Below are 144,179 nucleotides of genomic sequence, written 5' to 3' on the forward strand. Positions count from 1 at the left end.
ATAAAGAGAGCCATGAGCTAAAGACTCAGTGAATATTATTTTTTTCAAATCAGTGATATCAAATAAAAAGTAAATCATGTACTAAATAATATGAATAAGAAATGGGCATGAAGTTATAAATGAATATATAAATATATCATCAATACTATATAAATATACGTTAGACATCATGTCATGACTGATTAAGTATGTAATTTCTGATAATATATATATATATATATATATAAATCTCTAATCATACCATCATCATAACATTCTCAAATATAACATATGATGCATACCGACTATGACCATGCTATGACGTCAAATGCAATCACATTTGAAGCATGACCAATAATTATATATATATATATTAGATGATAATGAAATCAAATAAATTTCTTAATATCTCAATCACTGATGTTATTTTGATATAACATCATCATACTATACTACTATGCATAGTCAACATCTGATACTCGGTCTCATAATCCAACTTGAAGGCTTAGAGCATACCTTGCCAACTGTTAAGAGTATCTCAATCATATAATCATATGCTATCAATCATTAAGGGTGTCATCATTATCAAGACCCGGGTACCCAATTAGTTGATAGAAATTACATGAGGATAACTTACCACATATGACCTGGCGAATGAAATATGTTCATATATTTGCTAATACAGACTACTGACCTCGGACATAAGGCCATAGAATTAAGAATATATCAAGCGATTAGTCAACTCTAGGCATGCCCTAACCCTCGTGCCCACTCAGGTATCCTTATCCTTTCTACCAACTATCCTATCCATGAGAACTCATCCATTTCTTTCTAAATGATATATCATATATATTTATCCAGTACTATAACAAGTCATGCATGTTAGGAATTTAGGTGGTAAGGAGATCAAAAGAAATATGATGCGACAATCTTTAATCATATATCTATTACATGCATACACATGCTAGTCTATCAAATGTATACTAATACTATAGATCATTTCAATATAAAGTCATACCTAGTATAATCATCTCTAATCATCTTTAGATATCAACAACATATTCATATTTAAAATCAGTCTAATTAAATGAATAATAAAATATGCTCGATTATAATCATCTTTATATAAGATCATATAATCACGCTGAAAATCAAAGCAGAATGCATATACACAATATGTAATATATTCTAATATGGAAAAACTTTCTAGGAGGTAAGACTACTCAATGTCCGATCAGAAGACACAAACCACGTAACCCTCATGTCTTTCAATTATATGTTGTTACTATAAATTATATTTGTTTATTAAGGACTCTAGTTTTCTAATCATATATTAGGCATATAATAATTAATCTCTTTGATATAAAACATAAAAGACCAAATATATAATATTATAATTAAAAATATAGTACATACGATATCTAAGTATAATTTAATTATTTGGTGATTACTACACTTACTTAATTAGTCACTAATTGTAAAGTTTGGGCCCGGTGACCTTTGACTTTTTCGAAATATGGATGAATTTCAAGCGAAGTGGCAAATGAGTGCGGTTAGACAAAATTCGACTACGACTTGGAGCCCAATTTTAACCGATAGTGGGACCGCCAAGGGCTGGGACCCATGGCCTTCTAATGCAATTAATCTAGAGTTAAGTGGACCATACAAAGGAAGAAGAAGTACCCGTTGATCTGTTCGCCTTGCTAAAGGACTTCAGCGAGGTGTTTGAAGAACCACGCGAATAGTAGTTCTCTCTCCCCTTCATCTGATCCGATCTCTTGGTGGTCTAGTCCTTCCATGAGGAAAAGGCTCGCAATGGCTTGATTCTTTTAGTGAAAACGTGAGCCGAGGCTCTACTCTCTTGTGGGTGACAATATGTGATAAAGGTGCTCAAAAGGGCATTTGATTTTAAGTATAGTAACATCTGCCCCTTCTCTAATGAGAGTCTTTCTTTCCTAGCCAATCTCCTCAAGAAATCCAAGGCTTGGTGGAACTGTGGTAGCTCGACCCCAAGACCACCACATTGAGATTACTACCAAAGCTGAGCCGACTAATGTACGGCCTTATCGATACCCATTTGTACAAAAAGAGAAGATCATAAGGCTTGTCAAGGAGATGCTGGACAACAGAATCATCCAACTAAGTTAGAGCTCGTATTCATCACCGATGCTCCTAGTGCGGAAGGACGAAACATGGCGATTTTGAGTGGACTACCATACACTCAATGCCATTACGGTGAAGGATAGCTATACTATTCCTGTCATTGAAGAATTCTTGGATGAGCTTTCGTGGGCCTCTTACTTCAGCAAGTTAGACTTGCGAGCCGGCTACCACCGCATTTCACACACATGACGGGCATTATGAGTTCAAGGTCATGCCTTTTGAACTCATTAATGCCATCTCCACTTTCCAAGGGTTGATGAATGATATTTTTAGGATGTTATTGAGGCGGTACGTGCTTGTCTTCTTTGACAACATCCTAGTGTACAACCGTTCATGGAAGGAGCATCTTGTCCACCTCTGCGAAAAATTGCAGATTTTGAAAGACAATAAGCTGAAGGTGAAGGAGTCCAAGTGTTTATGCGCAAAATGTCACACATCACTCATGTAATTTATACGTATCGATTAAGCAAAATGTACGTTCTAATTTAAAAAAAATTGTGTATTGAGATTTTTAAAAAAAGGTCACACATCACCTATATAATTTATACGCCTATGCAAATGTACACTCTAATTTAAAAAAAAATATCATGCATTACCTATATAATATATACACATTGCCTATGCAAAATATATGCTACAATTATCAACGATGTGTGTATCAAAATTTTAAAAAAAAATATCACGTATCACCTATGTAATTTATACGCATCACTTATGCAAAAGATATGCTCATTTTTAAAAATGTGCGCATCGAGATTAAAATGGTAAATTAGTCTAAATCAGTAAAAAAACCTGAATTTGTAATTTGATAAATGAAGAAGGCTTATTTCTGCCAATTAGAAAACTAAAATGTTTTTTTGCTGCAAATTACCTAAGAGATTGAAATCTAGATGAGCGCAATAATGTTTAGATATTTTGGAAAATAGAAATGAATAGGAAAATTTGCATTTAAGATCCTATCTTTTCTACTTATTTTGGGTTACCCCTTTTTATTTTTAATATTTGCAAATTGATCTCTTTGTTTTACCAAATATATGTAGAAAATACTATGGATTTGGTTAATGCTTACATTATTTGGTATGGTAATACTCCGTCCACTATAAACCATTATTTTCTAAAATATCAAAAAAAAATTATATCTTCTTCTTTCCTCTACGATACAATGACATTCATCTTCTCCTACAACATCAAATCTCAAAAAATAGAATCTGAGCAAAAATTAAAGTGAGTTATTCTCCTCTAATTTCTTAGCTTGTGTGAGGTTTTTCTTGGTGAGATATTTTGGTAAGAGCATTTTAGATTAAAGTAAGATATTTTAATAATATTTTTAATATGACTAATAGTAGGGTGTTTTTTAGAAATATTTGATAAAAATGGAGGGCTGATATGATTCGATTCATATTGGCTTCACGCGTGACATTGGGTTCATGGGATTGAGCCTATTTATCTAATTGAGTAAGTAGAATCAATAAAATTTATTTTTGTTAAGGTGCGTTCGAACGCAAGGACCGCATTCGAACAGGGTGGTTCAAACACTTGCATCACATTTGCATCGACAGAGGACGAAATTAGTGCGTTCGAACGGAAACAAACGCGTTCGAATGCAGCCGTTTGAATGCCTGCATCACGTTCGCATCGATAGAGAACGAAAATTCCGCGTTCAAACGTAATCGGGCGCATTCGAACGCACCGCGGCGAAAGTGTGGGTTAAGTTAGCGATTGTTAGAGTTGTTTGGAGTGCTTTTATATTAATTAAAGAGTCCTTAGGGTGAGCCTCTGTAAATATGTGGAGGAAACCCTAATTGTGATTTTTTTTATCTGGATTGAAATTTGCTTTAGCCTCATCTCTTTCTCTCTTGACTCTAGCCATTTGTGTCCTCTCCCTGCTCCCTTCTTCCACCGCCCAAGTCATTGGTCAGCCTCTACCAGCCTCTAACCTCCCTCTTCCACAGCAACTTCTTCCCCTTCACACCACGAACTAACCATAGCATTCATCTAGCCATTGGAAGGCTATCAAGCTAGGATCTAAGTTTCAAAATCATTGCAGATCAGATTAGGCCGGTTCGTAACACTAGTATCAGAGCCAACCTTCCTCGGACCACTATGGCTACAATAAGATCCAAGGCGGCTAAGCAAGTTAGTGATCAAGGCGTGGAGACTGACCGCGTGGGTATGTCAAGATCTCCTTCCCCCTAGAGTTCTTGAGGATGAACAGAAATGAATACTTCCCGCCTGATCTCGCGCAGACCCTAGCGCTTATGGCACAAACATTATTGGAGATCAAAGCCACCCTTGTGGATAGAAATGAATACCCTCCGAGGCATACCCCTGAGCATCATCGACGACATGAAGAACCCCCCTTACCTAGAGAGGGGAACCGACGAGGGCCAATCCTGGAGGCACCGTGGAGACAATGCGACGAGCCGCACGGGCGCCGCACCGACTTACCTCCCTTTCATCCGAGGGAACCTATGGCCCCACACCCAGATGAGGAGCCTTGGGATGAGTGGGAGGAACTCCCTCATCAACCAAGGGCCCAACAACAAGAGCCTTTCGTCGAGGATGTGAGAACAGGCACGACAAAATGCTACAACCCCGCACCGTTCGAATCAATTTTCCTAAATTCAGCGATGGGGACCCGTTAGATTAGATTTACAGGGTGGAACAATTCTTCACATATCAAGGGACACCTAATCATCAAAAGGTGCCCTTTGGGAAGAGTTCGCCAACTCGCTTTGTGTGCGTTTCGGACCATTAGACTTTGAGGACTTCTAAGCTACCTTGATGAAACTAACCCAAAAGACTTCTGTTAGAGCCTATCAAGAGGAGTTTGAAAGAATTAGCAATAGAGTCCATGGGTGGTCGGACTCAGCCCTTAAAAGTACTTTCATCTCCGGGCTTTGTCGTTATATCCAAGCGAAAGTCAAGGCTAACCGTCCTGCATCCTTACTAGAGGCCTTCTCAGCGGCTCAAATGATGGAAGAAAAGATAAAGGAATTGAAGGCTATTCATCACCCCAATTAGAGCATTACGGACCCGCGTGTTAACACCAGACCGTCGGTCTCGGGAGTGGCACGTTCGGGGTGGGCTCGGCCAAACCTTAATCCGCCAAACCGTCCATGGACAAGCCCTAACTCTAGGAGACAGCCAAGGGTGACAAGGCGACGCCTCACATCAGAAGAGGTCGAAGATCGTCGTTCGAAGGGCTTATGTTTCTATTGCGACAAGCACTTCACACTGGACTACAAATGTGCCAAACAGCTTGCAGCCATCATGCTCATGGAAGAGATGATTGAGGAAGATCCTATTGAAGATCTTGAAGGGAAGCAAGTGGAAGAAATGAATCACACCGAGGAAGACAACTCGCTAGAAGTTCAAGCCGAACTCTCCCTCCATTCACTTGCCGGGGAGTCGACTCTGAAAACCCTTCGGGTCGAAGGTATGATTAAGAAGAAAAAAGTGCTAATTTTTATTGACTCAGGAAGCACCCATAACTTTTTGGATCTACGGATGGTTAGGCGGTTGGGTTTAGAGTCGGAGCCTTCTAATGGCTTTGATGTGATCATCGGGGATGACACTATGTTGAGGACGAGGGAATATGCTTGCAAGGTACAGCTGCAAATTCAAGGCCATACCTTCCCAATTGACTTCTACCTGTTGGCTCTTCGAGGGGCCGACATGGTGCTGAGAGTGCAATGGCTACAGAATCTTGGACCGGTCACCTTCAATTTTACCACCATGGTGATGGAGTTCAGATAGGAAGGCAAACTGATCCAGTTAACGACAGCATCAAACAAGGAACCCTTTGGAGCACTACAATCCCTAGAAGGGTTGTCGAAACTCGGGTGCTGCGGGTTCCTTATGTAATTCATCGAGGGGACCCAAAACATGAAGGATTCAGCACCGTTACCCGTTGACTTAAAGGTTGTTTTGTAGGAATTCGAAGATGTGTTTCAGCAGCCCCATGGATTACCACCACCTAGAGTGCAAGACCATCGCATCGAGATCTTGCGAGGGGCGGGTCCAGCCAATGTCAGGCCATATCGATACGCATTCATCCAAAAGGAGGCTATATCAAAGATGGTCCAGGAGATATTGCCCAGCGAGGTGATAAGGCCAAATAGAAGCTCCTATTCTTCACCGGTCTTACTTGTGCGGATGAAGGATGGGTCATGGCAGTTCTGTGTGGACTATCGAGCTCTTAATTTCATCATCGTCAAGGATTGGTACCCTATTTCGATGATTGAAGAGTTGCTGGATGAACTAGCTGGTGCATGCTATTTTCGAAGTTAGATTTGAGAGCTGGATACCATCAAATTAGAGTCGAACCATCGAACATGCACCAGACGGCATTTAAAACTCATGATGGACACTATGAATTCATGGTTATGCCTTTCGGTCTTACCAACTGATACATTTAGTTAGGATCTTTTCTTACTGCATTAGTTATTTATCTTCATTAAAATAAAATTCATGTAAGTCGCGTTCGAACGTAGGTGGGGTCGCGTTCGAACGCCCTTGCGAACGCCTGCATTAGGTTCGCAAATACAAAGAACGCATATTGTGTGTTTGAATGTGGTCGAGCGAGTTCGAACGCCTGCATCGCGTTCGCACATATAAAGAATGTCTTTTATAAGTTTGAACGCGATTAGGCGCGTTCGAACGCGATCAGCGGGAATTCTCTATAACTAGGGTTACATATTGTTTTAGGACTTATTGGCTAGCCTCTATAAATTTGTAGATGGCAGCCAACTTCATTATGCTATTGGAATATTAGTTTCTTGCCTCTCTATCATCTATCTACCATAATCTCCCTCCTCCCTCTTCACCATCCTTCCATCTCTACCGTTGGCAAGGTTTCTCCTAACTTCTAATCTCCTTTGACTGTCGAGTCACCCCTCTTCTTTGGAATCTTGACCACTTCGTTCCCTTCGTCTACTTTCCATCTACTATCCACCTTCACCTCCATATCCATCCATAACCCTAACATCCACTCTACCGTCACCACCACCATCACCCACGTTATTCTGTATTTTCATCCCTGCTAAAATTTGAATCTACAAAGGTCATAAATACGGTAGATCAAGAAGTTACGGATCTAACTCAATTAGTTTCGTAATTTTATGACTACAGGAGAATATCAGACGAATATTTTCCCACGTTTGCTCGGATTAATTCTTATAATACATTCAGATCTTGAAGGAATAGTTGCGTAACTTATCTTTGGTTCCAGATCTTATTGAAGTGGTATCAGAGCTTAACAATTGATATCAGAGCTTATTAAAGTGGTATCAAAGCTTATCACCAATGCCCCAGCCACTTTCCAGAGCTTGATGAATGATATCTTTAGGCCTCACCTAAGGCAATATGTGCTGATATTCTTCGATGATATATTGGTATATAGCCGCACATGGGAGGAGCATTTGGGATATCTTAGGATGGTTCTTGGACTACTTCGGCAGCACGAGCTAAAGGCAAAGGACTCCAAGTGTTCATGGGGACAGCAAAGGGTCGACTACCTAGGTCACATCATATCAAAAGATAGAGTGGAAGCAGACCCTAAGAAGATCCAAAGCATGGTGGATTGGCCGTTGCCAAAGACTACCAAGGAGATGCATGGTTTCCTTGGTTTAACCGGCTACTATCGCCGGTTTGTAGCGAACTACAACAAGGTGGCAGATCCCCTCACGACCTTACTACGAAAGGGGGCATTCTCATGGATGGACAAAGCTAGGGAAGCATTTGATGCCTTGAAGAAGGCAATGGTCTCAGCCCCGATCCTTGCCTTAGCAGATTTTACCAAACCGTTCACCATTGAGTGCAATGCATCCGGAGTCGGTGTGGGGGCGGTTTTAATGTAAGAAGGAAGGCATGTAGCCTACATGAGCAAGACTCTTTCCGAGCGTTCACAACTGCTATCAACCTACGAAAGAGAGATGCTCGCCATCATCCATGCTATCACCAAATGGAGGCCTTATCTCATCGGGCGGCGCTTCACGATCCGCACGGATCAAAGGAGTTTACCATATTTTCTTAGGTAGCGCATTCACACATCAGCCCAACAGAGATGAGTGTCCAAGCTACTTGGATATGACTACGACATTGTGTACAAAAGGGGGACAGAAAATAGCGTCGTCGACACCTTATCCAGATGCCCGAACCCAACCGAGTTAGCAGCCATTTCAGTACCGATTTTTCCTTTTTATCCAGCAGTTGCGGGAGGCCTACAACAATGATTCAGATGCCAAGAAGATGATGGACGACCTTGCTGCAGATCCTAATTGTAAACAAGGGGTGTTGGTGAGGGACGGCCTCTTGTTAGACAAGGGGAAGATCATTGTTCCAGCTGACCGTCAATTGTGCTTGGAGTTGATGCGTCACTTCCATGACTCTCCTATGGCTAGACATGAAGGGGTGTTACGCACCTATAAAAAGTTGAGTCAGAGTTGCATATGGGTTGAGATGAAGAAGAATGTGCAGGTCTATGTCATGGCATGTGAAGTGTGCCAAAGGGCAAAGACGGAGTCGGCAAAACCTGCTGGGTTGCTTCAACCACTTTCTATTCCGACTAAGGTTTGGGAGGATGTCACTATGGATTTCATTGATGGTCTACCCAAGGCCAAGGGACATTCTGTTATATTGATAGTGGTAAATCGCCTCAAAAAGTATGCACATTTTTCAGCTTTAGCGCATCCTTACACGGTGAAAAGGGTGGCTGAGGTCTATGTGCGCGACGTGGCCAAGATGCATGGTATGCCAAAATCAATTGTTTCAGATCGTGATCCTATATTTGTGAGTCAATTTTGGCAGGAATTCTTTGCACTCCAAGGGACTACCTTCCGGATGAGTTCAGCCTATCATCCTCAAACGGACGGGCAATCTGAAGTGCTAAACTGTTGCTTAGAGCAGTATTTGAGATGTTTTGTGGGCGAGCGACCACGATAGTGGATATTTTATTTGCCATGGGCGGAATGGTTGTACAATACAACTTTTCATTCGGCCATTAGCATGACTCCGTTTGAGGCCGTCTATGGACAACCACCTCCTACCTTGCAGACATATTTGCCATCAGCCTGAGCGGAGCAAACCGAGGTAGATGCAATTTTGAGGGACCGTGATGAGCTGTTTAGGAGACTCAAAATACATTTAGCGGCTGCCCAAAATAGGATGAAGCAAGTTTACGACCAGAGGTGCCAAGAAAGGTCCTTCTCGATTGGGGATTGGGTCTTCATCAAGCTCCAACCATATAGGTAAAGCTCGGTTAGACCAATTCTCAATCAAAAGTTAGCTCCAAATTTTATAGACCATACCAAGTGATCGAGAGGATTGGATCGGTAGCCTATCGCCTTGACTTATCGGAGGAGGCGCAGATACACCCAGTATTTCATGTCTCGAATCTCAAGGCTCGAGTTCCTCCTACCGAGCCCATAGGAAGAGTTCCACCAGAACCAACGATGACGAAAGTCGAAGAGTCTGAATCAGAACCAAGTACCCCTACTCTAGTTCGGATCCTAGCTCGCCGACGCACTCAAGTTCAGGACGAGTGGATGACTGAGATTTTGGTGGAGTGGCAAGGACGTCTAGTGGAGGAGGCGACATGGATGCCCGAAGCTGACTTCATGGACCATTACCTTGAGCTGACACCTTGAGGGCAAGATGCATGGAAGTATAGTGGAGTGATACGATTCGATCCATATTGGCTCCATGCATGACATTGGGTTCATGGGATTGAGCCTATTTATCTAGTTTAGTAACTAGAATCAATAAAAATTTATTTTTGCTAGGTTCGAACGCAAGGACCACATTCGAACAAGGCGGTTCGACGCCTACATCACATTCGCATCGACAGAGGACGGAACTAGTGCATTCGAACGGAAATAGGCACATTCGAACGCAGCTATTTGAATGCCTACATCACGTTTGCATAAACAGATAACAGAAATTCCGCATTCGAACGCAATTGGGCATGTTCGAATGCACGGCGACGAAAGTGTGGGTTAAGTTAGGGATTGTTAGGGTTGTTTGGAGTATTTTTATGTTAATTAAGGAGTCCTTAGGGTGAGCCTCTATAAATATGTGGAGGAAATCCTAATTGTGATTTTTTAATCTGGATTGGAATTGGCTTTAGCCTCATCTCTTTCTCTCTTGACTCTAGCCATTAGCGTCCTCTCCCTCCTCCCTTCTTCCACCGCCCAAGTCGTTGGTTGGTCTCTACCAGCCTCTAACCTCCCTCTTCTATAGCAACTTTTCCCCCTTCACACCATGAACTAACCCTAGCATCCATCTAACCATTTGAGGGCTATCAAGCTAGGATCTAAGTTTCGGAACCGTTGCGAATCATATTAGGCCGGTTTATAACAAGGGCTCAATTTGTAAATATTAAAAATAATTATCAAATTTTTTTTTCGGTTGATGATATAATTAACTAGATATTTGTGAGTGATTTCCATGGACAGATATCATAACTTTATTATAGAATTAACGTGATATCATTTTCTTTATGTTTTGAACGCCGGGGCTAACAGAAGTAATTTCCCACAATATTCGTGATGAAATGATGATATGATTGCATTTAATATCTTTGACTCATTATTCGTCATTGACGACGTTAGCATTTCAGTTTATGTGTATTCTGAGGTGGATTTGTCTCTGTGGTGGACTTGACTACAGGACTCGTTTTTCCATCCTTCGGGCTTCGACTGCTGCAAGAGTAAAAGAAAAAAGAAAAATATATATACATTAACTTGACCGAGTCGATCCTATATATCTACTGACTATAATCTTATGATTTGAAATAAATAATATACTACCTAGGGTGTTGTTGTTAGATTAAAATTAACTCAAATATTTTAAGATAGTACAAATAAATGCGGAGGGTAATAAAGATAAAATGTAGTGTATTTTTGTTCAATTTCTGAGATAACATAATAACAAAATTTGCTTTGGTTAACTATGGCAATAATCACGTCAATATTCCAGATCAAGTCTTTTTGGTTATAACTAATGAAAGCAGAATAACAAGGAAAAGAGCAATTAATTATCCCCTCGATGTTCCGAATCCAAGAACAGAAACACTGACAAGGAAAAAAAAGGGAATTTAAAAAAAAAAATAAAGAAAATCTACGCCATGGCAAATGTAACTTGCACACAAACCAATGGCGTTACGTGTAACGTTATCTCTATCCCTGCAAATAAGGAACTAGTGAGATGTGTACTCTAATTCTACGACACACTCAATCATTTGCCCTCTCTATCTATAATTAGGCATCTCTCTAATCAGCAGTACTTAGTACTTAGTTTGTATCGAATTTACTGTCTTTCTTACCCCTGAGTCCCTGACCCGTTGCGAGATGCAGGAAGTTATCCAGCAGATGAGACGTGGACGCAAAGCTCTAAAGAGACATCTTTTTCGTGATTTTTTTTTATTTCTTTTTACCTCAAATAAGTGAGTTACAAATTTGTTACTGTTGGCGGTTTTAGTATAGTAGTGCTTTTTTTTTTTATGTACGAATATCTTAAATAGCCTAGAGAAAACTATTTATGTTAAATAAAAAAACTCTTTAACTCTCAGACTACGAATTTTGTTTACTTCCAGAAAATATTTTACGTGGTTTCCAAGAGTCTGTTGACCTCGTAGATAACTTGTAACAGTCCTACTTTGATACAGTCTCCGCTGTCCAGACCTAGAATAGTAAAACTTCTGTCTTTACACGCAAATCTGAGGTTTTGACTAAATTAGCCCTTTCACAAATTTCATTTACTGAAATATCTTTATCACAAACTTAATATTAAAATTGGTTTTTATTATAGCTGTTAGTAAAACTCTGAATTTATTAGTATTTTACCGTTAGATGCAGTTAATTTCAAACAATTGCTACACCATTTTAACTCATAAATGTTTTATATATCTTTGTATCGGTATATTTAATAACTAAAATAGATAATTAAGCATAAAATTATAACATTCTAAACTTTTTCTTTATATTTTTACGTACATATTTTTTTGTTAAAAGTCTAATTAATCTCCAGTCAAAATTATTACACTTTTATCTTCGTAATATCATATCCAAAATAGACTATTAATTAAAAATATTAAGATGTTGAACAGTTTAGCATCTTTCCCAATAAGATAATTATTTATTATTTTATGTGTAAAATATAGAATCCTTTTTTTTATAATAACTAAATTTTGTTAGCTTTTTTTAATAAAATATTTAGAAGATAAAATACTGGACTAGTCTAATTTACTGATAAATATAATAAAATATATATTTTTTGTATTGTGTGGGGGTATTGTGTAAATAAAGTTTAGAAGAGGGCTAATTTGATCAAAAAATTCCACAAATTTTTTCAACAAGTCATGGACTCAGCAATGGGCGATCCCTCCTGTATCTGGACGCAATTCTGTCCCTCCTCTCATCCTCCGGCCCTATAAAATGGGAATTAAGTTCGTTCCCTCCTCCTACCCGGGAAACAAATTAAAGTCGGTCCATATACATACAAGTGTTTGTATAATTTCCAAGAAGGCGATGGTGGAGGAGGAGCTGAGGCGGAGGAATGAGGAGCTGGAGAGGGAGGTGAGGCAGGCGAGGGCGGAGCTGGAGAGGATGCGATCGCGGTTGAGTTTCATCGAAGAGGCCGAGGAGCGGCTCTGCGTCCAGCTCGGCGAGCTCGAGGCCGAGGCGGTCGAGGATGCCTTAGCCTATCGGGTCCACGTCAAGGCCCTCTCCGACGAGCTCGCCCTTGCCCGGAGAATCCTCGGATCCGCCGGCTTGTCGGCAATGGGAATGAATCCTATTAGTTAATAAGGTGCTTGGGAACTCATTTCTTGATTTTTTTTTTCTTTTATTTGGAAGAAATTAAAGGTATACCGGGAGAACAGAGATTCTTGTACATCCATCATTGTTATGCGATGGTTTTAAAATTATAATCATAGAAATTTATTTGTTTGGGATAAATATGATATATTTTGTTATAGTATTTTCTTATTGTATTAGTTATTTATTTTTATTAAAATAAAATTTCTATCAGTCGCGTTCGAACGAGAAAGGGGTCGCGTTCGAACGTTCTTGCGAATGCCTATATGAGGTTCGCAAAAACAGAAAACGTGAAATGCGCATTCGAATGCGGTCGGGTACATTCGAACGCCTGCATCACATTCGCATCGACAGGAGAACGTTTTTGTGCGTTCGAATGTGATTGGTGGGATTCCACTAAGATTAAGATTAATTATAATTATTAGGGCTTGTTGGCTAGCCTCTATAAAGATGTAGATAGCAATAAAAATCATTATGTTATTGGAATATTAGTTTCTTGTCTCTTTATCTTCCTTTTATCCTAATCTCCCTTATCCCTCTTCACCAACTTATCATCTCTACTGTTGGCAAGTTCTCTTCTAATTTCTAATCTCCCTCGTCTGTCGAGTTATCCCTCTTTCTTGGGATCTCAACCACTTCTTCCCCCTTCGTCTTTTATCCCTTAAACATCACTCATCCACCATTCTTCCCCTTCGTCTTTATCCCTTAAACATCATCCATCCACCCTGATATCTATTATCATCCATAACCCTAACTTTCACTCGCAGTTCGAATCTGCGAAAAACGTAAATACGAAAAAAACCCTAACTTTCACTCGCAGTTCGAATCTGCGAAAGACGTAAATACGAAAAACGTAGATTAGGGAGTTACGGATCGATTCCACTTGATTTCGTAATTTTTAAACTATGAGAGAATATTTGGTAAATATTTTATCTCGATTGCGCGGACTACTTCCTACAATAAATTCAAATCTTAAAAGAATTATTCCGTAATCTATCAAAATCATTCGTGATGTCATTTTGACGTTATTGTTTTTTATGTACATGCCATTACTAGCTGCCTAGACAAATAGGAGATTTAAAAAACACAGATTACATCGAATACTGCAGAAAGGCATTCCTATTAATTAGAATAATCATTCGCGTTGTTAATTTCAGTTGATCGACCCAAAAGTGCAAGCGCTTAACCACTTAATCGAATATGTTAATACAGTTCCTTCGATCATGCTGCTATTTAGATCGGATTCAGGTAAAGTCAAAAGTAAAGATGGTGAGGCTGGTTGCATCTCTTTCTGCTCTATATCTTTGATTCAGCCTAGTCCGCTGTAACTCTTGACATTTTGAAGAGCTTCTTCTTCCAGGTCAACCAGCATGCTACAAAAAGCTTCAATATCTTTTGCTTCTTCCTTGAATGAGAACCTGAACTCTTTCCATTGGTAGTGTTGAGGAAGACTACTGCTCGCCACAGTCTCCGGAACCTTCGCGAGGACGTCAAATCCCTTTTGGTCAATGGAAAGCATCAATGCGTCCTTTAAACAGAAAGTATAATATCAAGTCAACATTTTCAGGATTCCGCCATTAACAAACTAATGAATTTCCTGCCACAACCTTCTAAAATCAAACGATCCTGTATAAAAAAGCAAGTCAAAGTCCTTTCACATAGAAAGAGGTCACATACCTGACATGATTATAAAGTGGTACTCGGAGCCTAATTTTAGTCAACCAGGATACCAATGCATCATTCATGCACAAAAATTGATTATTATCTAGTGGCCTAGAATCTGTCATGGCTTTTGTCCGATTTTCATCAGATATACCACATAAAATTGATTTTCCACGATTTTATTTACATGGATATATTAATGGACCATACAAGTCCTCCAAATCACTATAATTTTTTCCGCCAGAAAAACAAAGTAGAACCACTTAGATCTCATTCGATATCACAGCCAAATCGTATTCATGCATAGTATTGATAAGCAAGTGAAGACTCAAAATCCATGACCTAACAAATGACAAGTGAATAAGAAGGAAGGAAGCATCTCTAACTTGCATGACATATATAATGATGAAAAGAGAACATGGACGTCTTTTAGTTTCTTGTCTGCAATATCACTAAGTTGCACTAACATTTTAAATAAAATATCAATAGTAATGGCCACAGTGACCTACCATAGTCGAAGCAAAAGCATGATTAAATGACTTTTAACTGACTGGTCTCTACTTTTAAATCAGCTTTAATAAGAAATGAGCAGAGAATTTCTGTCTGAAGATATGACAAAGTTCTTTCACTTACTCGTGCAGTCATATTGTAATATTCAAAACAGAAAAGAATCAATGCTCTCCGTCTTGTCTGACTTTGATTGATACCATCGATGAGCTTCCCAGAAAAGGGCACTAGGCAGAGACAGAAACATTTAGATCCCAAAAGTGACTACAGGCTTAGAAAACAAAAGGATTAGTCTTAGTTAAAGAATTGATACTTTCTGTAGTGAATGATTGCACATTATATTCTGGCATCAATAAACTAGCTGACATATTTTATACAAAGAATTCAAGAATACTAGAAAATGTGTCAAGAAAATGCACAGATAAAATCTACAAATAGCAAGTCATACATAGCAAGTCAGCTTTAGGAGCTTCAATATCATCCAGCTCCACATCATGTATGTCCCCACTGCCATCAATATAAGTGCACGAACTGAAAATAAGATTAAGAAGCACATTAGATGGTTAATTTCCCATGTTATAATGGTTTTCAATCATAACAACCAAATTGGTAGGATCTCCTTGTGTCACTAGTAGATGAAGAAACAAAGGAACAAAGGAAGGGCTTAGAGAGATAACAGTTTTCAATCATAACAGTTTTCAGTCACACAAACTCCAAATAATTGTTCAAGTGTTCAGCCAACAAAGGGAAAAAATCAAGAGAAACACTTATGCATGCTAATTGCTAAATGTACTAAAATTACCTACTACAAAAATTAAAATAAATGAGCCTGTCATACCTAATATCAAACTTATAAACATTGTAACAATCATTTGCGTTTAGTATGTCCACGAAGCCTTCGCTCCTTGATCTGCAACTGATACTGGCAGAACTTAGTATAGCAGAGACTGTATAACTGGCTTGGCTAGCTGTGTTATATTCTGATAATATGGATTCCTTTATGCTATCTTTAACAACCTGGACCTGTATCAAGTATCAAAATTCAGAAGCAGAAGAAACACCCAATTGTTAAATCACCTTATAAGTGAACACTTAAAATCATGACAAACAATATAATCCTTTAGGATGAATCCCAATAATCTACTATCAAGAGAAGTAATACTGAGATTGCATTTGAAACCCAACATGATGCCCAATTAAGAATGTTGATGAAAGTGGAGCATTCTCTTAAGATTGTGTAAAGAGCTACCTTTTTATCTTTCATACGTATGACATCACCTGACAAAGCAACCCGAGCTGGCAACTACACAAGATAAGAAACAATACAAATAAGGAAATTGTGCCCATAGAAAGAGTTTATCAAAATTATATATGCTGTTCAATTTCTTTTAGCAATGAAATATTACAGACAAGCTACTAAATTACTGAGGATTTAGAGCAGAAATATGTGAATTCAACATAGGTATTTAGGAAACAAATCAAGCAATAGAAAACTGTTGTACAGATACTGAAATTGAAATTAATATCAGCAAATTTTCACCCAATGTGAACCTCACAAAAAGCTTCGGACAGGCAAGAAAGCCTCATATAGAAGTTTAGCATGATACTCTCTTTTTGCCTATCTCTATTGTTTGTGTGCACGTGTGTTTTATCATTTTCATCTCCATATCCAAATCTCAAGAGATCATAATTCAAATTTATTTACCTTTCCCAGCAATGAGCAGGTAGCTTTACATAGTTGTAGTGTAACACAAACATGGACATGGGAGGATATTTCATTAAGATATTTTAACTGCAATAGACTTCAACCATGAGAATATAAGCTCACTATCCCTATGCTATTACCATTTCATTAACAATATAATCAGTAATTGCAAATTCCTTAGACAATTCTATAAATTGCTCTATGAGATTTACACAATCGAGGAGATAGGTTAAGAAAATGGGAAGATAAATTTCTGTAGCGATTCATCTACTAAGTCTTGCAAGGAACTTCAGATGCATAAACAGTCACAAGGAATAATTGGAGATCTGTGAAGCACCAACCTTTTTTATGGATCTAAGCAAGCCCATAAGAGGACCAGGGATCAGGGTAGAAATGGAAAGAGAACCACGTTCATCGATAAGTGTGTTCTGCAAAATTAATCTATCAGGCAGGGTGAAAGTCAAAATTGCATATCCAAAACTAAGCAAAATCATAACAAAGACTAACTAAACTGCAACACAGAATCTCATCTGTAAAGCATCAAATTCAGACATAAATCATACATTTTGACTGGACTCTAATTAGTCTCAGCTCATCTAAAATAGCATAGTTACATAGCAAGGGAACATCAAAATGCTAGATACATAACACAATACCGTGTTGTGGAAGTCCCCATCTCGTATCCACAAGTATGGCCTGCCCTTCTGAATCATGTAGTAAACCTTCGATGTGTAGATGTCATTCTTGCTTTTTTTAGTTTAACAGCAAAACATCAGTGTCTTGAACAATTGCAGGTAATGTACAAATAGAAAGTACCATCATAATGGGAAATTGATCAATTTGTTCAAAATACTAAGAGAAACAGAATGAATCCATATGATCAAAGAAATCGATTTATGTGACATTCACCTCCCCTTCACATCTGCCTTGATGGTATTGAGATGAGCTTGCCAATTCGAAGCCAAAATATTCTGCAAAAAAGAAGCCATGAAAGCATTACTAGATCGACTATTTCTTCTGCGTCGGCTCCCAAATAGACCCATTTAAAAGATCTAGAGTATTTACGTAAGAATGGAGTTTTAAGGAGAGGAATATGAAAGTCTTACTCTACATCTCTCAGTGACAGAGAGGGCCACGGCCTTCGTCTTCATCGCCTGCTCTTTTAGTGCACGCCAAACGTTCGACAAAATGCCCACACCAGTCTGCAAACTTTTAAGAGAGCACGCACGAATAGTGGGTGGGTGCTCACTCCGACTACATGGAAGAAATTATGAGTCTTATGAGCTTTATTGGGAATATGTAGGCATAAGTCAAGATTAAAGAGCTAAATTTCAGTCCAGGTGCCCGTCGGATGTGTGCCAAGATATGGTTGCATGCATCCGATGGTTCCAATTGTGCCCAAAAGGAAATATCCAAGGTCAGTATGTGAGCAAAATTGATTAGAGCCATCGAATAAGCGCGACTAATGTGTTCGCGAGCCTGGACTGACCTGCACAAGTGAATCCCAACCCAAGATTGTGCAAAGATTTATTTGGCCCCACCTAGTCTTCCCCTTTTGTCTTTTTCGCTTCTTTCTTTCTTTCTTTCGTTCTTTCTTTCTTTCTTTTCTTTTCTTTTCTTTTTATTTTTTTCAGGATGTTGGGGATATATTGCAGCAGTTTAATATTCGATTAAGTGCTAATATCCCTGCTTATATCAACTCTATTATGAGTAGAGTCTAGAATTTATGTGTGAATAAAGTTTATATTTTGTTTCCAACAATGATCAAACTGCGACTGAGAAGATCATCTTCCTTTTAAGTGTACTATTGTACTATCAATATAAATCATATTACAAAGCATGCATCTGTAAACTTGCACATCCATATACAGAAGTTTTGCATGATAATCTGAAAACATTCTGAGCTCATTAAATCATCTCAATATATATATCGAAGTTGACGAAAGCATCGCTTGTTGTCCATTCAACACTTGTGCCTTTAAATTCTATGAAACAAATGACTGATCGACAACATGTACCTATCTACATTAAGAACAGAAGAATAGCACAACCAACGCACTGCAAGGAATAGGAGGCGATAATTATGGCTGGGGGGGGTGGGGGCGGGGTTGCTGAGGATGCCATTATTAAGAAGTCATAGATTGTGAAAGAGATACCTCTGTTTACAACAATCAGAAAGTTAGAATCATCTCTATTGTATGTCTGAAAATTATGGCTAATAGTGTCGACATTACAAATAACTTACAGAAATTTTTCATAGACAGAGATCAAGTAGATTTTTTGGTTCATCACTTTGATGCTGAGACGCAGCATCTGCTTTTTCTTCCATGATATGCCCTACCCCTTCTTGATAACCTTCTATGAAGCTTTTAAGTGCATCTCTATAAGCAGAAGCACGCATCATATAGATGCGTTGCAATGCAGGTCTCAGGGTCTCCATTCCACCTCTTGCGGCCACTGCAAGATCCTCCAATGTTGAAGGTTCACTTTGGCGAGATCTAGCATTTTCTACATGAGGTTCTTCTACATCCTTTTTATAGTCATTTGGTCTGAGGTCAGGGCCAATATCTCGCACCCAGCTAATGGCATAAAGCCTGGATGCTTCCTTCAAAACATACCAACGTTCTTTCCAGGTCAGTTCTCTTCGTTTTTTGAGATGGGGAGGGTCAGGCAGGGATGAAGGGAAAGCAATTTCCTTTAGATCATATCGAATGTAATCATATAATTTCCTGCAGACAACCTTTAGCTTCATAGTACTCTTTAAGCCCTCCGAATCTGGTGATGTCCTACATTAATTCAAATTCACATTCATCCACAAGTTTTTCCTGCCTTCTTTCCATTACTTTTTAAGGCAAGTGGCAACAAAATCTATGTCGAGAAAAGATAACAGCTCCTAGTCAGAAAATTCTAAAGAATAACTTGAAAAATAAAAAAAAATCAACATGGAACTTCCCATCTACACTCAATCAGTCAGAATTAATTTCCATGGAAGCAGCAAGACATGCTTTTAACATTTTTATTCATTAGTCATAATTGTATAAGCATGAATCATATAACCAATCACCGAAAACTAATTTTCATCATGCATGCATAGTATAGATCCTTGGTTGATTACTGTTCGATTAAAAAGCATAGTTCAACAGTATTCAAGTGAAGAACCAACTGTGCACCCAGGTGGTAGAGGAGGGGATGAAGGCCATGGGAAGCGGTGAAGCAGGTAAGAGCGAGATCTCCACAAGCACAAGCACGCAGGCATGCGCACACGCACACAGAGACTATTCTTAAGGAATCTACATCAAATAAATAATTAAGTAATTAGCAGTAATCTACATTCACTAAATAGTAATACTGTAATACTAATCTACATCTACTGAAATCTTGGTTAAATCTCAGGATATTTCTGAGTTCTGACTATGCTTCTTGCAATTTTTTGGAACTTCCTACCGCATTACTCTATTTTAATGTAATAAACAGTTAATATCGTTACAGAAAAAAGCAAAACAGAGATTCAATTTAGATAATAAATCAGTTGACTGTTCATGGACAGAATGCCTAGCAACTTTAAGAAAGATTGAAGGTCAAGGAGCAATCAAGAAATTGTTTGGAGCTTTGGCAGCAGGAAGGTGAGAGTGAGAGTGGGAAGGTGGCCCGGTGGCTGCGGGCGGGGCGGTCACCGGTGGGGAGCGACTTGTGGGAGTAGGAGAGTCAGAGAGAATTCAGATGGGAGTAAGAGAGATGGGAGAGTTGTGGGAGGCGGCGGCCGCCGGTGGGGGCGGCGAGAGAGTGAGAGAGAGCAAACAATCGGTGAGCATACCTATATCGTCAGCTGTTCCCCACTGCCGCCGTGTGCCACTCGCCGCCGGTGCGCCGTTGGAGAGTGGAGAGAGATCCAGAAAGGCAGAGCGGAGAGGATATAGGGATTAAAGTCTCGAGGGAGGGTTTTTCTTTTTAATCGGTTATTTACTAACCAAATACATTTTCCTGAACCGATATACCGAATCAATATAACTATCCTTCCTCTGGCACAGCAACGCAGCCTGGATCGGTACAGAACTGCTACACAATTTCTTTTTTCTTTTTTTGTTCCTTGTCTATGGATAACTATATGTATGTTATTTCATTAGATCAATAGAAAAATGGATCAATAGAAAGATAGATAGCCCGGCCGACGCCTAATGCGGGCCGCCAGGCCCACCAAAGAGCCTTTCTATTGGGTGAAAACGATCGGCTGCTTGAAAGATTCGGATATGAATAGTAAAATTTGAAACTATATTTTAACTAAATAGGTATGGATAATTTTAGATATGAATCGAAACTTAGACGAATAGGATAGAATACAAGTCGAATTTTAAATGAATGTAAATCAAAACTTAAACGGATACAAATACTGATATAAATTAGATATGAATACTGATACAAATTAGGTAAAAAAAAAACTTAAATCAAAATAATCTAGGTTTTTTGCATGAAGCTTTTGTGGTATCAATTGATGCCATTACGACAATCAAGGTGCAATACCAGATGAAGAGAAATTGGATGGGTGATCCCTGTGCTCCAAAAAAGTATGCTTAGGATGGCATGACTTGTATTTATGGTGTGAATGCTTCAAGGATCATATTTCTATAAATCTTTTTAAAAGGATAGCTTCTGTTAGAAATTAGTTAGGATAAGATAATTAATGGATTCAAATGTTGCAAAAATCTTTCCTCCAGTGGATTGACGGGTCACTTATCCATTTCATTTTCTATTCTGAAAGCAATCAAGACTTTGTATGTATGGCCACAGGCCACCTTTTCTTAATAGTTTTAGCTCTCTGCCAAAAAGTGATATCTGCCAATTTCTTTCACTTTTCCAAAAAGTTGTTAAAACAAACATTTTTCGGATCTACATACTAATTCCTGTGTAAACATGCTGGTGAATGACCAAAAGCATGTTAATGAAATCTCAACTATTCGATGGCGTATTGCATTTGAGCATGTAAAATAGATGCATTTGTGATCAAGCCTTGCATCTGAATGATTTGCTAGCTATTCTTAGCATTTTTTTTTATTGGTTGTGTACTTGAAACATTCAGTTTACTAGTACCCAAATTTAGCTGGAACATACTTTTAGAGATCTCGCACTTCAGTTGACATCCAGACATAGTATATTTGAGATTTACACTTTAGTTGTGTACGATTTGTAATCAGATCTAGATACCATACCTTGTGCCGTGTAAGATCTTCCCAAAGCTTCACAATGAAATTTATATAATTTTTAAAAAAGAACCATCAACTATGCAACCTTCTATTTAACTTGCCTTTGGAGCTTTTTTTGAGCTACTCCCTCTGGAAATTGTTAGCAAATCATTATTAAGCAAGTGATGATCTTGTCTAATTGAAGCCAATAATTGTGAGGTACACATTTTTCTTTTGGGGCTGCTAAGATCTCTGATGGATGAGTTATAGTAATTATTTACTCATGATATCCATCGATGTGCAAAAATATGCCTTGTCATTTCATTTTATTCTTTATTTTCATGATCATCTATAATTTTTTTGAATCAATTGTTTAGATCTTGTAGTGTTTTTCATTATCCCAGAAACACGTTTATGCAGTACATTACTAACTAATAGTTATACAATTTGAGATGGAGAGCCTCTAGGACAATTGTACATTGTTGGTATTTTGTTTCAGGGATTTGTCTTACAAAAAGTTAAATAGGACAATACCCGATTTTCTAGCAAATTTATCTTCCCTTCAGGCACTATAACTGTTCAGATCAAACTTATTTTTCAGATTTTAGGAGTGAAAAAAAAATATTTGGAGGTTAAATGCTATCAACTTCTAGGCATGGACTTGACGAGCAATTGCTTCACTAAACCTATTTCACCGTTCATATGGGTCTAAACTCATTATCCGGTGACTTTGAGGATGACATTTCTAAATGAAGATAGGGAGATGAACGAAGAACTTAATAATTACAGTGCATAAAGTTTTTAAAATAGCAGTAAAATGGATGAACAGCTTCAACAATAGACGCACGCACCGAGCACGTGCGTCACGGCACCTGCCACCCCCCACCCCCCGCCGCGTCCTCTCTTCTCCTTCTCCTTCCCTTTCCCTTGCCGTGCACGCTACCCCCGCTCCCACCTCCATTAAACCCTGTCTTCCCCTCCTCGATCGCACCATTTCTCCACCTCTACCTCTCTCCATCTCTTCTCGAGGGTTGCCGACGCTGGAGCCGCCGAGCTTGCCGACCAGCCCCCTTTTCAGTAAGCCCTCCTCCCCTTTCCCTTTTTCTTTTCCCTATTACTTCCCTCCTCAGCCTCGTGCTGTGCCGGCCCCGTGCTGTGTCGCCGCCGTCCCTGTGCTGCCACCGGCACCGTCGACCTCGTGCCGCGCCGCCAGCGTCGCAGCCCCTCGGGCTTTCCGCCCTCCCTTCGTCTCCCCCCTTGGATGAGGAATATCGAGGGAAGGGTGGGGGTTGTTTAACCCCCCATACACCCCCCCTAGTGGGCTGCGCCCACTGAGCCCCTTGGTGGGCTGCGGTCCAGACCGCAGCCCACTAGGCTTGGGTTGGGTGGGCTGCAGACCGCAGCCCACCAACCAAGCCTTTGGTGGGCTGTGGTTGGACCCCAGCCCACTTCGGTCAAACTTGTGGGCTGCAATCCAATTGCAGCCCACCTTGGCCCTTGCCTATTGGGTTAGGTTTGAGCCTAACCCAATACCTCTAGCCTAGCCCTTTTGGAACCATTTGGACTCTATAACCCCGTTTATCTTTGGCACCTGATTTAATTAGCCTGATCCCTCGTAATGATAATTTAGTATCATGTGAATTTTAGGATAACATAAGACTCGCCCTAGGAGGCCCTTGACTCATGTAATTGCCAACCATAAATGCGCTAATAAGATAATTAATTCTATTAGTTCACTAATCTTACGTATGGCTTACTTGTGTGAATTAATAGGATTGACACCGCGTGAGGAGAATTTTGGGCTTCCGGAGGAGTTAGCTAATAGGATTGACACCGCGTGAGGAAGACTTTAGGCTTCCGGAGGAGCCGGCTAACTGACGAGTTTTACCATACTGTGGAGACCCCCCAGGCGAGTAGAGTTATACAAATCTAGAATAACATAATTATAGTCATTATATCTGTCATGATACTGTAGGAAATGTCAGTATTAATGCATGCAGTTAGTACACCATGTTATATCTTTTGCATATGTAGTTATTGATAACCTGCTCCTCATTATATTATGAGAAGGTTGAATGTAGCATAAACATTAGTGTGATAATGCTTTACATGTGTCCTGTATGGTATACCATTGCATAGATGTATGATTACTGTGAATATAGAATGTAATGATCATGATGACTATAACATGTTTTATACACTCATAGACACTGCACCACTTCCACCTATTATTAGCAGTCGAATTCTGACTATGCAGTACCCTTACTCACTCAACCCAGGGTTAAGGGTAGAGTGTATCTTATATAACTATACTATTAGCGGCCTACACCTGAGGTCGGGAAGCCTATGTGGCATTCAGGTAGTTATACTGCATAGTTAGGACTAGATTATGATAATAGAAGAATATGATTGTGAGGCGGGGATATAACTCTAGCGGTACCCGACGACGCAAAGTTAGGGCGTTTGTGGATGAACCAAGGGCTCCTGATTCTCCCGCTGAGAGTGGTGATGATTTAGAGAGAGTGAGATTCGGGCTTACGACTAGGGTCCTTAGTCTGATGGCCATAGACAACCGGTCACATGTAGTGTCGCCATACGCGTGTAGGTGACGTTACCGCTAGATGTGTATATATCCCCCCTCGATGTATGAGATGATGGATGATTATGTGATGGATGATTATTTCATGAGAGTATTTACCCTGTGTGGTGAATTAGCTCGGTGAGCGATGATAAGTATGATTAATGATTTGGTAGGCATGAGATGACTAAACTGCTATTTTATTGCTATGCATAACATGTAAAACCTATGATTGAGATGTGTACGAATAAGAGATTGTATCAAGCTTTATATTTGTGTGAACTTATCATGATACGTTTAAGAACTAGCATGTTCCAGGATAGTGATTGGTAATCCTTATCCATTGCATTGACTTAGTAAATTGTGGTAAGTCACTTCAATAAGCATATCGTTATCGTTAGCAAGTATAGGCATACATTGGATATACACATGTGATGCCATTATTTTAGATTGTATGGATCCTACTCGCTGGGCTGTAAGCTCACCCCTCGTGGCGGTATTATTTCAGAGCTAAGGGACGCAGGTGCGGGTGGCGAGGAGTAGCTGCTTTTCCTTTTCTGTACGTATATTAGTTGTATTAAGCCCCTGCGAGGGTGTGATGATGATGTTGTATTTTGGACTTTAGCATAGTATTTTGGATGTATATTAGGAAGGCTTGTTGTGGCCTGTGGAACTTGTATCCGGACTCTTATAATTGAGTTTATTTATGGTGAAATTGTGCTGTTGTGTGCCTTGTGAAATTCTTGTACTGACATGATATACCGCGTGGGGGAATTTACCCACGCAGTTTACACGTGTATTTGGAGGTTTGGGTGTTTCAGAAATTAAATAGTAATAGTGAGAACAAAGAGGCTAAACAATTATCACAATTCTTTCCTCTATTAATAAGAGTTTTTTCTCCAAAATAATTTATGATCTAACATCCAATGAGCTGTAACGTTCACTTATTAATTATCTATACTACATTAAATTAAAATTAGAGCTTTCTATTTCTTTTTCAAAAAGTAAGGCAATAGCAAATTAGTCAGAAAATAGTAAAATTAGGTGAGAGAAACTATTATATCAAACGTGTCGGACAATGCTCTGTACACACACGCAGAAAACATTTTCTTTTTTTACTTTTATCTCTGAAAGCTTTCAGGTTATCAATCAGATGAAGCAATCTAGCAGCACGAATCATGATGAAGGGAGAAGGAGGACGTGGAACCACAGGATCCGCTCACCTTTGGAAACGCTTGCTAGCCGTTGGTTCGCTATTTCCAAATCCATTTGGTTCCCCCTCAGGCCCTCACACCTGACAACCATCAGTGGCGCGCATAACTTCTCCTTTCCAAATCCCTAAAACGTCTTTTGGTATGCTCGAAGCCTCGACCCTTTCCCTCTCCGTCTCACCCATCTCCTTCAAATTCCCTCACTTCAACTAGCCATGATATCAGTTAAATCTATCACTGCTCTCGGAGTATCCTACTCCTACTCCTCCACCAAGAACTCATCCCTCTCCACTGCTACTTGCTCCCGCTCTTCTCCTCCTGTATGCTGTTCCCTCGGATCACAGAGAGTGTCTGTTGAGCCTCTAAGGATCGAAGCCAAGAAGGAATCCTCTCCGGAGAAGGAAGGAGTAGTTGCGGTAGAGAAGGAGACGAAGGATGCTGGACATAATGGTGGGACGCGGGCCAAGGAGGAGAGGAGGATACCTGGGATACACGTGCCGAGGGAGAAGTATATATCTGTGCCCAAGGGGGAGCTTCTTGATGTCATTCTTGCCTTGTTTGACTCCAAGGAAGCTGCAGAGGAGTTTGCCCGTGTTGCTAGGTATGTTCTGTTGAAAAGAGTAGTATGATTGCAAAAGCTTAAGGCTTCGTTTGGTTAATGTACAAGGTTTTCCAACGATAACTTTACTTGGAACTCTTAAATGCAAATTAGGTATCATTATAACTTTACTCACATTTTGTTTGATTACAAAATATAGATAAAATTTTAATAATTACCTTTCATAAGTTTATATAAGGATTTGTGTTTGATTATTAAATTGTGATAAGTATGGTTAATAAGGTCATTTTAAGATGAAATGACTATAATTACCTCATAAAAATGGTGTGAAATTGAATGGGAGAAGTTAGATAAATAGTTACAACTTGTTATGCAAAGAGGATTATTTTTGTTAGTCATTTTTAATAGATCACTAATATTTTAGACTAAAACTAGTGCTGCAATCTCAAAATCGACCCTTTCGGAGGAGATGAGAGCGCTTGAATGTAGAAATGCAAGTTAGATAAGGTTTTTGCATATTGGTGGAAGAAAAGGAAAGTGGAAAGAGGTTAGGTATAGATAGAGGAGAATATTTTAGTCATTTTTGCTAATAGAAATATTGCTTAGAAATGTCTATAACTTTATCATACCTCTTCACCTGTAATAAAATTTTGTGCATAACTTATCACGCCATTTATTTTATAAAAGATTTGACTAAAATATACATACTACGAGTATTGTAAAATATATTTAAGGGAGAGTTTATTTATCAATGAGTAGTTCATGCATAGTTCTTATGCATGAACTAACACCACCTAAGTTTTTAGGGAAATTGGTTTTTTTAGCACTGCATTGAAACAGGAGATCTCGCATTTTTCAGAATTTCCTGTGCCAGCCTTAATGAAAAAGGATGGAACTTTTGATCACAAATTTGAGGCAGTGTATTCAATTATATAGAAAAGCTTATTTTATAACTCTTATGTCATTGTAGCTATATCTGATATCAGTAGATATGCAATATAAAGATTTAAATGATCCTTCCCAGTTGCTAAATCTTTTGTAGAAGCTAATTGCAGAACGTCGAGATTGTCATTCTTGTGTTACATTCTACTTCACACTTGTAATCTTCTATCACTATTTTTGACTTCCAATCATATGCATCCTCTCTTAAGATGGGTGTCTGATTCATGGTAGACAAGGTTAAGGATTTGTAGAACAATGCATTGTGTTCTGTAAGTAACCTTGGCATCATAATTACAAGTTGGGAAGAAGGTGGAATATCGCTATCATTGAGTATGCTTGTTTTATCCAATGAGATCTAACAATCTTGCAATTGAGGTTTATCTAGAATGCAACTCTTCTGTCGATGAGAGTCAGCTTTCCTACTTGAAGTCAACTTACTCCAGCTATTTGATTAGCCATTAGATTAGTAGCATTCTATAGGCAAGGAAATAGTGTAACCATCCCTTCACTGCTGGAAAGAACTTTTTGTTGGTAGGAGTTGTAATTCAATTGAATTTTTAGTTATTTTCCTAATTGATCTTCTATAGTTTTCTAATTGAATGTCCTATCTCTTCAATTGAGCCCAATAATGGTCTAGAAATCAGCTCCTACAGAAACCAGAATTATGACATGAAAACCTGACTTGAGCCCTGCCACATAGCACTATTGAAACACCCAAATCTCCAAATACACGTGTAAACCGCGTGGGTAAATCCCCCTACGCGGTGCATCACATGACCTGTCAGTAATAGGATTTCACAAGGCACATAGCAGCACAAGTTCGTACTATAAATAAACTCAACCATAAGAGTCCGGATTTCAAGTTTCACAGCCACAATAAGCCTTCAAGATACACATCCAAAATACAACTCTAAAGTCCAAAATACAACGTCAATCATAACGCCCTCGCAAGGGCTCAATACAACTAATAGACATACTGAAATAAAAAGGCAGCTATTTCTCGCTACCTGCACCTGCATCCCCTAGCTCTGAAATAATGCCACCAAGAGGTGGTGAGCACATAACCAGCGAGTAGGATCCATATAATCTATAACAATGAAATCACATGTGCATATCCAATGCATGCCTATAGTTGCTAGCAATAACCATACGCTTATTTAAATGACCTACCATGAGTTACTAAATCAATGCAATCAATAAAGACTACACATCACTATCTTGGAACATGCTAGTTCATAAACGTATCAGGATAAGTCTACACAAATATCATGCTTGATACAACTTTTTATTCATACAAATCTCAATTATAGTGTTTACATATTATGCATAGTAATAAAAGAGTAGTTCAGTCATCTCGTGCTCATCAAGGCATTAATCATGTTTTATCATAGCTCACCGAGCCATTCACCACACATGGTAGATAATCTCAAGAAAATCATCCATCACATAACCATCCATCATCTCATACATCGAGGGGATATATACACATCTAGTGGTAATGCCACCTACACATGCATGTCGATACTACATATGATCGATTGTCTGTGGCCATCAGACTAAGGATCTCGGTCATAAGCCCATATCTCACTCTCTCTAAATCATCACCGCCCTCAGCGGGAGAATCGGGAGCCCTCGGCTCATCAACGGACTCCTTAACCCTGTGTCGTCGGGTACCGCTAGAGTATATTCACAACAGATATTTATGCAATAGTCTATCATACAGGATACATGTAAAGCATCGTTACACTAATGCATATGCTAACATTCTCATAATATCATGATGAGTAAATTATCAATAACTGCACATGTCAAGATATATCATGGTACACTAGATGTATGTATTAATACCGACATTTCCTATAGTGTCATGAAAGGTATAATAACTATAACTATATTATTCTAGACTTGTATAAACTCTACTCGTTTGGGGGGTCTTCACAGTACACTAAATCTCGTCAGCTAGCCGGCTCCTCCGAAATCCCAAAATCCTCCTCACGTGGATTCATGCAAGTAAAGTCATACGTAAAATTAACGAACTAATAAAATTAATTATCTTATTAGAGAATTTATGTTCAGGCGTATACATGAGTCAAGGGTCCCCTAGGGTGAGTTCTATGTCATCCTAAAATTCACACTAATTAAGTGATAATAATTTGTCCTCAGGGGAGTGGTTAGGCTAATAAATCAGGTAGAAATAGATAAACGGGGTTACAGGGTCCAAATGGCCCCAAATGAGCTAGGCCCAAGCCTACCTAATAGGCAATGAAGCTTTGGTGGGCTAAGGTGGGCTGGGGGGTCCAACCACAGCCCGCCAAGGTTGGATTAGTGGGCTGCAGTCTGTAGCCCACCCAACATTTGGGTTAGTGGGCTGCGGTCTGACCGCAGCCCACTAAGGGGTCGGGTTGGTGGGCTGCGGCTTGCAGCCCACTGCGGCCTGCAGCCTACCCCGAATTCGGGTTGGTGGGTTGCAGCCTGCGGCCCACCAACACTTATCCCCCCCATCTCCTTCGAGGGAGGGAGACAGAGGGGACGAGAAATGGGGGGGCCCGGCACTGTCGGTGGCCCACGCCGCCGGCAGCCCGCCCTCGAGTCAGCAGCTCGCGACCCTCGCCGGGGGGGTGGGGGGGGAGTGCTGGTCGGAGGGAAGGGAAGGAAAGGAAAGGAGGAGGGCTCGGCTCGGCTCGACGGCGGCGGGCTTAACCCACGCCGTGGAGGGGTCATCGCCCGTCCTCCTCGCCTTGGTTTTGAGAAGGAGATGAGACCAGGGTCATTACAAAATGTGATGATGTAGGGGTCTAAACACAAAAAGACTAAGATATTGGAAGTTGTTTGGAACCTTCTTAAGAGTCTAAAGATTATGGAATACTGATTAAATAGATCTATCTCTAGATATATGGAATTCAATTTTATTAAGTCTAGATATATAGGGCATGAAAGAATTGTTGTTGAGGAAGAAGTATGTCTTATTGAACCTATACGTCAACAAAAAGCAGAAACTGATGAGAACATTTCACATAAATTTGGCGCAAAAGGTAAATAGAGAAGTTCTTCTAGTGACTTTTTCATGTACCCCAAATTAGAGAGAAATTTTATTACTATGGCTATAAGAGTAACCATGTTTGGAATTACAAGAAAAGATAGCATTAATTGAGCAACTACTCTTAAAAGCTTTAAGCATTTAGAAAATGGTGGTTTTTTTATTTTTCTATTTTAAAACTGCCTCTCAGTTTTGGGCTTGAGACAGGCTCAAGAAATGAATTCGACCTAAATTAGTGGAGGTTATTTTAAACAACAAAAAGCTTGACGGGATTTGAATTTAGGGTCTTTTCTCCAATATTATATTGACTCACCAACTACTTTAGAAATCTAAGTTATTAGAAAATGATATTTTTTATATCTTACATTCTCGTACTTTTCTCTCACTCTTGGACCTGAGATATTTTGATCTGTCCAAGAAGTGGACTTGATTTAACTCAACGGAGATTTGATATATTAGATGACGGATAGGCTTGGAGGGATTTGAATTTAGAGCCTATGTTCTAATACTATGTTTACTCACCAAGTACTTTAAGAGCTTAAGCTATTAAAAAATGATAGTTTGTCTTTTTATATTCTAACACTCAACCTCACTCTTAAGCTGAGGCATTTTGATAGGCCTAAATCATGGACATGATTTTATGGGTGAAAATTTTATATTCTAAATGACAGATAAGTCTAATAAATTCAAATGTAGAACCTTTTATCCGATACTATATTGATTCACCAACTATTTCAAAAACTTAAGCTAGTAGAGAACAGTGATTTTATATTTTTAATATTCTATATTTTAACAGATAGAGTAAGAGTTTAGTGTATTCGACATAAAAAGGTAGTTCATATAGATGTTTGCTTGTGTGAAAATCAATTGAGGTAGTTTGGGCATATGTTCAAAAGTGACCTATAGAGGAGTCACTTTATTGAGGTAGGTGTGTTGATAGAGGAGATGGCATGATAAAATCTAATCTAGCAAATACCTTAAATTAGATAGAGATTGCTGGAAGAAAAGGATCAGATTGCCAACCTTGTTGTTGTGTGATGGATCCACTTTTCACTACTCTCTTTTCCTTCGAAGAGAAGTCTGACAGAAACATGAAAGGAAAAGAAGCATGGAGCAAACTTGCTCCAGCACTGAGAGGAAAGGAAGTAACCAACAATCAAGCTTGTAGGTTTCTAAATGCTTATTTCTATTTTGTGGATTTGGAGGTTTTTCTTGGCATCTCTTTGTGTTATAATGCCTTAAATACTTCTAGTTCGCTACTTTCAATTTGCTCATCAGGCTATAGTAGATTTTGTATTTTGAAAATTGCTGCTTAAATCATCCCTGTTCAATATATAGGTGCTTAGATGCTATTCTCCATGCTGAACACAAAGTATTGCTTGAAGAGATGCGTGAGTTTTACTTGCTTACACATCACGAAGAAGACAAAGAAACTATTGAACGCTCTTCATTTGATATGGAGGAAGCTGGATCGACTGGTAATCATATGGTGTTAGATGATTTTAATTTCTCAGGGAAGGATACAACGGATAGTTGCAAAAATGCTGAAGATGATAAGACAATGGCCTTCCTGAATAGCTTGGATCTGAAAAGCCTGCTTGGATCATCTCCTTGGTTAGATTCTAATGTTCCTGTTTCTGAGTCGAGGTTAGTCGGGAATGTTGTCATTAGAGTCCTCCATTTGTCATATTAGATAAGAAAGCCATTATCACTGGTGTGCATTAACTGCTAATTGTTTGGGAGGATGATGTGGTGAATATTAGTCTTGAATCAGGATTTTGACTAGTCATACTTATCAGAAATAATACTTATCACAGAAGCTGTAGCATTTTCCTAATAGGTTTGCTGGGTGCATGTATATGTATATCTTTGTTCCATATACCATTACATTGACATTTTCTACTGATTATTGCTTGCCTTACTTGAATGGACAGCTTAGAACGTATGTCATTAGAGTTGGAAAGAAAAGTCCTATATGGAATCTAACACCCAAATTAACTCTAAAATTAACTGTTTCTTTCTTGTAACGAGTTGATGGTTCTCTATGAGACTGTTATTGCCTATAAATAAGATTGTGTGCAAGCATATGTACCTGTCTTTCAACAATAGATAATAGGTAAATAATTTATTTTAAAATTAGTAAAGTTGTTAATAATAGTGGATACTACTTGTTAATAACTGAAAACTTGAAGTACAACCACAAGAATGAGACTGAATTATAAGTTAGGGTTGCTGCATAATATTTAGTAGGGTTACAAACTTACAATACTTGAACTTTATCACAAACTGTGTATAGAATAGAATAAATTTTGTCAATCCCAGGTTGGATTATTCTTATGTAACCGTTGAATAATAAAATTCAGTATGATCAACAATTTGGTTCCTTCATAATGTCTATGTTTGATAAATTTGGAAATTGCTTTTTCTTTTCAACTCAAATATCCCTCTGTTTTCGTACTATCACTAGAATTAGAGAGGATAAAGATAATCATATTGTACATTCCAACTGTACTTGAATTAGTATGATAGTACTTACTCTTGATAATCATGATATTGTCATGGTTTAAATTCCGGACTTTAATCACTTTTGGCCCCATCTGATCTAAAATCACCCCCAAAACCAGCAAGTTGATTTGGTTTTAAAATTTATTTTCTTCCAAGGATGGGTGTACCGACCAACATAGATGGCCGTGCTGGTCGACACGCCTCGTGTTGTGCTGAACAGTGCCAGTCCAGCACAACTGTGTGCCGGTCATTGTGCCACGTGGAGCCCTTTTTTTAAATTTTTTCTATTTTCATCAATCATTATTAAATTAACTAGTCAATTGATTATTTAGAAGGTTTAGATACAATTGATGATGGCGAGACTAGAAATAATAATTATGATGGTGATAATGATGAGACTCAGTCTGGTGGTGGTGATGATGGAGATGAGACACGCGTTCTTATTACACAACCTTCTTAGAAAGACATTATTTTTACAGGATTAGTAGGATATCAGGAGAGGTGCATCCATATGATGATATGAGTTCATTATCATTTCTATTATATCAATCACACTCACCAGAGCCACAACACTTTTATCATATTTTATATGTACAATATATATATGCTTATGGTGTGCTTGTGTCTATGCCGGTGTCGGTCATTCCTATACATATTTAATATTTATATGATATCATAGAAGAATTATAAAATTACTATTTGTATGAAGACTATGTGAGACGTTACAATGAGCAATGCTTTTAGTGGATGAGTTTTAAAGAATATCGACAATATTTAATATAACATTCTTGTGTTATTCTTGTGTCGGCAAATGAAGTCTTTGATCCTCCTCGTAATTCTACGTTCAACTAGATATTAGTTTTAATTATTGAACTATTGTCAATTAATATTATGTGTTTAATTTTATTATGAATTATTCAATTATATTATGGAGTATTCAATCAGTAATATTACTTTTAATGAATGTATTCAATTATATTATGTGTTGATAATATTTATATTTAACTTTCTTTATCTTTAATAAAATATATCATATACAAAAATAATCTAAAGATAAAGCATCATAATATTGGTTTTAATACATATATTTAAACTAAAATCCAAAGATTAACATACCGAATACCTAAAAACATCTGAGCGGGCCCATGCTGACCAACATTTATGGAAATTTCAAAAAGTTAGAGATTGATATGTCAAAATTATTCAAATTGGGTCAAAATTAGTGTAAAAACATATTAGAGTAATTCCACTTGAGTTAATTTGAACTCGAACTTTACAATTTTGGGTTAAAATTTCTGTATAATTAGAGATTATTTGATGATATTGTTTTCCACAATTTTTTTCACAAATTATGTAAGTTTCTAGACTTAGAAGTCGTAGGTCATTTAAGTATAACCTAGTAGATCTATCCTCTAGCTATTCTTATACCTGGAATTTAAACAATTTTGGGGCCTAAATTGAATGTCAATTAATGCTTGTATTCAATCATATTTCCATTTGACTATTGCTATATCTTTAACAAAATAAATATCCTACAACCAATGATACGTATATTGATTAAAATTAATATCTAATTGAACTTAGAATGACGGGGAGGATCAAAGACTTCATTTATCAGCACAAGAATAATATAAGAATATTGTATTCAAGATTCCCAGTATCAGGTTTGAGATCAATATAAGTAGTTCGGACAAATGATATGTATCGGCCGTATCTTCTGCTCGTATCGGATCGGACATATTTTTTAATTATGTAAAATTCTAAATATTATTTTAAAATGTAGAAAGTTTTTAAAAATTTAGAAAAAATGATAAGAAAATAAGAAAATAGAAATTACTCAAATATGAAGTCTAAAGACTTAAAAATTGTATGAACTTATTCAAAATTTAAAACCTTGATAAATACTGCAGCACCTGCTGCTGCTTCACCGCATGAAGAGAAAGAGAGAGGAAATGAGAGGAACTATAAACTGAAATAAAACTCACTCAAGGTCACCGGAGGTTGAGGTTGTTGAATCTTTGTCAAAGGACGTTGCCGGAGGTCGAGGTCGCCAGAGATCTACTCGATCGCTGGTGGAAGAGGTGAGAAAGAAGTAAAAAAGAGAGAGAGAAAGAGAGGGAAGAGAGAGAGAGAGTGAGAGAGAGAGGGGAAAAAGAGAGAGAGAGAGAGAGAGGTAGGTGGTGGTGGGATCCGACCTATTCCCACCTGTTTCTGGCGAGATCGGCCGAAACTAAAAACCTTGATTGCATTAAATACTATCGATAGTTTTCAATCATATTGGTGATAATGACTTCATTTACTAGCACACGAATAATACTAAAGTTAATTGATGATGATTGATGGAAAAAAAAGTTAAACAAAAATGGGCTCAACATCGGCACGGATCGGCATACACCCTTGTCGGATCGGTACGCAATCGTGCTGCTCGTGTCGGTCGGCACACTCCGTGCCAGGTGTCATGCCATACCAATAGTGTTGGTTGGCACGTCATGCCGACTAGCATGACTATCGTTGCTTACAACATTATCTAGGGTTAAAAGCCCTAATGCAGACATGGATAGCTTTCTTCGAACCTAAATTATGTTGAAATACATATTAATAGGCATGCCAATGTTTCTAGTAGCATACTTAGTTGCGCCTACAACGCAACAATTTTTAGCTTATACCAAAATAGGCAGGATCAATTGAAATGGCTTAATGATAATTTATGAAATCAGTGTTAGTTTTTGGATGGATTTGTTCCAAATATAAAGAATGCCCAGCCTATTGGTGACCCAATGATGGCAATTAGATTTTCATTTTTTTCTATTTTAAATGTATTTTTATCTAAAAAATTAGATTTGATTTTAGAGTGCCAAATTTAGTTAACACTCCTTAAAATCTAGGAGATTTGATTTTTAGTTTGTTTTGAAGTAAGTTTGATAGGATCTAATTACTTTTTAAGTTAAAAGAGTCATAATTTAGTTATATTTAGATTAGAAAAAATCTGAATAAGATCAATTGTGATTTGATGTAATCTTCTCATCCGTATATACATAGCTGATGAGAATTCTGAAAGGAAGAGAAATGATGAAAATTTAAGAAATAATATATTTGTGGAGGGTTCCACATTTATCTCTGAAGAAAAGGATAGAAATTTGAGAAATTATATTTCCGTCTCTATTTTGTGGTGGATTCTATGCTTCATTTGTTCCCCACAATTTATGTGGATTTGAATTTCTTTCTCTTACGCCTTGGTGGGTTATTTTATATCTTTATCTATTCAGCTATGCAAGTATGAAAATGGTACTTGGAGGTAGATGAAGAGATCCATAGAGGCCAATCTTTTCTCCTTGGCGGTGGATCTAGGTAGATCATTATCTTTTTCTGTATCGGCATATTTCCTCGTCCCTAGGCCACATCACTTATTATGCCGAGGCTTTTAGATCAGTGCAATGTAGTAAGTAAACCTTGATAATAAGAAGAAACATGCTACACCGGACCTATAGAGGATTTTGTATAAAGGAAAGGTGCCATCCAGGGTTTCACTTTGTTTTGCTCAGTCTCTCTTGCCTCTTGACCTGAGAAGCTTAAAATATGATCCACTATCTTGTCTCCATCACAAATTTCTGAGAGATGCTACACATATCTATTTCCCAAATGTTACAACATGACAACAACTATTAATACTATATTTTCATCAATCTATGTGAAGTTTTCCTTCTTTTCCTGTTTTTCTTGTATTCCCCATATGTTTTTGTAATTTTTTTTGAATTTCTTATATCTTCACAAAGGTTTTAATAAACGAGGATGTCAAATGTGTTTGTTTTCTTGAGATGGTGTTTTTTCCCTTCTGAGATGTGTTGCTATTAAACTGCTAGTGACCCTTTTCTAACCTTTCATGCTATCTCATTCTTATGCAAAATAAATTGGCTATTGCTTTTGCATTCTTTATTGATGTTGACTAATTATTCATAACTAGCTCATGATTTGTGATACTATGCAGAGTTGCTTTTGCAACTAGTTTTCAGCGTTCTTTCATGAAACTTCTTCATGATGCTCAATTTGAAGAACTATCAGAACGGGATTTACTGTTGACTTATGCTTTAAATAGTGACTATCTATTGACACTGCCAATTTATGTTGACTGGAAAAAGGCATCTGAGTCCAAAGCAATAATTTTTAGGTGATGCATCTGAGCTTTATCTCAATGGCTATTTCAGTTAGATGGGAAAAATTTAATAATTCCACTTTCCAACAATTATGATTTCATCATCTTTGGGTGAATCTGATTATTTCAATGAATACAGGCGTGGATATGCAACTGAGAGACAGAAGGGCTTGCTTATAGTTGAAAAACTTGATTATCTACAGTCAAAGCTCTTGCAGAGTATCTTCTTTAGTCTTTCTAAGCCTTTAAAGAATATTGGTGAATGGCTTAATCAGGTCAGTTGGAAGAAATCTCTTTTGACACTTCAATGTGATATTCCTTCAGAAAGTTAATGTTATTCTGCTGGGTTGCCTAATGTAGATGTCATGTTCATGCATCATGTAGCTTGATGTTTGTTATTCACATATTTTGGCTATTGCAAACATTACTAAAGCAATCCACAGCTTTCAGCATCTTCTTCCTTTAGATGGTCATAACTTTTATGCATCAAATTTGACAGACTTTGCATCAAAATCAGTAGTGATGAGTTGGAGGCCAATTTGCAATAGAATTAGGTACTCTTTTGTTGAGGGTTGGTCTGTAGCTGTTTGTATATATGCACACCATGCTGTAGTTGAAGAACTCCAGATTGCTTAAGGAATACCTCAGCATACAATGATCTATATTGCAAATTTGTTTGTGTGACTAATTCCTCACAATGAGATAGCTTGTTTTATCTTAATGTAACAGGAAAACGCATGCACTCTTGTGTTCCAAGGTTGCAAATTAATGTTCATACTTGCTTCCAAAGAAAAAGTTCATGTTTAGGCGTAGTTTGAACTTTTGAATAGCTAGATAGGTTTGATTACCTTTCACTACTTATTCAATTTATTTTTATTAATGCTTTTGTTCATGGAGGATTTATAATTTTATATGATGCCATGAAATATAAATGAATGGAGTAAAAGGATTACTACATTTGACCACAATTAGTTTGGAGACAGGACATTGTTATGCCAGAAATTTTTTGAGAAAGTTTTCAGATCTTTCCACAAAACCTAGTAGTTTATGATTGAGTGTGAATTTAGTCGCTTTTAAAGTAAGGCAGTAAGGCCCTGTTTGGTTTGAGATAAGCCCCAAATCCGGATAGTCTCATTTCTTAGTTTTGATTTGGGTACCTTAAACTAGTTTATGGTAATTTGGTGTTTGGTTTTGAACTAGGTTGGGAGTATATTTATTATTTATGATGTGATGTGAAAAAGTAAAAAGAATGTTGGTTTTGGAGGGAAATGGATAAGATGTAAATTTAATGAACAAAATTATACTTTTCATGTAATGATGGTAGACATTATTATAATTTATGAATATTGTGTGGTATTTATAATAGCCATTTGTGGGCTTAAATGTAATTTTTAAATTATTTGCATGCTTATATGGTGTCTATAATAGCAATTTGCTGACTTAAGTGAATATTTCAATAGATTTGCTGCCTTGCGTCTTATTTAAGCGCTGACCAGCCCTATCTCTGCATTATGTAATAAAGAGTGCGTGCAAGCAGCTTTAACCCCGCAATGACCTTGTTGTAAGTTCGCATATGGAACACAGCTCTTGACTATTAAGCCCGCAAACTAAACACAAATCTTGCGATTAAGCCTGCAAATGGAACAATGCTTGGCTATTAAGCTCGCAAATCAAGTCCTCAAACTGAATACACTAGGAGAGATTAAGCCTGCAAACGGATCAATGCTTGACTATTAAGCTCGAAAATCAAGTCCGCAAACTGAACACTAGGAGGGATTAAGCTTGCAAATGGATCAATGCTCCACTATTAAGCCCACAAATCAAGTCCGCAAATGGATTGATGCTCGACTATTATACCCGCAAATCAAGTTCGCAAATTGAACGCGTCTTGCGATTAAGCCCACAAATAGAACACAATGCTTGACTATTAAACCTGCAAATGGATTACAATGTTTACGATTAAGCTCGCAAACTGAATATAATTCTTGTGATTAAACCTGTAAACAAAACACAATTGCTTGACTATTAAGTCCGCAAACGAAATACAATGCTTGTGATTAATCCCACAAATTGAAAACACTTCTTACGATTAAGCCCGCAAATAGAACACAGTTCTTGTGATTAAGCTTGCAAATATAAAATAGTTTTTGCGATTAAGCTCGCAAATGAAACACAATACTTGACTATTAAGCTCATAAACGGATCACAATGCTTACGATTAAGCCCGCAAATGGAACACCGTTCTTGCGATTAAGCTTGCAAATGGAACACAGTTCTTGTAATCAAGCTCATAAACGAAACACAATGCTTGATTATTACATCCACAAACGGATCACAATGCTTGCGATTAAGCCCGCAAACGGAACACAATGCTTTACTATTAAGCCCTTAAACGGTCTTACGATTAAGCCCGCAAACATAACACAGTTCTTGCAATTAACTCCGCAAATAGAACACAATGCTTGACTATTAAGCCCACAATCAGAACACAATATCTGCAATTAAGCCCGCAAACGGAACATAATTTGTGAGTTCTTCATGATTAAGCCCGCAAATTGCCTGGTAAGCTCACAAATGTAAGACAAGTAAATAAGCCAGCAAACAATGCTATTACATTGCCTATTCGTTTCTGTATTATATTACAACAATTCACCATTTTGATTTACATTGTTACTAATTCATAGAATAAATGACAATTGCATTAAATAATTTGAAAATTTAAATAGAATTCAATACAAACATCTCAAATTGTTTTCTCCAAACACTTTAAAAAATGAATACAAAATGAATTGGTATACTAAACCAAGACTTTCCTTATCCTTTTCAACTTGCATATAACAGCCCAGCTTCAATCAAACAAACCAATATGTGGAGTAACAAAACTAAAAATATTTTTAGTCTAGTGTAATAAATTGAGAAGACAATGACAAAAAATTATTTTTCAGCCTTCATTCACACTTCTCTTTATGAATCGAATATGTATCAGTTGGATTATCATACCTTCAAATTTGCTTAAATGAGATAAATACATAATTCTTATTTTCATTTGTATAGTATCTGCATGTTTATTTGTACAACATTTGAAACTGGATTGTCAATGACCTCCAAATCTGTTTAAAAGAGAGAAATGCATAAATTCAAAATAATATACATGTAAATGCATAGTTAACAAATAAATGCACCTTCTAATATTTATTCTTAGAATGTAATAAGACCATTGTGATACCTTTGCTTTAAATTACACAATCAACACCTATCACTAAGTATATTTACCTCATTTATTTTTCAATACACCATCTCTGATTATATCCAACGCATGCTTTATTCGTGGCCATTTCATCTCCTTTTGTGCAAATCTAGACATGTTTTTCCCATGTTGAATACGATCTTTATATTCTAGTACAAAAATAGCACAATCTAAACTTGCCTTTTGTTTTGGTATGTACTTATTGATTTAACTTTCCATTCTTGCTCATTTTCTACTCCATTAATATATTGATGATATGAGATCCTTATTTTAAATAACAAAAAGATTTATAAGTAATTAATAGAAAAAATTATTTAAAATTTCTAATATATATATTATTTTATTTGCCTCCACAGTATAATGGGGTGCCACTATAGAAGAGTAATGTTTATGCGCTCCTTTTTTTGATCAATCACTAGTAGATGTCAATAATGAGATATCCAAAGTGGTATAATATATTTCTCACAGCTTTTTAATCTTTTTCTTTCTAGTGTTGGCCTAAAAAATATGTTCATCAGACGTTCTGATAAATTGTCAAACACACTAATACAAAAATAATTTTCTACTTTCCAGAATGACATGAGATACGAACAATGTCGAGACAAAGAATTTGTACAACTTGAAGATTTTGAGTTCCTAGTGGGCAATGATATTGCAACGAGATGATATGTTTTTTGTATCTACTGAACCAATACAAGGAATGAAAGTGCTGGGTCTTCTGATACACCTAGTAAAGATGTATGTGTCAAATCTCCTATTTATGAGAGTCAGTTTGCTGACTGCACTTGATAGATAGATTTTAATGTCTCCCATATTAATTTCACAAATACTACTAGAACCTCATTTGGTAGTAAGAGACGAAATCAAAGTGGATCAGATACAGCATGAAAAAAGAAGTCCCACATTTGCAATGGAGCTTTTGATAAATTTGCTGATGATTTATTAAAAAAGCATAAAAGAATTGATGCAATGATAAACTTTGAATTGGAAAAATTAAGAAGGAATGCTGAAAGGAAAATGATAAAAACATACAACACAATTTGTCTTTAGCCTATGAAATTCCTAGTATAGATGGCAGAAAGATATACTTTTTTGGAGAGACTTTTTTAGATGATAATAATAGATCAATATGGAAGGGATTGTAAATTGTTTAGGATCAGGTAGATATGAAAATGGGTTTACCACCACTATTCACACAACAAGGTGCTTCAAATCTGCTTGATTTTATTTGATTTTACTATTTTTGAGTGTATAATTATTCAGTGTACTGTTAGCCATTTTACTATTTATTGATTTACTATGTGATAATTTTTATTTATTATTTGTGACGTACGATATGGTATTTAGTTTCAATTTCAATATTATATAATGATTGTGAATATGTATTATTATCATCATTTTTATCATATATCATGAAACTTTATTGATAAGTTTATGTTATTTGTATATGAAACCATGAGCACGAAATTTGATGTATGTTTTACTTGATTTTTATTTTGTAACATTCAACATTCTTTTTTTTTAGTAATGATGTAATCATTTTATTGTATGGATATATAAAGGGCCTGCAGGGCAAATCAGAACGTCTGACGAACATATTCCTTAGGCTAGTACTAGAAGGGAAAAAAATTTAAAAGTTGTGAGAAATTGATTATAGCACTTTGTACATCTCATCATTGACATCTACTAGTGGTTGATCTAAAAAAAGAAGTGCAGGAATATTACTCTTCTATAGTGGCACCCCATAATACTATGGAGGCAAATGAAATGGTATATGCATTAAAAATTTTAATATCTTTTTCTATTCAAAGAAATTCATTACTTATAAATCTTTTTATTCTTTAAAATAAGGATCTCATATCATTAAGATATTGAAAGTATGGTATAATGAAATTTATATTAATGGAGTGGAAAATGAGCAAGCATAAAAAGTGGAATCAACAAAGCACATACCAAGACAAGAAACATGTTTAGATTGTGCCATTTTTGTACTAGAATATGAAGATCATATTCAACGTGGAAAAAATGTGGCTGGATTTGCACAAAAGGACATGAAACAACTATAAAGCATGCGTTAGATATAATCAAAGATTGTAAATTTAAAGATAAATGAGGTTAATATCTTTATTGATAGGTGTTGATTGTGTAATTTAAAGCAAAAGTATCACAAGGGTCTTATTACATTCCGAGGATAAATATTAAAAGGTGCATTTATTTGTTAACTATGCATTTACATGTATATTATTTTGAATTCAGTTTCAGATATTGTACAAATGGACATATAGATACTGTACAAATTGACATAGAAATTATGCAATTTTCTCTTTTAAGCAAATTTGAAGGTATGATAATCCAATTGATACATATTTGATTCATAAAGAGAAGTGTGAATGAAGGTATGATAACATCTTGTCATTGTCTTCTCAATTTATTACATTAGATTGAAAATATTTTTGATTTTTTTACTCCACAGATTGATTTGTTTGATTGTAGCTAGGCTGTTGTATGCAAGTTGAAAAGGATGAGGAAAGTCTTGGTTTAGTATACAATTTATTTTGTATTCATTTTTGAAGATTTTTCGAGAAAACAATTTGAGATGTTTGTATTGAATTCTATTTAAATTTTCAGACCATTTAATGCAATTGTCATTCTTTCTATGAATTAGTGACAATGTAGATCAAAATGGTGAATTATTGTAATATAATGTAGAAACGATATATTGATATTCATTTTCAGTTTTAGTAATTTTGGTGGTTTTCGGATAAGCAGTGTAATAATCAGTTTGCGGGCTTAATCGCAAGAATTATGTTCAGTTTGCGGGCTTAATCGCAAGCATTATGATTCGTTTGTGTGCTTAATAGTCGAGCATTGTGTTTCGTTTGCAAGCTTAATAGTCAAGTAGTGTTCCGTTGTGGGTAATTTTGTCCATTACATGGGAAGGGTAATTTTGTCTATTAAATTTACATCTCATTTATTTCCCTCCAAAACCAATATTTTTTTACTTTTTCACATCATATTAGAAATAATAAATGCACTCTTAACCTAGTTTAGAATCAAACACCAAATTATTTTAAACTAGTTTAAGGTATCCAAATCAAGACTAAGAAATGAGACTAACTAATCTGATTTGGGGCTTAGTCTCAAACCAAACATGGCCTTAGTGTTTGGTTATTAAACCAAATAAGGGGTCCCTGAACTAGTGGTCCCCCTCTAAACTCAAAACAAACGGTGGCTGAAAGAATAATAAGATGCGAATCACACTATATACCAAAAGAAATATGTCTCATTAAGCAAGTCATTATATACCTGTACATGTCTCTCCATATTAAAAGATAGTCATGCCCATTGTGTAGGGCGTGTTAACCTTGCTTGACACAGTACATATCGATGGTACATACCATGCGGACGGTGTATTACTGGCACGCTGAATAGTCTTAACTATAGTTATCATAAATGGAAGAAATGTTGAATTGATTATAAGTCTGGTCAATGTGATATTGGTTCAACTTGTGGTTCACCTAATTGGATTACTAGTTTATTTAATGATATTTTAAAGATTTCAAGAATATATTTGTAGTTCTAAATAATTCCCCCCAAAAAAAATCTATCAAAACAATACAAAAGCATTTCTTCGATTATTTAGTCAAATTTTAACTAATATTTTGGTTTAAGTACATCAAATCATATGATTTGTAAAAAAATCATATCTTAATTACACTTTTAATTTTCTAAAAATAAAAAAACTTTAATTTTAGGACTAAATTACCCTTAGGTTAAATAATAGATTAATAGGATACTAAATATAAGTAGGTAAATTTGGAAGAATGAGTAACTTAATCGATCCCCGAAAACCTGTTCGAATTGCATGGTTCACCAATTGAATTGCTGGGTTAGCTGGTTTTTTCCAAGTCAACTGTATTTCTGGTCTTAACAAAATTGAACCAGCTTGGGTCGTTTCACTCTTCATCTATTCGATGACCTAGTCTAGTTCTGATAACTATGGTTTTTGGGGTAAAATTTTTGTACTTGGATAACTGCATGTTAAACCAAGAATTTACTATTGTAACATTCCCTAAGCTGTTTGCGGACATCTCCTTTTTATGGTGCGCACTCTGCAACAAGGTTTGTGTCACTTGATATAGGGCTGGGGAGCTACAAAAAATCAATGCAAAAGAGCGAGAGACCATCCTTTTGCAGTAGTGGGAAACCATCCCTTTGCAGAACTTAAATTGGAGTGGGTTTTGAATCGAAAATTGCTCCTTCAGTGTCTATATTAATGACTTAGACCAAATATAGTGGTTTCATACCGGAAATCCTCTCCATCAGTTTAAATCTCACGATCTGATTGGGTTCCCTAACTGTTAGGGTTATGGTGTGCCTGTGCTGGTGCCGGTTGTTCTTATGCATATTCAATATTCATATCATATCATCAAAAAATTACAAAATTCTTAGTATGAAGACTATGTGAGATGTTATAACGAGCAATATTATCAGTGGATGAGTTTTAAAGAATATCGACAGTATTTAACGCAATATTTCCGTGTTATTTTTGTGCCGGCAAAGAAGCCTTTGATCCTCCTCGTCATTCTACGTTCAACCAGATATTAGTTTTAATTATTGAACTATTATTAATTATGTATTGAATGATCAATTATGTATTGAATGTTATTATGTGTTCAATTATATTATGAATTATTCAATCATATTATGGAGTGTTTAATTATTAATATTAATTTTAATGAATGTATTCAATTATATTATGTGTTGAATAATATTTATATTCAACTATTGTTTTATCTTTAATAAAATAGGTTATTTATAAAAATAATCTAAAGATAAAACATTGTAATGTAAATTTTTAATTTTAATACATATATTTAGACAAAAAAATTAAAGATTGACATACCAAAGACCAAAAAATATCTCTAAATATCTTAAAAAAATTAATAAAAATATTATAAATGTGTGCCACTGGCATGCCGGGGAGTGCCGCTCGGCACGTGCCGTGCCGATGGTGGCACGGCCATCACTGCCCTAACACTTTATAATGTTGGAAAAGGTGATAACATGACAAGGTGACAATGCCAGTAGAAAACAGATAATGAAGTGTAGACAGCAGATGACGACAAGCTGTTTGGGTGTATTTATAAGCAGGTTGATGGACTCATAATTGATTTAGGCTTGGCTGATTTGAAGGGTTCTCTAAGACAGTATAGAAGCTTAATGGTTTCTCCTAGTGATATGGGATTCTGCCGGTTTGAGCTAATTCTCATATAACTTAAAAAAGTGACAATAGTCTTTGCTGATTTAGATTTGGCCGATTTGGTCTAAGCTTCCAATAACATAAAGGGATGGTAATAGCTTTTACTGATTTGAGCCCAACTGAACTAAATTACCTCCTAGGTTAAATCTTAATAAAGCCTTCGCCAATTTGAAGATGGCTGATTTAATAAACATCACTACTGTTATTACAAAATACACATCTAATCACTCGATTTAAAGGGTAAATTCAATCAAGTCTACTTGATTTGAAAAAGGGATATAAGTGAGTGAGGTCTCTTTGCCTTAAGCCTCTTAATCTTAATCTGATTTGGATTACTGTAAATGAGAAGTCACCAACCCCGATTTGCATTCTTGGTTAATCTCTTTTGGACGTATTTTAATTAAAGCTGAGTTGGATGGATCCTTGTTCCTTAGTTAATTCCCAAAATTGGATTTCTACTCAGGAAGTCATCAATCAGGTCCGATTTGTATTCTTGGTTAATCACCCCATTTGGGATGGTCTCTAAACCAACTCTAAGTTGGACTTAAGTCCATACAAGTATAATTCGGTATGGTATTCTGAGAAGGCGAAAAGTATATTCTTGATTAAATACCTATAGAGCGACAATTTAGTCCCTTTCGAATACTTCAAATCTTATCTGAATCTAAAAGGGATTTGAATTCCTCAAAGAAAGCTTAGTTGTCCAATTTGGTAATGACCTTAAAAATGGATAAACTGATATTTGTGTTATTCTTTAAGCCTCTATTCACTTTATGAACAACATTTTTCTTATTCTAGAATACAACTCTTTATACCTGAATAATAGCTAAACATCATAATAATCTCATTCTATAATACAAACACTATTTATTAAAACTATATCTTATATTACACACTAATTCAATTACTAATCTACCTTTATATTTATCCCATCAATCTACTTTGTATCAAATAAAAGAGTATTTATGATAATTTCATAAAAAATAAAATATCTTTTATCCATCTTTTTCTTTACTTTTATATCATGTGAAAGGTAATTATTACACTCTTACCAAAATACAAGTGAATATAAGAATAGTTATATTCCTATAATAAAGACCTCATTTTGGGAATAACAAAAATGAATACCTATTCTAGAATTGATCTTATATCTAAAGTAAATGTGGCCAACTCTTTAAATTGAGTTTGGTTCGCATAAAAGGTTTATCAATTATCTTTATCTCTTCCTGTTGGTCACCTTTAAATAGAAAATGAAGGGGTGAAGGACAATATTTTTACTTTGGATAAATTTTAACTCTTTTAGGGAGAAATACTCAATTCAATTCTCATGTTAAGCATAGTATAAATCTTATCATGCCTGTGAATAGTGTGTTTTGGATTCGAATAGTTCGAATAGAAAGAGGATTATAACTGGTTTAAGGAATAAATAACCTTTTTACCAAATCTTTCCATTAAATAAGTTCCATAATTTCTAAATAATGATAATTACTTAGTCTAATATGAAACAAATGTGTTTTCCTTGACATGTAATTAATTAGAAACAATTAAGATTCTAGGAAATAGGGAATCTCATAACTTCTTGATCTCATCTTTACCTTTCATATCTCTTCGATATTCTCAATTCTCAGCAACCAAAAGGAAGTGAGCGAATTTTGTTGATAAACAAAATTGACAACCATTAATATTGCAATAAAAAATTATTCTCATGCCGTACCTTGATGGCATTGGTTTTGCAAGTCGATGCATATAGTACCTTAAACTTAAAACCTTGTGAGAGACAATGATGGTCGTGCTAACCGGCACGAATTGGCACATGGCAGGAGGAGTGCAACACGACACCCCTTCTAGTAGCAATCTGTTTGCCATCAACAACCGTCGAGCTTTCTGTCGCTGCCAACCTCATTGTTGCCCATCATTCACATGCCTGAGCTTTCTGATGAAGGTGCCGATTGCATCCAATGCGGATGCCCTAGCTCAAGGAGGAAGAATGGCTAGAGTGGGTCTGGTTAGGTCGAGTTGAATAAAAACTTAAGTTGAGAATATAGGTTTGCGGCGAGCAGTGACGACGAGGTCAAAGAGTGAAGGTGAGCAGTCTCCCTCTTTTTCTCTCCCTCTCTTGCGGCACAGCCCATGGTTAGCATGGGCCTTCCTTGTGGCATGGCCATCCTATTGACAGAACCAAATTCCTTGAGAGTAATGTAGAAAATTTTACTTGAGCATGACAGTCCGTACTGATACTGATATGGATTTGAAAATGAAAATAAATGACTTTTCAAAACCAAAGAAAAATAAATTGAGAAGTTATCTTAGACACCATCAAAACATAGAGAAAGATCAAATTCAACTTAAAAATAAAATCAAGACAAACAATGGGAGGTCATAGCTCTTTCTTTGTCTTTTCTTTTCCTTTCTTCTCTTCTCTTTGCGCTCTCCTCTGTGCTTATAATAGCGGGGCAACACCTCATTACCTATAACTATAAGTGTGACTAAACTACCTACAAGGCTGCAAGGATTGCCTTATATTTCTCCCACCTTGTCTTTAATACTCCTTGGAGTCCCACACCAAACCCAGACGGGTCTATGCCCTTCTGACTTTTGTGTGCTCTTTGTTCATTTAATTTAAGTTTCTTTTATATTTCAATTCTAGTCAAACTCTTAAATGTTCCTTGAAAATTTCCTTTTCTTTTCTCATAGTCTTCCTAGTTGAGTGGTGTTGCATCCATCCATGCCGTACATAGCATATCATATTCTTTAGTTGTTATTTTCTAAGTCTGAGCTGAAGCTTAATATTGTCTGCATAGTTTTGTCATTTACATGGTGAAAGTGGTGCAGTAGCTGAACATGTGGTACCTATCATGTTCAGTGTATGCATTATCTGATTAATCTAAGATGGTGTTTGGTCATGTTCAGCTAATCAGACATAATTATTTAGTTCATGTCAGGCATTAAAAAGCTCAACTGGGGTGCCAGATTTGCAAATATGGATCGAGAAGATGAAGCGTTGGCTTAAAGAGCAATATTTTCCAGAGAGTTCATTGTACTACAAAGAGAGGACTTCTGAGGGTCAGCTTGGGTCTGATCAAGTAGCAGATAAAGACCTTCCTATTTGGATTGCTGCACAAAAGGCAGTCTCTCTTTATGAAGGACTTCTGTCACCTGTTGGACCCCGAGGTAGACTTATAAGGAAATTGCTAACATGGACTGGATTGGTTCCTTCATTGCCAGAAGCATCAGTTACTCATGATATGGAGAAGAATTATTTGGAAGCTTATTTGAGGTTAGTGCTGACATACTCTCTGTTCTTATCATTCTTGTATTGACTCTCTTTTCCTGTTGTGCCTGTAGTACTTTATTTAATCTTTCAGAAGTATGAGTTGTGGAAGAGAAAAAGAAAGAATAACAATATCCTTTTAATGTAAGATAATGCTTGGGTCTCACTCAGTCATTTAAGACATGACATTAAAGACATGACAACAATATTGCTAGATAGTACCTATGGAGAACATTTTTGAATGAGAGTTGGGTGACCTCCTTTGATCCTTTTCTAAGTACACATGACAAAACAAAGGTACTAGCAAGGATGGCTGTGTCGGTGATGGCATGGCACCTAGCACAAAGTGTGTTAGTAGTAGCACACTCCCGTGCCGATGTAGAGTTTTTTTTTTTTTTAATTTTTTTTTCCTATTTTCATCAAGTCATTATCAAATAAAGTCTTTGATCTTTTTGGTCATTTTAAGTTTAACTAGATATTAGTTTTAATTATTAAATTATTATTAATTAATATTATGTGTTGAATGTTATTGTGTTTAGTTATATTAAGAAGTATTCAATCATATTATGGAGTGCTCAATCATTAAAATTAGTTTTAATGATTATATTCAATTATATTGTGTGTTATGTATTGAATAATATTTATATTTGACCATTACTTTATCTTTAATAAAATAGGTCATTTATATAAATAATTTTAAGATAAAATACTACAATATAGGTTTTAATACATATATTTAAACTTAACCTCTCTATCTGAAATTTTTTATTAAAAATATGTTAAACGTGTGCCATTGGCATGCCTTGTGCCGTGCCAATGGTGGCACGACACGGTACGTGCCATTGGCACACCTTGTGCTGTGCTGATGGTGGCACGGCACAGCACGTGCCACCAGCATGGCCTTCGTTGGGTAGTAGTTTAGGAAATAACTAAATAATAAATATTGTCATGGTCATGGAGACTTCATAATTGGAAGAGAGATCCAAGAATCAAATAAAATATTTGTACAAGTGTACAACAACAAGCCACATTTGAAATTTTAGGAGACAACTTTAGGTCTAAGAGTATATTTATATTAATTCATTTGTTTAGTGAACTGCTAACTCATTGTAATAAATAATTGATGAAGCATCAAATTTAAATTGTATCAAGAGAGAAGTGATTAGTACCAACAATATTGTGAAAGAAATTTATAAATTTGTTAATCTCACAATAGCAATACCTGGTTTTACTGTAGCAAAAGCTGAAATTGAGTTTTTTTTTTAGTCGAATTCTTATGTTTTTAATTCTTTTCACACATTCACTTCTTATAAGTGTGACTTCATGATACATTATTTTTATAATTTATATTATTTTTCAAAATGTTTTATGTCCATGAACTTACGATTACATGCAATTGCACTAACAATTTCTTCCTTGGCAATTTTATGACAAAACACTTCCGAAACAATTTTTCAACCCAATACAATTTTCATATGATCAAGACATTCTTCTTATTTTAGATCTAAAATATTCCTGTGAAGATCAAATACAAAAACATATCCATGACACACAATTGTGTAAGGCAAAATCAATTCGACATAATGATAAGACAATCAATTCCTCAGATTGATTTTCTAAAGCCATAGTGTTCAGTTTAAACATATGCAAAGCTGAGTGTAAAATATATTCAATGGATCTCCCAAGCAAAACTATCAAAAAGATATCCAATAAACTCTAAACCTTAACACATAAATCAATGATTAATTAAAATCCATTACATGATTTTTCAAACTTTCCAATTTTATTAATTTCATATTTTCCAAATTTAATCAAAGATGTTTTAGTCAAATAGAAACATATTAAACTCTGATTAGTCTAGCCCGTTACTGCCCGTGAGAGATCGGGCTAGCCGGTCGGGCCGGGCCGGCCCGACTAACCAATCACTCGGCCCAACCCATATTTTAGCTATTTTTAGAATTTTTTTAACTATTAGCTTATTTTTTTAAAAAAATATTTATATTCCTCCATTTAAAAAATAATTAAAATAAATTAAAATTTTTTAAAGGTGTGCTTAAAATAATGCAAAGCGGTACAATACCAAAAAAATTCTACTGTAGCAATGGTAAAGTACTGTAGCAGACGGGCAAAGTACTGTAGTAGAACGAGCGGGCTACTGTAGCAGAACGGGCGGGCCTAGTTGCGAGCCAAACAGGCGGGCTTTCGGGCCGGATCGGGGAGACAAAGGGCTGGCCCGTGCTGCCCATGGATAGTTCGGGCTCGGGCCCGGCCGGGCCTAAACCGAGTCCAGGCCGGGCTTAGCCCGGTCCAAACCAGGCCAGGTCGGGCCGGACACGGGCGGGTTGGGTCCTTTGATCATGTCTACTCACCTTTAAACCAAGCAATCTTATAAGGTTTATGCAACTTATCAGTTTTCATATTAAGCTTATCGATCATTTCCTGAGCAACAAAATTTTCTGTACTTCCACTATCTATGATGACTGAACATAATTTTCCATTCGATGTGCAAGTAGTGTAAAAGAGACTTCGCCTGAGCCACATATCCTCATGTGGAGCCCTTGGCGTTAGCATTACACGATGCATGACAAGTAATTGGCCTTCAGTATCACCAATTGCTTCATCTTTAGAGATGTCATCTTCTAATTCATTCTCATGTTCATTTTGACCTTCATCATTAGTTAACTCATCTTTTTGCTTAATCAAATTAGATTGGTGTGTGAACTTTCTTAGAGGATAATCAGAAGAACGATGACCATGTTGCCTACATTTGAAACAAGTTAAGGGTGTAGGTCCTAATATACCTCTACTTTTAGCAAATACATCAGAATTAGACTGAGGAAGGACTGTTTGTGTTAATTTTGGTGGTTCCTTCCTGACAACTTGCATCCTAGTGGTGCCTTTATCTGAATCAATTCTATGAAATCCTTGTCTTCTAAGTTTAGCTTCAGCCTTTGTAGCTTTGCTATAGGTTATGTCAAGGCGCAAGGCATCACACATGGTTAATTCATCTTGGATTTGAGATTGCAACCCATTAGTGTAACGGGCAACCTTTTGCTCTTCACTTTCTTGTAGTTCGTTTCGTGCAAGTAAAGAATAAAATTCTTCAGTGTATTCTTGTACAATTTTGGATCATTGTCGCAAATTTTGAAGTTTTTGGAAAAGTGTTTGTGTATAATCAATAGGTAAAAACTTCCCCTTAAACTTTTCTTTCATACGGGTCTAGGAATTGATTTTATCTTTTCCTTTTCTGATTTGATCATTTTGGATTTGTTTCCACCAAATTAATGCATGACCTTTCAATTTGAGGCTAACAAATTTTACTTTTTTGTCTTCTAGGATTTCTTTCCATTCAAAAAATTGGTCTATACGGTCGATCCAATCCAAAAATTCATTAGGTAATAATCGCCCTTCAAATTCGCTAACATCAATCTTAATTCCCTGGTCCCACCTATCAACGGACCTATGTCTCATGTGATGTGCATAATAATTCCTATCATCATCACTCCCTATATCTTGGACAAAAGTGTTGCCTTGTCTAGATGCTCTAAGAATATTCTCTGGTTGTGGATTGACTTGAATGTTACTTAAGTGTTGTAAAATTTGATCCATTCCTTGTTGTAGTTGTAGAATTTGATGTTGTAGTTGTAGAATTTGATGTTGTAGTTGTGTGACATCTTCTCTAATATCAGTTGTGTTAAAATTGGCATTTGACATGATTCCAAAATAAGCTAGACAGATAAAGAACCTCTTTTTTTTATAGAAAAGATGCTGAACTATATCTATATGCAAGCAAACCCAAGAAAAAGAAAACTTGCTCTGATACCAATTGATGCAAATCTAGTATGAATGCAATGTTTTGGAGAACAATCGACCCAAACAAATAACTAAAGTAAAATATAGTAAGCAATAATTGATTAAAAGGATCACTACTAGATGGAAGGAGAGAAAATCACTCAGATAAGGCAGTAGCTTCCTCAACTCTCAAATAGGTACGTTGATAGTAGAAAGGCCTAAAATATGGTGTAAGGAAAGACTTTAGAGTTTATGTTTACTAATAAATGGAATAGTAGTACTTTTACTTTGAAACCAAGTCCTCCTTTTTACATCCGGGCACCCAAAGATTCTCTTTCACTATTGGAATCTTCTGGACAGCAGTAGTAATAAACGAAAAAGTAGAGATTGAAGGAGAGATGTTTAGAGAGGAAGTAGAAGAGATTAGAGAAGAATCTTAAGATAGAGTAGGAGAAAGGGAGAGAGAGAGAGATAGAGAGAGAGAGAGAGAAGAAGACCACATGGGAGAAAATAAGAGATTTCAAATAAATCTTGTTCCAACTTGTCCTTGTTTCTTATGCAATAACCCTTAAATAGGTTAACAACTTTGATTCTAGCTGATTCTAATAGGAACTTATTTTCTAATAAGACTTTAATTGATCATCTTACCTAAATTGACTAACTCAATTTATGTAATAAATCAATGTGGACATCCCCCACATATAAGCTTACCATAACTATCAATTGAGATTCTAATAGGAATTTATTTCCTAATTGATTAAGTTTTACCTAAATTGACTAACCCAATTTAGGTAATAACTTAATGCGGACATCCCCCGCATATAGGCTACCATATCTATCAATTGACTAATTCAATTGATTATTTGAATTAAAAATCAACAATTAGACCAAAATTGGACTCAAGCAATTTTATTTTGGTCAAATTGAAGATGATGCCTACATCACTTTGTGAAGCCATAATGAGTAAAAATTTTCTTGAATGCTCACGTCAAGGTGGTTTTCACTTTTATATTCAAGGTGGCCCTTTCCGAGTTCATTTTAATATTTTTTCCTATCATGCAATTGCAACAAGACATTGATCAATCTAGTCACTATGTCAAGATAGATTTTTGCTGAGCTTTTATATGCTGGCAACAAACTATTTAAATGCAAGGTGAAAGTTTTATCGGTGTATATGCAAATGCCACGTAAACCCTGGACGGTACAAGTTTTTGCCAGCGTTTAATTGTCCATGCTAGGCAAAAGCTCTTTTTTAGTGCTTATACATATCGGTGGTAAAACATGTTCTGGCAGTTTAAATGCCACAATAATTATGTTAGCCAGCAGAAATGGTCACTGACAAAAATAATTTAGCCAACAATTATAAATTCTAGTTAATATTTTTACTGTCAATTAATTAAATCGGTTTAAATTGGATAGCCAACATTTATAAATGCTAGAAGAAAAAGTTGTGTTGGCATTTAGATACATGCCAGGCAAAATATATGTACTAGCATTTACAAAATGTTAGAAACATAACTTTAATCAATAGATTTATATTCTACAAAAGGTTTTATTTTAACATTTAGATACACTGACAAATATTGTTTACACAACGTTTATTAAATGTCAGCAAAAATATTTTTCATATCATGTTTAGATGTTGTAGAAGGTTTATGTGCCGACATATAGAAATATCAGTATATGTTGCTTGGCCAACATATAGATACACTAGAAAAATATTTGAAACTTTTTTAAATTCTAAAAATAAAGATATTAGTAGGATGAACAAATAATACATCAAATAACTTGCTAGATCAACAAAATATTCAAAGGAATGAGAAATTAACTATCAAAAGAAGACGTATATGTCCAATATAGAAAAAATAAATCCTCTTAACTAGTTAATATTTCATGATTGCAATTCACTTTAAATAGAAATATAACAAAATTGTCTTCACAAAGAAGATATATATATATATATATATATATATATATATATATATATTTAATACATAATAGAAAACCAAAATCTTGAGATCTACGACATTACTCTACTTCATTTACCTGTTTGTTTAATTTATAGAAAAAATATGACATATAATTAGTTGCAAATTTGTAGATAAAAAAACTTATTCAATTAAAGGATATGTAAAACAAGTAACTACTATATACTAGATATGATGGCCAAGCAGTTGTTTATCCTACATCATCACGCATTTTTTTAAAGTTCCTATAATGCGAATTAAGTTCTCATTGGCCACAATTGCTGCTTCAACATAGACCTCCCGATTTGGATCCGATTCCGATCTAGGCTCAATTCGAACTCTCTCTCTTTTTCTCTTTTACTCTTTCCCGTCACCCTCTCTCTCTATCTCTCTCTTTTTCTTTCTCTTTTTCTCTCCTTACTATATAACCATTGTTTCTTTTACAGAGAAATCTAGCTCTAACGAACTTTGGCGACGCAAATCTAACTCCAGCAAACTTCAGTATATAATTTTTTAATTTATATCTTTATTTCTCTTAGTTTTTATCATTTCTTCCACTCTCTTCTTTTTTCTTCTATTTTTTTCATCATCTTCTTCTTCTTTGCACTATGGTTTTTCTTTCTTTTGTTTAGTTTTTCTCCACTTGCTTTCTAATCTTTTCTTCTTTTCAATTTTTATTGCACCATAATTTTTTTCTTTATTTCTCTTAGTTTTGGTAACTTTTTTCTAAATTTTTTAGAAGTTTCTTTAATAATTTTAAATAATATTTAGAAGTTTACGTAATTAAAAAGTCCAATCTGATCCAAGCGACCAATATGGCCGATATGACCGTTATGGTCGATCCGGTTGATACGTATTTTCTCGAAAGACCGATCCTGATCTCGATTTTTTGAACCTTGTTCCTAACATTTCTCCACCTATAATCGTATCTAGTTTCTTGCTAAATAAAATTTTTTTTACTACTAGACGATGAGATTTTCTTATAAACAACAATTGAACTTATTTTCCACCCTATAAAAAAATTGACATTTATCACACTCATGAATAAAATAAGAATCATAGATAACATATATGTAATGTCGTACATATGAGAGAAATTTTACATAATGACTTACTTTCCTTGAGTTGTTATGTTGAAAACTCTTCCTTTTTTATAGATGGAACTGTAGTACAATGTGTTATTATCCAATTTAAAAAAAATATAACGATTTGTTAAAAATATTTATACAAGAATTCAGATATTACTTGATTTGAAGGAATTGCACGACTAGATAAGGAAGAATATACATCCTCCTCATTTGTTTCATTAGGATTATGATGTTCAATATCTCTAAATTTAGTAAGTTTTAAAAAAAAATTGGAGGGAAATTAGAGATAAATGAAATAAGATTTGAAATAGGGTAATTATTACCTTCATATGACATGAAAAAGTGAGAAATAATTATTTTTAAGGAAAATTGAGTACATGTCATGCAAATCAATAATTTAAAACTTTTATTATTGATAAAATAATAATATTAAATTTTATCAGCAAAGTCAATAAAATTTTTATTGATAAATAATAATATATATTATTTATTTTCCTCTAAAACTAATACCTTTTCATATTATGTAGTAGTTACACTTCATCCTATTTTACAACCAAATATTATATTTTCTTAGCTTAGTTCAATATACTTAAATTAAGACTAGAAAATGAGACTTGCTAATTAAGTTCGGGCTTACCTTCAAATCATACAAGGCCTAAATAACCAGTTCCTTGTTAGAAAAATGCCTTTATTAAAGTATTCAAATTATCAGATATCTCACATGATAGAATGAATTTTCTCCATATTATTGTTATTTTTTTAACAATAGAAATACATTTGAAAGCATATTTAGGCCATTTTTGTGTTTTTGCAAGTAATGTAATTTATTCTGCAATGAGGTTTTACATGCGTAACATGATTCATCTATATTTGTCATTGTCTCTTCGATTGTTAAACCATATTTTTAGGCCAAATTTCCTACCAAGGATAACTCTTGCTAACATATGGGAGCCTGCAACGAGAGAATCGTGTGGCAACAATCTCGTGGAAATATTAAAAGCTTCTTTCACCATTTTATTTCAACAATCAACTCTTCAGGTACTTTTCCTTTTAAGCTGGAGTTTTGATGTGCATTTCTTTCAGTAGTTTTGCTTTATTAGATGAACAATGAAGCAATCCATTACTGCAATAACAACCAAATAAGCTTTCTTTTTTCTATCTCTAGAAATACAGATAAGACTTTTTTGATTAAAAGCTATCACTAATCACTGTTTTCATACAGGAGGTCCTCCTAATAGCTAGTAACCCTTGCCAAGGATTGTTGTCTGGCCGGGTGCCGACATGTGGCAAGGGGTGGTCCATCTGCAACCCATAAATCAAGCGTTTAGTGCTTCTTATGGGAGGAAGAAGATGATCCTAATTGACTCCTCATTCTAATCTCACGGTTGACATGAGAATAAGTTAGGATCTGCTTTCTTTAAAGCACATCTTCACTTACTCTGAAAACAGATCATGAGACCCCAATGAGAATAAGCTAAGATCTTCTTTCTTTGAAGAAGATCTTCATTTACTCACAAGACTGATCGTGAGAAATAAGTTACGATCTGCTTTGGCAGATTGTAGCTTAATTCTTCTCTCATTCTAGTGTTTCGGCTGGATTTGGGAGGAGCAGACATAGAAGGAAAGTGGAGGTGGAGGTAGAGGTTGAGGCAGAATAGGAGGCGGCGGAGATGGGAGGAGCGAGGAAATAATAGTGGAAGGTAAATGTGTCCATTCTCACTGTGGCATAGTAGGCACGTGTCGCAGCACATCGTGCTGTGCTAACGATTGATCGGCAAGGGCCATACCTATGGCACGACAATCCTTGACCCCAGCTATTGTAAAGCCTTAATCTTTTCTAACTATAAAGATAATTGTCCCTTCCTTTTTTATCTAATACATCTATATGGGTAGAAATTACCATCTATTAGGGTTTATAATGACTTTTTTATCTGTGCTTCCAACCAAAGCAGTTACATATATGTGACCTTATTGATGAATTCTTGCCCAAGGTATCCATTATCCAGTTTTCTTGTTGTTCAACCAGAGGTTCTTAGTTTGCAAGGTTTTTGAAATTCTGAAGTCCTCATTTTGAACAATGACTATGGTAAATTTTAGCTTACAATCAAATGTTCTCAACTAGCCCCTCTAATGTTGCTGAAACTGACCGAAATTGGGAGAGAGAAAGAAAGAGAGAGAGGGGAGTAAGAAGAAAGAGAGAGAGGAGAGAGAGGTAAAGAGAGCTCATCGGAGCTTGTCGGTGAAGCATCACTAGAGAAGAACTATAGAGGGAGAGACTGAGAGGGGGAGAGAGAGAGAGAGAGAGAGAGAGAGAGAGAGAGAGAGATTGAGAGAGAGGAGGGAATCGTAGAGGGAGAGATCGAGAGAGAAGGGAGTCGGTGAGGAAGAGGGAGAGTTAGTGGGAGAGAGAGAGAGTGAGAGAGAGGAGAGAGAGACAGTGATGAAGAGATTGAAAGAAGGGAGTTGGTGAGGGAGAAGGAGAGCGAGAGGTAATTTGAGTGACAAGGGAGTCGGTGAGAGAGAGAGAGAGAGGTAGTGAGAGAGTTAATAAGAGAGAGTTAGTCGGAGAGAAAATTAATAAAAGAAGAGAGTGCGAGAGAGTGGGAGAGAGTTCGATAAGAGAGAGTAAGCGAGTATTTATTTGTATAAGAGGAAGAGAGAGTGAGTGGTAGAAAGAGAAAGATAGAGATTGAGAAAATAATATTTATTTTTTAATTTTTTTAGATTTTATATATGAATAATTTATGTTTATATCTTATTATTATTATTTTTTTAAAATTTTAGAAATTTTCTAGATTTTATAAATTATTTTAAAATATAAATCAATATGGCCGATAAGTATCATTGTTTTGAATGATCGATCCAGATCCCTATTCCAATACTTTGAACCTTGGAAAAATTGCGCGTTTCGGCCTACAGTATCGTATTTTAGTATTAGAAAAATACTAAAATTTAGAAATTACTAATAGATAAATATAAATTACTTCCATATAAAATTAAAAAAAATACTACTCTTGCTTTTCATCTATCTCCATCTCCCCCACTCTCTCTTCTCTCTTTTTGACATAAAAAATCCATCTCCTACTCCGTGTCTCCCTCAATCTCTCATTTCTTTCTCCGGACACTCTTCCATTCCCTCCCTCTCTCCTCTCTCTCACTCTCACTCTCTCATAGTGGCTCTCCTCTCCCTCACCCTCGTGCTCTCCTTCACACTCTCCCTTTCTCTAACACACACCTCTCTGTCCCTCTCTTTCTTGGCTACTATAGCAGCAGCAAATAGCTCTGCTACAGCAGCGAGGAGAGATGGAGAGAGAAAGGGAGATGGAAGGGGAGGAGCGAAGGTTAGAGGGAAAAAGAGGCAAAGAGATAAAAGAAAGAAAGAAAAAAATAACCAAAGAAGAGAAAGAGAAACGCCTCACATCACTGGAGGCCTCTTGTCAAAAAATTACTTGTCGCTCATCGTTGTCTGATTGAGAGGTAACAAAGCATCGAGAGAGAGTGAGAGTCGGGAGGGTTTTAAGCGTGTGAGAGGTGAGAGAAACTTATTAATTGGGTTTTGGATTTGGGTCAAATTTGACCCATTCATACCTTAATACTATGTATGTTTTGGCCTATTTTGGCCTAAACAGCCAAAACTAATTGGTTTCAGGCTGATAATTAATAGGACCAATTATTGACGCCACTGGATTTGTCCAATAGGTACTATATGAAAGATATCTTCAAAATAGCAATATCTTTTATAGGGTTTTATGTTTAGTAGGATTTCACGTCGAGAACATGCAGTGAAAGGGATGAAAAGGAATAAGGATGACAAAAAACCTAGATCCTTCTCCTTCACGACTAAAGTAAAATATCTCATGTGCTCTCTTTACGTGTTCCCACAAACTCCGAAGAGAGTCCTCTAAAAATTCACCGAATGGCTGAGCCATGTATCTCTACATTCATGGGGAATTTTCCAGCTTGAAATGTATCTTCACCCATACAAAGAACATGCCATGCTTCTCTACTTAATATGTGGAATTTTTCACATGATATGTGACCTTTATGTTCCCTCGTGAACATAAAGTTAGCAGAAACATGTTGGAGTGATATGATCTAAGACTAGACCACCTCGTGAACATTAGGTTATGACTTATAGCCACTTATCTAATTAGTTATTTAATTCAATGTCTAATTTAATGTCAGCTTGTTTTTGTCGATTTGGTTAAATGTTGGACTTGATGTGGCCTTGGTTAATTATGTGGTTTGAGTTAACCAGTTAGCCTTTGATATATAATATGGAATGCAACCTGGATTAAGAATGAATTGAGAATTGATAATTTTCCTAATCTCCTGTCACGACCTGAAATCATAATCATGATCGGCTATGCACCTCAATATGCTTGAGATACATGAAACCTTACTAATACTTCTTAAGTGTACAATGACAAAAATAAATAAAAGAAGAGAACTGCTTTATTTGATTTAAACTAATTACAATAAAAATAAAACAATATTATTATTACTGTGTCTCTAAACGAAATTAAATTAACAATTAATCTAAAACATAAGACTAAAAGAACAGAAAGGGAAACAGGTAGGTCCTATGTAGAGATAGGGTCCCAATGCATCTTGCTTAGTCGCCACACTAATCATTACCTGAAATAATAGAATAGAGAAAAAGAAATCCATGAGCTAATAATTATAGCTCAATGAGTAAAATCTACTATAAAACTAATTAATTCTAAAATTTTATAGTGTTAAATAAAACCCAAGTTCAACAATATAAATAATAATTTCTAATAAGTATGCTCTTAAAATAACTACAATAATAATAATAAAGAGTCATAACTTGTAGCCTTGCTAAGTTTCAACATATTAACTTCTTTCTACAAAATAATGATGTCATTTGTCTCAATGGGTCTATACTCTGTGGATCCACATCAACTAGAAGTCACTTCGAGATGACGATCGGGTCTTTTCCTCATAGTTGATCCAGTTAGAATCATTTAGAGGTGTCACTATGTAATAAACACACCCTATTTTTTTCACTAACCGTTGAAAGAGGTTAGAGTCATCTCAAAAAATTTTTGATCTATCATGGGATTGTTCCCTAACTTCACTAGAGTCACCTAAGAAGGTCATTGCAGTGATTTGAAATAGGACTTTGCTCAGGACTTCCAGTTAGACTTGAGTCACCACGGAAAGCCGTAAGCGATCTATACTAGGACTGATTTCTAAGTTATACTAATACTAGTTTTACCTTTCTCTAATAAAATTTGTAATTTGCACAAGGTATGGCGATGTACTAAGTATAATAATTAAATGCACACAGAAAATATAATAAATAAATTTGCACTAAAGAAAAATAAATAAATAAATTTGCACACAACAAATTACATGGTCTAATAAAGGTACGGAATATAATATAAATAAATATATGAGTAAACCCATTCACCTGAGTCTAGGTAAAATAACTGAAATCTCTAATTTCTAGTTCACGTGTCAAAAATAACCACCTTCAATAATAAACGACAATTAAATTTTAAATTAACTAATATCATTAGTTCTAAGATTTAAAACTTAAAAAAAGAAGTTAAAATAGTTTAAATTAAACCTATTAGATTGGGTTGGGCTACTGCTTGCCCGTAGTCCACACCAATTCGATCGAGCTAGGCCAAGGCCCATCTAAAATAGTGGACTAGGCTGCATTGCCACCCATAGCCTACCCACCATTTAAGTGGTTCAGGTTGGGTCTTTGGATTCAAAATCTAGGCCCGAACCTAACCCCCCGCAACATGGGTTAAACCCAAGCCCAACCAAATCCCTCCCCACACTCGACGCAAGGGAGAGAAGATAGAAAAAGAGAGAGAGAGAGAGAGAGAGTCCGCTGGTAACCCTTGTCGGCGATGATTCGTTGGCCGCACCCTAAGCTCCCCGACACCCCTGTGACTCAGGAGACTATGAGAGATGGAAAAGCCGTAGATGACGGTCGACAGCTTGACTCCATGGCCGGCATCCATGGAATCGTCTTCTACCACACATCGAGCCGCGAAGACTCTAGGGAAGTGTGCCTGCAACATGAGGCTGACGACGCAAGGCTATGGCACACAAGCGGCAACGACCCGAAGCCGCAGGCCGGCTCAATTAGCGTGGTGGTCCCCTATTACTCCGACGATGATTTGATGGTTCAAACCCACGTTGTGACTTTGACGGCAAGAAAGAAGAAGACGAAGGAGAAGAAGGAGAAGACATAGGAAAAGGAGGCTAGGGTAAAGAAGAGAGAGAATTTAGAGTTTAATTTATAGAGAAAAATCTAAATCTAAATTAGATTTGGATTTGGCGAAATACTTGCGGCTACCTCATTGCATACCCAAGAGAGAGAGGGGAGGGGGTCGCACATGTAGCGAAATACTTGCGGCTGCCTCCCCTATCGAACCTCCCCTCTTCCCTAGGATTGACCACCTTGTCCCCCTTCTTCTCTCCTTATCATGTACAACCATTACCTTGAGTTGCCCACATTTTGGTCACCATCTCCATCATCGCCACTAAGACGCAAGCCACAAATCAAGCCGTATGCCATCACCGCCACTTCCACCGCATTCCCTAGCCTCACCGCCCTCTTCCACTACCCTCTCTCATCCTAAACCTTCTTCCCTACCCTCATCCATGAACCTCATCTCCACCACATCCTTACCACTATTAGAGACCTGGAACTCTACCTTTATCCCTCTAACCCGAAATCATCTCCACCTGCCTCTAACAGCACCATCAGAATATAGCTGTTATTAGATCTAGATATGGTCCGAATATAAGAAGGGCGTGAATAAAAAAAAAAAGTAAATCGAGAAGTTTTAGTATGAACACATGGTTTCGTAGTTTTTTTGACTTTGGACGAATATTTGGTGAATATTCACCACTGACTATGCAGATTGCATTCTTGCAATCCCACGCAAAGTACCCTTTGAGAACTAGGTTGAGTCGAGTTAGCTAGGTTGAGTCGAGTCCAGTCTAATTGGTTGATTTTTGCCTATTGTCTTTAAATTTGAATTAAAGCAGATAGTCCACATATGTAACCTAGTAGAGCGATTTGGATCTGAACCACTATGTCTTCACTTCTATAAATAGGAGTAGCCATTGTTTAAATAGGAGAAGGGAATGAACCTTGGATTAGTAAAATAAAGAAATTGTTACAAACTGATTAGAGTTTGCAACAAGGGTCTGCTCTGATACCATTGTTACTAACTAGATATAGGCCGATCTATTCATAGAAAAAATCTAATATTATTTTTGAAGGTGGCCTCACAAATCATGGATCTAACGTCTTTAGAATAAAGTGACTGAGATTGGGATAAAATGTTATGAATGAAATAGTAGAAAAGGGTTGAAATTAGGCAGAACAGGTAATTCGACGTTGCAGCGGTTGTTAGAGGGTGGTGGACAGCCGTGAGGTGGTGAAGGTCAGTCGTATGAGTGGGTGACTCGTGGAGGTGATAGTAGCTATGATTTAGAGGTAAAGTTTGAAGTTAGATTTACTTTTAGGAAAATAAATGGTTACAATTAAGTTACTTCTATACCTAGATTATTTTACTCTAACTCCTAAGATAAACTTAAGGATAAAATAATTTCTTGATTCTTGAATGTTTAAATAAAAAAGACCGATCTCTCCTATATAAAGAGGTCGGATATAGTCCTACTAGGACAAGCCCTAAAGGCTTACACGACTCAAACTAGGATTTGCCTTAAAGACTTATATGATTTAATTAGACTTACCTTAAATGTTTACATGATTTAACTACACTTACATTAATGGTTTATATGACTTAATTAGATTTGCCTTAAGAGCTTACATAAGAGATAAATATGAATTAATTAACAGATAAATAGACTTGATCTGTCAAATCGAATGTCCCCTATTGGTGTGATTCAACCTAATCCGGTTCGCATCAATCTAGCACGCTTCCTATCACCTTGCTCTTAAGGTGTCCATGGTCGTTTCCAAACCTTCTATTGCTCTCAAACTACATGTCACTTGGAAGTAAGCCACATGGTGGGTTCTACTCTAAGGCCCACTTGTTTGAATCATAGTTTGCCCTAGCTGCAAGCAGCTTAGGCCAAATCCTAGTCACGAACATATGGTTTAGCCCATGGCTCGGGTGTGGAGGACCTAAGGAAAAGATAGGCAGTAGTGGTTTGGGCTGGAAACTTGTGAAATAGTGTCGGCGAAAAAATAGGGTTTGGGCATCATTTTCCATCGCAGATGGGAGAATGACGTCTAGGCAGGAGCTCCACTGCGGTTGGAGGAGGTGTCTTGGCTGTGGTTTGGTGGTCTCTTCCACCTCCTTCATGGGTTGGTGGTGGTGCTGAGGAAGCTTCCATAGGGATGGAGATGAGATCTTATTTCTTTATTGTAGTGATCTTCATATTTGCTTTGTCTTGCGTATTCACCATCGGTCAAGAAATGATGGCTCTGATACCAAATTGCACGAATTGATTAGAGTCGATCCGCAACAAGGGCATACCATTTTTATGAACGTCTGGTCTGATACCACTGTACGAACTAGATCGGGGTCGATCCGTTTGTAGGAAAATTTGAAATTTTTATTGGATGTTGCCTTGCGTGTTATGGATTTAATGGCTTTGGAATGAAACGATTCCGAGGGGGAGAGGTAAAAAGTTACGAATGAAATAATGGAGAAGAGTCGAAGTTGGGCAGAATAGGTAATTCAATGTTGTGGCGGTCGTTGGAGGGTGCTGGTCAGATGTGAGGTGGTGGAGGTTGACCGTATGAGTGGGTGACTTATGGAGGTAATGGTGGCTAGGGTTTGAAGAGATAATTAGAATTCTAAGATATATCTACTCCTAAGAAAATAAACGACTACATTTAATTTATTTACTCCTAGAGTATTTTATTTTTACTCTTAAAATAAACTTCAGGCTAAAGTAATCTTTCGATACTCGGATTCCATGTATGCTAGGATGGTTAAATAGAGACTGACCTCTCCTATATATAGATGTCAGTTACAATGTGTCATATTAAGACTAGTCCTAAAGGCTTACACGACTCAAACTAGGATTTGTTTTAAAAGTTTACATAACTTAGTTGAACTTATCTTAAAGGCTTACATGATTTAATTAGACTTGTCTTAAAACTTATATAACTTAACTAGACTTATTTTAAAGAACTTACATAAAAGATAAACATGAATTAATTAAAATATAAGTAGATATGATCCATCGAGGTCAATATCTTCATTGATATGATCCCGACTTGATCCGGTTCGTATCATCCTAGTTAGGTTTAATTACCTCCCTAACATTTCCTAACTTAGTTGACATCTTTTCTTCTGTCAGCATCTTCCCGTGTGTCACTAATTCACTATCAGCATAAGATCCATGGAACCTGACCGTAATACACTTGTGCACAGCTGGATTTTACATGTTGGGACCATAGTACCATACTGTAAAAGAGATAAAAACAATAAGGGAAATACAAGATTTATATGGAAAACATCTAATTGGTAGATTTATCTCCTTCAAACTTAAGAGTAAACATCTCATGTACTCTCTTTCAAAGTCCTCATGAAAATTGAAACAACATAGCTCACCAGAAACTCTTAAGCCCAAATAGTTAGGCCAGCTAAATTGTGCATCACCTCATCCCGTGTGCACATAAATCCTCCACATTGCAAATGCACTGCTTTTCCCTAGACGAACCACGAGTCATGCTCTCTCCACTTCTGGAAGTCTTTATCTGAACTGCAAGCCTCTGGGTCCATCTTCTTCATGGGCAACAATGCAAGGGGTTTTCTTGCCCAAGCCTCTATGCTTTGGTCCTCCGTTCCATCTCTTCAACTGTCCCTTGGAGGATCTTGAACCTTTTAATGAAGTACTATCTATATCTTACTATGTAAATTGCTTGATGCAGTCGTCATAAACAGAATGACTATAATACCTTAACAATCCTTTCTTCCAGGAATTCATATAAGATGTCTTAAAGGTTGAAGTGCAGGGCTATATGAAGAATGCAATAAAAATCTCAAACTGTTGATATGATCATAAGTTCCTCAGTTTGTTTACTTCATTCCGATTATTAAAAGATAAATCAAGGAAACATGGATCCCTTGTTCCCTGATCCTCTAGCATTGAGATTTTTTAGTTTTTTAGTTTTTTTACTCAAGGGATATGAGATTTTTTAGTTTTTTTACCTTAAACAGTAAGTATTCTTCTACTTTTCATAAGAGTTTGAATGTCTGGTAACATTGTCAGACTATCAGTTAGATATGGACAACAAACCACTTCGAGGGAATACAAATTTTGCAACTTACAATTTCCATAAATGTAATCATCTCTCGTTCAATCTATAGTTTTTCTGAATTTTCTTTACGATATTGTAAATGAAGATATATAATGAGATTCAGTTTCATGGCTCTTCCGTTTGACCTTTGAGTTGTTTTTATTGGTGTGGGTAGTTTACTTGCCTTTTGTTCTTTGTCAGGAGCCAGCTTTTCAAGAACTGATACTTCTTTATACTGATGAAGCAAGTCAGAGTAAAGCTAGAGACAAAATAGATATGTTGCCATTGCAGTTAAAGATATATGAGCGGATACCTATTCCTGATCTTCCCGTAATTAAATGAGACCCTGAATTAAACAGTTATAAGAACAGTTTAGATTTGTGGTATACTTGTTTACTGTCGCCTTCAGATCTGTTACTTGGAAAAAATTTATAACAGTAAAAAATCTTTTCATGTGCAGGTTGTTTTTCCTCACAAGAAGTTGTCCTTTCGGATCCTTGATACAGTAATTTTCTTTTGGAGTACTCTTGATTTTATTGACTTTATTTATTGAAATTTTCTCTTTTTCTATAGTGTTGTTTAATTTGTTGATGAATTGATATCAGACTTATAGAGGGGAAAAATATAACTCCATAAGTTGGTGTTAAAGCATATGAATCAAAGAAAGGATTTCCTCATAAAACAACTAATAGTACTAGAACCTACAAAAATGAGTATGTGGCAACTACATTAACCTTTGTAGCATCGAGTAGATATAATTACTACATAATTACACTTATTTAATATTTTAGTTTCAGTTAATGCTTAAGCCAGATCAGTAACATTAGGATTTCTGTTCTTTAAACTGTAAAATTGTATGAATTTGAGAACATGTATTGATATAGCTAATAAATGTAGTCTGTTTCCTTTAGACAATCACTTGAGTTTGTGTAATAGGTCCAGATTAGGTCAGAAAAGTAATTTGGCATATGAAACTTTCTCCAGACTAGGTCCCTAGGATATTTACAACAATAGGGTTACAAATAATTGTGTTTTGTGATGTGAACAATGAAGATGTAAGGAATTTTGAATCATAATACTAGTTAGTATGCAGGGGGAAAGATAATTGACATTATTTACCTATGGATGTTGTCCTTGCCTCTTATGCAACATTCACATTATTATGATGAGTCAACAGTTTTTGGATCGCAGAGTTTGGCCAATAACTGAAAACATTCCATCTTCTCTTTATCTTATGGTAACTTTTAACTAATCCTTGTATGCAAAAATGTTTACCATCTTCCTGAGGTTTGAACTCCTTTATAACAGTTAATGCTAGTTAGGTAGTTAGTAGGTGGTTGGAAACTAGAAATGAATGAGGTAAAAGAAGATGCCTTAAATCAAGGTTTTCTAGTAGCAGATGCTTGTTCTCTCTTCAGTGATACTTCATCAATTTCCTTCTAGGGACAACTTATCTTGCATACCTTCTGCATGACCAAAATTTGAATTCCATCATACATTGTTTCTTGTCTTTTGATGCCCTGACCTTGCTCATCATTCCTTGACAATAATTGCCTAACTGTTTTACCATCTTATCATCTAGCTCTATTTAGTGACTCGGTTTTTATTACTCATGTTGCTGTCTGTTTGGATTTTGATATCAGCACCTTATGAGGCTTTGTTGATCCATACAAGCATTCACAAGCCAAAATTGCCCTTCTTTCAATCTTCTTAATCTTCAGATTGACTATCTTAGTTGACTGTGTACTGCACTCATTAATCAAATTATTATCTTTAATTATGATACCACTTTATTGGAAATTCTGTGGTATATACAATTCTTACCCTTGTGGATCTCATTAGGCAACACTGTCCAAATCATTGAGACTAAAGGATAGCTTGTTGTTTTATCCTCGTTGAATTTATCACTTTTGGTTAATCAGTTTAGTGATTGGATCATATCCTTGAGCACAAGTTAATATTGGAGCTTTAATCTTGTCTGGTTACATAGGTGCTGCTGTGGAAGGAGCAAAGTACTCGTCACTTGTATAATATCATGAGGTTTCTGAAACATTATAGTGAGAAGAGTTTGCCTCTCTTAATAAATTTTGCAGTATGCTTAGTGAGAAGAGTTTGACTTTTCAAAATGACTTTGTAATATGAGACGGGACAAGAAAAACTTCTCTAGAGGATTTGTGGGCGAGGTAACCCATAAGGAATGATAAAACAAAAGCCAGAGAAAATGCCAAAGTCATTCTTCTAGCCTATGCTCTATGTAAGTCATGAATGTTAGAGAAAGGAACACTTAGGACATTTAGTACCTCAGAATTCAGAAGAATCAACAATTCTTTCTAATGTTATGTTTTTTTTTTTACTTTGTGTTGTATGTTTAAATGCACTGCTATAATATTTCATCCAACAAAGTAATAGCTGCTGTTGTTCTCTCTTCACAGAATGCTAATAGATGGTTATTGATCATTTTGATAGCACCAAGTGATATTTTTTATACTTTATGTTGAATTTGTTGTGTAAATGGCCAAAGGATAGTAGTATATCTAGACACAATCATCTGACAGTCTTGTACTTTGTCAATTATACTTGTCGCAGGTGCGGTTGGATGCTGCTACCATCATAGGGTTGTCTGCTTATTTGGTTAATTACAAATTTCTGAGCATAGCCTCCTCTCCGTAAGTATCAATATGGTTTTAGTTTTGACTTTCAACTTCCATTTAGCATTTGTAAATTAGTATAGTTTGACATTTTTGTATGGACTGTCACTGTTTTCAGTCGGAAGTTTCTCGAACTATGAAATTATTATATCTAGGTGCCTTTCGATTTCATTTTTTACTCTTTTCTTTTAACTTTGCAAAGCATTTATTACAGATGTTTCTAAATGATGAATACCTATGAGAAGAATTTTAGATTTTTCCCACCTATACTCCAATTTGACATGATTAGTAAGCTGCTTAGTTTGATAATTTCAATATATTCATTTCTTTTGCCAAATAATAATGTAGTAAATGGAAGCGCACCCAAATGTGCATGACTATCAGTCATACAGTGCTGATGTGCTTCCATGAGATTCATAATTCAACTTTTCATATTAAGTTAAAAGACAGTGTTATTATAATCTTGTGAATTTTAAGTTGAAAGAGGTATACATGATTTTATGAAGTATAAAAGTCCATGTGCTATGTGGAAAATAAAGTTCAGTTGAAATAGGAGGGAGAGAGGGTTGGATGGCGTGAGTTAGTTGCCAACTTGTCATTTTGACCAATTTTAGGGGAAAAATACTAAATCAATCTATGTGGTTTTTGACCTTATAAATCAGGTTCTATGGTATCATTTCTATGAAAGGGATCCATGTGGTTTGCAACTTTATTAAGTGGTCCCTATGGTTTTATATATGGATTGCCATGCCAACCCTAGGACGTCACACCACTGAGACACCTTTAATACATCTCTAGTATATCTTTATAGTATCTAGAGATATCTTTTATTTGAATATATGTGTTAAAGCCTAAATTAATCTTTTATCTATTGATCAATTTTGTAAATGACCTATTTTATTAAGGATATAGTAGAAATATATTTACACATAATATAATTGAACACATTTGTTAATTAACAATAATTTAATAATTAAAATGAATACCTGGTTGCATATATAATAATAGGAAGGATTAAAGACTTCATTTGTCGGTAGAAGAATAATACAAAAATGTTGAATATTGTCGATAATCTTCAAAAGTCATCTATTGGTATTATTGTTTATTGTAATGTTTCACATAATCTTCATACAAACATAAATTTTATAATTCTAGTATGACATGATATTAAGAAGAAAACTTAAATTTTTTCTTTAATTTCCTCTTTCTCCTTTTTTCTCTTCTCTTTCACTTTCTCTCACCTTTCTATCACTTTCATCCCAAATTTAGTTAAGTGTGGGCTGCCAAAGTGACAAATAATGAGACAAAAAACTAACCATTAATGGGTTATTGGAGCATTATCACTAACACTTATTCCTTTAATGAGTTATTGGGTTATTGGAGGTTTTAGAGCATCACCACTAACCCTTAATGGGTTATTGGCTTATTGGAGTCTCCAAAACATCATGTGACCCATCATCAGTCAGCAAACTTGTTGTGCTGGCTCGGCATGGTGGTCAGTATGCCTCAGCATAGAGCTGTGCTAAGTGTGTGCCACCATCAGCACAGGGCATGCCGACTGGCATTGTAATTCTCCTTCACATCTATTAAAGAAATCCTTATGGCTTGACATTGCATAAAGTCCATGTTTTCCAGCTTTAAAAAATTATTCCCTTCAACTTCAAGCTATAAGGAGCAATCATTTTGTAAATATAAAACACAAGGAGTAATTCTTAAAATGAAGCAAAAGTACAATGATATCTTTTATAAGAAAGAAACCATAAAAACCGATTCTATAAAGATGAAAACTACATGATCATTTTTATAAAATTCAAACCACAGGATTGGCCATGCCTAGTCTTGATCTATGCTCGGCTGGAATCAGCATATTGGGCCGAAATTGAGTAATTTAAGACCCATTTCAATTGAAACGAGGCAAAACATACTAGTATTAATGGGTCAAATCCAACTCAGGTTCAAAACCCAATTAATATGCAATAACTTTCTCGCTTCTCTCTCATGCTCATCTCTTTCCTTCTCTTGATGCATCCATCCCTCAATCTGATGACGGCGAGCAATAAGTAATTTCCAAGAGATAGGCCTCTGGTGGTGGGCTCTCCGGCAAAGGTGTTTTTTTCTCTCTTCTTTGGCAAGGGCTTTTTTTCACCTCTTCCTCTCTCTCCCTACCCTCCTCCTCGCCTCCCATCTCTCTCCATTTATCCTCGTTGTTGTAGCAGCCCTACCCTTACTACGATATAGAGAGAGAGAGGCATGGGTGATTTTTCTTATTTTTCATGTCATTTTTAGAATTTTCCTACATTTTATAACAAATTTTTAATTTTTATATAATAAAATAACTTGATACCGAGACAATTGATATGACGGTTGGTATGACCAATATGGCCGATATGTGTCCTTTTTCCAAGTGAGCGATTTAGATCCCAAAATTGCTACTTAAAGTCTTGTTCTTGGAGAATGGAAATGATGCGATTGGTAACTTCATCTCATCCTTATCGACGAAATGAGGAGCCTCTTAGCTAAAGAAGAGACTATATGTCATTGCTGAGATAAGACTAGAACACATGTACCTAAGGAGTGTGCCTCTTGGCTCTTGCTATTGCTACCAAAGCCATTTGCTGAAATTCCATGGAGCATTCTTGAAGGTCGTCAAAAGAAAGTGGAAAAGAGAGGGCTCTCTGAGGAAGTTTATCAAATGGCTTTGGTTGTGATGACGAGAAGCACTCTCCTGAAGCGTTGTCATGCAAAACATGGTGGAGAGAAGATGGTAGAGAAAGCAAGAAGATAGAAGAGGAATTGGGTTTTACCCTTAAAAATGGTTTCACACCAATTTCACTGAAAAGAGCAATTAAAATTCTTCATAACCTCAAAAGAAAGCACAACCGATTTATATATAGACCTTACAATAAGAATAAGCAAAAGATACCCTAAATAAAAGAAAAATATAAAAACACTCATAAATGCCACATAATAAATAAAATGGCATAAATCAAATCCCTACAGGGGGGTGGGGTGGAGGGATCATCATATGTATGTGTCTTCTACGTTGGTGCACATGCCATTGTGTCCTATCAGTGATGTCTATATTATTCTCCCTAGGTGGGAGAGAATTCAACTCCATCGAATGTGCCCCCTGCTGCTCTCATACTACTCCTGGATATTAGGATGGTGTCTCTTTAAATCATTTTGATCAAGCCACATATCATTAGATGTAGTTTGTTAGTAAAATGTGGACCTTTATAAGCTACAGATCCTCAATATTAAAAGTAGAATTGATACTAAAATCGTTTAGTAAATCTAAATCATAAGCATTATCATTAATTTTTTGAGAATCTGAAAAGGTTTGGCATTTCATGCATGCAACTTTTTGACGTTTCTAGGAGGGAACCATTTCGAACGTATCTGGACCATCACATAGTCTCCAACATTAAATTTCTTGAATCTCCTTTCTAAATCAGCTCATTTTATAATTGACATTATTTTGAGTTATTTAGTTATTGATTTCTTTATGCAAATCATAAATATATGATGCAAATGTAGATGCAGATTCGGACAACCTATGACAATAGGCCATCAGAATGAGATCTATAGGTTGTTTAGGCTTATAAACGTACACTACCTCAGTTGGACTTAGACCTATCAACTTACTAACAAAATTATTAAAAAAAATTCAGCAGTTGAAAGTTTTTTATTCTGCTCTCTTAGATTCTTGCTGAGAAGACTCCTATTGACTACTTCAATTTGCTCGTTAGTTTGAGAGTGGAAAGAAGTTGAATACTGAAACTTGGTTCTCATCTTATGCCATATGGTTTTCCAAAAATAGCTAGTGAACTTCACATCCCTATCTGACATAATGGTTTTCAGAAGCTCGTACAACCTAATGATTTCATCAAAATAGATTTTCACAAATCGAAAGGTGTCAAAAGTATTTTGATTGGATCAGGATAGGCCATAGCCGATCTTGATCCATGGTAGTGATTGGTTCCAGCCAGGTGTCGATCGGATCGGTTGATACCCAATCCGTATTGGGTTTGGATCAGCCATATCGGCGGATCCCACCCGACACGGGTTCTCTTTCTCTTCTCTCACTCCATCGCTCTCTAATTTTTTTCATTTCTTCTCTCACCGGTGCCGCATCTCGCTCATTTCTCTCTACTCTCTCCTTCTAGCGTCTCCCTCTTCTTCTTCCTCTCTTTCTCTATTAGTCTCTTTCTCCTTCAATCTCTGTTACTGCAGTAGGAAATTTGTTACAGTAGGGAGAGATAGACAGACGAGAGAGAGTGGAGAGTGAGAGAGAGGAAGAGATTGAGAGGGAAAGAGAAGGAAGAGAGAAGAAATGAAAAAAAAATCAGAGAAAAAAAATTTACCTTATGACAGTAAGATAGAGAAAGAGAGAGAAGAAATAAAGAAATAAAATTTGCCTTGTGACAATAAGAGGGATAAAATTAAAAAATAATAAATTTGCCTTTGTAGTAATAGAGAAAGAGGAAAAGAGAGAAGGGGAAAGAGAAGGGAGAGTCAACTCAGTATTCATCAAAGTTTTGAATAAGTTAATGTAATTTTTAGTTTTTAGACTTTTTATGTAAATAATTATTATTTTCTTATCATTTTTCTAAATTTTTAGAAAATTTCCTGTATTTTTAAATAATATTTAGAATTTCTATGATTAAAACATAGTCCGATCCAATACGCGACTGATACATCCGGTACAACCGATATGTATCGTTTTTTTGGATGGCTGATCCCGATCCCAATACCGAGTTTTGGAACCTTAGTCAAAAGTGCATCGACGGCTATGTTCTCATATCTAGATTTGTGGAACAAGTGTGTGTATAATCTTGGAGAAATTCAACTCATCTACCGTGTATGGTGTTGAGCTTCTTTTGGGAGTTATGTAACAAAGAGCCTCATGGTTAGAGAAAATAACAAATTTTTGTGGGAGCAAGTAATGCTTCTAGTAGCAAAGATATTGAACCACTGCATAGAATTCTATATCATAAGTGATGTATTTGCTGCCCGGTTTCATTCAATTTTTCACTATGTTGGCAATTGGATGACTCTCTTGGCTCAAAACTCCACCTATTATACCAATTCCTGATACATCACATGCAACCTCAAAAACTTTAGAAAAATTGGCAAGTCACATGACCATCATTTTTCTCTTGATTTTAGCGAAAGTTTTGATAGCACTTTTTGACTACTCAAATTCAAAAAGTTAGCAAGCCTGTGAAAACTCTATAATGAACCATGATGGTGCTAAACTCAATAATAAACTGATGATAGAAGGTAGTAAGCTTGTGAAAACTCCTTACATCTCTTATGGTACGTAGCTCAGGCTATTCATTAATAGCTTTGACCTTCTCAGATTGGCCAGAGACCCCTTCAAATGAAACAATGTAGCCCAAGAAAACAACTTTGTTTGTCAGAAATATATATTTCATAGGGTTTGCATATAGTCAGTTTTCCATCAATAGAATGTAGACTTGATGAAGATGGCCTATGTGTTGCTTCTGAGATTGACTGTAGATAAGGATGTTATCAAAGTATACAACCAAAATTTGTTCGATAAAGGGTCGTACTACTTGAGTCCATGGGTAGCTATGCCGGTCAACACTTGTCGTGCCACTATTGGCACGGTAAGTGCCATGCTAAGCCTTGCCATCTAGCTCGGCCGTGTGTCAGTCATTGTGCCATGTGGAACCCTTTTAAAAAAATATTTCTATTTTCATTAATCATTATTAAATTAACTGATCAGTTGATCATTTGAAAGGCTTAGATAAAATTGATAATAAATAAGACTAGAGATAATAATAATAGTGATGATGATAATAGTGACTCAGTCTAGTAGTGGTGATGATGGAGATGAAACATTATTGAATTTGGGAACCACACAAGAACTTAGGCTTTCCCTAAAAAAGACTTTTCTCAACAATTCATCAACTTGCCATTTAAGTTCAGCATGTTCAGTTGGATTAAATCGGTAATGAGGCAAGTTAGGAAGATATGCACCCAGGACGAAATTAATAACATGCTGAACGTCCCATATTGGTGGTAATTTATCCGGGAGATCCTTAAGGAAAACATAAGAGAATTGCTCATTCACGAGAGTGATCTCAAAAGGGAGTGATTCATTAGACTTGTTCGAGATTTCTCGAGCAACAAGAATCAAAATTTGAGTTCTTTTATTCATCTCATGCTCAACACTTGTAGCGCTAATCAAGCTGACTCTACTTTCAGGCTAGATGGTATTGAGCTTTTTTTCAACATTGCCATTTTTAGACTGCGAGGGAAGAATTCTGATCTTATTCTCGTGTTCAAACACACACATATTTGAACGGCCATAGATATGAATATAGTTATTGAATAGCCAAGGCTTTTCAAAGATAATTTGACCCACGTCTATAGTCAAAATATGTTGGTGAGAAGGTGGAAGAGAAAGCAAGAAGATAGAAGAGGAATGGGGTTTCACATCTTCACTCTTAAAAATGATTTTTCACCAATTTCACTAAAGAGAGCAATTAAAAATCTTTATTAACTTTAAAAGAAAGCACAATAAGTCTATATATAGATCTTACAATGAGAATAAACAAAAGACACCCTAGACAACAGAAAATTACAAAAACACCCATAAATTAAATGACATAAACTCTCAACTAGAATCAGATCCCTAAAGGGAGGATCATCAAATATTCAAATGTCGATACCTCCCGCGCTGGTACACACGCCATTGTGTTATATCAGTGTTGTCTGAATTCTAATTCACTGGTTACTCTAAAACATGCCAATGCAATTACTGCACAGCAAAATCATATATTGTTAGTGTGATTGTATATATTCTGTGGCTAAGGAAATGAAACAAACCAATGAAACCTGGTGAATTTATGTTGGTCAAAGCTGCGGAAAGTTCTTTATCTGTTCGGTTAAATACTTAAATCTACTTCTCTCTAAAGAGTGAAACATGTTATATTACCAGCTCTTGGATTACCACCATGGCCTAAGAGTGGCAGTGTATCCTTCATTCCACTATGGAAACCTCTCTCTCTCTCTATGTTCCCTCTTTCCTAGTCTTTTTGTTAAAACATAAGTTATCAGCCAAATGTTGTTCTATCATACCCTGCTATTATTGCCTAGCAGCATGTTATGTCCCAGCCAGGCCAATCTACATCATGAGGCATGCCCTTCTTTGTCCTCCAGTCCGAGATGGATTATCTAGTAGTAGTGTTTTTAGTTTTACTAAAGATTAGAAAAATGAGCTATGTGAACTTCAAAAGTGTGATTCCCTATAGCTAGCACTTTTCAATTTCATTTAAGTTCTAAATATTGTCTTCTTTTTCTATTAAAGCTCATATACTGTTGGTGTAATTAGGTTTATATGTTATCTAACAAGATAACTCGTGATGTTACTACATCCATGACTCTTCAGGTCAGCTCTTTTTCTTGATGTGGTTGCTGTTAGTGCACTTGTAATATATGTTTTTCGGGTGGTGTTGGGCTACAAACAAACTTGGGACAGGTACCAGGTGAGTAGATTATGTTCTTCTTATTGACTTACTTGTAATCAGTAGTGACATTAATGATTCTCCATTTGCTGAATGTATCAACTATCAACACTTGCAAGTTTAGAAACTTGGTTCACGTTTCAATAGTAGATATGCCAAATGATTATTTGTAATTCTTGCAATTTTTTCCTGAAAGTGTCAAGAAATTAAAGGAAAGAATATAAATCAGAAAAAGATACCATTGTACATGTCATAGCACAAGAGAGGGGGAAAACAAAAGAAGGGAGACTACTCGCTTTTGCCCTTCGTCGCTCACCATTGAGGTTGTTGTTGCCACTAACTGTTGTTGTTTGCCGTCGAGCTCATTGATGCCTCCCAGTTGCTCACGTGCTCCAGCTCGAGTAAGAAGATGCAGCTCGCAAGGATGTCCTAGTTCAAGAAGGAAGACGCAACTCGCGTTGGGATGTCCTAGCTCGAGGAGGAAAAATGGGATAACTTAAGTTATTATTCAACCCAACTTGACCTTGCCCTCTCCTTCTTCCTCCTTGAGGTAGAGCATCCCAACACAAGCAACAACTTCTTCCTCAAACTGGGGCATGAGCGATGGGCAAGCAACGATGAGCAGCAACGACAAGCTGATCATTGTTAGAAGGGGTACCATGCAGCACCCCTCGTGCCACGTGCCAGTACGCCACCGGCACAGCCATGTTTGTATATATATTACAAGTGCATTAATATTTATAGGTCTATCTAGAGTACACTTGAGCTACTATACATCCCATCTTTCATTTTCCTGGCATATATTTAGAGCACTCTTGTCTCTACGCAGATGAAAAAAATGGTGTGATTGATAGAAACATTGATACATCTTAGATTCTAGTCTCTTAATTCATGTGATTCTCATTCCTTTTGAACAGAAGCTTTACTGCCTTCTCGCTTCTACAAGATCGCTCTTTTCATGAGGTTCTTTTCTTTCTTAAGCTAGATTATAGTTACATTCATGTTTTTGGGTGTATCTACTTTGTTCCAATGATACTCATGTCATGCCAATGGTGTGCTAGTGGCATGCCCCTACATGCTAGTGGTATGCCCCTATGTGCCACCAACATGCCTTCAACATAATTTTAATAAAAAATTTATGATATTGAAAGCTACGATGGTTGTTCCAATTGGTATGAGATGTGCTAGTTGGCGTTTATCATGTCGTGGCGTATTGGCTTATGGCATGAGGGGTATTGCATGACACCCCGTCCTAGCAGCTTTGTTGCTCGTCATCGTCGCTCAAATTCGCCGCCCATCGCGTTCTCCTCGCTCACACCCATGCCCTAACCTGAGGAGGAAGAAAGGGGTAGTGGGTCAGATCAGGTTAAATGAAAACTTAAGTTGCGGTTCCTCCCTTTCTTCCTCAGGTTAGGGCATGAGTGCGAGCGATAAGAGACAAGGTCGGCGACGGCAATGGTGAGGTCGACGATGAGCAACAAACGACGAAGGGTGAAAGCTGAAAGGTGAGTAGTTTCTCTCATCTTTTTTATCTCCCCTTCTTGTGGCACGGCTAACAAGTGCCGCAGCATGAGCCATTTTATATTTTAAAAATATTTTTAGGTCTTTAGCATATCAATATTTAGTTTTTGATTTGAATATATATATTAAAACCTATATTACAGTCTTTTATCTTTAGATTATTTTTGTAAATAACCTATTTTATTTCAGATATAGTATATAAATATTATTTAATACATAATATGATTGAATATTTTATAATATAATTAAACACAATATTAATTGATAATGATTTAATAATTAAAAATACTATCTAGTTGAATGTAGAATGATGAAGAGGATTAAAGACTTCATTTGCCGGCATAAGAATAATATCAAAATTGATTGATGAAAATAGAATGTTTTTTGAAAAAATGAGTTCCACATTGACATGTGTCGACAATACTCGTGCCGATAGGCACAACTTGTGGGGGTGTGCCACTCATGAGTTTGAGAAGTTGTTCAATGAGTTTATACGATGTGTCCTTTCTGGGCACAATTCTGAGTATAAAGGTTATTGATGCTATGATTTTTTGGCTCATTGTATACAGAGAAATAGGATCCCACTTTTCTTAAGCATCCATATTCTCCGCAACTTTCACTTGAATCTTTGCTTGCTCTTGCTTCCTAATCTCTTAAGGAGCCTACTATTTGACTGTCTGGTATCCTAATATTTCTCTCTTTTCATCCTCTTAGCACTTAGTTGTCAGTCCTCATTGATCCTAGTGTGAGTATTGTCATCCTCTTAGATATGGCTATGTTGATGTTACATGCTATTGTTTTGAGTTTCATGCCTTTTGGGTATTATCTTTATGGAGATCGTGAGCTTAGTTCTTATCAAGATGTTGCATTTCATCTTCAGTGTGCTCTATTATGTTTAAGGAGTGTCAACATTTTCAATGTACTCATACGTGGAAGTTGTTCCCTATCAATTGGTATTAAACCCATTAGCTATAAGTGAGTTTACAATATGCCTAATGGTTCTATTGATTGAAAAAAAGCTCACCTTGTTACTATGGGAACTACAAGGAGTATGGCATTGCTTATAATGAGATATTTTCTCTAGTTGCTAAGATGACTACTGCTTATACTTTTCTTGCAGTGGCTTCATTTCTTCATTGCTCTTGTTCCAAATGGATGTGAAGAATGTTGTTCTTCATGACTATTTTTGATTGAGACACTTTATATGCAGCCTTCATATTGACTATCTGTACTTCCATCTGCTGACTTTGTCATGCTATTGTGGACTCAAATAGGCACCTTGTGCTTAGTTTGAGTGGCTCCATTGAGCTGTGGCATGCTAGTAGTTATGTAAAGAGTGATCAGATCATTTTATGTTTGTGTTATCACCATAGGGGCAGATTATTTATACATTTTATAATGAGGAAGAATGATAATTGCCCCTCCTGTAACAAAACTGTAGAAATCCTTGGGCTCTTTTGTAGCTTCACATACAAAAATATTTCATTATTGGATAGTTGCATTGTAATAATCATATATTCCAATTTCAGTGTTCAACATTTTTCTCATTGCAAATACTTTGGTACAGCTTCTGGTCAATAAGACTCTTTACGAGAAAACTTTAGCAAGTGGTTTTGGTTCAGTTCACTTTCTTCTTGATGCTTCTGAGCAGCAAAAAGTAAGAAAATCTCATAATTAATGTTCTTTGTAATTATTTAGGAGATCCAGGTTTAACATAGCTCTTTTCATTTTTTGTCCTTAATGTCATTACTTTGTACAGTACAAGGAAGCACTTTTGGTATATGCACTTTTACTCTGTCCGGGAAAGTATCAGGTACTTTATTTATGAGACATTTTTAAATAGCTTCCATATGCTAGTGCCAAACAATCTGAGTTCTTGTAAATCTAGTCTCATTCTTTTGGGCATCCCACATATTCAGTGTTGATCTTATTTTAGTGCATCTGTAACTTAAACAAATTTCTTTTGCATCATTTTAGCTCCTATATTTGTAAATGAACATAAAGAATTTCTCTATCCATTGCGCTAGAGGTTATTATTTAGGAAACTTACAAGGACAAGTCAGTCAGGAGACATTCAAGACGACGAATTTCATGAGCACTCATAATGAACACCCACAGTGGTACTGAATTGACATACGTCTTAATTCTTAAGGCTCTTACGCTTTTTATCTGTGCACTTTCATTGCTTTTGGTCTAGTGTCTCCTTCTTGCCTCGCATTGAAATGCTCCAAGGTTTATCCCTGTATCTTTCTTGAATAACTTTGATCACTTGCTACTTCATTAGTTTATTACATATAGGTTTTTTTTTGTCTCTTGTCAGATGCAAGGTTTTCTTGATACTCAGAAAATTCAACATTTTGCCATTGCTTAGCTAATATTCTCTTCCTGCAGTCAACGTTTATTTTGCATTATGTGGGTGCCTAGTTGGCCATGGTTTTTAATGATTTCCTTACATTTATTCCTTTGTCTTCCCATTATAAGATTAGCTTCCTCACTGAACTTGACATGTGACAATGGTGGCTGCTAATTGCACATATTTCCTAATGCCCAAATGACTAAGCTTTCTTATCCTTTGAAATCAATCTAGCCTTGTCTATGCCCAAAAATTCCTCAGTTCAAATATCTGTGACTACCTCTTGCTTGTATACTGTGCTTTCTGTTATGAGCGAGTAATTTAAGGGAATTGCTGCTGTATAGTAAAATCCAGGTTATCATACACTCACCATTATGTGCCTCTTGAAGAAGAACTACCTACTTTGGTTGATCACATCACTTTCTAGCTCATTGAATAGTCTAATATTTTCTTTCTTTCTTTGTTTACTTGCTTTGATGTCATGTGCTTCAAACTATAATTTGAAACATGCACCATCAAATACGCATGCTCCTCATGTAGGGAGTACCCACATGGTATTCATGTGGTTCATTGATCAATATTTTTGTATAGTATCTAAAATAAGAAGCCAAAAAAATAAACTAAGCAAAGTAAATTTAAAAGTACCACATACTGCAACAAGCCTTCTGCATATATGTCCATAACATAATAAATAGTGGGAAATACCCTTGTGCAGGGACAACATAACTAATACAATCATATATAATAAAAGGAAACTAAACTGAAATCTAACTAATCCTCGTCTGCTCCTCCATGGCCTCCAATATCATCTATTGATCTGAAAACATATTCTACTAAAAGGTAGTGAGCATAAAGCCCAACAAGTATACACATCTACGATCTAAAGATAATCACATAATGCAATAAAAATATATCATAGTCTAATAGTAACACTTAGTACAACATGCTTATAAAAATAATAACAATAGTCCACATAATTTAAGAATTGAAAGTAAATCATGCCTCACATCGGTATCATAGCAATGATCAAACCCGTCTAGAGTAATATGCTATCTCACAACCTCAAGATTATCACATCACGCTCTCACGTAGCTAGCTATTATTAATACTGCATGCCCTCTTAGATTATCACACAAATTTCACATGCTCTCCCAAAGCATCACACAATGAGGAGCAATAAATATCTAGTGATAATGCTGTCCATACATGCCTAACGATGCTGCAAATAATTGGTTATATATGGTCATTAGTCTAACGACCCTAGTCATAAGCCATTGCTTATCTCACTAAACATCACATCTTGTACCATATTACGAGCCCTTTGCTTGGAAAAAATACCATAATCCTATGCCATTGAGTACCGTTAGAAATATGAAACATATCTCACAATCATATTTTTCAAGATCATCAGGGTTTGTCCTTCATATGGGGTAGTAATTATGCTTGGTCATACCTGACATATAACTTACTTGATTGTCCTCTATAGACTAATGATCTCGGACGTAGAGTAAGAATATATAAAGTATTATATATGCACTCTGCCTCTAGGGTACAACAAATCTTGAAAAAAATAGGATACAAACAAAATATTAACATCACATGCTCTCTTAGAGTATCACAAAAAATAATATCACATGCTATCCTAAAGTATCACACAATGAGGAGCGATGAATATCTAATTATAATGTTGCCTGTGCATACCTAACGATACTGCATATGATCAGTTATTTATAATCATCAGTCTAAGGAACTTAGTCATAAGCCGTTGCTCATCTCACTAATCATAGCATCCCATGCCAGATTAGGAGCCCTTAGTTTGAAAAAGATACCTAACTCTGCGTTATCAAATATCGCTAGAAATATAAAACTTATCTCACAATCATCTTTTTCAAGATCATCAAGTGTTTGATCGTCATATGGGGCAGCAATTATGCTTGCTCACACACGGCATACAACTTACCTGATTGTGCTCTGTAGATTAACGATTTCAAACATAAACCAATAATATATAGGTATTATATATATACATATACACTCTGCCTCTAGGGTACAACAAATCTTAGAAAAAATGGGAAACAGATAGAAGAGATATGGGAAAAGAGGTCATCATTAATGGAAATCACTGCCAGGGAAGAGATCACTAGGGAAGAGTAGTCATCATTGAGGGAGATCGCTCTGCACGTCATCGAACGGATTGTAGCCACAACGAATAGAAGAGATATGGGATCACAGCAGACAGTAGATTTGATTTGGTATTTCAAGTTATTGGTTTGGGAAAGAGAAAATATTTGAAACCCGCACCCATTACCTGCGATGTGCCCACTTGGCGTGTCCTAAATGTCTCCTGGAGTATCCCAGCACATTTGAAATTATTTTTTATTTTTATTTATTGTCAATACTCAACGTGTTCGACACGTGTCCCTGACATATTTGATATGTGCCCCTAATGTGTTAGACATGGCCGTAACAATCGTTTTAGTGTGTCCGTACTTCCCAGATATCTACAATATCATGATGCTAGATCATCACACTATGTTTATACTATCCTTAGACTACAAAGAATTCACTTGTCTGAACTGTATCTGACTGAAGCAAACAAACTGTAATTATCTGGCTCATGCATTCTAGATCCTTGTATAGCAGTGGATCCACTAAGTTAGGAAGAAATCAAAGCATAAGAAAGAAACACACCTAGGACAGTAGGACTAATTAATTAGATATAATGCATGCTACATGCTTTGAGTTTGGGTGGGACTAATTGAGGTTCTTACATTAATTATTTAAGCAGATGAGATCTTAATAATCACAATCTAAGGAACTTGAAAACTAATATATACGAAATATACTCTTGTTAACAGCTATGCTGATTAATGGTGACTTATGGCAGTTATTATAAACAAATAAATTACAACTTTGGAAACATTAATAGTTAAATGCCTCAAGTTATTATGGTCAAAGCTAAATGATAGGCTGAAAGAACAAAAAATAAACTACAAATCAACCAACTCATTTGGGCTTGCTTTATAGGTCAAATAGTAGCCCACAGCCCACCAAATCCAAGTACTTGGGCCCAAACCTAAGCTGGGCCTGTTTCACCTGCAACCCACCAAGGCTAGAACTCAGGTTGGGCCTAATGGCCCAACTCCAAGTTGACCTATGATTGTCCCTCGACCTAAGAGTCACTAGCGTGGGTTGGGCTTTCCCAACCACTACCTGTTTTCTTCTTCGCAGAGACACTACCGAAGTTGAAAATGGAGTTAAAAAAGGAACTTCACTTGAGAGAGGAGAAAGCCAAAAACAAAATCAAGGGTGAAAGCAATCTAGGACAAGTTCCCAAAGGTAGAGGAAGTTGAAAGGAACAAAAATGAGGTATTTGATTCATCGGCTAAGGTGGGCAACGACAGCCGTACAACTTCTCCATGGTCAATGGCTATAGGGATGTCCAACATGAACAAATGGCCACTAGGGTAGCAATGAAAGGTACCAACGACACAAACTTTATAAAGCAAAGCTTCCTGGACCTGTTTGAAATTTTCCAACAAAGACAAATCACAAAAGCAAACCTATGACTATTCTAAGCAACTAAAATGAAATTAATTTAAAGGGGGGGTAGATGTTGGATATCATATTTGAGAGTTTAGTCCCATATTAGAAAGAGAGAAAAAAGTGAAAGGGTTTATATAGATTCTTTAGCTTGCACCAAAAGGTTTTGAGTCGAGTTAGATTCTAAAGTTTATATAAAACTTTGTTTCACTCAGACTAAAGACTCTCCTATCTCCCAACAAGTGATATCCTACCTGATGGTTCCGCAATCCCAATTTACTCTCTAAAGCAGTTTGGTGTAACCAATTTGATGGCTCTAGTCGATATGCAGGCTCTTCTAGAAGAGTTATGGTAACACAATAGTCGTGGTGTGATGCGACTGCTGAAGCTAAAGACCCTGGGTTAGGCTCAGCACACGGGATTGGTGTGTAAAAGCTTAGTTATGTCTGATGGAGCAAGAATCCTGGTTTAAAACAATGATATATGGACTTGAATGAGTGGGTTCACGATGACACATCAAGAGCAGTTGATGGATTAAAGAGATGGACTCTTGAGACTGGTGGATAACTGGAAGATAAATTGGCCATAAGGGTTATTTAAGAGTTGTAGATGGATTCAAGAGTGTTAGCCTCAGATTGAAAAGAGAGGAAAAAGTGAAAGGGTTGTTAGTGCTTTTAAAGGGATTGAGTATAGGTCGACTCAGTTACATGATTCGATGGATTTGCTGGAGATGATCCGATGATTGAGGAGTCGCAACCTAGTGCAATAGTTCGATTGTAGAGTGAGGAGAAGAACAAGAGTTTAGTTGGCTTGATCACATGATCCGGTGGATCTGCCGGAGATGATGTGATGATTGAGGAGTTGCTACCTAGCGTAATAGTTCAATTGTAGAGTGGGAAGAAGAACAGTGGCGCACACGCTGGGCGTTCGCGTCAAATATTTTTAATTGTACTTCTCATTTTTAAGTTTTTAACAGGTAAATCAGTATTAGTATAAAAGCCTGACACTTTATAGACATTGAGAAGAGAATCCCATTGGTTATTTGATCATGCTGACTCAAACTTTTTTGTTCCAGCAACTTAAGAGTTATTTATATGTCATATGGATAAAAGCCTGACACTTCTTTATAGACACTGAGAAGAGAATCACATGGTTATTTGATCATGCCAACATGTAACACTTAATTTGGTAATCACACTTTTGTGTCCCAGCAACTTAAGAGTTATTTCTATGTAATATAGAAAGATGTTATTAGTTCTTTTCCAAATGAGCCTGGCTTGTAATTTTTGTATCTCCCGTGGGGGAGGAAGTATAACTAGGTCCAGGATATACATTTTTATGTCGCTTCAAAAAAATCATGGATTTATTGTTTATTCTGCAGGTGTCATGTCGTAAAAGCATCACGATGGCATGCGAGCAGTTTATGTATAATAAGTTTAAAGAGAAGGTAGAAGTGGAACTTTTCTTAGTTATGTGATGGACAAAGTAGGATTGAGTCTCAAGTTTTATTTTCTGCAGATTGAGATGCCTATCAACTCGGCTATGGATACACTGCTGAGATTGGGCTTGCTTATCGAGATCCCTGTCGATAAAAACCTCAAGATAGTTGCTCTTCCATGTTCAAAGGCATGTGAGATCCTTAAGAAACGTTGGAATAGCTTGTTAGAAGAGAAAACATGACTTGTGAATTTAACCTCAACCAAGCTTTCAAATCTGGAAACTTCACCAATAGTTTTGCTGAGCAATTTTGAGCATAATAGCATTATATAAGATAGATTCCTACATTTCTTTCATGTTCTGCCTATTTATGTACATCTCGCCTTTTAGTTTACTTAATCATTACAAGATGCAGTAATGTATAGTGTGAGTATTTACAGTTTATGCTTTAAACTTGTTCTGAATTTTTGTTCATTCATTCATATGCGATATTTTTAAAAGTTGTCAAATGCAATGAAAGAGGAAATGATGGGCACTTGCTTTTATCTCTTTCCCATGAGTGGACATTATTTTCAGTGTGACACTCTTCTCTATCATAGATATACAGACAGACTGACTAATCTTGTAATTCGTTCCGATCAAAGATAAATTCAAGAAATGCTTGGCCAATGACTATAATATTTAGGATTTTTCTATGAGCTGTTACAAATTCAACTTACCCTGTAGAGATGCTGATGCAAATTTAGTATGAATGCAATGTTTTGGAGAATAATCGACCCAAACAAGTAACTAAAGTAAAATATAGTAAGCAATAACTGATAAGAAGTTAATTGATTAAAAAGATCACTATTAGATGGAAAGAGAGAAAACCACTCAAATAAGGCAGTAGCTTTCTCAACTCAAATAGGTACGTTGATAATAGAAAGGTCTAAAAATATAGCCTCAGGTTAACAATATTGATTTTAAATGATTCTAATAGGAATTTATTTCTTAATAGGACTCTAATTGATCATCTTACCTAAATTGATTAACCCAATTTAGGTAATAAATTAATGTGGGCATCCCTACATATAAGCTTACCATAATTATCAATTGAGATTCTAATAGGAATTTATTTCTTAATAGGATCTTAATTGATTAAGTCTTACCTAAATTAACTAACCCAATTTAGGTAATAACTCAATGCGGACATCCCTGCATATAAGGTACCATATATGTCAATTGACTAATTCAATTGATTATTTGAAATAAAAATTAATAATTAGACCAAAATTGGACTCGCAATTCTATTTTGGTCAAATTGAAGATGATGCTTAGCCTTTTTCCTCCATTAGCTTAACATTTGAATCGACATAAACATTTTGGACAACAATTGCAAACTGAAAAGGGAACTCGAAAGGTTGGCTGCAAATTCTTTGTAGCCTAAGCTGTTCCTATTTCTGATATTCTTGGCATTTTGATTTAGGTGCTCCAAATTTGATTACCCACTGCTGCTAAAGAATTTTCTATAATTTTACTGTTAACTAGATTCTTAATTAAGTTCATGTTTAGGAGTTCCAGCTTTTATGAGCCATTCAGGATCTCATTCATATTACAAGCTGCGTAGTACTATGTTTGACAGAAAAGAGCAAAAAAACCTGAAATTGCTTGATATCCTGACGTCTAAAAGATGGTTTCCTTCTGAGCTCGGACTCAGGATGTTGAAAGATAAAATACTTTTTTTAATCTTATTACAATCAGAAGAAAAGGTTCAGTGCGGAGCAACATATTCGAGAATTACCGAGGTGTTTATTCCAATTTACCCCTTTTTCCTGTGAATTCACGTTGAGAAGATCCTACATTATGTGTTTTCAGTTGGGTCCTTGTCTTTCCATTAAACATACAAATTATGGGTATCAAAATCTTCCCCCAACAAAAACCTTCTGGCAGGGAAAAATGGGACGGACACCGCCGGCTCCTGCAGGAGGAGAGGCTGTATCCTTCCGGCGAGCTTCATCATCCAAACTGACAAAGGATAGACAACTAGAGGGGAAAACCTGGGTGAATGCTGCTAGCCACCAGCACCCCACCGACACACAGGGATACATTGTGTGGAGGAATTTACCCTCGCGATATACACGTATATTTAGAGGTTTGGATATTTTATTTAATGCCCCTCAGCAATTCTAGATAATCACCTTCATCATGCAAAACAACATAAGTAAAAAGAGGGTATGAGCACCGCTCATTTGATCTTGCCTCTCTTCGAGGTATGTGATAGCTTCTCGTCTATTGCCCTACCTATTGGCATCACCATCTCCTGCTGGGACGTCAACATGCTTGATTTGCTCTCCTCATGCACTACAAAGGTGAGTTGAGTCTTGTTTTGGTCTATCTCCATGTCCATTTGCTCTCTCTCACCGCTTTGAGTAAGGATCATTTTTAGTTCTGCAACCATCTTTCCATGGTTCGCATCAAGTTTGTCCTCGGCACGTCTGTTCGGTGCTGAGCTAGGATGCGCTAGCCCCTCCCTTAGAACCTCTTCGGGTAAAGTGCCTTGGTCGGCCCAGCTTGGGTCCTTCCTTTGCTGGTCCGCACATATGCAGAGCGTGGCTCCTGGTCCGACCTGATCCTAGACGCACTTGGACCCGTTTATGGCCACTAAGTTCAGTTCCACTTCAATCAGAGCTATTCTATTGTTATTCTAAGCGCAGATATCCTATGTATTACCCCCTTCATGCTTTGGGTCATGTCTGTCATCCTTGTCAGCTTGACTTTCACTTGTTTGGCAAGTTTGTTAGTCAACGTTCTAGTGTGAAATATTCGATGGTGAGGTTTTTGCTAGGCTCGAGACTGAGGGTGAATCCTACATTTTTGCCTTCCCTTTGTTAGCCATGGTGGATGTACCCATCCTCATTGTAGGGTTTGCATGGGGTTGGGATTCTTGACGTAGGGGATTGGGTGAAATGTCACTGTCTACATTGGGTGTATTTGGCCCTCCCTTGCTGCTATTGGTCGGTTTTGCTGGTTTAGTACTTCTTCTAGGAATAGAAGTCTCTTGAGATGGTTTCTCTCCCTCTTGCCTTGGACATTGAGTGTGGGCCATCCTTGTAACCGCTGGTCCATCAAAGTGCTCTCTTTGTTTACTCGTTGGACCATTCATTGGCTTGTGAGTCGTCTCTCTCCTCTGCGAATGGATTCTTGTTTGCTGGGTTATGTATCATCCATGTTGATCTCTTCATCAGTCTCTTTCTGCTTTGCAGATTTCTCCTACTCTGCCTCCTTGTCTTGTTCCCTCTCCTTGCACTGCTCCGCTATGTGGCTTGCTCGCCCGCATGTGAAGCAGTATAGTGGGATATTCTCATACACTACTATTTGGTCCAAGTTTTCCATCTTTGGCCCTAGCTGTACTGCCGTCTTCAATGGTTTTGATATGTTCACCTCCACACATGGGCAAACCTGCTCCGTGTGTGGTTAAGAGTAGTTTCATCCACCCACTGTAGTTTCCTAAAATATGCAGTGACTGGAATCAAAGCCTCAAGCTCCCAATATTCTTTCGACAGATTGTATAGTTGGATCCAAACGGGTGCGGTGGCGAAGGCATTCACAGGTGGTCGGAAGTTATTCCGCCACGATATTAAGTTGAGCACCATTCCTTGCACCGTCCATGGGCCTTTGTCAAGCACATATTGCAAGTCTATTTCTCTCTCGAACCGAAAGACATAGAATCCATCTTCCATGTCGGAGACAGAGAAGCCATCAATCTCGCTCCAGAGTTTGGCTAGGATGAACTTTAGCCTAGTCAATGGGATACCGTTGCCAAGGAATCGCCTGAATAGGGTGAGTCTCCATCTTTCTCTGCAGCACCTCTAGTTCAATGATGACGCAGTTGTCCGTTTGGGCCTTTAGCTTTGCCAATATTGCTTTTGGGATTCGTCCCTGTGTGCCAGTGGGGTGCTGGTGGCCAGCAGCCACATTCACCTAGGTTTTCGTTCATTTGGGCCTTTAGCTTTGCCAATATTACTTCTAGGATTCGTCCCTGTGTGTCGGTGGGGTGCTGGTGGCTAGCAGCATTCACCCAGGTTTTCCCCTCTAGTTGTCTATCCTTTGTCAGTTTGGATGATGAAGCTCGCCGGAAGGATACAGCCTCTCCTCCTGCAGGAGCCGGCGGTGTCCGTCCCATTTTTCCCTGCCAGAAGGTTTTTGTTGGGGGAAGATTTTGATACCCATAATTTGTATGTTTAATGGAAAGACAAGGACCCAACTGAAAACACATAATGTAGGATCTTCTCAACGTGAATTCACAGGAAAAAGGGGTAAATTGGAATAAACACCTCGGTAATTCTCGAATATGTTGCTCCGCACTGAACCTTTTCTTCTGATTGTAATAAGATTAAAAAAAGTATTTTATCTTTCAACATCCTGAGTCCGAGCTCAGAAGGAAACCATCTTTTAGACGTCAGGATATCAAGCAATTTCAGGTTTTTTTGCTCTTTTCTGTCAAACATAGTACTACGCAGCTTGTAATATGAATGAGATCCTGAATGGCTCATAAAAGCTGGAACTCCTAAACATGAACTTAATTAAGAATCTAGTTAACAGTAAAATTATAGAAAATTCTTTAGCAGCAGTGGGTAATCAAATTTGGAGCACCTAAATCAAAATGCCAAGAATATCAGAAATAGGAACAGCTTAGGCTACAAAGAATTTGCAGCCAACCTTTCGAGTTCCCTTTTCAGTTTGCAATTGTTGTCCAAAATGTTTATGTCGATTCAAATGTTAAGCTAATGGAGGAAAAAGGCTAAGCATCATCTTCAATTTGACCAAAATAGAATTGCGAGTCCAATTTTGGTCTAATTATTAATTTTTATTTCAAATAATCAATTGAATTAGTCAATTGACATATATGGTACCTTATATGCAGGGATGTCCGCATTGAGTTATTACCTAAATTGGGTTAGTTAATTTAGGTAAGACTTAATCAATTAAGATCCTATTAAGAAATAAATTCCTATTAGAATCTCAATTGATAATTATGGTAAGCTTATATGTAGGGATGCCCACATTAATTTATTACCTAAATTGGGTTAATCAATTTAGGTAAGATGATCAATTAGAGTCCTATTAAGAAATAAATTCCTATTAGAATCATTTAAAATCAATATTGTTAACCTGAGGCTATATTTTTAGACCTTTCTATTATCAACGTACCTATTTGAGAGTTGAGAAAGCTACTGCCTTATTTGAGTGGTTTTCTCTCTTTCCATCTAATAGTGATCTTTTTAATCAATTAACTTCTTATCAGTTATTGCTTACTATATTTTACTTTAGTTACTTGTTTGGGTCGATTATTCTCCAAAACATTGCATTCATACTAAATTTGCATCAGCATCTCTACAGGGTAAGTTGAATTTGTAACAGCTCATAGAAAAATCCTAAATATTATAGTCATTGGCCAAGCATTTCTTGAATTTATCTTTGATCGGAACGAATTACAAGATTAGTCAGTCTGTCTGTATATCTATGATAGAGAAGAGTGTCACACTGAAAATAATGTCCACTCATGGGAAAGAGATAAAAGCAAGTGCCCATCATTTCCTCTTTCATTGCATTTGACAACTTTTAAAAATATCGCATATGAATGAATGAACAAAAATTCAGAACAAGTTTAAAGCATAAACTGTAAATACTCACACTATACATTACTGCATCTTGTAATGATTAAGTAAACTAAAAGGCGAGATGTACATAAATAGGCAGAACATGAAAGAAATGTAGGAATCTATCTTATATAATGCTATTATGCTCAAAATTGCTCAGCAAAACTATTGGTGAAGTTTCCAGATTTGAAAGCTTGGTTGAGGTTAAATTCACAAGTCATGTTTTCTCTTCTAACAAGCTATTCCAACGTTTCTTAAGGATCTCACATGCCTTTGAACATGGAAGAGCAACTATCTTGAGGTTTTTATCGACAGGGATCTCGATAACCAAGCCCAATCTCAGCAGTGTATCCATAGCCGAGTTGATAGGCATCTCAATCTGCAGAAAATAAAACTTGAGACTCAATCCTACTTTGTCCATCACATAACTAAGAAAAGTTCCACTTCTACCTTCTCTTTAAACTTATTATACATAAACTGCTCGCATGCCATCGTGATGCTTTTACGACATGACACCTGTAGAAATATAGGTTCATACCATAAATGATCTCAAACAAATACGAGTCCGGATACAAGTTCCACAGGCCATAACAAGCCTTTAAAGATACGCATCCAAAGTATAACTCCAATGTCCAAAATACAACTCCAATCATAACACCCTTACAATGGCTTAATACAACTAATAAAAGTAACTCTAAATGAAATAAAGACAGCTACTCCTCGCTGCTCGCACCTGCTTCTCCTAACTCTAAAATTATGTCACTAAGAGGTGGTGAGCACACAGCCCAGCAAGTAGAATTCATATAATCTATAACAATGAAATCACATGTGCATATTCCAATGCATGCCTATAGTTACTAACAATAGGATAAGCTTATTTAAATGACTTACAATGAGTTACTAAATCAATGCAACTAATATAGACTATACGACACTATTTTGGAACATGCCAACTCCTAATCATATCAGGAGCCAATTAATATATCCAGAGAATATAGACTATTTTGGAACATGCCAACTAATATAGACTATACGTTTGAACGCCTGCATCGCGTTCGCAAATCCAGAGAAGAGCGAACTAGGTGCATTCGAACATGGTCGACGATAATGTACTATTTAGGGTTAATTTTGAATTGTTTGATTATCATCAAAAGGATGTGGATGGCAACCATAAAGTCATTATTGAAGAATTGAGTTTTGCCTTGCCTCCTTCGTCTTCTTCGCTCTCGTTCTCTCGATCCCCGGCGACGCCGCTTCTAACCTCCCTCGACCAGCCAATCACCCTAGTCCTTTAGGGGTGGCCCTCTTCTCCCCCTTCTTCCAATCTATCCAACACTTGCCCTAACCCCTTCCATCAACCATAACCCTTCCACCACCACTTTTCACCGGTGTCACCCCATTAACGCCAGTCCACCACCAACCACCATCATCTAGGATCTCGTGCCTCCATCCACGGATCTTGATCAACCCTCCTGACGTTCGTCCACTAATCGGACGATATCTCAAGATCCCCACTTCCGATCCGCCTAAAACTTAATTTGTTAGAAAGCTCTTTTCTAGGGCTACAACATATCCAAATCTCTGGTCGATCCGACGGCGGTGTCTTTCGGGATCTATTTACAAAGTTCCGTGCCAAATCTAGTCCAGATCTGAGAATTGGAAGAGATCGAACCTTAGTCAAAATGGGAGATCGTATCAAGTTGGTATCAGAGCCACCGTTCTTCGAACACGTGCTTCTTATAACGACAACCAGAGCCATGGCTGCACGGCGAGATGATAAAGAAGAGATTCTCCCAATAGAGGAGGAGGAAATGGTTACGGGGACTTCCACCTACGGAACCGCCCGATCTAATCAGAATACGGAAGAACCTAGCGTTCAAGCCATGTTGAGATCTCTTTTCGAACAAATGACAATAACCAATTAGATGATGATGGAGATGATGCGGGAATTACGAGCGATAATGGAAGCCATGGCGAATGGAAATGCACTATCGACCCCACGACGCGAGTCCACTCCCATGAACCCACCGCCATTGGTTCAGAATTTGTAACCACAAGAGCCGTTGCTGCCACCACCCTATGGGCAGAGGCAAGCAAGGATGGTTCCACCAAGGCCAGTTGCAGGTGAACCCATCCGACGAGCGAACCACTATCGAGATCACCTTGGAGATCAAGATCTATGGATGGGGCAATATGACTCGGAACCACGGCGAGTTAATCAAAACCGAAGGAGGGATCATCAACCATTCATGGTGCATCCTCTTCTAGTTAGACAAGGACTTAGACATAATCTGAAACGAGACAGTGGCATCCGTGGACAAATCGTGCATCTCGAATTCTCCAAGTTCAAAGGTGGTGATCCAATCGATTGGTTGTATAGGGTGGAGCAATTCTTCGCATACCAAGTACGGCGGAAGAATACAAGGTGACGCTTGCGAGCTTCCACCTTGAAGATGTGGCGCTTCATTAGTTTCGAGCAGCCAATGCCAATGAGGCTATCGAAACTTGGGCTGAATTTTGTGCCGATATCGCACGGTAATTTGGAGCGTCGGGGTATAAAGACTTCGATGCTCTTCTCTCAAAGACGGTGCAAAAGACCACGGTTGGGGCATACAGAGAAGAGTTTGAGAGGGTAAGTAGCCGATGTCAACCCCCATGGATGGACCAGCAACTTTGCAGCACCTTCATCTCTAGGTTGCGAGGTGACATATAAGCCGACATGAGCGCTTTAAGGCCTAGAACTTTAAAGGAGGCTTTTAAAGATGCGGTGCTCATGAAAGACAAATATAGGGCCATAAAGTTACACCTGAAATAAAATTGGACGAGCTAAGGAAGCCGCAATCAAGCTCAACCAACCATAGCGGCGGGAAATATTACTGGCAAAGGACCGCTGCTGCAATGGTGCCTCCTTGAGCACCCCTAAAACCATCCCAAGATGTGAAGTATGCACCTAGAGGTCCGGGATGAGCACTCATACTTGCTCAAGTGGAGGAATGAAGAGCCAAAGGCGCTTTTGTTGTGATGAGAAGTTTGTACCCGGGCATCGCTGCGCTAAACCAATGGGATATGTGATGCTAATAGATGGATTGGAGGATATGGAGGATGAGTTTGCAGCTGAAAATGAAGGTGTTGCTAGACATCAAGGAAAATAGCTGAGGAGTAACCCGTGGAGGACATGACAGCCGAAATCTCCCTCCACCCCTATTTGGGGACAACTGCACCAAAGACTTTGCGGGTGAACGGTGTAGTCAAGAAAAACATAGTGAGAATCTTGATTGACACCAGGGCCACCCACAGCTTCATTGACAAGAGGCTTCTTAGGAAGATTGGGCTCGAGTCAGAACCCACGGAAGGGTTCGATGTGACAATTGGAGATGGCACCACATTGCGAGCGGATTTTATTTGTGGAGGTGTGGAATTGAAGGTGCAAGGCCAAACTTTCACATTGGATCTATATTCGTTGGCTTTGCGAGATGCCGACATTGTTTTGGGGACTCAATGGCTTCGAAGCTTGGGATCCGTGACATTTCTCTTTACAAACCTCTCAATGACATTTTGGAAGAATGACCAGAGAGTGCTGTTGGATGGAAATCAACAGCTAATTTAACTTCCAAGCGTAGGGGATGCAAGTGAGCTCGTCTCCTTTTCAGCACCCACTTTTCCTTTTTTCTCAAATCTGCGGAGAGCTAACGCAAGGGATAGTGAACTAGTCCAACTAATGGAGGAGCTGAGAGAGAACCCATCAAGCCACCTCGAGCATGAGGAGCGCAACGGGTTGGTACTCGAGTGCGGGCGGATCAAGGTAACCGCGGACGAAGAGCTACGTAGACTATTAATGGCACACTTCCATGATACTCCTATAGCAGGCTATGAAGGGGTCTTACGTACCTACAAGCGGCTGGCCCAAAACTGTACATGGACAACAATGAAGTCGAACGTGAAGAAATATGTGCATGAATGCCAAATCTGTCAACGAGTCAAATCAGAGACGCTCAAATCTAGCAGGCTGTTGTAACCACTACCTATGCCGGAGCATATTTGGGAGGACATTTCTATGGACTTTATCGAAGGGCTGTCGGAGGTCCGAGGGCAATCAGTGGTGTTTGTTGTGGTGTATAGGCTGAGCAAATATGCTCATTTCATAGCAGTGTCTCACCCGTTTTCAGCGAAAAAGATTGCTAAAATTTTTGTTCGGGAAGTGGCGCGCTTGCATGGGATGTCTAGGACGATCGTGTCAGACCGGGATCGCATTTTTATCAGCGAGTTTTGGTCCGAGTTCTTTAGATTGCAAGGGACTCGAATCAATCTTAGTTCAGCTTATCACCCTGAGACGGATGGCCAAACCGAGGTAGTGAATCGCGGACTGGAGCAATACTTGCGATGCTTTGTGGCAAACCGACCAAAGAATTGGGTCAAATTCCTTTCATGGAACAAGTGGTCATACAATACCGCTCATCACTCTAGCATCGACATAACCCCCTTTAAGGCGGTTTATGGGCACACCCCCACGATCTTGCGTACCTACGATAGACTCGCGGTGGGAGATAGAACCGAGCTGATACGATCTTCTCTTTGGGGCTAAGGCTCTGATACCAGATTGATACGATCTTCTCTTTGGGGCTAAGGCTCTGATACCAGCTTGTTACGATCACACCTCTGGCTATGGAGCTCTAATACCAGATTGATACGATCTGGCACGGAACTTTGAAATTAGATCCCAAAATATGCTGTCGTCGGATCGACGTGAGATTTTGATATGTTGTAGCCTCGTAAAAGAGCTTTCCAAAAAATCTAGTTACAGGCGAATCGGAGTTGGGGATTTCGAGATATCGTTCATTTAGTGGACGAACGTCAGGATGCTCTGTTTTGGATTCGTGGATGGAGGCACGAGATCCTGGGTAATGGTGGATGGTGGTGGACCGGCGTTAATGTGGTGGCACCGGTGAAAAGTGATGGTGGAACGGTTGTGGTTGATGGAAGGATTAGGGCAAGTGTTGGATAGATTGGACGAAGGGGGAGAAGAGGGCCACCCCTAGGGACTAGGGTGATTAGCCTGGACGAGGGAGGTTAGAAGGCGTCGCCGGGGATTGAGAGAACGGGAGCGAAGAAGACGAAGGAGGCAAGGCAAAACTCAATCTCAATAATCAATGATAATTTTGGTTGCCCTACACATCCTTTTATAGGCTAACCAACAACTCACATTAACCCTAAAACACAATTTTTTCGTCGACCGCGTTCGAACTCGCCCGACCGCGTTCGAACGCACCGAAATTAGCTCTTTCGGGATTTGCGAACGCGATGCAGGCGTTCGAACGCGTGATCGAACGCGCCTGTTGGTATTTGTGAACGCGATACAGGCGTTCACAGTGCGTTCGAACGCACAGTACATTCTCTTCTCCACGTTCACAACCCCGTTCAAAACCGCGTTCGAACTCACTCCACCCGCGTTCGAACGCGACTTACAGAAAACTTATTTTAATGGAAATTAAATACTAAAACATGAAATAAAAATACTCCTAAAGTGAATCCCTGCTCGAGGCGACGTCGGTGAAGTCCGAATCGTATCACGAGCTCGACTTGGAACTTGCAAATCGAGATGAAACATTGAGACGGCTCAAGATTCACCTAGCAATAGCCCAAAATCGTATGAAGTAGACTCATGACAAAGGCCGGCGTGAGCGAGAATTTGAGGTGGATCAATGGGTGTTCGTTCGAACTCAATCGTACCGGCAATCCACATTGAGTCCAATTTTGAACAAGAAGTTGGGTTACAAGTACTATGGTCTGTACCGAGTGCTACAATGAAGCGATCCAGTAGCTTACCTGTTGGACCTACCTGAGGGAACCAGGATACATTCGGTCTTCCATGTATCGGCATTGAAGGCCCAGATTAGGCCTAACCATGTGGTGGGTTCGGCCTTGCCCGAACCAATGGAAGAAGATGGCCTAACTGAACCGGTCCGAGTGGAGTGCATTCGAACGCGTTTGAACACGGGTGGAGTGCGTTCGAATGCAGTTGTGAACGCCTGCATCACATCTAGAGAGTGTGAATTGTGCGTTCGAACGTGGCGTTCAAACGGGCTGTGAACGCCTGCATCGCGTTCGCAAATTCAGAGAAATGGGAAACAAGTGCATTCGGTCGCACGTTTGAACACCTGCATTGCGTTCGCAAATCCATAGAAGAGCGAACTAGGTGCGTTCGAACATGAGCGGGCACGTTCGAATGCGGTCGAAGATAATGTACTATTTAGGGTTAATTTTGAATTGTTTGGTTAGCCTCAAAAGGATGTGGATGGCAACCATATAGTCATTATTGAAGAATTGAGTTTTGCCTTGCCTCCTTCGTCTTCTTCGCTCTCGTTCTCTCGATCCCTAGTGATGCCGCTTCTAACCTCCCTCAACTGGCCAATCACCCTAGTCCCTTAGGGGTGGACCTCTCCTCCCCCTTCTTTCAATCTATCCAACACTTGCACTAACCCCTTCCATAAACCATAACCCTTCCACCACCACTTTTCACCGGTGTCACCCTATTAATGCTGGTCCACCACCAACCACCATCATCTAGGATCTCGTGCCTCCATCCACGGATCCTAATCAAGCCCCTGACGTTCATCCACTAATTGGACGACATCTCGAGATCCCCATATTCGATCCGCCTAAAACTTGATTTGTTGGAAAGTTCTTTTCCGGGGCTACCACATATCCAAATCTCAGTTCAGTGCCAAATCCAGTCCAGATCTGAGAATTGGAAGAGATGGAATATTAGCCAAAATGGGAGATCGTATCATTTAGATATTCTCCAGAAGTTATCAATCACATAACCATCCATCATCTCATACATCGAGGAGGGAGATAGACAAATCTAGCGTCAATGTCACCCAAACATGCATGGCGACGCTACATGTGACCGGTTGTTTGTGGCCATTAGACTAAGAACATCGGTCGTAGGCCCATATCTCACTATCTCTAAATCATCACCGCCTTTAGCGGAATAGTCAAAAGCTCTCAGCTCATCAGTGGATGCCATAACCTTACGTTGTCGGATACCGCTAGAGATATATCTCCGCCTCATAATCATGTTCTTACTATCATCATAATCTAGTTATGACCATGCAATATAATTACCTGAATGTCGCTCAAGCTAACGACTTCAGATGTAGGCCACTAATACTATAAGTCATATACGATACACTCTACCCTTAAACCCGGGCTGAGTAAGTAAAGGGCACTGCCTAGTCAGAATATGACTACTAATGATAGGTGAAAGTGGTGTAGTGTCTGTGGATATATAAGTTATATCATAGTCATCATGGTTATTACATTCTATATTCACTACAGATATTTATGCAAGAGTGTCTCATACTAGGATACATGTAGATTATAGTTACACTAATGCATGTGCTAACATTAACATTTCCATAACATCATGAAGAGTATACTATCAACAACTACACATGCCAAAATACATCATGGTACACTAACATGAAAAGTATACTATCATGAAAAGTATTAACATTCCTACAATATCATGAAAATTATACTATCAACATCTACACATACTGGGATACATAATAGTTATACTAAATGCATGCGCTAACACTATCATTCTTATAACATCATGAAAAGTATAATAGCATCAACTACATTATTCTAGACTCATATAAACTCTACTCGCCTCGGGGTCTCCAGAGTACTCTAATTCCTCTTAACTAGCCGGCTCCTCTAAAATCCCAAAATCATCCTCGTGTAATGTCAATCCTAGCAATTCGCGCAAGTAAAGCCATACATAAGATCAACGAATTAATAGAAATAATTACCTTATTAGAGAATTTAGGTTTAAGTACATCACATGAGTCAAGGGTTCCCTAGGGTGAGTTCTATGTCATCCTAAAATTCATATTATTTAAGTAATAAGAATTTATCTTTAGGGGAGTGGTTCGGCTAATTAACAAGGTAAGGATAGGAAAATAGGGCTTTTAGGGTCCAAATAACCCCATTAGGCCTAGGCTAGTGCATAGATGGGGTGTTGGGTTGGGCTCGAGCCCAACCCAACAAGGCAAGGGGGGTATAGATCATGAGCTGCGGTCTAAACCGTAGCCCACCAAGGGATGGGTGGGGGATTGTTTAACCTGGGGGTTTGTTTAACCCCCACCCTCCCTTCACCATCTCCTTCCAAGGGAAGGAGACAAAGGGGGGAAAAGAGGCCTTGATGCTACTAGTGACCCACGTCGCCAGCAGCCCACCCTCGAGGCCGGCGGTCCGCATTCATCACCCGAGGTGGGTGGTTAGCTAGAGGGAAGAGGAGGGGAAAGAGGAGGAGGGCTCAGCTCGACGACAGTAGGGCGTGGCCCGAGCTCGCGGTGGAGTTGCTATCCATCCTCCCCGCCTACGGGAGAGTGGGAGTAGCTCGCCCCATGGCCGAGGTGGTCGATAGGGTGGCGAGGCACACTCCATGGAGGTCCCCCCCCCCCCCCCTCACTAAAGGCCCGAAGCAATCGAAGGAGTCCTCCCCCTCATTGGAGCTCTCGGACCGGTGGCTAGACGCGAAGTTGTCGGTCGCCGAGGACTCCAATGATGGTGAGGGGGAGGGGTTGATTTACCAAAATTTAACGAGGGTTAAGGGCTTATCGAGAGGGTCCTACGACTTGGCTTCGTTGGTCCGGGTCTGGGGCTTCGTCAGCTTCGGCGTCGGCAACACGGGAGAAGGAGAGGGAGAGAGATGGTAGGGTGAAGGGAAATAGGGGAGTGGCAGGCGATGGCATGCACAAAAGAAGGAGAAGAAGGAAGAGAGGACAGTGGGGAAAGAGAGATGGTAGGGTGAAGGGGAAATAGGGGAGTGGCAACACAAAAGAAGAAGGAGAAGAAGGAAGAGAGGACGGTGGGCCGGCTAGGATGCACACGCTCGCACGTGCGTCGGGGATTTTTTATTTTTATTTTTCTAGGTGTTACATTAAAGAAAGAAATTCGTGACCGATGTCGAGACCTTATAGGGAATATAATCTAGATTTCTAGTTCTATTGGAATCTCATACGTGCTGGGAGACTACCAAGGGTGTAGCAAAGGCCTCGTGGAGATATTAGGGCTGCTTCGTAATCCCGGCAGCTGATTGCTCAGTGGGCATCATTGTACTATAGAAAAAAAAGAAATCGGATGGGTTGATGTAGTTGCTTCATCCAAGTATACAGGACACATGTTGATCTCTAACTCGATTGGAGAAACCTGGGGATGGACCGCAGTGTACGCCAGCAACCAACTGAGTGAATAGAAGGAGCTGTGGGAGGAGCTGACCGAAGTCATGACAATTAGGGCTCCATGGGCAGTAGTTAGAGACTTCAACGCATATCTCTCTACCCATGAGAAGAGGAGCTCTAGAACGCTGGTGATGGACCAAAGTGCAAGCATTCTCAGCCTTTGTGGATAGAGTTAGACTATGCGACTTGGGGTATGAAGTATCACCATTCACGTGGTGTAATAATCAACAGGGACATAAATGTATCTGGATTAGGTTAGACCGGGCTCTAGCTAAGACATTGTGGCTTGGCCAACACCTGATGTGCAAAGTAACACATCTAAATAGGATCGCCTCGAGCATGAGGAGTGCGAATAGGTGGTAGAGGAGGTGTGGGCACGGAGGGTTAACAGCAGTCCACTTCATGAGTTTGCCTACCAAACTTGCCCCACACACTCTGTAATTGGATTAGGAGCAGCATTAGCAACCTAGACATGCACCTCCAGGAGGTCACAACCACCATCAAACACTTAGAAGACCTCGATGCAACAGGCTCGCTGGACGAGAATGTTTACGGCACCTTTAGAAGCCATTAGAACAGAAAAGTTCCTTTGAGTCAGCAACTTAATATTAAGTGGCAGTAGAGCGAGATTGAAATGGGTCAGGGAAGGGGATCGTAATACCCGCTTCTTCCACATCACAGCTTCGATGAGAAAGCGCCGGAATCACATCTCAACACTCCAGCAGGAAGATGGAACCTGGAAGACATGCGATGAGGAGGTAATGACTGCCTTTGTTAACTTCTATGCAGGTCTCTAGGGCCCCACTAAAGAGCAAAGCCAAAACAGTTTGAGATGGCCAAACCTTCCGGGCATCTTGGCGAGTGAAGCGGCTAACGTCATTCGGCCGGTGACAGATGAGGAGATTAAGACAACCTTGTGGAGTTTGCCGAGGGGAAAGGCGCCTGGTCCAGATGGCTTATAGGCCGAGGTCTACATCCACTTCTAGCATATCCTTGGAGAAAACCTTTGTGCAGCGATACGCCACTTCTTCATCATGGCTAAACTGCCAAAGAGGTGGGGAAGGACTTACCTAACCTTTATTCCAAAGAAAGAGTGCCCAACCAAAGTCCAAGACTTCAGGCCGATCGCCTTATGCAATGTTGCTTTGCCAAGATCTTGGTCGGACGGCTGAAGCATCTCTTGCCGAAGCTCGTCAGCCCGGAACAAGCCACATTTGTTGTCGATCAACGACAACACTATTGCGGCGCAGGAGATAGCACATAGTATGACCCATGGCAAATGCAAGATGTCTATCATAATGATCAAGATGGACATGGAGAAAGCCTACGACAAGGTGTGTTGGAGTGCAGTGTTCGAAACACTAGTTCGTATAGGTTTTCCACCATTATGGTGTAATTGGATAAATGACTGCATCTCCTCACCTTTGTTCGCTGTGCTCATCAATGGCTCACCATCCAAGTGGATCACCCCGCATAGTGGGCTCCGGAAAGGTGACCCACTGTCACCATATCTTTTCATCATCGTGTCCCAGCTGCTCTCCAGCTCTATCAATGAAAAGGTTAGAGAAGGAAAGCTCATAGGATTTTGATGCAATGATATGCAATTGTCCCACTTATTATATGCAGATGATATCCTAATCACTGCCCAGGCAACTCTTGCAAATGACTAGTGCGTGCTAGCATCCTTAGAGGATACTCAAAGCTAACAAATCAAAGGGTCAACTTCACAAAGTTAAAGCTCTTTCTATCGGAGTGGATGTGTCTAGATACGGCAAACAAGATAACTGAAGCTCTCGGCTTGCCCAGAGCTTCTTTACCTTTCACGTATCTTGGCATCCGAATATCGGGTGGCTAGATAAAGGCCTCAGAGCATGATGGGCTGATAGATCGAGTCGAGAAAAAACTAGCCGAATGGAAGAAGGGCTCGCTATCGATAGCTGGAAGGCTAACCTTAGTGAATGCTACACTAATGGCAATTCCAACGTATTGGCTAGAAAGCACCTGGGTGGTGGACTCAGTGCTAGCCAAATTGGAGCACATCGCTAGGTCCTTTTTATGGGCATTGGACGAGGCCGGGGTATGCATCTAATTAGCTAGGAGGTGGTGACCCAAAGCAAGGAAGATGGTGGGCTGGCGGTGAGAAAGATGAAGGTGGCGCGAGTGGCAATCATGGGCAAGCTAGCATTCAAAGTTCTTAATCATGAAGACGACCCTTGGGTTAAAATGATGAGGGCCAAATATAGCGAGATCAACTCGTGAGAAACTAAAGTCGAGCCGGATGGCGTCGTGGGTTTGGCGGGCGCTCAACACAGTGCTAGGAATGATCACGGAGGGATGTAAGAAATTGGTTGGCAATGGTAGAAACACCAAAGCTGCGACTGCACAATGGATGTCCATAGTGTCTTGGTGCAAATAGCCAAGGGTCATAGGCCCAGGGCTGCTGGATGAAGGCCTTCTTGTTGCTAACCTGTTGGATCAGACTACCTGGACGTGGCAAAGGATTGTAAGAGAAGGAGGGGAGGAGGTGGCATTCCAAATAGCAACCTTACAAGGTGGCATGGAAAGCTTGGATGATAGGTGGATTTGGTGCAATCACCCATCTAGAGAACCGAAGACAAGGTCCATATACCAAACCTTGAACAACACTAATATAGTTGGATGGACTGGATGGAGAAGCCTCTGGCGATTGCCAATGGCGCAGTGCATAAAGTTGTTCTGTTGGAAAGCATGTCGGAATAGGCTGCCCACCATGGCATATACCTCCACGCCTTAAGAATGTCGTTGGATGATAAATGCATCCTATGTGGGAGGAGGTAAGGCGTTTGGTGCCTAGGATCATTTATGCTCCTGGCCAAGACTGGCTCACGGAGATAGTGCACCAAGAGCCTACCCGCAACTTGGAGACTAAATGTTTGATAGCATCAACCATATGGGCTATCTGGAAGAAAAGGAACGATAAAGATTTCCGAGGGGAGATAGCAAGGCCAAGGTTGGTGGCAGCCAGAGTGTATCAGATAGCAAAGGAATACGTCAAACTAGTTAAACCTGCTAAAGAGAAGAGCCTAAGGAACGTGAGATAGGAGCCTTTGGCCACTGGATGGCTTAAGATTAGTACTGACGGGTCGTACATTAGGGCTGATTATTATCAAGGAGGAGCCGGTGCAATCATTCGAGACGAGTTAGGCAGGACGAGAATGATTGTGTGGGAACCATGTCCCGGCAAAGCAGTCATTGTCTCGGAATGTTGGGCAATCCGGCTAGGCGTCCAGTTGGCACCAAGAGGGTCCAACATCATCCTGGAGACGGACTCATTGGAAGCAATCAAGATCTTCAAGGACGAGGTGGCTTGTCCATGGGTGGCAAGGAATATTGTGGCAGAGTGTATTGAGTTGCTCAAAAACTTCAATGCGTTTTCATATTCCTAGATAAGAAAATAAGGCCGCTGATTGGGGAGCGTGCCGAGGGAAGAGTGAAACTATCTGTTGTGTTATTGAGCCACAAAGCCCTATTCCCCAGAGTTGTACACAATTTTGTCATCTGACTCTGGTCTCAACGTTGCTGAAACTTAGGCACACCAAAGCTAATACAATCTCTTAATTATCCAAAAAAGAACATACAAATTATGGGTGTACCTTGAAAATACTTTGACAAAGTAATTATGGTTTATGGTGCTTTTTGATCAAGTTCTTTGGGTGATTTGCTTCATAAACCATTTTATAATTCATGTTTTTGCACAGTTACCTATTTTATTTTTACTTTGCAAGTTTACCCATTTTTCTCAAAATACCTCTTAGCATTATATACACAGAGATCTCATATTATTTATAAAGTATGAAAAATATTTTTTTATACCTCTCACTAGGTTATTAGGAAAGACAACTTATATAAATATAGAGAAAGAATATCTATTATTTATTCATTGTTCTCTTACAACAATTGTACTTTATTTATTTATTTATTATTGCAACAAAGAGTGCTTCACCAAACACACTCCTTTTCACATCTCCAAAGACAAAATTATCTAAAATATTTTATCCATATATTCAAGCTACAGTTCTTTTCCTGATACGATTTGATCCATATTGGCTCCACACGGGGCATTGTGTTCATGGGAATGAGCCTATTTATCTAGTTCAATAAAATTTATTTTTGCTAAGGTGCATTCAAACGCAAAAACCGCGTTCGAACGGGGCCGTTCAAACGCCTACATCATGTTTCCATCGACAGAGAACGGAATTGGCGCGTTCGAACACAATCGGGCGCGTTCGAACGCACCGCGGCGAAAGTATGGGTTAAGTTAGGGATGTTAGGGTTATTTCGGGTGTTTTTATATTAATTATGGAGTCCTTAGGGTGAGCCTCTATATATATGTGGAGGAAACCCTAATTGAGAGGGTTCTTATCTGGATTGGAATTAGCTTTAGTCTCATATTCTTCTCTCTTGACTCTAGCCATTGGCGTCCTCTCCCACCTTCTTCCTTTCACTACCCAAGTTTTTGGTCGACCTCTTCCAGCCCCTAACCTCCATCTTCCACAACAACTTCTCCCCCTTTACACCAAGAACAAACCCTAGCATCCATCTAGCCATTGGAGGGTTATCAAGCTAGGATCTAAGTTTTAGAGCCGATGCGGATCGGATTAGACCGGTTCGTAATATTTCCATATAGAGAATGTTGTAAGTTTGGATGAGTATAATTTTTCTTTTGTTATTAAGGTGAAGTAATGAATTTTTAGACATTAGAAAAAAAATTCCATCGCACTAAAAGTGAAGATCAAATTTTGTAAATTAATAACAGATGAATACGATACAGCTGTTAAGTATCTCAAATTAAGAAACATATACATAAGGATCTGTAAACTAAAAAAAGAATTGGTTCAACAATGTGTGGTAAAAAAAGAGTTCAAACCGTAAGTGGAATAAAAAAGAGTTTGGAGTCTAAGTAAATTTAGACCTACAATAAAATATATCTAATTTTATATGAGACACAAATTATAGATAATTAAGAAAAAGAGTATTTTAGTTATCTATAAATTTTTATTAACTTTAATAATTTTTTCGAGAAAAATTTGATAAAAAATAGGGTAATTTGTAGCAAAAAAAACCCCTCAGTTTTCTTATTGTTAGAAATAGGCCTCCATTATTGAATTGCAATTTTAAGCTTTTTTTGTTGATTTAGCCCTAGCAAATCTAAAAAAAAAATTATCGTGTCCTAAACTAGCGGAACTAATATTCACCAAATTACCTTATTACCTCTTTGCTAATTTAGTGCTAACAAACTAAAAACAGACTTCTAAATTTTTCTCCTTAGTGTGCTTTCTAGATATATATCTACTCCCTTCCATCTACTTCCTGCTTCCATTTCTTTCTCCTTCCATCTTCTTTCTTTCATTTTTTTGCCACGTTTTCCCTCTCATTTTTCTTCCATCTTTATTTTCAATAATAACAATTCAAATACACTTTCTCCTCTAAATGATCTCATTTGGTAATCCTATAAAATGATTTATTCATTCAACATCTCTCATTTGTTCACTGTTCATCTTCCACATCTTGTTCTTCTGTGATTAAAGTATTATAAAAGATTGTCTCTTCTTTTTTTACCGAGAAATGAAAAATCAAAAAATTAGCATGACATTAAATAGAAATAAAAGTATATCTATTTGATAAATTAATAATCATAAATTTTAAAACACAAATATGTAGGATATGTAACTCACATGCATCAAGATTTCATAAAAATCAATAACATTACATATTTAACTCATACATATTGACTAAGTAAAATATATGTTGTGCTTTTTAATAAGGCATGCATCAATATTTCAAAAAAAAATTCACGCGTCTTTTGTATAATTTATACGCATCGACTATGCAAAATGTACTTTGTAAATTTTAAAAAGATATGCATCGAGGCTTTATAAAACAAGTCATTCATCGCATATGTAATTTATACACATCAACTATATAAAATATATACTATAATTTTTAACAAAGTACACATTGAGATTTTATAAAAAATATCACGAATCTCACATGTAATTTATATGCATTAACTATGTAAAATGTATATTATAATTTTTAACAAGGTACGAATCGAGATTTCATAAAACACATCATGCATTTACTATGTAATTTATACGCATTAATTATGCAAAATATATATTGTAATTTTTAACAAAGTATGTATCAAGATTTCTTAAAGGACATCACACATTGCTTATATAATTAATACGCATCAATTATACAAAAATATACACTATAATTTTTAACAAGTTATGCGTCGAGATATCATAAAAGATGTCACACATCGATTATATGAAATGTACACTGTAATTTTTAACAAGATACGCATTAAAATTTTAAAAAAATTACATGCATCGCCTATGTAATTTATATGTATTAATTATGCAAAATGTACACTATAATTTTATAAAAAAAATATCATATATCGTCTTTATAATTTATATGCATCGACTATACAAAATATGTATTATAGTTTTTAACTAGGTAGGCATCAAAATTTTATAAAAAATGTCATGCGTCTATGTGACTTATATGCATTGGTTATGAAAAATACACGTTGTAAAAATTGAAAAACATATATGTATCTATTTAACAAACTAAATGCAGTCATCTTTAAAAAATAAATGCACTGAGATTACACAAAATAGATTATAGAAATTTACATTCATTTCTTTAGCAACAAAAAATTAAAGAACAACACAATATCATATCTTAAGTTTAAATAGACGTATCTTTTTAACAAAAGTAATGCACTCCTCTTCTAGGAATTTGCATTATTTTCTAAAAATACAATACTAAAATTATCACTGAGTATGTTATAGCATAAATCATCACTAAAATCATGACACTAATATAAAATAGTAAATTATAACAACATAACTACACAATAACACAATTTAATTCTAATGATAATAAATTATCACTGAGTATGTTACACCATAAATATTAAAACTACGCACGTTACAAGATATAGTTTTATAATTTCTCGCTATTCCCTCCTTTAAGCGCGAACCAATCATAATCAATCTCGACAGCTATCTTTACCCAAATTTTATAACAATAAGTTTAAAACCCATATATTTATTTATTTAACACATTAACACTACAAACATTTGTAAATAATTTTTATATTGTAAGACAAATTCGTCACAATCTTGTCTGTCCATGTAGGGTAATATAACTAATAAGTTTATAATAAATAATAATAACTTAGATATAATAACAAGGAAAATAAATAAAATACGTATACTCCTCATTATTGTGGGATATTTTTAGTAGAATTATTTTCTAGTTCCCTTTTATATCAACTTTACTTCAGTTGTATATCTATTTTATATCAACTTTACTTACAATATGTGCATGCATGAATAGATGTACTTATCAAATTCTAACAACCATAAAAAAGTTACTATATTGTTGGTATCATTTATGTATTTATCACTAGATAGGAAAGTATTTAATATGTTTTGATACACATTTTAGACTGATTTGCACTCTTATTCTTGAATTACTTTAATTTGACACATGCCAGACTAGGTCTCGTTAGTCAATTCTCTAATAGACATATTGAGTTATTTGATATAAGTGTCCTTAAAGTAGTTAATTTAGAAAAGTATATATGATCATAAACGTTTAGAAGTATTGTGCTAAAAGAATTCATGATAAAATAAAATTATATTACATCTATCTAGTACATTTGGAAAAATTAGTTATATATTGGGCTTCTAAATTGACCAACTCCAATTACACTAAAAAATATATTTTTTTAGGAAAATAAATTACACCAAAAATGTATTTTTTACCCTCAATTATAAAAATAGTGTGTTCCTAGCCATATTTTTAATCATATATGATAATGATACAATAACTCTAAAATTGTAGAGAAAACTAAATAGTTTATACTAATCATAACGCTAATTACTTGAAAACATTGAAAGATTTGTCTTGCGCCATTGTCAAGGAGCCATAGGATCAAATAAAAATGGTGGAAAATAGTAAATAAGAGGAGAAGAGAAGAAGTGAATACTGATTGAATAAGAAAGAGTTGAATGTATATGTTATGGTTTGATGTGTGAGAATGGAAGAACAATGTTAAGAAAGAAGAAAAAGAGAGAAAGAGGTGGAAGAAAGATTTAATGCGTAAAAGAGAAATTGGGTTTGATAGTGATGAGAGAAAAAAAAAAAAGAAGGAAGAAGAATGGGGTTTTGGGTAGATAGAGATTTAATTAAATAGTTGGGTTGGGTTTAGGAAATGATAAATTAGGTATTATGAGTAAAAAGATGCCCAAAAATATAATTCACAACTAGATGAGCCCATATTTGCCAATATAAAAATTAACGAGTTTTTTAGTACTAATCGCTGATAAAAAAAATAACAATTATGGTGTTTTTCTCAAATGCACCATGATTTGGGTCTCAGTTCTGATATCTTGAGGAATATAGAGGCAAAATAATTTGAAAATTTTCAATGGCAATTATGTAAAATTCTTTAAAAATTATAAATAAATATTGTAGGGTGCAAAATGAAAACAATATCTCAAGTAAATTGCATTTTAATTCGGTGCTGATCTTTTTTTTTATCTTTCATAAGTTTGAAGGCTTGATATGGGTTAGACAAAAGGCCAACCATAATCTAGTTTAGGTTTCGGACTCATAAAATAAACTACCTAATCAATACAATAAGTTTTTTAGTCAATATAGTAAGCTGCATAAGTTAGGCTTCAAATCATGTACGATGTCGAATATAATTGCTTCAAATTAAACACTGCTAAAATCTACTCTAAGTCATTTTATTGTCGAATTACTTCTCTAAATCAACTGCACTGTCGAACCATCAATTATGTTGTCAATCCGTTAAGCTAAGCCAATTGTCGGAGTCGAACTCACGAAGAGGTCGAGAAGAATAGAGTTTGGCATTCCGTTCTAATCTTTCGTTCCAATCGAGAAAACGGGGAATCGAATCGCACAAACAGCAGATACGGCAGACGTGTTAGATGCTGCTACCAATCATCTCCGCAGACGTGTTATTCTAGAATACTCCAATTTGTAGTATATAATATGACTTCCACTAAAAACCTAATACTATCTGCCCCCTTGGGAAGGTGTGTCCATCTCTCTTGGGTGCACATCCATCCGCGATATAATACTTGTTTTATTCAATTTAAATGTTGTTTTCTTTGTTTTACTCTTTCCTTTTATTATTATTTTTTTAATTTTTGGTGCATGATTACATGTTCAAACGCCACCGAGCAATGTGGCAGATGCCCCTTTGCCTAATTCTGATGGCATCGGAGGTGTTGTTTTGCTCGGAGATTAATTCTTCTTCGCTTTCGCCTCTTCCAACTGGCTGAGAGAAAGGGGGTAAGAAGATAAAACCACTTCTTCTCTCTTCCTCTTTGAGGTTAGTCTAATGGGGCATAAGCACACCACTACCCATCCTAACACAAGTTCATCAGTTTTGCAAGATCTATAGATCTATTGGTCATTTTGTTTTCCCTTTTTTGAGGATTGGGGGGGTTAAATTCTAGTTAGAATACTTTATTGATTATTCGTTTGATATCTTTTTATATGAAATTTGTTTTGTTCCTTTAATTTATCTTTTATTACTGTTTCTGTTTTTCTAGTGCTAAGATTGATCTATGATGAGAAACCTATCATACTGTTTTTGGGGGTTATTTTAGAAACCTTATCTTTTTTATCTTAAAACCAATGCATGTTTAGTGCTATGGTTGATTAGGAAATTTGTTGTTTATTGGCTGGCTGTCTTCCTAATGTTACTTGGTTAGCTTCACACTTATCAGCATTTAATCAAACAAATTGAGATGCAATTGGATGGATGAAATCTGTTAATATCTAGTTGTTAGCAATTGCTTTACATAAAATTGCAGTTAATACGAACAATTCGCACTAAAGTAGACTCGATCTCAGATAAAGATCTCAAAAATTATTCCTTAAGAGAATTCTCAACTCTTCGGATTTCTGAGAATTATCTACTCTTTAGATTATAGGGATCTCCGAAATTGCAATAGCAATTTCTTTTTCTTTTTCTTTTTGGGTTGAAAATCAATCATCAAACTGAAATTACATTAATTTTATCAACCAATTACAAACTTATACATAGAAGGAGAGGGAAATATGGTTTTATACATAAAAGGAGAGGGGAAATATGGTAAGAACCCTAAGAACAACAATTTAAGTGACGTATCAAGAACAAACTTTCATACAAAAGAGGAGATAAGAGTAACGTTTTAGAATCAAGCCTTTGAGTGGCTGACTATAGCTGCATAATAAGTAAAACAAATGAGTCTTGAAAGGCCGAGCATTCAGTATACCTAGAAAGGAATACGATTATACCAGCCGAGCATTCAGTATGCCCATAAAGGAATATAGGCACATCAGTGACGAAGTCCATTGATTACACCGCAATCGATTGAAGGCTCCATTTGAGCAACCTGGACAGATCTGTCGATTACATTCATGACTAGAGAATCTAGAAATCTAGATTAGAAACCAGTGGAAGATCCTAGTGATTTGGCACTTGAAACCTTGGAAGATTCCAAGGCCCAATCTCCTCCGATGGCATCTCGCCTCCAACACTGCCTTACCCTCCTTAGGTCTTCGACGAGCCTCCCACATTCTCACCCTCTTCAAAATCCCAAGGTTCGATCTCCTTCGGTCCTCTCTCTTGCGGCCTCGCCTCCATCGCTGCTATTTTCTCCTCAGATTTTTGACTGATCACCATCTTTCTCCCGTGCTCATACCGTCAGTCGCTCAATCTACCTCTCCTACCCTCCCACCATCCGATCTCACTGTCTCCATCTCCGCTATCGAGGAGTATGATCTCTCCATGGATGAGTGGAAGTTCATCGCTGATATTGGGACTAAAGTTTAGCTAATGGTGGTTGTTGTTATAGTTGTAATTAAAAGAATGGATTTGTTGGTTAATGGCTTGTATGATCCCCGCTGTCAAGGAGTATGATCCCTCCGTGGATGAGTGGAAGTTCATCGCCAATATTGTGACTCAAGTTTAGCTAATGTTGGTTGTTGATACTCTTGTAATTTTTTTTTTTTGATAAAGATCCAAAGATCTATTCATTCGATAAAGGGAAGGTTACAATAGAAATCACAAGGTGGGTTCAACCAGACCTTGCTAACCCGATTTGCTAGTGCAAACCTAGCTAAACTATGGGCCACAAAGTTGTTTTTTCTACTTGTGTAGCATATTCATATTGATGGGAGCTCCTTCATACGTTCCAAGCATTTATTAACTATCGGAGCCAATTTCCAGGATATCGACTGATCTCTGTGTTCGTTTAGTATGTTAACCAGCACTTGGCAATCACTGAATAGCCAGACTTTGCTTGCCGGCGTCTTAAGGTAGACTTCCTCAATTAATAGACGCATAGCTAACATCTCACCATGCAAGCTGTTATGGCAGTTAGTAAGGAGAGTAGCTTTGCCCAAGTAGATATCTGCCGAGAACTCTAAAATAATTAGTCCTGCACCACCTTCATTTGAGCCCTTCCATGTTGCGTCTGTCCATCCCACCAGGTCACCATAGTGAATGTCAATCTCGGTTTTGTTGAGAGGAGTTAGCGAGACTGAAGAGACCGATGGAGGTGAGGTGAGGGGAGGAGAATCCTTTCGAGAGAGTAAAAGCTCAGAGTAGGATAGTATTCTGTGTGGGCAAGGTTTTTCCCCTCCAAAAATTAGATTGTTTCTAGCTCTCTAGATACTCCAGAAAATGTTGAAGCAAAGTGCAAGAGCTTTGTGATCCTTCAAATGATCAAAAGTTTTGAATATCCAGTCCTCCAAGTTGGTGCCATCTGCGTCAGATCTTTTACCAAGTTTGCACGAGAACCATACTACTCTGGCAAAGTTACATGTTAAAAGCAAATGCTCAATGGATTCCGGCTCAGAGGAACAAAACGGGCAGGTTAGGTCTATTTCCCTTCTTTTAAGGTGTAGAACTGATCTCACTAGTAAGGCACCTGATACGATCTTCTCTTTGGGGCTAAAGATCGATCTTTTCTAATTCTCAGATCTGGACTAGATCTTGCACGGAACTTTGAAATAAGATCCCGAAATATTCCGCCGTCAGATCGACGTGAGATTTTGATATGTTGTAGCCTCATAAAAGAGCTTTCCAACAAATTTAGTTACAGGCGAATCGGAGTTGGGGATCTCGAGATATCGTTCGTTTAGTGGCCAAACGTCAGGATGCTCTGTTTTGGATTCGTGGATGGAGGCACGAGATCCTAGGTAATGGTGGATGGTGGTGGACCGACGTTAATGTGGTGGCACCGGTGAAAAGTGATGGTGGAACGGTTGTGGTTGATGGAAGGATTAGGGCAAGTGTTGGATAGATTGGACAAAGGGGGAGAAGAGGGCCACCCCTAAGGGACTAGGGTGATTAGCCGGACGAGGGAGGTTAGAAGCGGCGTCGCCGGGGATTGAGAGAACGGGAGCGAAGAAGACGAAGGAGGCAAGGCAAAACTCAATCTCAATAATCAATAATAATTTTGGTTGCCCTACACATCCTTTTATAGGCTAACCAACAACTCACATTAACCCTAAAACACAATTTTCACCGACCGCGTTCGAACTCGCCCGACCGCGTTCGAACGCACCGAATTATTTCTTCTGGACTTGCGAACGCGATGTAGGCGTTCGAACGCGTGATCAAACGCGCCTGTCGGTATTTGCGAACGCGATGCAGGCGTTCACAGTGCGTTCGAACGCACAGTACATTCTCTTCACCACGTTCACAACCCCGTTCACAAACCGCGTTCAAACTCACTCCACCCGCGTTCGAACGCGACTTACAGAAAACTTATTTTAATGGAAATTAAACACTAAAACATGAAATAAAAACACTCCTAAAGTGAATCCATGCTCGAGACGACGTCGGTGAAGTCTGAATCGTATCAGCACCCACCATCATTTTCCAAACAAAAAGCTTGACTCTAGGAATGCAGTATTTGTTCTGCCAAATCAGTTTCTAGGTGACTTTGGCTTGGGTCAAAGATGAGGAGCTTCGCCAGCTACCATTGGAGAGAGAGCTGTAGGCTGATTTAGCAGTGAAGTTTCCTTTCGTCGTTGGTTTCCAAATGAGTGTGTCCTCTTTATCCCTGGAGCTACCATTAGGGTTAATTCTGCCAATAAGAACAGCTTCCTCATGGGTGAAAAGGTCATTGATTAGAGGTAGATTCCATTGTCTACCGACAAGAAGATCTTTGACAGTTAGCTCCCAGGGAATGGCGGGATGAAGCTTACAGTCAGGAAGAGGGAGCCAAGGGTCTGTCTTGGGGTGGATGGGGTCACCTCTACCGACCCTCCATATGACATTTTTCCTAAACTCAGCTCGCAGATTGATGATGGCGGACCAGGACCAAGAACAACGCGATATTTTCTTTACTTCCCAGAATGAGCAATGAGGGAAATATTTGGCTTTGAGCGTTTGTGCCCATATAGTGTTAGGATCAGATAGGAGTCTCCATGTAAGTTTAAGTATGAGGCTTTTGTTGATTAGGTCCAGTCTTCTGAAGCCTAAGCCACCTAGCAAAGTAGGGCGGCATAACAGGTCCCATCTTCTTAGGTGGAAAGTCTTTGATTCTTTGCCATGCGACCACCAAAAGCTTTTTATTTCAGATGTGATTTTGTTTAAAAGACCTTTTGGGAATAAGGTGGCTGCCATGAAGTAGGTCGGGATGGCCGATAATACAGATTTAACTAGAACAGTTCATCCCGCTTGCGAAAGGAACTTGGATTTCCAGCCAGCTAGCTTTGATTGAACCTTTTGAAGCACAAAGTTTAGAGCTAGATTCTTGGATCTTTGGGTCCAGAGCGGATTCACTAGGTGTTTGTCGCCCATGAGGAGGGACCGAGTGCTTAACTTATGAAGAACTAGGGCACGGTTTGAACTTGAAGTCTTTTGGCTGAACATGATTGCAGATTTGTCAATATTTAACTCTTGGCCAGAAACAACTCCATATCTCTTAATGATATTACTAAGCACTTCAGCCTCCCTCAAGGTCGCTCTACCGAACAATAGTAGATCATCGGCAAACAGCAAATGGGTAAGAGTAGGTGCACCACGAGCTGGTTTGATACCCTTATAAAAGTTCTTGTCGAGGGCTTCGGAGAGGAGAGAGGATAGTACGTTAGATCCAATAACAACTAGGAAAGGAGAGAGGGGGCATCCTTGTCTAAGCCCACGCTCAGGGAAGAATTTTGCACTGGAGTTTCCATTGAGAATAACTTCATATGATACCGAAGAGATGCAGACCATAATAAGGTGAATGAAGTGAGAAGGAAATCCATGTAATGTAAGGCATTTCTCGATGAAGCACCATTCCATCTTGTCGAAAGCTTTGGATAGATTTGCTTTGAGGAGGAAAGACCCTATTTTGCTTTTTGAAGTTTTCAGAAAAGTGATGACTTCTTGAGCTAGAATATGGTTGTCCACAATTTGTCTTCCGGGCACAAATGCTGTTTGAGTATGAGCTATAATATCAGGAAGCAGGATTTTGATCCTACCTGCAAGAATCTTAGCAATAGTCTTATAAATAAAGTTGCAAAGACTGATAGGCCGGTAGTCTCCAAGTGCTGATGCATCCAGTTTCTTAGCAATGAGAACTATGGAAGTATGATTAATGCCATGCTCCATGATACCTGAGGTGAAAAAAGTTTTAACAGAATTGCAGAATGAAGGCTTGAGGACTTCCCAGAAAGCCTGAAAAAACCTTGCATTAAATCCATCTGGGCTCGGGGCTTTATCCGGTCCAAAGCTTTTGACAACAGATTCAATTTCCTCCTCAGAGGGGCATGAAGATAGAAATTCAGCACTGGATGTAGGGATTTTTTTTGTAAGAGTTGGAAGAGAGTAAATGGCAATAGTCAGGTCCAACAGGTTAGAAGAAGAGAAGATAGTTTTAAAATGCTCAACAAATGCCAAAGATATACTGTCAGGGTTGTGAATCCAATGCCCAGAGGCCAGTTTGAGACCAAAGATAGAGTTCTTGCGATGTTTGGAGGAGGCGGAAGCATGAAAGAATTTTGTGTTACGGTCACCGCGTATGAGCCAATCATTCCTGGCTCTTTGCTTCCAATATATTTCCTCCTTAAGGTAGAGGTCCTCAAGACTAGATCTGAGACAGTTTTCCTCGATGAGAGATTCTTCAGTGGGAGCACCAGCCTGAAGAGCTAGGAGCTTCTTCTCTAGTCTTTTGATGTTAAGGGATAGACCAGTTGCTTCTTTTTTTTTCCAGCAGCTTATATTGCTAGCAAGATTGCTGAGATTTGCTGCGAAGGAGCAATTAGGGTTATAAGAGTTATCCCAGGAAGTACGACAGAAACCACGAAAGGAATTTACCAAGAACCACCAGTTCTCCGTTCTGAATTTCCTACTGTGTTGTTTTTGTAAGAGGAGATGTATCTAGTAATAATGAGTTGTGGTCAGAGGAAATTGCCGGTAGATGAAGGACTCGAGAGGAAGGAAAAATATTAGACCACACCGGGGAGGCCAGTGCCCTGTCCAAACGTTCTCGGATAAGTTCATTTCTAGTTCTTCTATTGGACCATGTAAAGGCAGGACCGGAGAAACCCAAGTCGAGGAGACCTGCATTGGCTATATGGTCAACGAAGCTTCTTTGCTTGGCACTGAAGTTGACTGCACCTCCTTCTTTTTCTAATGGATTGCAAATACAATTATAGTCGCCAATACAACAAAGAGGAAGATTGCCAGTTGAAAAGAGGCCTATTTTGTGCCATAGTAAGGCGTTGTCTTTGCTGTAAGGGTTGCCATAGACGCAGCCTAGGATCCAGTTTGAGGTAGGATAGTGATCTTTGATAAGTGCAAAGATGAAGGAACTGGACTCCTCAATGATTTCCAAAGAGATATTTTCGTCCCATAAGAGCCATAAGCCTCCTGCTCTATTCTAGGAGCTAATGATGACATGATTTTTGAGGGGGAGGGAGGAGATGATTTTTTTTGCTTTAGCCTCTCTACATTTAGTCTCCGAGAGGAAAGCAATGGAAGCATGGGTGGCGTGGAGGATGGCAGTGAGATTTCGGACTGTTGAGGAACCTCCACACCCTCGACAGTTCCAGGCAAGAAGCTTCATGATTGTTGCTGCGGCGAGTCATGCTTAGCCGCGGTAGACAAAGAAGAGGAGGGAGTGGTAGGGTTGATAGGGCCATCGAAAATTCGAGGGCTAGGCAGGAGAGGGGAGGAGTGAATTCTTTTGGTGGCTGGGAGTTTCAGTTGGGCATCTGTGATTTTCCTTTTCCCTTGGTATTTGGACAATGGAGGGGAGAGGTGAGCATGAGGGGGTGAGATGTTTTGTTTACGTGGAGGTGGGGATTTTGCATGGAAATTAGGAACAATATTTTCAACTTGGGGTAGGGGGTAGGGTTTTGGCGATATACTGGAGTCTGTTTTGATGGGAGGTGAGGGAGGGAAAGGTGAATATGAGATGGTGTCAGATTGGGTGGAGGTGGAGATATCTGGCGGGTTGATGTGAAGGTTGACCGGTAGTGATGGGTTAATGTGAAGCTCGATCGGGACGAATACCATACCTTCATACTCTCTGCACAACTCAGTAGTGTTGGCGTGAACTTTTGGAGAAGCTACAGTGGATGCAGAGGGGGTAGCCAATCTTTGGGCGACACCAGCGTCCGGCTAAACTGATGAATAGATGCTTTTCAAATGGATACTCGACACGTTCTGTCTGGCTGACGAGGCTTTCTCAGGGAAGGAGAGAGACGGACTAGGGACGGCAGGATGAGAGCTTTCCCTCCCCGCCGAGATTGCCACCTCGTGCCAATTTTGCACCAGCACTCTCCGGGGAGCCAGCTTGGGGATTGTTTCACCACTAATGGAGAGAGGATCGAGAGTTCTTTGCACGGCATTGAGCTTAGTGAACTTTGGCTAGAGAAGGTCGATGAGTTTGTGCTTGAGGTGAGGGGGGTAGTCCTTCTTTATTTTTTCCTCTAGCGAGCTACGATGGATGCAGGCTAGACTCTCGTGACCGATCATGCCACAGAAAAAACAATGACGAGACAGTCTTTCATACCTTACTTTTATCTCAAAACAACCTCCATCTGGTATCGAGATAGAAAGAGAGCTGGTTAGAGGTTTCAGGATGCTGATCAAGACTCTCGTCCGGATGAATTTCGTCCATTTCGTTGGGTCCATTGCGCTTGATTCAACTGGTTCACCTATCTTTTCCGCCAAGAGAGCAGCAATTTTCCTTGACATAAATTGAAATGGGATGCCATGGAACTGAACCCATATCTCAGATTTGGAGAAGTCCCAAGCTGCAACCGGGAGATTTGGCTGGTAGGGTGTAATGATGAATAGATCCCTATTGAACGACCATGGAGTGCCAAACCAGACTTTCAACTTGTCAATCTCGAGCTCAAAGGAGAGAAGAAAGGTGTTCTTTCCCACCTCAATAAATTCCAAAGAACCTTCCATATACCAAGCTTTGATGAGAGTATTCTTCAGTCCTATCAAACTGAATGACCTTTCAGTTAGGAGTTTGCCAATCAAGCACAGCGATGGCTTCCTATGGATGGTGCAGTCTTCAGGGAGAGGGATAGTGTCCTCTATCCTATTTGTAACAATCCAATCCCAAAAAAAAAAAAAAATTATTTTTGCATGGGCACGACGTGGCCGGCCACAGTGTGACCGGCCTCGTGCCCATGCAGTGGGGCTGCGTGGGAGAGGTGCCACGCACCCCCCCTCGCGTCGCCGCAGCCAACCGGCTGCGGCCGTCTGGCAGCGGCGGGCCCAGCGCCGCCGCAGCTACCGCCTTCCCTCTCTCTCTTTAAATTTCTCTCTCTCTCTCTCTCTCTCTCTCTCTCTCTCTCTCTCTCTCTCTCTCTCTCTCTCTCTCTCTCTCGTCGAGGCCGGACTATCGCCGCCGCCGCCACCTCCACGAGTGCCGGTGAGCTGTTTCTCCTCCTCTCTCTTCTTCTCTCTTCTTCTCTCTCTCTCTCACTCACTCTCTCTCTCTCTCTCTCTCTCTTTCTCTTTTTTTTTTCTTACCTTGGGCTCAGGCCCGTCGGAGCCGAGCCGCCGGCGAGAGGCCGACAGCTAGCTGGCCACCAGCTGCCGGTGCCCTCCCCGCCGGCCCGGGTCCGCACCTCCCTCCTCCTTCTTCCCTTCTTCTTCTCTTTTCTTCTCTTCTCTTCTCTTCTTCTTCTTCTTCCTTTCTTTCTTCTCCTTCTTTCTTCTTCTTCATCTTCCTCAGCTTCTTTCTTTCCTTCTGCAATAGTCTTGGGCTCGGCCCGGATCAGAGTAGCAAAGATCTTAGAGCCTGAAGACTGTGTCAAGGGATTGCTCCCTTTTTAATTTGTTTATATTAATCATATGATTTAGTTTCTAAAATATAGGTAAATCAGTTATCTAGATGATTGATTATTTTGATAATTTATACTCACTAACATAAGTATTAGCTAAGTATTGTTAGTATAATAATTTATTAATTATAGTTATAAGTACTTGCATATGATTATATATAGTTTTGCCACTGTTTATTAGATTAATACATGTAATCATATTGATAATAATCTTATATTTTATATAGTTAGTTCTATTAAAAATAATTAAATTTTATAAGTTTCTATTAACGTTTATGTATGCTTATACATGCATATATTTAATACATTTGAGTATTCAATGTGTTTCTAGCACCTTATTATTATTATATATTATTTTCTATGCAATAAAATGCTGAGCTCAGATAATTACTTTTGAATTTATGAATAATGATTAATATATGTATGATTAGTAACTAGTTAAGTAAAAGTAATAATTGCCAAATAATTGAATAAGGTTATCATAATTATATATATATAATGTATATCAAGTTATTTAATAAAATCAAATAATTTATTATATTTTACACCAATGAATTCTAAATGGGATAAACGGCTGACATCATATCATTTAAATATTTTCAGACCTCGAACCCCTTATGTGAGACCCCTTGGATCCTGACAATGAGTTGATGTTTGACTGACGGACGTGAGAGATGCGTGGTTCGTGTCTTCTTATCAGACTGTGAGTAGTCTTATCCCTTAGACGCCTTTCTCAAATTAGGTTACATTATATATTTGTGTATATGCATATTTTGGCCTCTAGCATGATTATATGATTTTATCTAGAGATGATTATAGTCGAGCATATTTTATCATGCATTTGATTACGCTGATTTGGAATAAGAGTACATTGGTGATATATATAGAGATAATCAGAGATGATTCTACTGTTATGATTGTTTACCGAGTTGATCTGTAGCATGAGTATGCATGTAATAGATTAGCATGAGTATGCATGTGTTGACAATACAGTTGGAGACTACATTGCATCATTTTCTCTTGATTCCTATTCCACCTAAATTCCTGTTATGCATTGACTTGTTATCGTATTGGATATATGCATATGATTTGTCATTTAGAAGGAAAGCATGAAATGTGATTGATAGGATAGTTGATAGAAAGCGTGAGGATACCCGAGTGGGCGCGAGGGTTAGGACACGCTTGGTGGATGATTGATCGCTCGACATGGTCGCGATCTTGTTGGCCTTACGTCTGAGGTCGTTAGTCTATGTGCGCAGCAGACATTCGGACACATGCCGTTCGCCAGGGCATATGTGGTAAGTTATCCTCACGAGGTTTCTATCAACTATGTGTGTGCCCGGTCTGGATGGATGTTGATACCCTAGCAGGTGGCGGGGTATGATTATATTTGAGATACTCCTTGCGGATGGCAGAGTATGCTTTGAGCCTTCGGGCATGATGTTGAGACCGGGTACCGGGTATTGACTGTGCACAGTGGTCTAGTATGATGATATTATACCGAGATGTCGGTGATGATCGTGATGTTGAGAAATGCATATGATTTCATTTTTATCTGACATACCTGATTATTGAGTGGTCAATATATATCATATATGGTTGCATTTGATATCATCGCATGGTCATGGTCGGCATGCATCATATATCATATTTGATAGAGAGTTGAAAGGAGAGAGAACTGGAGATGACTCCAGGAGAAACAAACCACCTACAAAAGATGATACTCTTGTAATTAAAAGAATGGATTTGTGGGTTAATGACTTGTATAACTGAGAGTTTATTGTATAATAAATCTATTTGTGTTAGGATTGAATGTATGGTTAATAGCTTAATGCTTAGAATTATTATTTTTATATTGTATAAATTTTGAGTTGAAAGGAGATTATTATATAATATATTATTTATATAGGGGTAAATTTGTAAAACTTAATTGTTATATAAGGTAAAACAATAAATTAAATATTCATGCCATGTTAATATGACTCCTTTATTAATTGGGTTATACAAGTTGTATCGTATTAATCAGATTTACATAGGTCATATCCTGTTACCTATTTAATAAATGGGTCGTGTTCGTGTCTATCAAATACAACCCGTCTAATAATTGAGTCATGTTTATATTATGGTGAAGTTGACCTGACTCAAATCTGACCTAATCTAAACCCGCTTAACCTAGCCCATTAGCCAGCCCTAGAGCTATCCTGACTAACAATAGATCTCAGCTCATCCGGTAATGGGTTGGGCTCTCTCCAAACCATTCTATGACTCATTGACCTACTTTCTTAGCAGCGCAATTTGCTGCTGTTCCCTTCCTTATAGGTGTGAACAAAATTGACTCTTCTAAATTTTCCTATCATCAAGTTACAATATTGAACTATGTTCCTAACTTGTCAAGGGCAACTTGACTGTCCCATGAAATTCGTACTAGCACCTCTCAGTGATAACTAGATCATGTAAGAAAAATGCCTCAAAAAAATGAACCAAAAATCCAAAAAGAAAATCCCAAATACATGAAAGAAGGTCTAACCCTTAATACTCAACAAATCAAAGACAATCAAGCCTAAGATGTAGTAATATGTATTGAAAATCAACCCTTAAAAGGATCAAACTCATGAAAAACATCCCCAAAAAATTATGCAATCTAAAGAGAAAGGGAGGAGATCTTACCTTCAAGGGAAATCCAAGTGATAATTTGGCTAAGATTTGCAAGAACCAATTGCAAGATCAGTAAGAGAATGGTGGACGAAAAAAAAGTGAATAGGCCTCGAAAGAAGAAGCTAAAAATTTTTTGTGAAAAAAAACTCAGCACAGAAAAACCCTAGGTGCTCGAACGCCTGACTGGTTATGACCACCCATCTGGCGTCCAAATTTTTTATTTTTTTATTTATATTATTATTTTAAAATACCACACAAATTCATTCAGAGACTATGAAACAGAGAACAATTCAACAAATTAACGAGAGCCAAGAGGAAGATTAATCCACATTTGAAACCAAGATCTAAACAAATGAACACATAAGTCAATTCAAAGTAAGTCAAGATTAAAGATACTCCTTAAAATTCTAGGATTAATTAATCCAGTTTTTAAATCAGTAGCAGCTTTCACGCTTCATAAGTGTAGCCCTTTTGTTGTTTAAAGAATGATATAGGCTAACAAAGACATCTAGAGGTTTAGTAAAAATATCACTGAGTTATAACTTTGTTTGAATGTATTCTAAAGTAACTTTTTCCTCTATGTTCTCTCTAAAAAAAACTTTTTCTTCTACCACTTCATGGATAAAATGATGCCTAATATCAATATATTTTGTTCTAGAGATGTTAATGGCACTCATGTTGTCACAAAATAGTATCATAGTTCCTTGGTTAATCTTGTAATCTTTGACCATCTATTTCGTCCATAACTGTTGTGTACAGCAACTACCTACAGCTATGCACTCTACCTCAGTTGTGGATAATGATATTACATTTTGCTTTTATTATGTCAAGAAATTAAATTATTTTCAACATAAATACACCCACTAGAGGTACTTTGATGTCGTCTGAAGAATCGGCCCGATCTGCATCTGAATAATCAATTATAGAAGAACTAGTATCTAATGTATAGCAAATTCTAAAGTCTGATGTTTCGTTTACATATTGATAATTCGAATCACCACCGTCAAGTGAGATTCTTTAGGACAAGATTGATAGCTAGCACAAATGCCAACACAAAAAGATATATCTAGCCTACTAGCAATTGGTTCTCAGCTACTCGGCTTCATGATGTATACCAAATTCCATGACTCACTACTCAGCTTCAAGATGATTCGCGCATGGGTGACTGAATGCTGATCCCAGCTTGAATTGCGGACCTTCCATGTGGTGTGGTTTGCAAACCAAACAAGGATAAATATTCAGTCCCCATTGCAGCCACCACTTCAACACTTCCCATCTCATGATCTTCCTTAGGGATCATTGGCTTTGAGAGCCTTATGTCGAAAGTTAATTTTGAATTACCACTTGAGTTCCATGTGTAACACCCAAATCCTAGACATGTACATAGCACAAGCTCACGTGGCACGTGCAAAGGAACTGACAACTTGGTTAGTTGTTGATAATCAAATAAACATGTATCAATATCATAATTTTATCCGCAACATTTAAACTAAGAATAACTCAAGTTAGACTGTCAACAACATACAAATAAACCTAATAGGGCTTGGTAGGCTACGGAACGATTCCTTCAAGATCTGAATTTATTGTAGGAAGCAGTCCACGCAACTGAGGAAAAATATTCACCAAATATTCTTCCGTAGTCATAAAATTACGAAATTAAGTGGAATCGATTCATACTCCCTGATCTACATTTTTTATATTTATGCCCCTCGCAGATTCGAATTGCATCTGGGATGAAAATACGATATAATGCGGATGAGGGTGGTGGTGATGGGTGAAGTGGAAGTTAAGGTTATGGATGATAATGGAGATGAGGGTGGATGGGTATGTTGTTTAAGGGATAAAGACGAAGGGGAAGAAGTGGTCGAGATCCCAAAGAAGAGGGAGGACTCAATAGATGAGGGAGATTAGAAGTTAGGAGAGACCTTGCCAACGGTAGAGGTGGTAGGTTGGTGAAGAGGGAGGAGGGATATTAGGGTAGAGAGAATAGAGAGAAGATAGGAGGCAAGAAATCAATAATCCAATAGCATAATGATTTTGGCTACCATCCACACCTTTATAGAGGCTAGACAAGAAGTCCTAATAATAATAACTAACCCTAATCCTAGTGGAATTCCGTCGATCGCTTTCGAACGCGTCCGATTGTGTTCGAACGCACAAAAAACGTTCTCTATCGATGCCAACGCGATGTAGGCATTCGAATGTGGCGTTCGAATGCGCCCGGCCACGTTCGAACGCGCATTTCGTGTTCTCTATTTTTGCGAACCTGATGTAGGCGTTCATAAGGGCATTCGAATGCGACCCCTTTCGAGTTCGAACGCAATTTACAGGGATTTTATGTTAATAAAAATAAATAACTAATACAATAAGAAAAGAATGTAACGAAGTGTATTAGGGCCTCACATAGGCCACAACATATAATCAAGAGCATTTCACTATTACATATACAACAGTGGTATATATATATATATATATATATATATATATATATATATAATTATACAAGTATAAAGTCACATGCTAACATATAAAATAAGGATAAAGACATATTTTGAAAATTTATGTCAATTGATACATCATATAACACATAACACTAAGGATAACATCTAGGGCATAACACTTTTTGAAAATTTTGAAAAATTATGGCAATTGATACATCATATAAAATAAGGATAACATCTAATGCATAACACTAACCACATTCTACTCTTCACCTACTAGTAAGATCTCTAAGTGAGTATCCTGCTTCACTTGTTCACTTGGGTTTTTAGGAAATGAGAAAACAAAGAGAGTCATGAGCTAAAGGCTTAGTGAATAAACCTTACCCCGAATCAGTGATGCCAAACAGAGAGTAAATCATGTACTGAATAATATGAATCACATAGGAGCATTATGTCATGAATGAGTATATGAATCTATCCTCAAAAATAATGTATAAATGAAATATAGATATCATGTCATAATTGATCAAAGTATATGATTCTCAATAATGTATAAATAATCTCGATGCCATACCATCATCATAACTCTCTTTCAAATATGACACATAGGATGTATGCCGACCATGATGATGTTATGATATCAATGCGACCATAAATGATGTATATTGACCACTCGATAATCGGTATATCCAGATAATAATGAAATCATATATATTTCTCAACATCTCAGTCATTAATATCATCTCTAAAAATTATCATCATACTTGACCATTGTGCATAGTCAATACTCGGCACCTGATCTCAATATCCGGCCCGTAGGGTCCATGCCCAGCACCATGCGCAGCAGACTGTTGGGCCGTGCCCAGCACCTGCAGGGTGCTACCTGCTCGGGAGGAGAAAAGAAAGGAAGGAGGAGGAGGAGGAGGAGGAGGAGGAGAAGAAGAAGGGGAAGGGGGCTGGGCCGTAGGGGAGGGGTGCGGCCGCTAGTGCCCACTCAACAGCCGGCCTCACGCCGGCAGCTCAATCCTCCGACAGCCCGGAGAGGAAATGGTAAGAACTAAAGAAAGAGAGGGAGAGAAAGAGAGAAAGAGAGAAAGAAGGAGAGAGAGAGAGAGAGAGACTCACCGATGAGTAGAAGGCCGACGGTGGCTCTTTCCGGTGGTCGGTGGCTGCTGGGGAACTAGAGGGAGTGAGAGAGGGAGAGATAGAGAGAGATTGAGAGAATGAGAGGAGAGGAAGGAGAATATTAGAGAGAGAGAGAGAAAGATAGAAATATTAGGGTGGTCAAGTGGCAACGGCGGAGTGGCCGGTGGGCTAGGTCCCACCTCCACGCGTTGCCACGGTGTGGAGAAAAGTGGCTCAGTGGAGGTGCGTGGCACTTCCACCACTGCCACGACGTGCACAACATGCTGGGCACGAGGCCAGCTATAGTGTGGCTAGTCGCGTGATATATTTAGTTAGAGTCTTTTCTTATTGCATTAGTTATTTATTTTTAATAAAATAAATTTCCTATTGGTCATGTTCGAACGCCTTTGCGAACGCCTGCTTCAAGTTCGCAAAAATAGAAAACGCAAAATGCGCATTCGAACGCAGCTGCGTTCTAACGCGATCGGCGGGAGTCCACTAGAATTAGGGTTAATTATTATTATTTTGGCTTATTAGCTAGCCTATATAAAGGTATGGATGGCAGCCAAAATCATTATGCTATTGGAATATTAGTTTCTTGCCTCACTATCTTCTCTCTACCCTAGTCTCCCTCCTCCCTCTTTACCAACCTACCACCTCTACCATTGGCAAGGTCTCTCCTAACTTCTAATCTCCCTCGTTTGTCGAGTCCTCTCTCCTCTTTGGGATCTCGATGACTTCTTCCCTTTCATTTTTATCCCTTAAACAACATCACCTATTCACCCTCATCTCTATTATCATCCATAACCCTAACATCCGCTCCACCCATCACCACCACCATCATCCGCACTATATCATATTTTTGTCCCAATTGTAGTTCGAATCTGTGAAGGACATAAATATGAAAAATGTAGATCAGGGAGTTACGGATCGATTCTGCTTATTTTCATAATTTTCTGACTTCGGGAAAATATTTGGTAAATATTTTCTCTCGGTTGTATGGACTACTTTATTCAATAAATTTAGATCTTGAAGGGATCGTTCCGTAGCCTATCATTGGTATCAAAGCTTATCAGTTTGGTACCATAGACCCTATCAATTGGTATCAGAGTTAGGCGAACCTTAGACCTCAATTAATAGTGGAAATAAAGAAGATGGCATCAATAATGAGATCAACGAAGAACACACCGACAAGGGAAGACTCAATCCACGATATCCCTAAATGTGAGGCTGATTCTTTTGGGGTGGCCACGGCAGGATTGAGTCAACCAACGTCCATGGGTGTGAACATGGACTTGGCGAAAGAACTTAGGGGTATGTTCCAAATATTGATGCATAGGGTTGACGCAATACATAATGATCAGAATGCTTTAAAGGAATATATCATGAACCGATCGGCTTCGTCATCTTCTTGACGAAGATCGGTGCCTTAAGAAGGACAAGCAGTGGGACCACACCGATCTGATACCTCATAGGTTCTTGTACGATATGTTAATGTCAATGATCCTCTTTTACCTATTCCTACGCATCATCCCCCACCTTCAATACACCCCAAGACCGGCGGTGGTGGAACCCGAGAGGAGTGCGGCACCGGTGCACTTCGTTGATGAAGAGGATTGGCACTTTGATGATGAAGTTGATCCCTTCGGAGATGATGATGGATGTGCTCGAGGATTTAGAGAAAGAGATCAACAAGCACAAAGGTTCAAATCTGAACCAAAAATCTTTTGCGAACCTGACAATGCTATCCGGGCGAGAACTGCATGCTTGGACTTTCTAAATTTCTAAGACGATGATCCGACGGATTGGGTGTTTCAAGTGGAACAATACTTTGATTTTCAAGGGATAGCGGAGGACGCAAAGGTCTAGATGGCAAGCTTTCACCTCCAAGGAATGGCATTGCATTGGTATCGATTAGTTATTCATGGTGGAGGATTTATCGGTTGGGCTGACTTTTGTAGGAGGATTACATGCAGATTTGGGACAGCGGCATATAAAGATTTAGCTGCCACATTAAGTAAGATGGTTTAGAGGACGAGCATATTGAAGCACCAAGCAGAATTTGAGAGAGTTAATAGTCATTGCGAGCCACCTTGGCCCGAACTGACATTGGTAAGCACATTTATTTTAGGGCTGCGGGAGGAGATACAAGCGGATGCTCATGCCCTTTGTCCTACCACTCTTGAGGAGGCCTTTGAGAAGGCTGTGAGGATGGAGTAAAGGCACAAGGCTCTCAAGATGGTAGCGAAAATAAGTTGGGGCAACCGAGATGGGTAGTTTTCGCCTAGAACATCGACTATAAATTCTGTGAGTTCAAAGACAGCGGCTACTAGTACTAGACCATGACCACCTTTGAGACCTTCTTCCGATATTAGAAGAAGCATAAGACCCCCGTTCGAACTCTAACACTTGCCTAGGTGGAGGAGCGAAGAGCGAAAGGCCTTTGTTTTTTATGCGATGAACGTTTTACCCTCGATCATCGGTGTTCCAAACCGATTAGGAGTGTTTTGCTCATCGACGGTCTCGAGGAGTACACACAACTTTCTAGATGAGAGGTTAGTGAGAAGATTAGGCTTAGACGCCGAACCAACTTCGAGGTTTGACGTTGGTATTGGAGATGGCATGAAGTTTAAGGCGGAGAGCTCGTGTTGCCGGGTTAGTATATGTATAACGCCCCCGCCCGGCACGGGTACGTGCACGCCCATGCGCCCACACGGTATGGGCGGTGCACGCGATAGGACGGGCGGGGCCCATCACGCACAAATACTCCTATGCACATATAATCATGACATCATTAAATAAAACCTACTAACCTATCCATGATCATATAATTCATCACGAAATAAATCATACTAATAACGAAATAAACCTGTTAACATAAGAATATCCAAATCCACAATAATATACTAGACCACTACATAATCTGGAAGGACCCACATAGGCCACAGCAAACCATCAAGATACAACTAAAACAACTAATACATGAGTACACTATGATTCGATCTATATTATACAAATCATTGTCTAATACAAAAGAGTACAAATATCAAATACTGGCACAACTCAATTTCTATATAAACTATCATCTATACCATCTCACATCTATAGCTCACCTCATCATCGCTCTAAAATATCTTCTCAAGATATCTCAAGTCGCTATCACGTACCACATATCTGAGGGGTTAAAAAAGAAATAAGAGAGTCATGAGTAAAAAGCTCAGTGAATAGACCTTATCCCGAATCAGTGATGCCAAACAGAGAGTAAATCATGTACTGGATAATATGAATCAGAAAGAACATCATGTCATGAATGAGTATATGAATGTTCCTCAATAATACATAAATGAAAAATAGATAACATGTCATGACTAATAAAGAAGTGAGAGAAGTTGGCAATTCTGCATGCGGTGACAAAGTGGTGGTCTTATTTGATCGGTAGGTGATTCATTATCCGAACCGATCAGAGGAGCCTTCCATACGTTATAGAACAACGTATTCACACTTTGGCACAGCAGAGATAGGTCACAAAATTATTGGGGTATGATTATGAATCCAATACAAAAAGGGGATGAAAAATAGAGTGGCGGATGCACAATCACGCCAACCCGATTCCGCCAAGCTCGTAGCATATTCTTCTCCTACTTTTCCTTTTCTTGAGGAGCTGAGGTATGCATGTACATTTGACCCAAATGTTTTGAGATTGTTACATGAGGTATTGGATAATTCGGAGCACCATCCAGATAATACGATTCGGACTTCACCGATGTCGTCTCGAGCATGGATACACTTTATGGGTGTCTTTTATTCTTGTTAAGTGTTTATTTCCGGAGAAAAAAAAGTTTCCTGTATGTCGCGTTCGAATGTGTTTGCGAATGCCTACATTAGGTTCGTAAATCCACTATTTCTAGGGTTAATAATTGCCATTTTTGAATTGTTTGATTAGACTCTAAAGGTGTGGATGGCAACCAAATAATGCAATGTAGTCTTCAACCAGATAGTCAACACATGCATACTCATGCTACAGATCAACCGGACATAAAATTATAACAGTATAATTATCTCTCATCATCTCTATATATCACCAATGTGCTCATATCCCAGATCAACCTAATCAGATGCATGATAAAATATGCTCAACTATAATCATCTCTAGATAAAGTCATATAATCATGCTGGAGGCCAAAACATGCATGTACATAATATATAATATAACAAAATTTGAGAAAGGCATATAGGGGATAAGACTACTCACTCTGATCAGAAGACGCAAACCACGTATCCTTTACATTCGCCAATCAACCGAGTGACACTCATCGCTAGTAAGGTCCACGGGGTCTCAAATAAAGGGTTTGGGATCTGAAAATATTCAAGTAACATAAAGTTAGTTGTTTATCCCATTATAATCCGTTCGAGTAAAATATGATGATTTATTAAATTTTATAATTTCTACATATTTTTATAACTGGCTAGATTTTTAATTATAAATAAAAATATAATTATAGATAAAAGCTAATTATAATTAAATTATATCTTGATTAATTAGGGACTATGTAGTAATTACTTTATAAAATAATAAATAAATACATAAGCCGATTATTTTATTTGTTACAAAATAATAATGTATAATAAATTATTAGAATTATTTAAAATGTATCTCATAAAAGTATTAGTATATAAATTTGATAATTATAATTTACAAATCTATATATTAATCTAGCACAGATAAAAATAAATAAATATGAGTATTACTTATATTTATACCTAATTAATCATTGATTATACAAATTATAATTAATACTAATCATATTAAAGATTATATATTATTATTAAAATAATTAATGTCTAAATAATCTATTTGCCTTAATTAAGAAGGAAAAACCTAAATAAATAACATCAATAAAATAAATAAATAATTAATTAATTAATTAATTAAAAAAACTGCCATCAGTGCTGGGCTCGGCCCAGCACTGCCTGTGATGTGGACATTACTGATAGGACGCGATGGCGTGTGTACCAGCACAGGAGGCGCCGACAGTTGATGATCCCTCCTATAGGGATCTGGTTCTAAATTTTATTTATTTAGGGTGTCTTTTGTTTATTTCCTATGTAGGGTGTTTTTTGCTTAATTCCATTGTAGGTCTATATATAGACCCGTTATATTTTCTTTGGAACTTAATGAAAGTTTATATGATTTATTCTCTAAAGGATTTTGGTGTGAAACCATTTTTTAGGGTGGAGGTGTGAAACCCCATTCCTTCCTTTCTTATTTTCCTATTTCATCTTTCTCCACCACGTTTTGCATCATTTTTGGTATCAAAGCGAAGGATCCTAGTTTATGGACGCCCCTCCTCCCGAGTTCTACGCCGCTTCACATTTGTTCTTCGCACGACCAATCGCTCCACGAACACCGGAACGTCAAGAAATCCGGCGTACAACGAGCCAAGAAATTACCGTCGACAAGGAACAACAAGATTCTGTTGTCATAGAGGAATCGCTACCGCGTAAGATTCCAAGTCTTTCAAAAAATTGATCATTGTTGCATTATCTAGTGATCTACTGTTCCATCGTTATTTTTATTTGTTTTTAAATTGAAAAAAAGAAGAAGAAGAAACAGCACGTCTCGTTTGTTGTAAAAAAAAAAAAAATCAGTGTTTCAAATTTTCAAAAATTTCATTTTTGCTTTTAATTTTATTAAATCCCAACCAATTCCTTCTTCCCCTAAACCTCCTACCAAATTTCCTATTTCTTCTCTAACATCCCAACAAATCATATCTATCCTAATTTTCATCCCTCCAATATTTCCAATTTTCAAATTCCCTCCCTAACTTAAAACCAACCCAACCCCATTAAACCCATCAAACCTAAACCCAAAACCCATTAGCCCAAAACCCAAACTTTATTAGACTAAACCCACAACCCATTAATCATTCCCACCCAACCCATTAATCATGTTCTCCCAACCCGTTACCCAACTTCATCCCTAACCTCCCCCTCACCTCACACCAAAATCCTAACCTTTCCCGTCGCTGCTGCCCCAATGCCGCCCCGAGTCAGCGCAGCCCCGACAGCGCCACCTGACGCCGCCCCGGTTCTGCCCCGCCCCAACGACGCTGTCACTCCACTCGACGATGCCGCCCCGGCTCTGCCCTACCCCGACGACGCCACCCGACGCCATCACTCCACCCGACGGCGCCATTCCTTTGACGCCTACAGCCATCACAGACGACGCCGACGCCCGCGCCGTGATCTCCCGTGCCTCGTTCCCTGCCGTAGCTAATGACGACCACTACTGTCTCAGACTTTGCCGCCGACGTCACCAATATTGCTGCTGACCACTCCCTGGTGCTGACGGAGAAGGACATGAACAGTGACACATTGTGAGGGGAGTAAGAAGAAGGGTGAAGACAAATTAATTAATTTCAATTCCTTTTTTTTCCTCAGATGATCAGGTACGTGCTCTTTTCAATATATTAAATATTTTTGGGTCATTCTTTTCTAGTATCATCTCTAAACTATTATCAATTCCTGCTGTCCACATATAGTGAGGGAGAGACTACATAGAAACCTTATATGCTTTAGTTCTGATATTAAGAGATGAACTGTGCCAAATAGAATATTAGTATTATGTTAATTTTTGGAAAGAAATTTAAAAAGTTTGGCATTTATTAAATGTGACTTTTGTTTAAAAACCATTAAGTCTTGACATTAGTCTTTGAATCTCCTAAACAGAAAATCTAAATTCAATTAAGTATTCATTTTTAAGATTTTCTTGATTGCATAGCATATCATCTCATATCATTTAGATTAAGACATTTGTATTTGGATTAAATATAGGAGACGTCTGCATTCCATTAGGTTAGAACATTATTTAATTTTATTTAAATTAGCAAGCATAAAATTAAAAAGATTTAAAAAAAAGGATATATATATAAATAAAATATATAAAGCAATACATAACTCATTCATTGCATATTAGTGTATGCCAACACGTAGAGGTAAGGCTTATCTCCTCAGTGATCCTAGTGAGTCCAGCAGTAGCAGTATGAATCCAGAACTTAGTAAAAAGCTCGACGACATTATAGGACAACTAGGTACCTTAGCTCAACAAGTCAGAGATACTCAAGATACTTTGCTTGGGTATCAACGGGTGACCGATGAACGACTATATAGGGTAGAAAGACCCTATGAGCACACCGCTCCTCAAAATAATCACCGCCCTGACCTTGAACGTGGTGAATTTCCCACTCCTTTACCTCGTCAACATTTTCAAGGGAATGAGCGAGATCCTGATGAATGGTACCTTCAAAGCATTAAAATTGATGCTCCGATGCTTGATGGTCGTCTAGATCCGCAACACTTCTTAGATTGGATCAAAGACATGGACCGTTACTTTAAATGGTATGATATGTCGAAAATCCGTAAAGTCAGGTTTGCTACCATGAAATTGACTGGGAAAGCAAATCAATACTGGACCAACGTTGAGACTCTTTGTGAAATTAGAGGTGAGCTTCCAATTGAAATTTGGGTTGACATGAAAAATGAACTAAAACATAAATATCTCCCACCTTCCTATTACCCTAAGCTTCTAGACAGATGGAACCGACTTACCCAAGGGAGTAAGTCTGCTAAGGATTACGTTGCATTCTTTGATGAATTGATTGTTCGGTGTAGCGTGATCGAATCAGAAACCCCCATGCAAATCTTGTCTAGATTTAGGACTGGCCTACGTGAAGAATTGAGAAGTGAACTTTTTGCTCGTAATGTTGATACTTTGGAAAAGGCCTACAGCTTAGTTCAAGACTTGGAGGAGTCTAGACCTAACCACATCCCAAGAAATTATGAAACAAGACCTCAAATTCATAAATTCTCCACAGGTCCTCATCAAGCCAAACCTACTAGTCAATCTTTTAATCGATCTACCCCTAGCCCTTCACAATCCAAGGTAGAATACAAAGGTAAAAACATTGAGAAAGACTTTTCTAAGATTAATCCTCGGGTCAAATGCTATAAGTGTCAAGGCTATGGACATGTTGCTGCAAATTGTGCGAGCCCGTATAAAATAAGTTTAATTGAGGAACCCTTCGAAGAAGACTCCGAGCAAGACTTTGATGGATATGTTCACCATGTAGACGGTGAAGAAGGAGATTTTGAAGACGAAGAGGAAGAAAATACCCTAGGATGCCTGAGGCACATAGACTCCACAAGGTTACATGTTGTTAGATGTGCCCTCTCTCAACCTAAAGTCAATGATGATTGGAGGCGCAGCTCCATTTTGCACACATTCACGAAAATTGGAGGTAAAAATTGTAAAGTAATTGTGGATAGTGGCAGCTGTATAAATGCCATGTCCTCCACCTATCAAAACTAAATCTGAGAGCGGTTTCCCATCCTAATCCTTACAAGGTTTCGTGGATAAATTCAATCACGCTGGAAATAAAAGAGCGCTGTTTGGTTCCAAATGAATTCACGACTTATAAGGATAAAATCTGGTGCGATGTATTGACCATGGATGTGGGTCAAATTATCCTTAGAAGGCCTTGGCTATTTGATAATGACGTGCATATTTATGGCCGTTCAAATATCTACATGTTTGAACACGAGGGTAAGAAAATCAAGATTCTTCCATCGCAGCCTAGAGGTGGCAAGATGGAAAAGAAGTCTGATCCCATTCACTCCGACAATAAAGTCAGCTTGATTAGTGCGAGAGGCATTGAACGTGAGATGAGTAAAGGAACTCCTATTCTAATTCTTGCTGCTCGAGAAATTCTGAATGAGCCTAGTGAATCGATTCCTTTTGAAGCCAATGCTGTGATTGAGGAATTCCCAGATGTCTTTCCAGATGATCTCCCGAATGAATTGCCACCAATGAGAGATATTCAACATGCTATCGATTTCGTCCCGGGTGCATCTCTTCCTAACTTGCCTCATTACAGACTTAACCCAACTGAACACGCTGAACTAAAACGACAAGTTGACGAGTTATTGAGAAAAGACTTTCTGAAGGAAAGCCTAAGCCCTTGCGCAGTTCCCGCATTGTTAACGCCAAAGAAAGATGGAACATGGTGTATGTGCGTCGACAGCCGCGCTATTAATCGAATAACGGTAAAATATCGTTTCCCCATTCCTCGTTTGGATGACATGCTAGACATGATGGCAGGGGGCCACGATCTATTCAAAGATAGATTTAAAAAATGGCTATCACCAAATTCGTATACGCCTTGGCGATGAATGGAAGACTGCGTTTAAAACAAAAGATGGGTTATATGAATGGACAGTTATGCCTTTTGGCTTGACTAATGCTCCGAGTACTTTTATGAGAGTGATGACTCAAATATTACGACCTTTTATGGGACAATTTTTAGTCGTATATTTTGATGACATCCTTATCTATAGTCGATCTCGGGAGCAACATATAGATCATCTTCGTCAAGTATGCGCTATCTTGAGGAGAGAGCAACTGTATGCAAACCCTAAGAAATGTACATTTCTAACAAACAAAGTTGTTTTCTTGGGTTTCATTGTCTCATCTGAAGGAGTGTTTGCTGACCTTGATAATGTCAAAGCTATTAAATAGTGGCTTGAACCCCGTACCATAAGAGACGTGAGAAGTTTTCATGGACTCGCTATCTTCTATCATCGGTTCATCAAAGGGTTTAGTACCATTATGGCTCCAATAACAGAATGCCTCAAGAAAGGTGAATTTAAGTGGTCAGTAAGTGCTACTAAAGCTTTCACTGAAATCAAAAAGAAAATGGTGGAAGCCCTTGTCATGCGACTCCCCGATTTTACTAAAGTTTTTGAGGTCACTTGTGACGCTTCTGGAGTTGGTATAGGGGGAATCCTAAGCCAAGAGGGCCATCCGATTGCCTACTTTAGTGAAAAGCTGAATGAAACTAGACAACGATATACCACTTACGATAAGGAATTTTATGCTGTGGTTCAATCTCTTCGCCACTGGAGGCATTATTTGCTTCCTCAAGAATTCGTAATCTTCTCTGACCATGAAGCTCTTCGCTACCTTAATTCCCAGAAGAAGCTTAATGCTAGACATGGTAGGTGGGTCAAATTTCTCCGGGACTATACGTACACCTTGCGACACAAGTCCGGAGCAGACAACAAAGCGGCTGATGCACTGAGTCGTCGCATGGTTCTTCTTTCAAGGATGAACACAGAAGTAATAGGATTTGATAAAATCAAAACTGAATATGAATCATGTCTGGATTTTCATGAAGTTTACAATTTATTAAGCAATGGAAAGACTCAAGAAATAGATGGTTTCATCTTGCAGGATGGCTATCTATTTAAGTCCCGAAGGTTATGCATTCCTAGCACCTCATTAAGGGAATTTTTAATTTGGGAATTGCATGCTGGGGTTTAGCTGGACATTTTGGGCATGCAAAAACTATCGAAGCTACGGAACATCGATTTTTCTGGCCAAGCTTAAAGAGAGATATTATGAGACTTGTTAGTCGATGTCATGCATGTCAACTTGCTAAGCAGCGAAAGCAAAATATAGGATTGTACACGCCTTTACCGGTTCCTAATTGCCTTTGGCAAGATGTTAGTATGGACTTCGTACTAGGACTTCCAAAAACTACCCGAAAGCATGATTCCGTTCTTGTGGTGGTGGATCGATTTTCAAAGATGGCCCACTTTATACCCTGTTCCCGAACTTTTGACGCCTCTCGAGTTGCTAAAATCTATTTTGACAAAATCGTTAAGTTTTGAAGGAATATATTCCTTAGGGAATTTTAGAAGGATAGGAAGATTTTCCTAAATGGGTGTTTGGATGAAAATTTTGAAGGAATATATTCCTTAGGAAACACCCTTTCCTAAGGAAAGAAAAATCAAGTTCATGTCATTTTTTTTTCATATGCTCTCTCTCACTCCCATCTCACTCTCTCTCTTACTTGTCCCTCCCTATCACCACTCTTCTCCTCCCACCACCATCATCACCTCCTCTCCTCGACCCATCCCATGACCACCACCTTCTCCACCTCCAACTCCTCCTTCCATCACCACCACCTCCTCGACCCACCCTACCACTACCACCTTCACCTCCTCCTCTGCTCACAACTGCATTCTTCACCTACTTAGCCCACCACCACCACTACCTCCTCTTTTTCCTCTTATCTCTCTCTTTCTAATGTTTTCCTCCAAAATTTTCTAAACTATCTAGACAAGATAAAATAAATTGATCCAAAGAAAATTTTTAGATAAGGTCCTTTAATTTCACCTTTTAATTCCTGCATTTAGAACATTGATAGGCACTCCAATCTATCGATGGGGGAAACGGTCTGTCCAATCCACGACGGTCTTTGGAAGATTCTAGGGCGAACCTTGTAAGAATGATTATGGGAGGTCTATATATTGGAACTTCTTGAGCTTTGGATATGTTATCGCTCTGAAAGAGATCTTTTCAATGAATTCAAGATTGCAAGGTTTGGTCGGTTAGATCTTGAGATATCAACTGAATAATAGTCGAATGTCAGAAATGATAAAAAAGTGGCAATAGCTAGTGTTAGAAATCTGACCGTTGAAATGGGGTTTTGAGACAGTGGGAATGTAGATGAAGAATCGAGGTTCAATTCTACGGTGGTGGATTGTGGAAGTGGGTAGCCAATGATCATGGTAATGGTTCAGCTAGGGTAGGGCTATATGGAAGTTGGGGTTGTAGAGAGAGAGAGAGGGGATGGGGGAGAATGTGGGCCGTCACTAGGGTCAGGTGGTGCCAATCGGACGAGGCGGTGGAGGGCCAACGTCGGTGGTGGTCGGCCTTGGGTCAGACGAAAGAACAAGAGAGGTTAGGAAAGAGATGTTGGCAAGAGAATTCCAATTTCAATAAATGCTTTGACACAGGTGCACACCATATAATTTATAGGTGGCAACCCACAAAGGAAATGTCGGCCTTGCTTGACCGAGTTCGAGTCCACTGACATATTAGACTAATAGGGCCAAGTAGCAATTAGTTAGACTCCAGGGTCTAATATGAATTATAGTTTATTTAAGCAAAATAAAAATAGAAATAAATAAACAAAAGCTAGGGTTTTAATTGAAATTCCTGGTTTATGCCTTGGGCTGTGAGCCCAATGTCCTTTAAGCCTCCAAATAAGCTCGGTCTAGTCGAACCGTATCAAACTTCCTATAGAAAATATTCCTTACCCAAACAGCCCCTTAGTAATTGGAATATTTTTAGACCTGATGAACAAGTAATGTCTACCTTTACTTTTTCTTTTCCTTCTACTTTGCTGCATATATGTGATGTGTTTCGTCGTATTTTACTGTCTCTGCTATTATTTGTAGCACCTTTAGTTTATTGTGATGTGAATTCTTGAAGGACGATGGTTCACTTTTGTATCAAAGGAAGAGTCAACTTCTTTGTGTTTGGGATGCCAATTTACTCAACTCAAACATTCTTTCAGGTATTGTGTTGGATTCTGGTGATGGAGTTAGCCATACCGTCCCAATTTATGAAGGTTATGCGCTTCCACATGCTATCTTACGTCTTGATCTTGCTGGCCGAGATTTGACTGATTGTCTCATGAAGATCTTGACCGAGAGGGGATACTCTTTTACCACTACAGCCGAACGAGAAATTGTTCGTGACATAAAGGAAAAACTTGCTTATGTGGCCCTTGACTTTGAGCAAGAGCTTGAGACTGCAAAGAGTAACTCAGCAGTGGAGAAGAGCTACGAGCTACCTGATGGACAAGTTATTACAATAGGTGCCGAGCGCTTTAGATGTCCGGAGGTTCTCTTCCAACCTTCCCTCATTGGGATGGAAGCTGTTGGTATCCACGAGACAACCTACAACTCTATTATGAAGTGTGACGTAGACATTAGGAGAGACTTATATGGCAACATTGTGCTAAGTGGTGGGTCCACAATGTTTCCTGGGATTGCGGATCGCATGATCAAGGAAATCACTGCCCTTGCACCAAGCAGCATGAAAATTAAGGTGGTGGCCCCGCCTGAGAGGAAGTACAGTGTCTGGATTGGAGGATCTATCCTTGCTTCTCTGAGCACATTCCAGCAGGTATTACTTAAGTCTTGTTTTTTTTTTCTGACAAAAGCCTGTTGAATTAATTTCATACTTAATTCTTGTACTTGTATGTCTTTATGCACTTTAATATTTGGCTCCTAATTCATCTGTGTTGCATTCAGATGTGGATATCGAAAGCAGAGTATGATGAATCTGGGCCATCCATAGTTCACAGAAAGTGCTTCTAGATGTTCGTTTTGTTTCCTGTTGATGTCGAAGTGTTGGTAGGTGGTATGTTGTCTTAGTTAACTGTTAGGTTGATAGCTAGATTGGGATGTTTAGTCTTGTTTTGTCAATGGATACCTTTGTACCATCGTTAAACCTGTCTGGCACATTATAATTAGCTTCTTGGCTTACTGTTTAGATGTGGTTTATATATAATGGTTCGTTTTATTACTAGGCTTGTCCGAAAAAAAGGTTTCTCTTCTTTGGATTTGCTGGGGAAAATTGCACTGAATTTTTTAGAGATTCTCTGTTTTTGATTTCTTGTTCTGTTGACGGGGGAGCATTCGTTCTCAGTTCTTTTTCTCCCTTTTCTTAACATAACAATGTTCATTTGAAAAGGAGAATTATTAAAGAATACTAGATTGGAGAATCATTGGAACAGATTGCTGGGAATATCGTGGGAGTCTAGGAGATAGAATACAAAGAAAAGTTAGGCAATCACATAACAAATAGTTCATCAATGTGGGCTGTCTGGAAAGATTTTATCTTTTTTTTTATGGTTGGTAGGGATAGCTCGTAGGCTAAGAACTTCATTCCTTTCACCGAAAGCCCTAAAAGTTTGATACAGAGATGGAGAGATTCGACAATGACCCATGAATAAGCCCAACTCTGTAAAAATCAACAGCGCAACAAAAAGAGTACATTGTAACAACTTCAAAGAAAATGATACAACACAATCCAGATGGTGCCATAGATGCAAAGGATTAGGCGTCCAATAGCTTTGACCACAATAGATTTAGACATGGACAACCCTACATGACATGCAGAGACTGCAGCGAAGACCACCGATGCGGACACCTGGTAATCAACATAGATAAGAATATAATAGAAAAAAAATACTTTTAGGGATATAGATGGAGTCTCGCTCAGTAAAGAGAGTTGTAGATTCGTAGAAGAGGATCAGAGTACGCGCGCTACAAAAGACAGCCAGCCAGTTCAGGTATTCCTTTAGGTGGTCTTTCCTTGCCCTTCCCTCCTGCGTTTAGTCCCTCCCCCAACTTACTTAATAGGGCATGTTATCCCTTCAGAAATGAAAAGATAAAAAAAAAAAATCTTCAAGAGAGAAGAGATTCATTTTCACCTTCTTCTGCTTAGTATAATCTTACAAATTTTGGCTTTTATGGCAAAAGGAACTATCAACGACCACTACTAAGAACAGCGAGAGGCCAACATAGCATGAGATTGCATGAAACTCATGGTTTTCAAAGAGATGCTTCTAGTTGACCCAACATGCTCCACCGATCTCCTATCCCGAATCTCCAGTGCTTTTTTTTTTCTCGTCCTCCCTCCCCTCTCCCTTCTTTGAGTAGACAACTTTCAATGTAAAAACCAAATTAAAAAAAATTAATTAAGCTCGTGGATGTGCCTTCCCTTTCCTCTTCTCTTCTTTCCTCAACCATCTCGCTCCACAATTGTGATGAATCTCATTGATATTTTGCTATGTCTTTGGTAACTTTAGAAATTATTTCTCTGCCCTTCTCTTGCCACCGTCATCCTCTTCCCCTTCTTTTGTTTCTTCTTCCTTTTCCCTTGCCAGACTGTGCATTTTCAGATCTAATCATCGAAGTATCGCCTTAGCAAGCAGAGACCACCTAGCAACACCCTAGTGAAATTTTACTAGTATTTGGATTATTGAATTGAGCTATTATTCCATTTGGACCTTAGGTAGTTGGATTTACTCATGCTTCTTATTCATCTAGTATTTGTTGAGAAGATGTACATGTTATTATGCTATAATGTTATCTTTGTACAATATCAATCCTCATGCTATATTATTCTTTGTGTTGTTTTATAGCTCGAACAATGTTATAGTTCATGCATTGTGGTACTTCATGTAACTTGATATTTTGTGCATTTAACAAAACCTAAGATATGAATAGGTAGGATTTTGAAAATAGTCCCAGACTAGATATTCTTCATATATCTTCCTATGATGACTCAAGTCTACCTTAAAATTCAGAATACATATCTATTCCTAATCATATGATGTTCCATTTAAGTGTCTCTAGTGATGTTAAGGAACAATCCTAGAATATACTAAAAATCTTCCTAATGTGACTGACATCTTTTAATGGTTACAGCAAAAGATAGTGTGTTTATCACATAGCTCCTAATGACTCTAACAAGATCATCTATGAGAAAAAAAAATCAGCACTATCTCGAGGTAACTTTTAATTGATGTGGATCCACGAGCATAATCCCAAAATGAGAAATATGATATTTATTGAGATTAAAAAAATTTCGCATGATAAGGCTTAAGCATATCATGACTTTATTATTTATACTCTCATTACTTGGCATATCATGATGTTATAAGTATGCAGGTTATTATTGTTGAGTTTTTGATGTGATCGGACCATACTGAGTCATCTCGTACATGGATACGACCTATGGACCCATTTTTTATTTTAGTTTTTTAGTTTTCTTTAAAACATAAGAAATTTGGCTATTGTATTCGAACGCAGGGAGGTCGTGTTTGAATGCCTGCATATGTTCGAATATACAAAGAACGCGAATTACGTGTTCGAACTTGCTAGGTCTTATTCATAGGTGTAGCAACACCTAATCTGCCACCATCCCTAGCCACCCACAACCAGGCACATCCTAGCTCCACCCCTAGAGCAATCTAGTGTCCGAGCGCATCCTATCTCCACCATAGAGCAGCCTTGTGTCGGAGCCCTATCTCCATCCATACCTGAGCTAAACCTAGCTCCAACACTTCCTGGGGTTATCCCTTTTATCATTTGGTATTCACCAATCCTTGGACTTAGTCCTATTAACCCTTGAAGGGCCAAACAATTGAGAGCTCAAGTCGTGCGCGCCTAGCCCAAATGCATCAGGAGCCGTCCTTATTTCATCTTGGGTCTAGTCCTAGACTGGTGCTGACAAGTTTGTGTCACCAAAACCTGAAAGTCATTCTAGTATATTGCAACTCACATATTAATTTAGCATTTTTTTTCTTATAATATAATGACACTATCTTACCAAACCCGTCGTGCCACGATTCTTACTCGTTCAACCACACCTATGACTCCTTCCTTCCCATCATTGCTCCTTTTTTGGTTTGTTCATGATCACGTGGGATGGGCAAAGATGAACTAACTTTAGTTTCCGTTCACAAAAGGGTACTTTAGTATATATACTATATGATTGAATACTAGAAGCATCTTGTCTAACCGATTGAATGCTACATAAGCAAAGCATTAAGGGTGTTCATTAAAATGAGCAATAGTTTAAGAGGTGTCAATATAATTAACTTGTATTTATTTTTTATCCTAACAAAATTTTAATTAAGGTCTAGTTCCCATCTTTTGTAGCTCTCTCAAAAAAAGTTGATAAATATCTATTTAACTAATTGAGAGTTGCTAAAGCCCCTAGCGACATCCCCATTGTCATCTTCCCCAGTAGAGGTGGAAAATAAAGGTCGAAATTCTAGTTTTCCACCGATAGTGATCCAGGCACTTTCAGTCCAAGACACCACCGTTAGCACCTTCCTTGGACCAGCTGCACTTGAGCCATGGCCTAAACCTCATATGCTAAAACCTTGGCTCAAGCCACCCATGGCTAGGACGGACTATGGCTCAAAATAATGGGCCCTATAGTAGCACCCACCATGGGCCCCTCTTCCTTGTGGTAGATGAGACCCACATGAAGACAGAGGACATAAAATTTGAGAGCGAACGAAAGTTTGGAAACCACCATGGACACCTTGAGGATAAGGTGATTGGAAGCGTGGTGGATTGATATGAATCGGGTCAGATCGGATCACATCAATGAGAGATTGGGCTCAATGAATTGAGTCTAGTTATTTTATTTGCCTATTTGGTTTAGTTAGAAGGTTAGGATTTTATTGAATTAGAATATTCTACAAATATCAAAATAATATAAATTAGCTGGATAAAATCTTTAACCTCTAGATCTACAACTTTGGTATTCACAACTTCTCCAGATTCAGAATCTATCTATTGCGAAACGAAGGATTAATCCGTGAAAGATAAAGACGGCTGATTTAGTTAGTTAGCTAGTTTTATCTTGTTGTTTAAATTTCAAATAAATCGGATAATTCGCATGTGGATCCGATCCGCTATGGAATTTTACTTCTATAAATAAGAGTGGACATGTATTGATAATTTTATGAATGGAATTGAATTGAAAGAAATCTGAGTTTAGCCAGTTATTATTCTCGTTCTTATCTCTTTTTACATTAGCCGTTAGATTGTCTTTATCTTTATAGGAGTAGATCATAACCGTAGATCCCCTTCAAGTATCCAAACCCTAACCACCTCCTACTTCCAGCAGCCACCCTACTACACGGCCGTCTACCACCACCCTTGGCCGTCCACTACCCTCCGACGACCGCCACAACGTCAAAAATTACCGTTCTGTCCTCTCTGATCTATCTCCACTATTTTATTTTTATCTTTTCATCTCGACCTCCAATTTAGATGAAACAAGAGCCATTAGAATCCTAACTCATGAGGCTACCTCCACCTAAATTTTCATAATCATCCAATGGACGGATCGTTCTAGATCTGATCCGTAACACTTGCATTGACTTCAAATCTTTAATTTGACTTTATCTTATTAACCTATATATGGGTTGGGATTTCCTAACCTTGGGGGAGAGTTGGTGATTACTTTTGAAAAGAAATTCTTGGAGTTATAACATTCTCGCACCAACAAGGTCCGTTTCTTTTTTAACACACCAAACTTTTTTTTAAGGGTCATCTAGACGAAAGATCAATCTCGAGGGTTACTGAGATTGGAGATCGGTCACAGAAAGTGTGAATCACAAGTTCTAACGAGCAAAATTGAGTGAAACAAAGTCGTGGGGATCGATTGGTTATTTTATAAATTACTATTATAACTACTACAAATTTAGTAATTAGTTTTGATCAAGTTTGAATTCATGGTTGTTTCCATTTGGATTTTTCTATGTAAAAAATCTTAGTGTTCATCCTTGCTTTGCACTTTTATATTTATTCCATATATTTATTTAAGCAAACGATTGGAATCATCGCCTAAGGTTTAGATACATACGCATGTTTAAATTGGTATCAAACTAGACTCTTTTACTTGGAGAAAGATCCGCTAGGCATGGATTTCCATAGAGATGGACAATCTTCAATTAGACCTCCTATTCTTGATGGATCAAACTATGGATAATAGCAATCATGAAGTCTACAAATGAGCGAGTTTGGCTTGCTGTTGTGAATGGTTTGAGTGCACTGATGCATTTAGTGAATGATAAGTTAGTTAAAAAATCTCTTGAGTCTTGAGATAAGTCTAATTTTAAAAATGTTAGCTGGAATAGCAAAATAATTTAATGTTATTTTTAGTTGGGTTTCTTCGGATAAATTCTGAAAAAAATTTACATGTGAGATTGCTAGATATGCTTGTACAATATTAGAAACTACATATGAAAGAACTATGGCTGTTAAGTTTTTGAAGCTATAGAGATTGATAACTAGTTTGGAAACTTTCTGTATGGAATAGAATGAGAGTTTTGATGAAAACATTCTTGAGCATAGAATTGTACATAAGATCCTTAGGTTCCTCCTAGAAAATTTTCAAGCTAAAATTATTTTTATTGAGGAAAGTAAAGATATTGATATAATGAAGGTTGAACCACTATCAAAATAGATTTAAAGTTAGATAATGATAATGAAATAGATGCTGAAATGATGACTAAGTTTGTCAAAAAGTTTACTAAATTTTTGAAGAAGTCAAATAAGTTCAATGCTGAAAAACTTGAGAAAAAGAAAAATTTTGAGAAAAAGAAGAATTCTGTTAGTTCAAATATTGGGGTGGGTAATAATAATTTCAAATAGAAAACTAAAAATCATGACAGTAAGATTCATTGCTATGGATGTTTTGGTTTTGATCATATTGCACAAAAATGTTCTACTCAGCTCAAGAGAAAGGGTAAGGTTATGAAGGTCTCTTGGGATGACTCGAACGAGTTGGATGACGATTTCGAGAAAGACCAATAGAACCAATGACACTATATAGCCTTCACCACCTCTCTCAATCGCACTAACTCTATTGTTGATTCTAATAGTACCAATGAGAATGAATTATTACTATCAGAAGGAGAAGAAGAATCTGAGATACAAAAAATATATAATGAGTTATATCTAGAGTCGTTCAATATAAAGAAAAGCAACCTAAGACTACTTCAAAGATTCAAGGTAATTGAACCTAAAAGAAATCAATTTGAAAAAAAGTACAAAGTGGAATTTGAGTGTCTCAAAATCCTCACACAATAATTGGATGAAGTTAAAGATAAGATGAAGACTGTGGAGATTGAACTAGGACGATTGTTGAAAGTAGTGACATTTCTAAAAGGGAACAAAAAACTAGTTTAAAGGCTCAAATTTTTAAAAAAGATAGGTATCAACTTGGATACACTAGTAATTCAAATAATAAAAAGACTATTTTTATTTCTACAGGTATCCAAAAGGGATATATAGTTTGAAACCAACTTTTGAACCTTCAAAGCAAACTAGGACGAACATTA

The 144,179-nt window shown here is 37.8% G+C and overlaps 5 protein-coding genes, 1 long non-coding RNA gene and 1 other non-coding gene across 13 annotated transcripts; 4 read left to right on the forward strand and 3 right to left on the reverse strand.

The window, feature by feature from the left end:
• Positions 1-14,050: 14,050 nt before the first annotated feature.
• LOC140789436 (uncharacterized) lies at positions 14,051-18,260 on the reverse strand. 2 transcript variants are annotated; one of them, XM_073139138.1, is made up of 9 exons: positions 17,940-18,260; positions 17,743-17,804; positions 17,490-17,580; positions 17,175-17,261; positions 16,378-16,431; positions 15,967-16,151; positions 15,577-15,659; positions 15,255-15,355; positions 14,051-14,487 (listed from the first exon to the last, which is right to left on the reverse strand). In XM_073139138.1, exons 1-9 carry the CDS (start codon positions 17,982-17,984, stop codon positions 14,269-14,271), a joined length of 927 nt encoding a protein of 308 aa, XP_072995239.1. In that variant the 5' UTR covers positions 17,985-18,260; the 3' UTR covers positions 14,051-14,268. The 2 variants fall into 2 exon arrangements, with proteins under 2 accessions (XP_072995239.1, XP_072995240.1); XM_073139139.1 differs by lacking the exon at positions 17,940-18,260 and having other exon boundaries at positions 17,490-17,612; positions 17,743-17,789.
• A 734-nt stretch (positions 18,261-18,994) lies between these two features.
• LOC140789437 (uncharacterized) lies at positions 18,995-20,795 on the reverse strand. 3 transcript variants are annotated; one of them, XM_073139141.1, is made up of 3 exons: positions 20,648-20,795; positions 20,004-20,123; positions 18,995-19,619 (listed from the first exon to the last, which is right to left on the reverse strand). In XM_073139141.1, the coding sequence occupies exons 2-3, from the start codon at positions 20,087-20,089 to the stop codon at positions 19,088-19,090; spliced, it is 618 nt and encodes a 205-aa protein (XP_072995242.1). In that variant the 5' UTR covers positions 20,090-20,123; positions 20,648-20,795; the 3' UTR covers positions 18,995-19,087. The 3 variants fall into 3 exon arrangements, with proteins under 3 accessions (XP_072995242.1, XP_072995244.1, XP_072995243.1); XM_073139143.1 differs by having other exon boundaries at positions 19,997-20,123; positions 20,648-20,721; XM_073139142.1 differs by lacking the exon at positions 20,004-20,123 and having other exon boundaries at positions 20,648-20,785.
• A 5,095-nt stretch (positions 20,796-25,890) lies between these two features.
• On the forward strand, positions 25,891-85,439 carry LOC140789331 (uncharacterized). Of its 4 annotated transcripts, XM_073138995.1 has the most exons (14): positions 25,891-26,400; positions 31,676-31,984; positions 36,828-37,007; positions 37,132-37,267; positions 48,445-48,779; positions 56,529-56,658; positions 66,098-66,226; positions 66,357-66,401; positions 68,483-68,562; positions 75,965-76,061; positions 79,129-79,218; positions 79,321-79,374; positions 84,839-84,904; positions 84,976-85,439. In XM_073138995.1, exons 1-14 carry the CDS (start codon positions 26,015-26,017, stop codon positions 85,135-85,137), a joined length of 2,199 nt encoding a protein of 732 aa, XP_072995096.1. In that variant the 5' UTR covers positions 25,891-26,014; the 3' UTR covers positions 85,138-85,439. The 4 variants fall into 4 exon arrangements, 3 of the variants coding, with proteins under 3 accessions (XP_072995096.1, XP_072995098.1, XP_072995097.1); XR_012109152.1 differs by lacking the exon at positions 84,976-85,439 and having other exon boundaries at positions 75,965-76,054; XM_073138997.1 differs by lacking the exons at positions 79,129-79,218; positions 79,321-79,374; positions 84,839-84,904; positions 84,976-85,439 and adding an exon at positions 78,682-79,071.
• Positions 85,440-90,575: 5,136 nt separating this feature from the next.
• LOC140789347 (uncharacterized) lies at positions 90,576-91,052 on the reverse strand. The gene is made up of 2 exons (XR_012109154.1): positions 90,984-91,052; positions 90,576-90,912 (listed from the first exon to the last, which is right to left on the reverse strand). It is a non-coding gene; the product is annotated as an uncharacterized lncRNA (long non-coding RNA).
• An 18,007-nt stretch (positions 91,053-109,059) lies between these two features.
• On the forward strand, positions 109,060-109,232 carry LOC140789994 (small nucleolar RNA snoR77). The gene has a single exon (XR_012109294.1). It is a non-coding gene; the product is annotated as a small nucleolar RNA snoR77 (small nucleolar RNA).
• A 22,139-nt stretch (positions 109,233-131,371) lies between these two features.
• On the forward strand, positions 131,372-134,770 carry LOC140788518 (uncharacterized). Its single transcript, XM_073137785.1, is given in 4 exon segments — positions 131,372-132,703; positions 132,796-133,545; positions 133,547-133,822; positions 133,967-134,770. Coding segments are annotated over 4 exon segments (3,162 nt in total).
• Positions 134,771-136,675: 1,905 nt separating this feature from the next.
• On the forward strand, positions 136,676-137,830 carry LOC140788000 (actin-3-like). Its single transcript, XM_073137075.1, has 2 exons — positions 136,676-137,428; positions 137,557-137,830. Exons 1-2 carry the CDS (start codon positions 136,934-136,936, stop codon positions 137,620-137,622), a joined length of 561 nt encoding a protein of 186 aa, XP_072993176.1. The 5' UTR covers positions 136,676-136,933; the 3' UTR covers positions 137,623-137,830.
• The last annotated feature ends 6,349 nt before the right edge of the window (positions 137,831-144,179 follow it).

This window comes from Typha latifolia, chromosome 5, assembly GCF_019914945.1.
Source record: "Typha latifolia isolate L0001 chromosome 5, TyphaL0001v2, whole genome shotgun sequence".
In the NCBI taxonomy this organism is placed as follows: domain Eukaryota; kingdom Viridiplantae; phylum Streptophyta; class Magnoliopsida; order Poales; family Typhaceae; genus Typha; species Typha latifolia.

Coding starts and splice junctions, on each gene's coding strand:
- LOC140789436 (XM_073139138.1), bottom strand. CDS start 17,984: ATGAAGACGAAGGCCGTGGCCCTCTCTGTCACTGAGAGATGTAGA. Junction 17,581..17,742: donor AAGGCAGATGTGAAGGGGAG/GTGAATGTCACA, acceptor AACTAAAAAAAG/CAAGAATGACATCTACACAT. Junction 16,432..17,174: donor TGCTTAGATCCATAAAAAAG/GTTGGTGCTTCA, acceptor TATCTTGTGTAG/TTGCCAGCTCGGGTTGCTTT.
- LOC140789437 (XM_073139141.1), bottom strand. CDS start 20,089: ATGCCTGCGTGCTTGTGCTTGTGGAGATCTCGCTCTTACCTGCTTCAC. Junction 19,620..20,003: donor TCCCCTCCTCTACCACCTGG/GTGCACAGTTGG, acceptor GAATTAATGTAG/GACATCACCAGATTCGGAGG.
- LOC140789331 (XM_073138995.1), top strand. CDS start 26,015: ATGATATCAGTTAAATCTATCACTGCTCTCGGAGTATCCTACTCCTAC. Junction 31,985..36,827: donor GTTCCTGTTTCTGAGTCGAG/GTTAGTCGGGAA, acceptor GATACTATGCAG/AGTTGCTTTTGCAACTAGTT. Junction 68,563..75,964: donor CTGAGCATAGCCTCCTCTCC/GTAAGTATCAAT, acceptor ATGACTCTTCAG/GTCAGCTCTTTTTCTTGATG.
- LOC140788000 (XM_073137075.1), top strand. CDS start 136,934: ATGAAGATCTTGACCGAGAGGGGATACTCTTTTACCACTACAGCCGAA. Junction 137,429..137,556: donor CTCTGAGCACATTCCAGCAG/GTATTACTTAAG, acceptor TGTTGCATTCAG/ATGTGGATATCGAAAGCAGA.